Consider the following 144179-nt stretch of genomic DNA (forward strand, 5'->3'; position numbering starts at 1 on the left):
CAGTTGTAAGCTCTAATTGTTCTTCCCCAATTTCTATCAATACAATTCATCTCTAGCCTGGAATCTCAGTGATTCTTGGTTAGCATTCAGTTTCTACATTTGTTTAACTACTCACTCGTAGGTTCTACATATATTTACCAAACAGACTCACAAATGACAAAATTAGTGCATTCCTTCTCGATTTAGGTAACTCAGGCTATCCATATTATAACCATCTTACCCCAGCTTCAATAGTTCTGCAGGGACTGAAATGTAATAAATAAATAGTTGGTTAGTTGACAGCTGCTGCCAGCTGTAGGCAGTTAGAAGTAGTTTACAGTTGCAAGTGTGCAACTGTGTAGTATAAAAGGGGCAGTAGCTTGCAGTTGAAGCGATCTCCTTAGAGTTTACATACTGGTTTTGGAACCAGAGAGATGTTTGGGAGCTCTAGGAAACCCTAGTTTCAGTGTTCTTCCCCAATTTCATTGTAATTCCCTGAATCCCTAGTTGAAGTTACAAATTGAACTACTGAATTGTAATCTTAGTTTCAGATCAATAACACTCACTGGAATCACCAGTGTTATCAATAATTAACTCAAGTCGGTTTTCCACTCAAGTTAGTTAAGCAATTAGCATACAACTGAATATTGTTTGTTTGTTGGCTTGTACGTAGGATAAGTTGTTGGCCTTCTTGTTTGAGTTAACACCTAATTAGTTCACTATCTCCATGGTAACTATGTGTATGATTATTTCATTTTCTAGTAATTATGACTTTGCCTTATTTTTCCCAGACACGTGTTCGGCACCGATGTTATCCAGGTCCTCTTTTGGAAGTGAACAGTGAACTCACAGAACGTCAAAGGTCGAAAATACGGCAGACCCCATTTAAATGGCTAATGCAAATTCCTGAACATCTACAAATCAACGGGAGTTTGCTAAAAGAATTAACCATTCGGTGGGAGGAGCGGAGTTTGGCTTTTGTAATACAAAATAAGCTAGTGCCATTTACTCCCATAGATGTCTGCTTAGCACTTGGCCTACACATATTAGGGGAGAATGTGAGTTTACAATCTGATACAGAAGTTAAGGGTCATTGTTATACTAAAAAGTTGTTTGAAGGAAAGAAAATCACTTCATCAACCATCTATGGCCAACTTCAAAAGTACAAGGCTGATGAACATGTTGATGACTTTTGTCGGCTATATGTGCTTCTTGGTTTTGCTTTATTCTATTTCCCTAACACAAAACATACTGTCCCTCATGCCCTAGTGAGGATTTTAGATTCTGAAGTACATTCCCTTCATAAATATAGTTGGGGTGTTCTTGTGTACGATGTTTTGGTTGATAGCTTGAACTTTGTGGCCATAGGGTTGAAGGAGGCAACAAATTCTCATCAGATAAATATCATAGGTTGTGCAGCAGTATTACAGGTACAAATCTCCTACAGAAATAAGATTTTAATTTGTACATTGTGTACATTTTTCTAGGGTTTAGCTTCTTTAGTATCGTTATTATATCGTGTTTTTTTAAACATTCAGATCTGGGCACTGGAACACTTGGTATTGTCACCAAAGATATCCGCTGCCACTCTAAATACATTTCCTCGAGTTCTGGGCTGGAATCCCCTTGTGACGCGGCAGATGAATTTGTCCAAACTGTTTAAAACTTGTTGTGTAAGAAAGTTTAGGATTTTGTTGAAGCTTTCCCTTTATAGTTTATACTGTCATCTAAGAATTTTAAATTCCAGTAGTTTCATGTTGCTTTTCCACATTGATAGGTATATGAAGAAGTGGCTGTAGCAAATGAAGACCTTCATGATGATATTTTAAGGGAAGCCCTGGAGAAGGCACCTAGTGGGTTTTGCCATTGGTGTCCAACCTTTGTTAAGTCGAAAAAGAGCAAACGAGAACATGAATTTTTAAATGCACAGCTTAGGTTATTAGAGGATAGGATATCATTCCTTGAGATAGAAGCACCTCCTTTGCTTGAATGGAAAACCACTACCTCAACAAAGATGGGCGATGAAAGTTTCCACTATGAAAATTCTAATACAGAGTGTCCAGGTGTGTTGAATGTATCTCATGCAAGAATCATGATTGAAAATGTCAACAATCATTTCGGAAATAGTTCATTGATTATTCCAATATCTTCATGTATCAGATTTAGCTGAATGTGTTACTATACCCCATGTTCATGAACCCGATGATGATGATGATGATGCTGTGAATGAGGAACACCATGAGGAACACCATGAGGAAACGCATGTTGATGAACCCGATGATGATGATGATATGCATGAGGAACGCCATGAGGAACCGCATTCAAACATGTACACACGGCTTAAAGACCAACCCAGGAGACGCGTGGAAAGTTCTATATCGTACACACCGTGGACCACATTTAAGAAGAACAAAAAGAGGAATCACCCGTAGGGATGTTTAAAACTATGTCAATTTTGTAAAAGTTTCTGGTTCATAGGCAGTGGATTTAATGACATGATTGACAGAAGCATGTCCTGCTTATGCAATTTTCTTTGAAGTTCCAGTTCCAGTAGCTTCCTGAATCATAGCTAGAATCCTTTTGTACTGATCAGCTGTGAACAAATCAATTTGTAAGTACTTGTAGCTGATTACAAAGTCATGAGTTGTAATTAATTTCATTATTAATTCTATTAACGTGACTTTACCCCATTATTCCCTCTATTAAAGGGGAATGGAGGGAAAAGAAATCTTAAGTCTATTTTTACAGGACTATAGGTTCTTTGAACATGGAAATAATCATAACTTGGTCTAGATTGAGAAAAATAATGATAATAATAATAATTTATTCTTACTGCATTTCATTCGTCGATCACTTCTGCGCTTGTCGTGAATCAAATCTATCTCTTGTAAACTGATTCTCTTTTGAATTAAAGGAAACTAAGGCGAAGAAGTAGAAGGATACAAGATTGATTAAAAGGATGGAGAATTATCTTATCCAAATTTTTAAATAGCCAAGATTCAGTAAAACAATTATCTATAATGGCTGCTTTTTAACAAAGGGGGAAACATGTGTCGGGTACAGGTTACCCTAGTTGGTTATGTGGTTTCCTCAACAGAATTGAAGAGACTAGTTAAGAATGAAAGGGGAATGGAGGGAAAATAAATTATTGTGGTCTATTTTTACAGGACTATAGGTTCTTTGAACATGGAAATAATCATGACTTGGTGTAGATTGAGAAAAATAATGATAATAATAATAATTTATTCTTACTGCATTTCGTTCGTCGATCACTTCTGCGCTTGTCGTGAATCAAATCTATCTCTTGTAAACTGATTCTCTTTTGAATTAAAGGAAACTAAGGCGAATAAGTAGAAGGATACAAGATTGATTAAAAGGATGGAGAATTATCTTATCCAAATTTTTAAATAGCCAAGATTCAGTAAAACAATTATCTATAATGGCTGCTTTTTAACAAAGGAGGAAACGTGTGTCGGGTACAGGTTACCCTAGATGGTTATGTGGTTACCGCAACAGAATTGAAGAGACTAGTTGAGAATGAAAGGGCAATGGAGGGAAAATAAATTATCGTGGTCTATTTTTACAGGACTATAGGTTCTTTGAACATGGAAATAATCATGACTTGGTGTAGATTGAGAAAAATAATGATAATAATAATAATAATTTATTCTTACTGTATTTCGTTCGTCGATCACTTCTGCGCTTGTCGTGAATCAAATCTATCTCTTGTAAACTGATTCTCTTTTGAATTGAAGGAAACTAAGGCGAAGAAGTAGAAGGATACAAGATTGATTAAAAGGATGGAGAATTATCTTATCCAAATTTTTAAATAGTCAAGATTCAGTAAAACAATTATCTATAATGGCTGCTTTTTAACAAAGGGGGAAACGTGTGTCGGGTACAGGTTACCCTAGTTAGTTATGTGGTTACCGCAACAGAATTGAAGAGACTAGTTGAGAATGAAAGGGGAATGGAGGGAAAATAAATTATCGTGGTCTATTTTTACAGGACTATAGGTTCTTTGAACATGGAAATAATCATGACTTGGTGTAGATTGAGAAAAATAATGATAATAATAATAATTTATTCTTACTGCATTTCGTTCGTCGATCACTTATGCGCTTGTCGTGAATCAAATCAATCTCTTGTAAACTGATTCTCTTTTGAATTAAAGGAAACTAAGGCGAAGAAGTAGAAGGATACAAGATTGATTAAAAGGATGGAGTATTATCTTATCCAAATTTTTAAATAGCCAAGATTCAGTAAAACAATTATCTATAATGGATGCTTTTTAACAAAGGGGGAAACGTGTGTCGGGTACAGGTTACCCTAGTTAGTTATGTGGTTACCGCAACAGAATTGAAGAGACTAGTTGAGAATGATAATTTATTCTTACTGCATTTCGTTCGTCGATCACTTATGCGCTTGTCGTGAATCAAATCTATCTCTTGTAAACTGATTCCCTTTTGAATTAAAGGATACTAAGGCGAAGAAGTAGAAGGATACAAGATTGATTAAAAGGATGGAGTATTATCTTATCCAAATTTTTAAATAGCCAAGATTCAGTAAAACAATTATCTATAATGGCTGCTTTTTAACAAAGGGGGAAACGTGTGTCGGGTACAGGTTACCCTAGTTGGTTATGTGGTTACCTCAACATAATTGAAGAGACTAGTTGAGAATGAAAGGGGAATGGAGGGAAATAAAATTATTGTGGTCTATTTTTACAAGACTATAGGTTCTTTGAACATGGAAATAATCATGACTTGGTGTAGATTGAGAAAAATAATGATAATAATAATAATTTATTCGTATTGCATTTCGTTCGTCGATCACTTCTGCGCTTGTCGTGAATCAAATCTATCTCTTGTAAACTGATTCTCTTTTGAATTAAAGGAAACTTAGGCGAAGAAGTAGAAGGATACAAGATTGATTAAAAGGATGGAGAATTATCTTATCCAAATTTTTAAATAGTCAAGATTCAGTAAAACAATTATCTATAATGGCTGCTTTTTAACAAAGGGGGAAACGTGTGTCGGGTACAGGTTACCCTAGTTGGTTATGTGGTTACGTCAACAGAATTGAAGAGACTAGTTGAGAATGTAAGGGGAATGGAGGGAAAATAAATTATCGTGGTCTATTTTTACAGGACTATAGGTTCTTTGAACATGGAAATAATCATGACTTGGTGTAGATTGAGAAAAATAATGATAATAATAATAATTTATTCTTACTGCATTTCGTTCGTCGATCACTTATGCGCTTGTCGTGAATCAAATCAATCTCTTGTAAACTGATTCTCTTTTGAATTAAAGGAAACTAAGGCGAAGAAGTAGAAGGATACAAGATTGATTAAAAGGATGGAGTATTATCTTATCCAAATTTTTAAATAGCCAAGATTCAGTAAAACAATTATCTATAATGGCTGCTTTTTAACAAAGGGGGAAACGTGTGTCGGGTACAGGTTACCCTAGTTAGTTATGTGGTTACCGCAACAGAATTGAAGAGACTAGTTGAGAATGATAATTTATTCTTACTTCATTTCGTTCGTCGATCACTTATGCGCTTGTCGTGAATCAAATCTATCTCTTGTAAACTGATTCCCTTTTGAATTAAAGGATACTAAGGCGAAGAAGTAGAAGGATACAAGATTGATTAAAAGGATGGAGTATTATCTTATCCAAATTTTTAAATAGCCAAGATTCAGTAAAACAATTATCTATAATGGCTGCTTTTTAACAAAGGGGGAAACGTGTGTCGGGTACAGGTTACCCTAGTTAGTTATGTGGTTACCGCAACAGAATTGAAGAGACTAGTTGAGAATGATAATTTATTCTTACTTCATTTCGTTCGTCGATCACTTATGCGCTTGTCGTGAATCAAATCTATCTCTTGTAAACTGATTCCCTTTTGAATTAAAGGATACTAAGGCGAAGAAGTAGAAGGATACAAGATTGATTAAAAGGATGGAGAATTATCTTATCCAATTTTTTAAATAGTCAAGATTCAGTAAAACAATTATCTATAATGGCTGCTTTTTAACAAAGGGGGAAACGTGTGTCGGGTACAGGTTACCCTAGTTGGTTATGTGGTTACGTCAACAGAATTGAAGAGACTAGTTGAGAATGAAAGGGGAATGGAGGGAAAATAAATTATCGTGGTCTATTTTTACAGGACTATAGGTTCTTTGAACCTGGAAATAATCATGACTTGGTGTAGATTGAGAAAAATAATGATAATAATAATAATTTATTCTTACTGCATTTCGTTCGTCGATCACTTCTGCGCATGTCGTGAATCAAATCTATCTCTTGTAAACTGATTCTCTTTTGAATTAAAGGAAACTAAGGCGAAGAAGTAGAAGGATACAAGATTGATTAAAAGGATGGTGAATTATCTTATCCAAATTTTTAAATAGCCAAGATTCAGTAAAACAATTATCTATAATGGCTGCTTTTTAACAAATGGGGAAACGTGTGTCGGGTACAGGTTACCCTAGATGGTTATGTGGTTAACGCAACAGAATTGAAGAGACTAGTTGAGAATGAAAGGGCAATGGAGGGAAAATAAATTATCGTGGTCTATTTTTACCGGATTATAGGTTCTTTGAACATGGAAATAATCATGACTTGGTGTAGATTGAGAAAAATAATGATAATAATAATAATTTATTCTTACTGCATTTCGTTCGTCGATCACTTCTGCGCTTGTCGTGAATCAAATCTATCTCTTGTAAACTGATTCTCTTTTGAATTGAAGGAAACTAAGGCGAAGAAGTAGAAGGATACAAGATTGATTAAAAGGATGGAGAATTATCTTATCCAAATTTTTAAATAGTCAAGATTCAGTAAAACAATTATCTATAATGGCTGCTTTTTAACAAAGGGGGAAACGTGTGTCGGGTACAGGTTACCCTAGTTAGTTATGTGGTTACCGCAACAGAATTGAAGAGACTAGTTGAGAATGAAAGGGGAATGGAGGGAAAATAAATTATCGTGGTCTATTTTTACAGGACTATAGGTTCTTTGAACATGGAAATAATCATGACTTGGTGTAGATTGAGAAAAATAATGATAATAATAATAATTTATTCGTACTGCATTTCGTTCGTCGATCACTTATGCGCTTGTCGTGAATCAAATCAATCTCTTGTAAACTGATTCTCTTTTGAATTAAAGGAAACTAAGGCGAAGAAGTAGAAGGATACAAGATTGATTAAAAGGATGGAGTATTATCTTATCCAAATTTTTAAATAGCCAAGATTCAGTAAAACAATTATCTATAATGGCTGCTTTTTAACAAAGGGGGAAACGTGTGTCGGGTACAGGTTACCCTAGTTAGTTATGTGGTTACCGCAACAGAATTGAAGAGACTAGTTGAGAATGATAATTTATTCTTACTGCATTTCGTTCGTCGATCACTTATGCGCTTGTCGTGAATCAAATCTATCTCTTGTAAACTGATTCCCTTTTGAATTAAAGGATACTAAGGCGAAGAAGTAGAAGGATACAAGATTGATTAAAAGGATGGAGTATTATCTTATCCAAATTTTTAAATAGCCAAGATTCAGTAAAACAATTATCTATAATGGCTGCTTTTTAACAAATGGGGAAACGTGTGTCGGGTACAGGTTACCCTAGATGGTTATGTGGTTAACGCAACAGAATTGAAGAGACTAGTTGAGAATGAAAGGGCAATGGAGGGAAAATAAATTATCGTGGTCTATTTTTACCGGACTATAGGTTCTTTGAACATGGAAATAATCATGACTTGGTGTAGATTGAGAAAAATAATGATAATAATAATAATTTATTCTTACTGCATTTCGTTCGTCGATCAATTCTGCGCTTGTCGTGAATCAAATCTATCTCTTGTAAACTGATTCTCTTTTGAATTGAAGGAAACTAAGGCGAAGAAATAGAAGGATACAAGATTGATTAAAAGGATGGAGAATTATCTTATCCAAATTTTTAAATAGTCAAGATTCAGTAAAACAATTATCTATAATGGCTGCTTTTTAACAAAGGGGGAAACGTGTGTCGGGTACAGGTTACCCTAGTTAGTTATGTGGTTACCGCAACAGAATTGAAGAGACTAGTTGAGAATGAAAGGGGAATGGAGGGAAAATAAATTATCGTGGTCTATTTTTACAGGACTATAGGTTCTTTGAACATGGAAATAATCATGACTTGGTGTAGATTGAGAAAAATAATGATAATAATAATAATTTATTCGTATTGCATTTCGTTCGTCGATCACTTCTGCGCTTGTCGTGAATCAAATCTATCTCTTGTAAACTGATTCTCTTTTGAATTAAAGGAAACTAAGGCGAAGAAGTAGAAGGATACAAGATTGATTAAAAGGATGGAGAATTATCTTATCCAAATTTTTAAATAGTCAAGATTCAGTAAAACAATTATCTATAATGGCTGCTTTTTAACAAAGGGGGAAACGTGTGTCGGGTACAGGTTACCCTAGTTGGTTATGTGGTTACGTCAACAGAATTGAAGAGACTAGTTGAGAATGAAAGGGGAATGGAGGGAAAATAAATTATCGTGGTCTATTTTTACAGGACTATAGGTTCTTTGAACATGGAAATAATCATGACTTGGTGTAGATTGAGAAAAATAATGATAATAATAATAATTTATTCTTACTGCATTTCGTTCGTCGATCACTTCTGCGCATGTCGTGAATCAAATCTATCTCTTGTAAACTGATTCTCTTTTGAATTAAAGGAAACTAAGGCGAAGAAGTAGAAGGATACAAGATTGATTAAAAGGATGGTGAATTATCTTATCCAAATTTTTAAATAGCCAAGATTCAGTAAAACAATTATCTATAATGGCTGCTTTTTAACAAATGGGGAAACGTGTGTCGGGTACAGGTTACCCTAGATGGTTATGTGGTTAACGCAACAGAATTGAAGAGACTAGTTGAGAATGAAAGGGCAATGGAGGGAAAATAAATTATCGTGGTCAATTTTTACCGGACTATAGGTTCTTTGAACATGGAAATAATCATGACTTGGTGTAGATTGAGAAAAATAATGATAATAATAATAATTTATTCTTACTGCATTTCGTTCGTCGATCACTTCTGCGCTTGTCGTGAATCAAATCTATCTCTTGTAAACTGATTCTCTTTTGAATTAAAGGAAACTAAGGCGAAGAAGTAGAAGGATACAAGATTGATTAAAAGGATGGAGAATTATCTTATCCAAATTTTTAAATAGTCAAGATTCAGTAAAACAATTATCTATAATGGCTGCTTTTTAACAAAGGGGGAAACGTGTGTCGGGTACAGGTTACCCTAGTTAGTTATGTGGTTACCGCAACAGAATTGAAGAGACTAGTTGAGAATGAAAGGGGAATGGAGGGAAAATAAATTATCGTGGTCTATTTTTACAGGACAATAGGTTCTTTGAACATGGAAATAATCATGACTTGGTGTAGATTGAGAAAAATAATGATAATAATAATAATTTATTCGTATTGCATTTCGTTCGTCGATCACTTCTGCGCTTGTCGTGAATCAAATCTATCTCTTGTAAACTGATTCTCTTTTGAATTAAAGGAAACTAAGGCGAAGAAGTAGAAGGATACAAGATTGATTAAAAGGATGGAGAATTATCTTATCCAAATTTTTAAATAGTCAAGATTCAGTAAAACAATTATCTATAATGGCTGCTTTTTAACAAAGGGGGAAACGTGTGTCGGGTACAGGTTACCCTAGTTAGTTATGTGGTTACCGCAACAGAATTGAAGAGACTAGTTGAGAATGAAAGGGGAATGGAGGGAAAATAAATTATCGTGGTCTATTTTTACAGGACTATAGGTTCTTTGAACATGGAAATAATCATGACTTGGTGTAGATTGAGAAAAATAATGATAATAATAATAATTTATTCTTACTGCATTTCGTTCGTCGATCACTTCTGCGCTTGTCGTGAATCAAATCTATCTCTTGTAAACTGATTCTCTTTTGAATTAAAGGAAACTAAGGCGAAGAAGTAGAAGGATACAAGATTGATTAAAAGCATGGAGAATTATCTTATCCAAATTTTTAAATAGTCAAGATTCAGTAAAACAATTATCTATAATGGCTGCTTTTTAACAAAGGGGGAAACGTGTGTCGGGTACAGGTTACCCTAGTTGGTTATGTGGTTACCGCAACAGAACTGAAGAGACGAGTTGAGAATGAAAGGGGAATGGAGGGAAAATAAATTATCGTGGTCTATTTTTACAGGACTATAGGTTCTTTGAACATGGAAATAATCATGACTTGGTGTAGATTGAGAAAAATAATGATAATAATAATAATTTATTCTTACTGCATTTCGTTCGTCGATCACTTCTGCACTTGTCGTGAATCAAATCTATCTCTTGTAAACTGATTCTCTTTTGAATTAAAGGAAACTAAGGCGAAGAAGTAGAAGGATACAAGATTGATTAAAAGGATGGAGAATTATCTTATCCAAATTTTTAAATAGTCAAGATTCAGTAAAACAATTATCTATAATGGCTGCTTTTTAACAAAGGGGGAAACGTGTGTCGGGTACTTCTTACCCTAGTTAGTTATGTGGTTACCGAAACATAATTGAAGAGACTAGTTGAGAATGAAAGGGGAATGGAGGGAAAATAAATTATCGTGGTCTATTTTTACAGGACTATAGTTTCTTTGAACATGGAAATAATCATGACTTGGTGTAGATTGAGAAAAATAATGATAATAATAATAATAATAATTTATTCTTACTGCATTTCGTTCGTCGATCACTTCTGCGCTTGTCGTGAATCAAATTATCTCTTGTAAACTGATTCTCTTTTGAATTAAAGGAAACTAAGGCGAAGAAGTAGAAGGATACAAGATTGATTAAAAGGATGGAGAATTATCTTATCCAAATTTTTAAATAGCCAAGATTCAGTAAAACAATTATCTATAATGGCTGCTTTTTAACAAAGGGGGAAACGTGTGTCGGGTACAGGTTACCCTTGTTGGTTATGTGGTTACCTCAACAGAATTGAAGAGACTAGTTGAGAATGAAAGGGGAATGGAGGGAAAATAAATTATCGTGGTCTATTTTTACAGGACTATAGTTTCTTTGAATTGGCTTAATCTGTTTGATGACGAGCTTTATATCATCGATGAGGATGATAGTCTGAATTCTAGCCCTACCAACGGTTTGAAGCAAGGTGTGAATGAAGGGGATAATGATGGGGAAAATTTTGTGGATGTCGATGAGATGTTTGAAACTGGAAATGACAGTCAAAAAAACTCTGATGTAGAAGTTAAAGTCATGAAAATGATTATTGAATTGTTTGCAGACGACATTAGAGGGATGGATTTCTCTTCTGAGGAGGAAGCATTTGAATTCTATTCTAAATATGCTCGTAAACCATTTATAACAACTACATACAAAGTTGTCCATTGACGCAGTCAATTGCTATACGGTTCGATTAGATCCTAACCTAAAAAAATATTGTATAAAGACCCCGTGCATACTTCGGGTCACAATCCTAGTCAGAGAACTATTATTGTATTCTTTCAAAACTCATTTTTTTATTGGTGGAAAGAGGTTTTCAAGATAGTGGAATATTAATATGGAGAGAGAAGTAGATGACATTAATTGAATTGATATACTTTTAAATGAGGGTAATTTAGGAAAAAAGATAGGAATTTATCATTGTTAACTTCTAACCACTTTTCTTAATCCTAGAGAATTAGGTAAATGTAACTTATAATAGGGGACGAAGAGAGTACATTTAATGTTTCCTTAACTAGCCACACTAGTTAGTACATAATGTAAAACACAAGAACAATTTTTTTCCCTAAAAACAAAAAACAAAAGTAGCTTCTCCTTCAAGACAAATAAAAGTTAGCTTTTACTTCCCACCTGTTACCATCTAGGTGTCCTAGGAAACACCGGTGTCCTACCATCTGCAAAAACTTTTGTTATTCTCTTTGCCGAGATTGCTGGACTCCAGTGCAAGGTAAGATTACTACTATTCATCACCGATAACTTCGTCTTTACTACATATTATGCTTCAGAATCAAATCTATGGTCCCTTCGATGACCTAGTTAATATTCTATCCTAAGATTCAAAATTCATCACAATCATGGATACAGGGGTTTGAACACCAACCTTCACTCTCATTCCTGTCAACGAATAAGGATTAGAAGATACAAAACTGTAATTAATCACAATTCTTCAACAAGTACCTTATGTAATTAGTGTCATATCTCCAGGAAGACCAGCACGTGCCAACACAGTGTCGCGCATGCCATTCAAATTATGCAGAACCCATTGAAAAACAAACCTACGACGAATATTATAGATATCCTCCTGAACATGAAACATTGTAATGTTACATGTTTGAAAACGGTCACAATGTATTTGAGATGAAAGTAAAAGTAACAAAAAATTACTACCTCTGTGTAATACGGCATTGTATATTTTCCCCACATTTGAACACCATCCCATTGCTCCATGTAACTTAATACATATACGCCACAGTCATTCCTATTAGTGCAGTAATATGTTATTTAGCGTCATTTAGCACAATTACATTACTACAAATTATTGGTTGCACCCAAAAACTCACCCATTGAGCTGCACAGGCATATGATGAGATGTCATCCTCAATATCGGTCCAATCGTGGGTAAGTTTTCATCCAAAAGACGCATCAACTCTTTGAAATGAGTCCGCTACAAAGTAGTACAGAAATTATTATAATAAAGAACGCCTACAGAATAATGCACAAACAAGGTAACTCATGACACACCATTAACTCATCAAGCTCCTTTTGATCACCTCTTCGATGACGGTGACTACCAATTGAGTCCAAAACATGCAGCAGCTTTTTATTTTTATCAAGCACGTAACAGTACCAATGACTTTGAAAAAGGGCAGGTACAAATATCTGCACAACATTTGGAACCCACCATTAAACTTTGATGATAAGTTATATAAACCCAGATCGGATGATGTGGTCATACTTACCAAATCACAACCCTGCAATGAACGCAAGATGTCAACGTCTCCGGCAATGTCCATCCACGTTCTACCATCCCATTGTGGAGGCTTTGATTTACGAACTGAATGAAGCTCGGATATGGCCTTCTCCTACCATTATCAATTTTTGTTAGTTAATAATTACCTTTAAGTGTATAAGGGTAATATAGGGATATGAAATATCGCCAGCTGTCATGAGCCAGCTGTATTGACAGTTGTACAGTTAGTTGTTAGCATTCAGTTAGACTAGTAGCTTGTGCTACAAGCTATCAGGACTCTATATAAGAGATAGATTCTCTTTGTAATAGTTAGCTTTTATCATAACAGAATATTGTTACAGATTCAATGTCAATCTCTCTCTATCTCTCTCTTTCCCTCTTTCTGATTCTGTTATCATGGTATCAGAGCTGGTCTGATCCAAGCCATGACTTACGCTTCCAAAAAAAAAAACGAAAAAAAAAAGTAAAAAAAATCCTGAAAACAAAAAGATTGAAAAATCTCTTCATAGGTTCCCATATGAAGAGATTTTTCAGACAACAAGTTCCTCCTCCACACCTTCTGATTTGTATAGTCCTACATCTTTGATTCCTTTGGTTTTAGCAGCTCCTTCTGCAGTGCATCAGCCATCACACTCTCAGGATTCTTCCACATCTTCTCCTACTGATGTAGTTTCAGCTCCTCCGCCAGTCAGTGATGTACAATCACAATCAGCTTCCTCTCAGCCAGCTGATTCACTAGTTCTCTCTGAGGCAGTTCACAGTTCAGAAGCTGCTGTAGATCAAGTTCCTTGTAACACCCCGATTTCGGTGGCGTCACTTTAGTAACCAAAATAAACTTAATGCGGAAAAACGTAGATATTTTTTTTTTTTAATAATAACTAAGACAAGACTGAATTAAATAAAACCCAACAATAACAATAATCAGAACTAATATACAATATATAAACAGCCCCCGCTGTAGTAGTAACCTCGTCACGAGTAAACCTCCAGTGACGGAAAGAAAAGTGTAACGCCCGAAGGCAAAAGGTACAATCCACAAGAAAGGTCAAGTGTCCGCAACACCATCCCTCAAAACTGAGAATAAGCTAGCCCATCGGCCTGAAGCAAGACCTCCTAAGTCCAACCAACTCTCTGTGATTCTCGTAAAGAACCACACAAAAAGCTATAGGTGGGAAACTACCCTGTCCCCAAAGAAAACAAATGATGTTCAGAGCTAAGACTCTACTCCTACACTAATCCCATCTCGAGGAGCTCACACCAGCACTAAAACCTACATGCTAGCATGATCGTCGCCCGAATCTGAATCCAGAACGACCTAGTCTATGTACATCATCCGTCCTCCGCTCGCTATCGCGATGCGCTCCTGTTCCAGCATCCCAACTCTAGTTTCCCCCGAAGGGTGAACCGTCGTGAACCAGTCCGCCAAAGACATCTGACAAAGGGCGTTTGTCCGCCAAAGCACACACAGAAGACGCGAGGGTCAACTCCAAAGAATTACATAAATAATAGCACCAATAGATATAGATAAGAGAATAGCCACTTAGGCTTATAGCTAGGGATAACATCCTAGGGTTGCATATTCCATAATGAACTTAACAGCAATAATAACAATTAACATGTTCCAAATAGGATTAACAAATAACAATCACACTCGACAACTAAATCAGTATGCATGAATGCAGGATGATTAGTCAAACAACGTCTCCGACTCTCTCTCGACACGTCGCCATGTGTTCTAGGTAAATTAAAGTCTCTAAAAGCTTACCCTAAGGTAAAGTCGATTCTGCGACAAAAGACACTTCTTCACATCACATAGTAACTCTTGATGATCTCCGGATCATCCGACTCATCTCAATCCGATGGTCACAACTGCTCAACAAGCAAAGAGTATCACATACTCGGAAACTACCGGTTTCCCGGACTTATCCCCAGGATAGCCCAACAATTAGGCATGTCAAGTCGATCCAACCCCTTGGGTTGAACATACGGACTCGCACACGCAACAAATGACAACGCCAAGTCGGTTCACTCAAAAGAGTCGAACATACGGACATTGCGCGTGTCCAATGACTATCGCCGAATCGATCCAATCCATCGGATTGAACATACGGATCCGCGCGAGTCGAAAGGTTATCGCTGAATCGATCCAATCCCTCGGATTGAACATACGGATTCACGCGACTCCCACAATTAGGCATGTCGAGTCGATCCAACCCATCGGGATGAACATACGGACTCGCACACGCAACAAATGACAACGCCAAGTCGGTTCACTCAAAAGAGTCGAACATACGGACATTGCGCGTGTCCAATGACTATCGCCGAATCGATCCAATCCATCGGATTGAACATACGGATCCGCGCGAGTCGAAAGGTTATCGCTGAATCGATCCAATCCCTCGGATTGAACATACGGATTCACGCGTGCCTGAGTGACTACCGCCGAATCGACCCAATCCATCGGATTGAATATACGGATTTGCGCGTGTCGAAAAGTTGTCGCTGAATCGATCCAATCCCTCGGATTGAACATACGGATTCACGCGAGGTAAAATGGCAATCGCTGAATCGATCCAATCCCTCTGATTGAACATACGGACTCACGCGTGCCTGAGTGACTACCGCTCACGATGACTCTTCGGGTCATCAATACTCTCACGAAGTCTCACGCTTCAGTGAAGTTTCATGCTCTCACAAGGTCTCACGCCTCAGTGGAGTTCCATGCTTTCCACAAGGTCTCACGCCTCAGTGGAGTATCCCGCCTTCACAAGGTCTCACGCCTCAGTGAAGCTTCTCGGCTCATCCCTTGGATGACTAACAAACTGCTCAACCAGCGAAGAAGTACCAACATACTCAGAACTTACCAAACTCCTCAACACTTGGATCCGACGACACTCCTCGCTTTTCCAAAACCATGATTTGACTTCCAATGCCTTCCTTCGAGGTTGTTATCATTACTTAAAGATTTTGAGGTTATTTAAGGTCTTATGAATTTTCTTTATAAAATAGATTCCATTTTGTCTTATCGTAAGTCTTATACATTTGCAGGATCTCCCAATCCCAAGTCGCTTCCAGAGGATGTCTCGATCCACTAAACAAGATTAAGGCCCGAACCTCGTTCGTCCTATCAAACTTTCTCAAAACTCTCAAAATAAAATCGGCATGACCTGCCCGCTAATCTCACCATTCAGAATCTCAGATTCCAGTACAGAGCATATTTAAATCATCACAATCAACAACATGTCATATATCAATAAATCGCATCATAAACACTTAGCACTTAGCATATAAAGCATGCACCACACATCCTAGATTACCCACATAGCACATAGCATGTAAGACAATCTCAAAAACATTCAGTAGATGAATCATCTACATTGTCAGCCGAAGCCTCAGAAAACATTTTCCAATCACACACAATTCCAGTGCATAAACAGTAAACAATGTCGAAACATCGACCCTAAGCATTAACTAGAGATTCAGTGAGAAGCCCTCACCTGAAGGTTCTCCAGTATGATCGTCAAGCGCTTCCTCGCACTCAAAGTGTTGTTCCTCAGAGAAATCCTCAAAAGCACCTTTACAATAAAATCACAGAATACTATAAGAATCTATCGAAAACTAAGCTATCGATACTTACTAAGGTTACTCGAAGTAATCTATACCCTAAGGTACGATAAACTAGCGCGAAAGGACAAGTTTTCGGAAAAGGAAATTTCCTCCTCCCCCTCTAATAGGCTCGGCCACTTTTCACAATTAAGGGGCTCGATTTTTCTTCGATCAAACTTGGTTCCTATGCTTTCATAAGCCGTAACTAAGGGTATTCTGAACTCGGAAAAATTATCGGATCGAAAACTGTCGCAGGGGTATTTTGGTCATGATTTTTAACTTAGGATTTTCAAAACTGAAATCCCAAAAATAAAATTTTGCAGGGACGTCACCAACGACGTTTATGACAACTAATCCTACTAGCACTAAGCTAAGGCGATAGTTTTTAGCCTAAAGGTTGAAGCTTTACCTCAAAAACTCCAAAAATGGGTATTTAAGGCTAAAATTGATTCCGGCGGAATTCCGGCGACATAACGGAAAATCTAATCCGGCAGAAGTGATCTTGGGCACATATAGAAGAGGTTTAGAATCAGAAATGAAAGATTCAGGATAGTTTTGCAAAAACCCATAAACTATCCGCTCAGAAAACTCTACAGAAAAGCTATGGAAAAAGCGATCAGAGGTAAGGATTAGCGACTATACCTCGAAACCTTGAAGCAGCAACTGATTAATCAACGATCAAGCAAGAGATGAAGAAAAACTCTTCTTCCTTCCTCTTCAATGGAGCTCGCGGGTTTGGGAGAGAAATGGAGGAGTTCTTGTAAATTTTCTCACCTTTCTTGCTATATGTAGAAGATGGAAATTCGCGGCGAAATGAAAGTTTCGCGAATCTGATTTTTCCGGCGTCATTCTTCATGAATTCTAAGATATGTTTTGGAGAAAGAATTCCAAAACTAAAATGAGGTCTCCTTATATTTTTGGCAACAAATGCATAGTCGGTGTAAAACTATTTTACCCGATAGTTGCTTTTTGCATCGAATGTCGGAATAGAAAACTTCCTTCGGAAGAAAGATTGAAATCATCAAGAGAAATGGGTGTACGCGTGTGGAATATTCATTTGAAGCTCTGAATAGAAAAAGTCTTCATTGTCGAGAAATTCTAGGGTTTTGAAATACCAGGGTTTCGGTTTCGGCAAACTTCCGATGATTGGAATCGGACGTGCGTAGATCCTAGAGTTTCGCCTCGAAACGGTTGTGATATATGGAAAAAGAGAAGTTCTAACATTTCTCTGAAGATTTTTGGAATTAACTTCCGTCGTGCCTAAAAGTGAAAATTAGCTATATACTAGGGTTTCTGACCTAGGTTAAGCGTATAACGATCGTGCTATAACTTAAATCGACTTCGATAAAATCCTTTGACTTTTCCTGAACTTTCTCCTTCATAAATATATTTCCTTTAATAAAATTTTGTTCAGGTTTCCCTTCTCAATACGTCAAACCTAATCGTGAATGGAAATCTCTTCCACTTATTCTAAGCTTAAAAACTTGGGTCTTACATTCCTTCTGCACCAGTCAACACTCATGCCATGCAGACAAGGGCTAAGTCTGGTATAGTGAAGCCAAGGCTGCAGCCAACTCTTCTACTCACACAAGTGGAACCAACAACAGTCAAGCAAGCATTAAAGGATGAAAAATGGCTTCAGGCCATGCAAGAGGAATATAATGCTCCTATTAGAAATGAGACATGGTCTTTGGTCCCTCTTCCTCCTCATAGAACTGCAGTGGGGTGCAAATGGATTTTTAGGATCAAGGAAAATCAAGATGGTACTATTAACAAGTACAAAGCTAGACTTGTGGCCAAGGGTTATAGTCAAGTTCAAGGATTTGATTATTCAGAAACCTTCTCTCCAGTGGTTAAACCTATTACCATTAGGTTAATTCTCTCCTTGGCTATTTCTCAAGGTTGGCCTATACAACAACTGGATGTGAATAATGCCTTTTTGAATGGGGTCCTAGATGAGGAAGTCTATATGTCTCAACCACCAGGTTTTGAGCATGGCAATAAGGCTTTAGTCTGCAAGCTACACAAGGCCCTTTATGGGCTCAAACAAGCTCCTCGCGCTTGGTTTCAAAGACTCAAAGAGGCTCTTCTCCTTTTTGGGTTTGTTGCCAGTAAATGTGATCCATCCCTGTTCATTTATCACACTCCTCAAGGCTGCATTTATATGCTAGTGTATGTGGATGATATTATCATCACAGGAGCATCTATGACTCATATTCAGGCTCTCATAACTAAGCTACACTCTACTTTTGCTCTCCAACAGCTAGGGCAACTAGACTACTTCCTTGGAGTTCAGGTCTCTCACCTTCCTAATGGTACTTTATTGCTTAATCAGTCTAAATATATCTCAGATTTGTTGAGCAAGGCAGGAATGACTGATGCAGTAGGCATTTCAACACCAATGCAACATGGAGTTAAACTTTCAAAGCATGGTGGCACTACTATGAATGATCCTACATTGTATAGGAGTGTTGTGGGTGCTCTTCAGTATGCAACTATCACTAGACCTGAAATAGCTTTTGCTGTTAACAAAGTGTGTCAATTTTTATCCCAACCTCAAGAGGAACATTGGAAGGCAGTGAAACGAATTCTGAGATATCTCAAAGGGACAATCTCCTATGGTGTGCAACTTCAGCCCTGTTCACTTTCTAAACCTCTTCCTCTACTGGCATTTTGTGATGCAGATTGGGGGCAGATCCAGATGACAGAAGGTCTACATCTGGATCTTGTGTGTTTCTTGGTCCTAATCTCATTTCCTGGACAGCCAAGAAGCAGACATTGGTGGCCAGATCAAGCACTGAAGCAGAATATCGCAGCCTAGCTAATACAACAGCAGAGCTTCTCTGGGTCCAGTCCTTACTTTCTGAATTGAAGATTCCCTTCCAAACAGCTTTAGTTTTGTGTGATAATATGAGCACAGTACTGCTTACTCATAATCCTATCCTACACACCAGAACTAAACACATGGAAATGGACATCTTTTTTGTCAAAGAAAAGGTTCAGGCCAAGCAACTTCTGGTTCAACATATCTCATCCGAACATCAGAGGGCTGACATATTCACTAAAGCTTTGTCTCCTACTAGGTTTCAGTTTCTTAGAGACAAACTAAGTGTGTTTGACAAACACAGGTTTGTCCAACCCACTTCAGTTTGTGGAGGTGTATAAGTGTATAAGGGTAATATAGGGATATGAAATATCGCCAGCTGTCATGAGCCAGCTGTATTGACAGCTGTACAGTTAGTTGTTAGCATTCAGTTAGACTAGTAGCTTGTGCTACAAGCTATCAGGACTCTATATAAGAGATAGATTCTCTTTGTAGTAGTTAGCTTTTATCATAACAGAATATTGTTACATATTCAATGTCAATCTCTCTCTCTCTCTCTCTTTCCCTCTTTCTGATTCTGTTATCATTACCATGCTACCATATGTATGTATATGCAGAAATTGACTCTTGGAGATACTCACTACAAGACAAGGTGAAAACATGTAGTGGCTAACATATCCACATCTGCCCACTTGATCAGCCATGAAGCACTTAGCTGCTAACAAAAAGACCTACAACATTCAAAGTTAAACAATCATGAAATGCAAGTCATGAATAATGCAGTAGTGTTATGGGACAAGGTGCAAAAGTGTGGCAGTCATATATAGACATCTTAATACTAACCATGTTGCTCACCCAACATTGCCGTCTCATGGACCGAATATCCGACCGGTTTAAGTACTGACCCAGCATCGTGACCAGATAGCTACAGAATAAACATCAACAGAGTATCATTACAAAGGTTAACTGTGACATCCTACAGGTTAAAAAACGTGCTTGGATTCAAAATTACTCTTCACGGGCAGTTTCTTGATCCACATCTTTCATGCAGAAGTCATACAGTGTTTGCAATTGATCTTCTTTTGATCTTGGGGGTAAAATCACCGTGCTTGGTTCACCATAATCGACGTCATTTGGTGGACACAAAACCATCGGAGTAGACTTTGGCGGTTCCTCTGCATTCATCGTTTCATGATCACATGCATCGTCAACGACATCTCCTTGAGGACCTGCATGGTCTTCCATGTCAACTCTATCCGCCGTTGGATGATTACTTATGTCATCTTTAACATTAGCATGGCTGGAAGAATTATGGTGCTGTGGAGTTTTTGATGTTGCCCCAACCTCCATTTCCGAAACCAGTTGTGATAAAATTTTAATCATGTTTTCTTGTCGTATATGTTCACTTTGGGTGCACACATTATTTGGCCAATTACGAAAACCATCACTATCCGCGTTCAACGCATCTTTCAGGACTTCATGTTGTTCTATGTCATCTTTTGTGACAGCCAAGCGTTCAACAACCTAAGAATCACAACATATTTGTCATGTTGTTCTATATCATTAACTGAAAAACAACCAAAATAAATATTGTAATAGTTGTCATGAATTTTTACCATATTATGCTTGAAAGCATTTTGAAGAGCCTTGCTTTCCATACCAATGTTCTCCTAGTTTAAAATCCTTGGAAAAGATATAAGTGTTTGGCTATTTCTGCTTTTCCAAAGGGAAACGTGCTCCAACGCCCAAAGCTACAACATTCGCATGAACTTTAACCATAATTGGAAATAATCAAATTAAATATGAAATAATAGACCAGCAAAATGACCATACAACAATTAAAACTTATAAACACAACATGTTGTTACCTGCAACAGAGCTGCACAACCATTAATATAGATTGCAGCTGTATTTTTTCTCTTGTTTAGCACTTGACTTGCTCGACCTAAACTGGACACCAATGAGTTATATACTGCATCCCCCCAATTGTACTCCTGCAGTGAATCTAAGTCATCCAGATACATCAAAAAACCAGGTCTCAGTGTTCCCTTTGAGTTTGGGAAGTAGAATTCCGCAAAGGCCAACCATATATACAGCCTACAGTAATCTTCAACGTCCTCATTATGTCGGTAATGATTTAATTGTTCACAAATATTAGATTTGCTTATACCCTTTCCTTTGAGCAATGATAGTGTTCGACTTATTCCTGCGTCATCAAACAACACTTCTTCCCCCACAATCGGCAATCCCGTTGAAAAACATACATGCCGGCGGCTGAAGGGGACAATCTTAGATTGCACTTTGAAACCTCTGCTGTTGGCAGCCCACCTGCGTGTCAACTCTTCTAGCAATATGCCAGATACAACTATTTCTTCACAAAGTTTGGTTGCCCACTTGAATGGTGTGGATTCAATACGAGCCCGTTGTGCATCCGTGAGCTGCAGATTCTCTAGTAAAATTAACTGTGTCTGACACTTGGTCCGCACACGAACCTTGGATAAAAAAATATCATTTAGTAACATTGGGTTTAATTCATATAAACAAAACAATGCAATTATTTACCTCATATGGGTCCAAAGTCTGATGAACTTGGTCGTGTCTGCAATCACCCATCTTGTATGCCAGGTTGTATTATAATATCCCGGTGATGTCCAAATACTGCACATATACAATCACCTTAGCAAATAATTTGGAATGGTGGAGAACATACAGGAGGCAGGGATGTATTATCTAGAGCAACCGATTCTGAGGCAGTAAATATCAAAACTAACAACTATACATGCAACATTGTACATCTGAAGTTTATGAGATTAATTCAGATCCAATACCAACATGCAGATTCTGCCAGATGTCACAATAACATAGCATTGTATTCTAATCAATTCTAAATTAATTTGACAAACGATTCTTTGATTAGAAAAGCTAATCTAGACCTATCCAAACTAAGAATCCAGTTTCCTTCCTAGAGACCTTAGTTCAAAATTAAGGCACTTGAACAACAATTCACCCTAATGACAGTCCTTTCCTGACAAATTTTGAAACAGTTAATAGATTGTAACGAAACAAGTAGGAGAACGGTAACGTTGTTTGCAGAGAAACTCACCCAGCGAGAGGATTGACGGTGGTGATGCGCGACAGTACTGAGCGGCGTACAAAGTCCTTGTTTCCCTTGCAACCTGCGGCCTGAGGGAAAGCAGAGTGACGACGGCGCACGGTGCGGCTAGGCACACTAATTTCTGCGAGTTGACTAGTGCGGAAATGGAGGCAATTAATTGGGAACACTTATTCTAGACTATTGCATTCATCTTATTTGAATTCTAAATGAAGAAGATAAAGAAATTGTCATTTGAAGAACCGGGGAAAAGAAAAGTTAGGGTTCAGGGTTCAATGAAGTTGGGGGGAATCATGTTAAACAACCCAAAAAATTTGGGGGCATAATATTTTTAAAATTTTAAATAGTGTGTTTTGTGGGGTAAATCTTTTTCAACTATTCTTTTAATACCCATTTTCCTAACATATATTTACTCACAAAAATTGTTACCGCACAAACACTTGGGGGAAAAATATGTTAGCGACGGGTTATTCTGTTCCGATTCAAAAACCTATGATCTTATGGAAGCAAGGAGAATCTTCATACGTGAGCCATTCATCTCCGGCAGGGAGCTCTACCGACCCTGTCGCCATAGATTCTCCAGTGAGTATTTTTCTGGCAATTTCCAGAACTGTCATATTGAGGTTCCTTTCACTGCCATAACCTTTTTAATCTTAAGGTTAAGAACACTGAATTAGTTATGGGTATACTAGGTGACAAATAACTACGTTAAGAACACTGGAATTATCCTAAGGATCAATTAAACACCTTAATAACAACTTTAACCATCTATAACAATATAATTAGTGGCATTAAGAATCACCTACGTCATCCTAAGATACACTTACCTAGGTTAGAGATCATCCTAGAAATTAAATATTTGTGATACAGTTAGCCTAGACCATATTATGTGACAATAACTAGGTTAAGAACACTTGAATCATCCGAAAAATCAATTAAACACCTTAAGAACAACTTTACTCATCTGTAACAATATAATTAGTTGCATTACGATTACCTTAGTCATCCAAATAATCACTTACTTTGGTCAAGGATCATTGTAAATATCAAATGGTTATAATATGGATCGCCTAAATCATATTATGTGACAATAACTAGGTTAAGGACACTTGAATCATCCGAAGGATCAATTAAACACCTTCATAATAACTTTACTTATCTATAACAACACTTACTTTGGTCAAGGATCACTGTAAAAATCAAATGATTATAATATGGAAAGCCTAAATCATATTATGTGACAATAAATAGGTTAAGGACACTTGAATCATCTGAATGATCAATTAAACACCTTAAGAACAACTTTACTCATCTATAACAATATAATTAGTTGCATTACGAATCACCTTAGTCATCCAAATAATCACTTACTTTGGTCAAGGATCATTGTAAAAATCAAATGGTTATAATATGGATCGCCTAAATCATATTATGTGACAATAACTAGGTTAATGACACTTGAATCATCTGAAGGATCAATTAAACACCTTAAGAACAACTTTACTCATCTATAACACTAGAATAATTAGTGGCAATAAGGATCACCTGCTTCATCCTAAAAATCACTTACCTAGGATAAGGATTATCTGTCAATGATGTTTTAAATAGTTATGATATGGATAGCCTAGACCCTATTATGGTACAATAACTAGGCTAAGAACATTGGTAGTAGTTCCTAAGGGTCAATTAGACACCTTAAGAACAACTTTAAGCATCTGTAGCAATATAATTAGTTCGTAATTTTCCCTAAAAACATTGAACTTGTTCTTCATTGTCTCCTTTTGGTTGTTCAGGAAATCCTCCACCATTATGTCCAAAACAACTTCAATTATGCCTCTTGGTGTGTGAGGATACAATCAGGACATATGGGGCAGTTCTGGGCACGACATCATTAGTTATGGGTTAAATCTTCAACGTGCTCTTCATCTTGAGTCTTTACCCATTGTTTAAACCTTCTCAAATCATTCCTAAACCACCACCATCATGTTCCTGGACGCCTAAATATAAATTATGGAAATTTTCACAAAATTATGGGTTTATTTGGGCTGTTTATGGGCTCATTATTCAAGTTGTTCGTCGTGTTCTTCACTCCCACCGATAAGATAATTTAACTTATCCATATTATAAACATTTGATTTTTAAAATGATCCTTAACCTGCGTAAGTGAATCTTAGGATGACTAAGGTGATTTTTAATGCCACTAATTAATTTTAAGATATTTAAAGTTGTTCTTAACGTGATTAATTGATCCTTATAATGATTAAAGTGATTCTTAGCACAAGTAATTGCTTCTTTATATAATCTTACTTATCCATATTATAAATATTTGATTTTTAAGATGATCTTTAACCTATGTAAATGATTCTTATGATGAGTAAGATGATTTTGAATGCCACTAATTAATTTTAAGATGATTAAAGTTTCTCTTAAAGTGATAAATTTATCGCTATAACAATTAAATTGATTCTTATCACAAGTAATTGATGATTGAGATATTTTAACGTATCGATATTATAAATAATTGCATTTTAAGATGATCATTAACCTAGACAAGTGATTATTAGGACGAGCTTGGTGTGATTTTGAATGCAACTAATTAATTTTAAGATGATTAAAATTGTTCGTATGGTGATTATACTACTAGAAAATATACATTTCACATCAGCGTTTTCACAACGGTGGATAAAATGCCCGATGTGAAAGATACGCGGTGGCAATATTGAAATTACACTGAAGTTTGATTAGCGTTTTTTGAAATGAGTAAGGATTTGTCACAACGGTCGTAAGAATAACCGATGTGGAAAGTAATATATTTCACATCAGTTATATTATACCTGTTGGGAAATGTCTTTCAAAAAAAACAAATATTCTTCTTCTCTCTTTTCTTTTCACAAACGCTGAATCCCTAACCTCTGCTACCTCCGTTCGCGTGTGGTCTCTCTCCTCTTTGCCATCTTCGGTTTTTCATCCCTATAGGCACACATGCTATAAGCAGTATAAGGAGAATCAAATCAAGAATCAAATCAAGAATCCTTAGAGCGCTATGCCTATTATTTTGTTTAGTCAATTATTTTAGTTGTTTTCTATTATTTAGTGGTTCTTATGTTGTATTTGGGTTATGCATTTGTACTATTTGGTAACCACGAAAAAAATAATGGTTGTTTGTGAAAAATAAAGTACATTGTGAATGAAAATGACATGAGGCGGGTTCAAACCTTCAAACTGAAGGTATTAGCAGGATACCTAACAGCTAAGCCATAAGTCATATTGATTATATTTTTCCAAAAGCATTTATATAACGTCTAGTTACGTCTATTTTCGAATGTTTAAACTGTTTATCTTCCAATAACGACTGTTACACTGTTCCTAACAAACAACCATTATTTTAGTTGTTTTCTATTATTTAGTGATTCTTATGTTGTATTTGGGTTATGTATTTGTACTATTTGGTAACCACGAAAAAAATAATGGTTGTTTGTGAAAAATAAAGTACGTTGTGAATGAAAATGGCATGAGGCGGGTTCGAACCTTCAAACTGAAGGTATTAGCATAGGATACCTAACAGCTAAGCCATAAGTCATATTGATTATATTTTTCCAAAAGCATTTATATAACGTCTAGTTACGTCTATTTTTGAATGTTTAAACTGTTTATCTTCCAATAACGACTGTTAGTCTGTTATACTGTTCCTAACTGCTGTGCCGCCTCCTCTTCCAAAATGACACCGGTCCCAATGACATCCCTTCTCCGCACCTTTCCTCTTCCAAAATGACACCGGTCCCAATGGCATCCCTTCTCTGCACCTTTCCTCTTCCAAAATGACACCCCTTCACCACACCTTTCCTTCCAATATAAATCAGTCGTATTTCCTCTGCAGTCCCACTAAATCCAGTAATTACCTTCTTCCTATAGTCATCGACCACCCTCTAAAGTAAAAACCTTCGTCCAACCCTTCCTGCTAAAAATGGCTGCACGACCTATTTGCCTCCCTTTCTCTGTAAACTTCGATGAAATTCACAAATATGAAGTTCCTGGTTTCAAAAACTTTGAGATGCTACAAATCCTCGATTTCTGTCTTGCCTCCTCTGAACCCATCTACCCAGAAATAGTTACCTCGTTCTGGTCATCTTGCACTCTTTCTCCCTCGGGAGAGATCTCCGGAAGGCTTCTGGGACATGACATCCTTCTCTCAAGAGAATTATTGGAACAATTATTCTGCTGTGATGACTCAGGGGAAGTTTATTACGATGAAAAATGGCAGGAGAAACGACCCAAGGACAGAATCCTTGAACTGGTATACAATGATGAGTCCCTCTCAGACCTCGACAGAACTGAACAAAAAAATCTCTCCTTGCCAGGCAAAGTCCTTCATCTCCCTGTCACTCGCATCATATGTCCAAGAACTGAGGATGTTGAGACTGTTACAGACATGGATTTGTTTGTAATCTACTCAATTCTTAATGAGGATCAAATAAATATCATCGACATTGCATACAACCATCTCATCTCAACCGTCATGAACCCCACGCAATCTATACCATTTGGGCACCTTCTCACCAAGATCCTTAAACAACATCCTGCAATTTCTGAAGACACCTGGCACTGGCAAGAGAAAATCCCCTCTGAGCTCTTGGGAGTCGCCTTCTTTAGAGGAAAAGGTCTTCGGATTGATGAACCATGGGATTTGGCTAATACCTCTGAAGATGAAGCCTAGGAGTTAGTATTAGGATAGATTTTTGGGTTAAACAGTCCCTAGACTAAAAGAACATTAGGAAATCCCCTCCTATCTCTCTTATATGTTCATTTGTGGCTGTACTTGTTTATTAGTACTATTATAATCTCTCACATTGTAAGTCTCATTTTTCTTTCCATGTTACTATTTCTATTCAGAGAAAATTGGTATATCAATGTTATTGTATTGATTCATCCACTAATTAATAGTACACTACATACTGGTGGTGCATGTATTCTTACTTCTTTTTATTGGTCGATGTCGTATACGCTTTTGGCGAATAGAATGTATTGACCATTTACAGTGAGAATGATGAATTTCATTGTCAACAGTTGAACTAATGCAATGAGGATGTTGAATGACCCGTTGAAAATTCAATACTAAGTAGTAAAACAATTATTTCTTAGGGCTGCTTTTTATCTGAGGAACAACCAATGCCTCTGGGGTTACCAGAATATGGGATGTGGTTACCTCTGCAGAATTGAATTGATTACCGGTGAATGAAAGGGAAATGGCAGTAAAAGATCCTTAGTCTATTTTTATTGAGCTATTGTAGATTTGAAAAGGAAATTAATCATAACTTGAGGAGGGAGATTGAGACAAATTATGTGAATATTTTTACTGCTTTTCACTCGTTGACGGCGAATACGCGTCACGTGAATCAAATGTATCTTGTGATAAATGAATAATTTAGAATTCAAGCAAAATACGAGGAAGACCGTAACAAGATTTATTACAAACACTGAGAAGTATCACTTTTGCGTGTGTCCTGAATAAGATGTATCACTTGTGAATCAAAGGGAAATTCAAGTAAAAGAAATTATAAGTCTTTCTTTATTGTAATATCAATGCTTTTAAAAGGATATCAATCATCACTTGGTGGAGATTGAAAAATATAACAATTTATTTTCACTACTTTTCATTGGTTAATAGAGTACACGATTGTGGTAAAGCAGGTGTATTATTTGGTTACCAAAACAGAAATAAAATGATTAATTGTTAATCAAAGCAAAATTCAAAGAAAAAAAATGTCAAGCTTTATTACGAACATGATGATTGTTTTATCAAAATTTTAATAGTAAAGATTAAGTAAAAAATATTTATTTGAACTGATTTTCAGTGGGTAATGCAATATGCGCTTGTGGTTAATAAAATGTAATATTTGGTTACAACAGAAGTAAAGTTATTAAATGCAAGTAAAAGAAGTCTTGTTTATTGTACTATCAATGCTTTTAATAGGATACTAATCATCATTTGATGGAGATTGGAAAAAATAATAATTTATTTTAACTACTTTTAATTGGTTGATGCAGTATTCACTTGTGGTGAATCAAATGTAATAATTGGTGACCACGATAGAAATATAATGATTAATTGTGAATCAAAGCAAAATGCAAAGAAAATGTCACAATCTTTATTACAAGGAGATGAATTCTTTTATCAAAATTTTGACTAGTAAAGATTAAGTAAAAAAAAAATCATTTGTTTTGTTGTTTTTATATAGTTAATGCAATATGCGACTCTGTTTAATCAAATGCATTATTTGGTTTCAACAATAAAAGTAAATTGATTAGTTGTGAATCAAAGAGAAATGCAAGTAAAAGAAATCTCAAGTTTTTTTATTGCACTATTAATGCTTTTAATAGGATATTAATCATCACTTGATGGAAAATGATTAAAATAATTATTTATTTTTACTGCTTTTGATTGGTTGATGCAGTATATGTTTGTGGTGAATCAAAAGTATTTCTTGGTTACCAGATCAAAAGTTAAGTTATTAAATTCTTTATCAATTAAAAATACAAAGAAAAATGTCACAAGCTAACTTTATTTCTTTAATCACTTTAAGAACAACTTTAATCATCTTTCTTATAAAAAAAGAAAAAATTTAATCATCTTAAGATTTGGTGAAATTGGTGAGAAATGTAAAGATAAAAGTGATTAATCGTGTATCAAATGAGAAATCCAAAGAAATTGGTGAATATTGAGCAAAGTTTTTTTTTCTGATTTTCAATGGTTAATTCAATACAGCTTGATGGTTAAACCAACATATTATTTGGTTACCAAGAAAAACTCAACATATTAAATACACGAGGGTTAAGAACCTTGCACTATAATACATTTCTAAAGTATCTCTGGAGCAAACACTCCTTAAAATTAGACAAGCCATATAAACCATAGTAATATAACAAATTTGTCATCACTTAAAATTAGAAGCAATTGGACAAATCTTAAATGTAGTATGTGGGGATTTGAAAGAAACCTTGTTGAAAAAACATTCACTCCATGAATGAGATTTGCATAAAGGAGATATAAGTATTAACCCAAGAACAAACTCCCTATATTTAACATTTATGAAATCAATAAGATTGACTTTCTAGTAGAACTTTCTAGGCATTAATGGAAGTGTAGGTTAAACAGGGCAATATCCCCCTTCAAAGCCAAGTTAAGAAAGGATATAATCACCAGTGTTATCAAATCGAGATCACGGACCATCGCGGCGAGGCCAAGTTAAGAAAGGATATAATCACCCGCCATTACTCTCACACACATCATAAAATCAATCCTGTAGAAGTAAATAATATTCCACTGATCAAATCGAAATGGAGCCTGAATTTATTGAACAATGAAGGAGAAAAAATGGATATCAAGATTGACATGAAATTGAAAAGACCAAAAGGATACACCTTCCACTAGGGTGGCCTCATCGGAAGTGCTATTGTTAGGTCATATTCATTCTCTTTTAAAAACCTCATCAAAATATACTTGGTGTTTTAACAGCCAGGGGAAGTGCTAAACCAATAAGCTGCAACCCATGTAAATTGAAGGATCACAGCTAAAACATCCACCAAATTTACATAAAATGTCACTGTCCAGAGATAAAATATGTTTGGTTGGAGACTAGAATATATAAATTCAGCAATACATTAATAATAAATGTTACAAAACTATAAATTCAGCAACTGTGAGGCAGAGAGCATCCTAACTTAAATTACATGTACTTCATATTAGAAGCAGTTAAGTATAAAGAAAAAAGATAAAGTGCAGAATTCAATAAAGGGAAGTGACTTTCTATGGATATGCTATTGCTACAGTGTGGCAAGCTTCACTATGGTGATCTTATGATGCCTAAAACTCATTTATAAGAAAATTATACCAGTAAAAAATACAAAAAGGAATTACCGACCAAAAATGGCACCCAAATTATACAAAGGGCTTATGCTCAAAGTACTGAACTGTGAAGATTAAAGTTTCTTGTGTTTCCTAATTTGTTTAGACGATATTCTAGAATCTCACTCCATGCAGGCAAAATTCAATTGTGATAAGTGTCTCAGAAGTTAGCAAATCTAAAAGCAAACATACACATTCAACAGGCCCAACAGTAGTTATGGGCTATGGCCAACATAAAGTGTTCCTAATGTACAAGTTAAGAAACATAGCATTAGCAAATAAAGCATCCATGTCAAGGAGCAGTTAAGGAAACAGAGCAAGAGGTCAATGACTACCTCAATAAATGCAGGCCCAAAGAGACATTCTTCTGTTTGAGGTCATAAACACACGAAATATTGTCTTCAGACCAGTTATGTGGAGAAGGAACACAGTAATCATACTTCAGATACTTCCCAGAGAAAGCTACAAGAAACCTGCCATGATGACCACCTCATTAGAATCAGAAGTATATTGGCAAGTGAACCAGATCTAAACTAGCTGTACAAAGATGATGCATTTGTAATGAGCATATATCAACTGAAATATCAGACAAGCTGTTAAGTATAAAACACGACCAATTTGACATTATAATAGATTCATCGACAGAAATGAGATTGGAGTGACGGCAAAAAATATTAAAACAGAAGTTAGCACCAACTATGCATTTGCCACGCTATAGCACTATAAGCCTATAAACCTATCAGGAAAATAACAGCTTGGTATAATGACTAACAGAGGGTCCTTTTGTAACTGGTTGACCCATAAGAGAAAGAAAAAATGAAAACAGAAAACAGGAAGGGGAAAAAAAGGACTAACCAATCAAATTAGTAAAATAACCATGTTAACTAAAAGGGGGTTTTCCAATTCATCAAGGAGAAAAGAATTGTAACAAGTAGTATATAACAAATTTGAGCACAAATAAGAATCTCAATATGACCAAGGTTCTCAATCTCAACCCTTCCGGATTGTGCAACATCACTTCTCCTTCTTCTTGGTTTCATTTCAGCTCCTTCAGTGTCATGATACTTGGCCTTTGTAGAGCAACCTCTTCTCCGGCCTGATTAGCAGAAAAATACTCAGAAATGTAGTTTGATATATTTTAACCAGATAGTACAAATTCAGAGCTGAAAAAGAACTGAATTCAGTTTGAACTGCCAAGTGTCCATGATATAACTTATTATCCACAACCAACCATCCAACTTATTATCACTTTTCAGCATAAAAAAAAGCTCATTCATAAGAAGAAACAACCAGAATGCAAGTTCAGAGTGGAAGGAAAGTAACATTTCATTCATATCAAAACAAAAAAAGAACCCTCTCCCAAAGCAACAGACCTTAACATGACAGAAGCATCCATTTATTTTTCCATCAAGGGAATAATAGCAAAAGTTCTCAATTTTCCTCTACATAACCTTGGACTAGTAATTAAACAAATATCAATGGACTAATGAGAATATGACAGCACATGTTAACAAATCAGAAAAGGTACATGAACCGCAAACATAAAAAATGCAAACAAACAAATCTAGAAACCAATGTAATCACAAAATGAAATGAAGCAAAATAAGTTAATGGAACCCATGAGGAAAGAAAAGAGAGCACCGAATATATGAGAAAGGAGAGGATCCAGGTTCAGAAGAATGGCACTTCAACAGCACAAGGCCTTTTTCCAATTTTCCAGAGGTGAAGACTGTATGCATCAAAGGCGTCCCATTCTGGAATTGGTTGAGGAAGGTAAAGTAGTTATGGAGTTGGAGATGGACGATGGGATGGAGATGATGAACGGTGTCAGGCTAGGAAACAAGAGGTGTCAAGGAATGGAGATGATGGAAAGGGAAGCCCGCGATTTTGAACAGAGGAGAGGAGTGGTGAGTTCGACGGTAGTTTGGAGAAGAAATGGAGGTGGTGAGTTCGACGGCTATGGAAGAGAGGATGGAATCGAGGAAACCATCGAGGAAGGTTGCAGGAAGAAGAAAAAAGTAAACCCTAGAGAAGAAGGGATTGAGGAATCTGGAATTGGAAAATTGGAGAGTGTATGGCTGCTGGTTTTCCATGGCTGCTAGGGTTTTTTCAGGTAGAGGAAGAAAAAACAGCTGAAACATGTAGGTTTGATATAAAAATGTGAATAGAACATAGCGGGAATTGAAAAAAATTAGAGGAGGGGAAAGTTAAATTAAAATGAATAAGTTAAATTAGAGGAGGGAAAAAATTAGCGGGAATTGAAAATATAGCGGGAATCAATTATTTATAATATGGATAAGTTAAATTATCTCAATAATCAATTACTTGTGCCAAGAATCACTTTAATCGTTATAAGGATCAATTCATCACCTTAAGAACAACTCCAATCATCTTAAAATTAATTAGTGGCATTAAAAATCACCTTAGTCATCCTAAGAATCACTTACCTAGATTAAGGATCATCTTAAAATCAGATATTTATAATATGGATAAGTTAGATTATCTCAAGAAGCTCTTTAATCATCATCAGGATCAATTAAACGCCTTAAGAACAACTTTAATCATCTTTAAATTAATTAGAGGCATGAAAAATCACGTCAGTCATCCTACGAATCACTTACCTGGGTTAAGGATCATTATAAAAATCAAAGCAATTACTTGTGCTAAGAATCACTTTAATCATTATAAGGATCAATTCATCACATTAAAACAACTCCAATCATTATAAATTAATAAGATGCATTAAAAGTCACCTTACTCATCATAAGAATCACTTACCTATGTTAAGGATCATTTTAAAAATCAATTATTTATAATATGGATAAGTTAGATTATCTCAAGATGCAATTACTTATGCTAAGAATCACTTTAATCATTATAAGGATCAATTAAACACCTGAAGAATAAGTTTAATAATCTTTAAATTAATTAGAGGCATGAAAAATCACCTCAGTCATCCTAAGAATCACTTACCTAGGTTAAGTATCATTGTAAAAATCAAATATTTATAATATGAATATGTTGGATTATCTCAAGAAGCAATTACTTGTGCCTAGAATCACTTTAATCATTATATGGACCAATTCATTAGAACAACTCCAATCATCTTAAAATTAATTAGTTGCATTAAAAATCACCTTAGTCATCCTAAGAATCATTTACCTAGGTTAAGGATCATTTTAAAATCTGATATTTATAATATGGATAAGTTAGATTATCTCAAGAAGCAATTACTTATGCTAAGAAGCTCTTTAATCATCATCATGATCAATTAAACACCTTAAGAACAACTTTAATCATCTTAAAATTAATTAGAGGCATTAAAAATCACCTTGGTCATCCTAAGAATCACTTGTCTAGGTTAAGGATCATCTTAAAAATCAATTATTTATAATATGGATAAGATAAATTATCTCAATGATAAATTACTTGTGCTAATAATCACTTTAATCATCATAAGGATCAATTAAACGCCTTAAGAACAACTTTAACCATCTTTAAAGTTAATTATTCGCATTAAGAATCATCTTAATCATGTTAACGATCACCTAGCTAGGTTAAGGATCATCTTAAATCATAATACGTGACAAATAACCATGTTAAGAACACTTTAATTATCGTAAGAATCAATTAATCACCTTAAGAACAACTTTAACCATCTTCAAATTAATTAGAGGCATGAAAAATCACCTTAGTCATCCTAAGAATCACTTACCTAGGTTTATGATCATCTTAAAAATCAAACATTTATATTATAGATAAGTTAGATTATCTCCAGATGCAATTACTTATGCTAAGAATCACTTTAATCATTATAAGGATCAATTAAACACCGGAAGAATAAGTGTAATAATCTTTAAATTAATTAGAGGCATGAAAAATCACCTCAGTCATCCTAAGAATCACTTACCTAGGTTAAGTATCATTTTATAAATCAAATATTTATAATATGAATATGTTGGATTATCTCAAGAAGCAATTACTTGTGCCTAGAATCACTTTAATCATTATATGAACCAATTCATTAGAACAACTCCAATCATCTTAAAATTAATTAGTTGCATTAAAAATCACCTTAGTCATCCTAAGAATCACTTACCTAGGTTAAGGATCATCTTAAAAATCAAACATTTATAATATTGATAAGTTAAATTATCTCAAGAATCAATTACTTGTGCCAAGAATCACTTTAATCGTTATAAGGATCAATTCATCACCTTAAGAACAACTCCAATCATCTGAAAATTAATTAGTGGCATTAAAAATCACCTTACTCATCATAAGAATCATTTACCTCGGTTAAGGATCATTTTAAAAATCAATTATTTATAATATGGATAAGTTAGATTATCTCAAGATGCAATTACTTATGCTAAGAATCACTTTAATCATTATAAGGATCAATTAAACACCTGAAGAATAAGTTTAATAATCTTTAAATTAATTAGAGGCATGAAAAATCACCTCAGTCATCCTAAGAATCACTTACCTAGGTTAAGTATCATTGTAAAAATCAAATATTTATAATATGAATATGTTGGATTATCTCAAGAAGCAATTACTTGTGCCTAGACTCACTTTAATCATTATATGGACCAATTCTTTAGAACAACTCCAATCATCTTAAAATTAATTAGTTGCATTAAAAATCACCTTAGTCATCCTAAGAATCATTTACCTAGGTTAAGGATCATTTTAAAATCATATATTTATAATATGGATAAGTTAGATTATCTCAAGAAGCAATTACTTATGCTAAGAAGCTCTTTAATCATCATCAGGATCAATTAAACACCTTAAGAACAACTTTAATCATCTTAAAAATAATTAGAGGCATTAAAAATCACCTTGGTCATCCTAAGAATCACTTGTCTAGGTTAAGGATCATCTTAAAAATCAATTATTGATAATATGGATAAGTTAAATTATCTCAATGATAAATTACTTGTGCTAATAATCACTTTAATCATCATAAGGATCAATTAAACGCCTTAAGAACAACTTTAGCCATCTTTAAAGTTAATTATTCGCATTAAGAATCATCTTAATCATGTTAACGATCACCTAGCTAGGTTAAGGATCATCTTAAATCATAATATGTGACAAATAACCATGTTAAGAACACTTTAATTATCGTAAGAATCAATTAATCACCTTAAGAACAACTTTAATCATCTTCAAATTAATTAGAGGCATGAAAAATCACCTTAGTCATCCTAAGAATCACTTACCTAGGTTAATGATCATCTTAAAAATCAAACATTTATATTATGGATAAGTTAGATTATCTCAAGATGCAATTACTTATGCTAAGAATCACTTTAATCATTATAAGGATCAATTAAACACCTGAAGAATAAGTTTAATAATCTTTAAATTAATTAGATGTGACGCCCGGGGCCGACGAGGGCGGGGAGTGATCGCCGGTGCAGTGAGGCACGGACAAGGAGCGGCTCCTGGCAGGCTTCTAGGCGGAGGGGCACATGAATGAACCGATCTCGCACCTGAACAAGAGGTATTCTGAGACTGTATAGGGATGGACTATACAGTTGAGGAGGGCATAAATGATTTGATTGGGACTACTCATAACAACAAGATGCATCTTCTTTTCGGGAGCCCAACTCATAAGAACTCCATGGTTAAGTGTGCTTGCCTTGGAGCAATATCGTGATAGGTGACCTCCTGGGAAGTTTTCCCGGGAAGTGCGCAAGTGAGGACAAAGCGCACTGAAAAGACTCGTGTTGTTACCGTGAGGCCAGTCGTCATATCGGGATGTTACAAGTGGTATCAGAGCCGACCTCTCCTAGTACGGTGTGGTTCGGGGACGAACCAAGCGGAAGTTGGTGGGCCTGTGACGCCCGGGGCCGACGAGGGCGGGGAGTGATCGCCGGTGCAGTGAGGCACGGACAAGGAGCGGCTCCTGGCAGGCTTCTAGGCGGAGGGGCACATGAATGAACCGATCTCGCACCTGAACAAGAGGTATTCTGAGACTGTATAGGGATGGACTATACAGTTGAGGAGGGCATAAATGATTTGATTGGGACTACTCATAACAACAAGATGCATCTTCTTTTCGGGAGCCCAACTCATAAGAACTCCATGGTTAAGTGTGCTTGCCTTGGAGCAATATCGTGATGGGTGACCTCCTGGGAAGTTTTCCCGGGAAGTGCGCGAGTGAGGACAAAGCGCACTGAAAAGACTCGTGTTGTTACCGTGAGGCCAGTCGTCAGATCGGGATGTTACATTAGAGGCATGAAAAATCACCTCAGTCATCCTAAGAATCACTTACCTAGGTTAAGTATCATTGTAAAAATCAAATATTTATAATACGAATATGTTGGATTATCTCAAGAAGCAATTACTTGTGCCTAGAATCACTTTAATCATTATATGGACCAATTCATTTGAACAACTCCAATCATCTTAAAATTAATTAGTTGCATTAAAAATCACCTTAGTCATCCTAAGAATCATTTACCTAGGTTAAGGATCATTTTAAAATCAGATATTTATAATATGGATTAGTTAGATTATCTCAAGAAGCAATTACTTATGCTAAGAAGCTCTTTAATCATCATCAGGATCAATTAAACGCCTTAAGAACAACTTTAACCATCTTTAAAGTTAATTATTCGCATTAAGAATCATCTTAATCATGTTAAAGATCACCTAGCTAGGTTAAGGATCATCTTAAATCATAATACGTGACAAATAACCATGTTAAGAACACTTTAATTATCGTAAGAATCAATTAATCACCTTAAGAACAACTTTAATCATCTTCAAATTAATTAGAGGCATGAAAAATCACCTTAGTCATCCTAAGAATCACTTACCTAGGTTAATGATCATCTTAAAAATCAAACATTTATATTATGGATAAGTTAGATTATCTCAAGATGCAATTACTTATGCTAAGAATCACTTTAATCATTATAAGGATCAATTAAACACCTGAAGAATAAGTTTAATAATCTTTAAATTAATTAGAGGCATGAAAAATCACCTCAGTCATCCTAAGAATCACTTACCTAGGTTAAGTATCATTTTATAAATCAAATATTTATAATATGAATATGTTGGATTATCTCAAGAAGCAATTACTTGTGCCTAGAATTACTTTAATCATTATATGAACCAATTCATTAGAACAACTCCAATCATCTTAAAATTAATTAGTTGCATTAAAAATCACCTTAGTCATCCTAAGAATCACTTACCTAGGTTAATGATCATCTTAAAAATCAAACATTTATAATATGGATAAGTTAAATTATCTCAAGAATCAATTACTTGTGCCAAGAATCACTTTAATCGTTATAAGGATCAATTCATCACCTTAAGAACAACTCCAATCATCTTAAAATTAATTAGTGGCATTAAAAATCACCTTAGTCATCCAAAGAATCACTTCCCTAGATTAAGGATCATCTTAAAATCAGATATTTATAATATGGATAAGTTAGATTATCTCAAGAAGCAATTACTTATGCTAAGAAGCTCTTTAATCATCATCAAGATCATTTAAACACCTTAAGAACAACTTTAATCATCTTTAAATTAATTAGAGGCATGAAAAATCACGCCAGTCATCCTACGAATCACTTACCTGGGTTAAGGATCATTATAAAAATCAATTATTTATAATGTGGATAAGTTTGATTATCTCAATAAGCAATTACTTGTGCTAAGAATCACTTTAATCATTATAAGGATCAATTCATCACATTAAAACAACTCCAATCATCTTAAAATTAATTAGATGCATTAAAAGTCACCTTACTCATCATAAGAATCACTTACCTAGGTTAAGGATCATTTTAAAAATTAAGATGTCCGGAGATTTCAAGATCTGGAGATTTTCTGGGTTGTCTATGAATTTTCCGGCGAAGGACTCATCGGAGAAGATGACCGGAGGTGGTGGAGGTTCGCCGGTGGTCGGAGCTGGGCATAGGATTGGATTTCCCTCGCTTCCAGAAGTACGTAGGCTTTGGAATCGTCTCAAGCGGAGGTTGGATGAGGGAGAAAAACACGTTTTAAGGTGATGATTTACCGGCCAGCTCGCCGGAATCTTTAAGCCCTTGCCGGAGCTGAAGAACAGCAACCCAGAAACGTCCCCAGAACTTTGTGAAAATTTACAGAATTCATCCCTGGGTTTCCAGAAACATGAATCTGTAAGTTTTGGTGAGATTTGGTCGAGTTTTAGGGAAGTTTCGAAGAAGGACAGATTTGAACATGAAGAACACGATGACAATTGAACCCAGATTTGGTCCAAATCAACTCAGAATCATGCCAAAAGTTCCAGAATTACTCTTTGGGCTTCCAGAAACATGATTCTACAGTTTATGGAGAGGTTTGGTTAGATTTAAAGTAGGATTCATAGAGGGACAGATTGGTGATGTTTGAGGACGGTGATGGCTTCCATGGGGGAAAGGGATAGATTTAAGGTGAATTAGTGAAGTTTCCGTGAAGATTTTGAGGAAGAAGATGAAAAACAGGTTGAAGGGGAACCTATAAATCATGTAAATGTGCCCAGAAATTCCCCAAACTTTCCAGAAATCACTCCTCTTGTAGTGCCACTTGTGTCAGGAATGGAACAAGATTTACAACATCTTTGGATTGGTGGTGTTGAGCATAGAATTGATACTATGGACGAGAACCTACACCTGGAAGCTTCTATGGCTTCCTTTCATTTTGTTTTTGTCAAAGGTAATTAGATTAAAATTTGAGTTACCCAACCAAAATTAAATAAAAAAGGAATAACAATCCCTAAAAGCGATTTCGGGATGCTCAAACATGTATTCTTCCTTACTCTAAGAATAAATGAATTACTTATTTGTGCAATATCAAATACACTAAAAAAGTAGAATATCTATAAATGAATCATAACTTTATTATATAAGATATTGTCACAAAAATAGTACACAATAACTCAAATCTGGAGTAGCTCACAATTTAACTGAAATTACAAAGTTGACAAAACTGCAAATAAATATCACACATAATGTGTTTCTACAAATACAATATATTGATACATATTGTACTACTCCTAAGCCTATTGCTCCCATGATCTGATCTGTAAGCAATTCTCTTCCCCATTTATATGCATCCTGATTGTGGAAAGTTGAATCCTCAAAGACCATCCAATCCTTCAAATGACCTGGCCAACCAGTGACTGTCTCTGAACCTCATATCCAGGATCCACTATTGACCATGCTATGTTTCTTCTCATGGTCAAGCCACACTTCCTTATGAGGTTATGTAGAAGCTAAACACATTGATGTGTGTAACATCAACTACACCACAGCAATTTGGGAGGCCTTGTAGTTTCTCAAATGTGATGAGCTCTTGTATACCCTTTAAGTACATTGCAGCAGCTGCTACCTTCTTAGGAGTTACTTTGCCATCATAATCTCTGCAGAAAAGCCATAAAAATAAACTTAAAATCTTTGCATTGTTTATAAACATACATTGTCCCAGTAAAGTCCAAGACTTGGGGCAAACAAGATGAAATCATGCACAAGAGAACATTCTTTGACATTAAACCATTGATAGAAAATGCTTCAAAAAATAGATTCCCAAATCCCAATCCATAACCAAATGTGAGCAATGGCAATCAAATGGCATGACTCTGATTTAGTAACTTCCTTGAAGCAGTATAGTCAAGCTTCCAGTGACAATAACAGTTCAACTTTCACTCAATTGCATTAATGTTGAGTGCAGCATGATATTTCAGTAGCTGAGACAATGCTATAGTCGATATAGGTATGGGACTTGGATAGTAGCCATAGTCAATTATTGATGACCAGAAACATAAGCAGACAAGAAAAGTAGATATGGACAGAAACATGGTGTAAGCATTTGCAGATAACCACTTCCTGCATGATTATTATAGTTTAATACCATGTAGATATTCAATTAGAGGATTTTGAATTTTAGGTAGGAAATAGATAGAGTGGGCATTGACAGAACTTGGAACTTTTACCATTTCTTACAATTGTTGTTCTAACTACTATATCACCTAATTATCAAGATCCAAGAACTAATATTCATTTAGTACCAAACTTGAGGTGTAAATTGGAGTAGTTGTTGCTAAGCATCTTCTTGATAGTAAGGAGAGAGTTTTCCACTTCTGGATTTGGGAACTGCAGTTGCTTCCTGCAGCATTTTCACCACTCTACGCATTGAAGGGCGATTTATAGGAATTGAGCTTGTGCAGAGAAGCCCTATGGAGGAATATAGTGGAACTAGTGATATGAAAAAGGCACTTGAGGCCAAAACTTCAATGGAGGAATTTAATAATTCATTTTATGACGATTTAATCAGATTTCAGTCAAGTAACGATTGGCAAGAGGAAATACCTTGATCTTCTCCTGAAAACATGGCGAGATCTCTTTTTCAAAATTCTCGGACAATTTAAAATATAGTACAAGGCTCAAACCTTCACCATTGGCATCACCAAGGAATATGCTAGCAGGATATGTTGGCAACTGGGGAAAAGTGAACACAATTAGATTATGGAAGCATTATTTGATGTTGTTAAAGTAGAAACATCAAAGAGTGAATTGAGTTTGCTGTGAGTAGAAATGAAGCCAATATATAGTTTAAGATGGAGAACAAACCTGTATATTAACAATGAGGAGTGAGGGTATTTTCCCATGTTCTTGGACAGATGGAAGTTCAAGATGCTTAGCAATGTGATTTATCTTCTTTGAAGAAACAAATAAATCAACACCTATTGGTGTATAAGGGCAGAAGTCTGGAGCAGGACACTTCTGCTTATCACTGCATAAATTGTCATATATAATTATATATGATATCAAATCTTTAAGATGAAATATAAGTACAATCAATGGACTGAAAATGGATGAAAAATGACAGATAAAACTTTCTCTCATGCCTGAAAAAACTTTCGCCACGGAGCTTGAACAAGGAAGGGGAAATTGCAGACCAGGAACCAGCGAACGACTTTCCTTCAGTTGATCTGGGAATTTGAAGCCCCGCTCTGGGACGGTATAGAAATCTCTCAGATGCATCTGTCAATAGTTAGTATTATAACTTTGATACCCATATATTATGTACTAACATAATCCAATCTTAAGTGCTTATGTGATAAGCGCTTATAGAAATAAGTATTATAACAATGATCACTGACAAGATCAGATAATAGAGAAAACTAACTCACAATATAGATGTAACAAAAAGTGCAGCACAGGAAAGACAATTGACTGATTCAAGTACAAAACTAGAGATTACATTCTCAAAAAGTGCAGCACAGAATTGACAATTGACTGATTACAAAACTAGAGATTACATATTCAATTATATCGCATTGACGAATTTTCAAAGAGCTATTAAAACTGTGTTTGGAAGAGCTTATTTGAGTTTATCTTATGACATAAGCTCTTATGCAAGTATTTGAGTGTGCCTGTAAAACTAGCTTATGCATCTTACCTGTAAACTGTTTTAGACTTATTTTCATAAGTTGCTAAGATTAGCTTATGTTTTAGCGCATATACCTACTTATAAGTTTATCAAATCAGCATATGAATAAGTGCTTAATTAAGCTATTCATCAAAACGCACCATAAATCTATATTCTAACAAAAAGCAAATAATTGAATAAAAACAAGGAAAATGTCACATATTGTGCACTTATATAATCCAGTCTTGTCATTACCATCAGTGGATTTCCTTGTTACAGAATACATGATAACTGTTGATTGCTTTGAGCTATTCTCCTGAGTTTTCTCTCCATTCTTGCAAATACCTCCATCTATTTTGAGGTAGCTCTCATAATACTCCTCATATTTACACCCTGAATCTACAAAGCAGGATGCACTTTCATACTGGAGTAACTGAGTATTTGAGACACCTCCCAAAGCATTGCCCACAAAGGGAAAACAATCTGTTAACCATAAATGAAGAAACAGATACATTCCAAAGCGATAGTTAGTATCAATTCTGAAATAGCCTCACTGAGCTACAGGACTTAAATGCATTACTTACCTCCATGCACACTACTGAACTCTTCATCTGAATCAGATTCTAGAATGCTAGTTGAGTCAAACCATGCATCCTCTTGGTAATTTCCTGCAGAATGTATATTAAGCATGTGTTTGGATCAGTGTTGTCACAATTGATTTTGGATGAAATTATTATATTAAAAGTTTGTTGAAAGTGATGTGATTTATGTTTGGATATATTTATGAAAAAAGTGGTTTTTGTAATGTCTCAAAATTGATTATGTTTTATGCATAATTGATTTTGGGACTGAAATCAACTATCTAAAATAACTCCCAAGCATCTATACTGTCATCCAAAATTGATTTTACTCTATCATAATTGATTCCAAAGTTCCCCAACACACACTAAGTGGTCAGCATGTTTATTAGAGGTAGCTGTCAACTCCAGGAAATCCAACATGTTGAAGGCCATAAGAACCATCATAAAAACATCATCAAAGACAAAAACTAATTGTAAAGAACCAAAATGACAACACAAATGCATGACAATGTACTAAGTAGTCACTAAAAATCTTTTGGACAATCATTAGCACAAGTCTTCTAGTAGTTTTTCATTGCATCAAGGAGAGGGAGAAAAAAGATACCATTTGCATCCATTTGACTATGGTATTGGACCTGAGTAAGATGAAACTTCATGTTTGAAACCTCTGAAATCCTGCAGGTGCCCGAAGCACCCTTGTCAAGGATGGTGGCTGGAACGGCCTGAGGTAATGGTGGTGGAATACGACCCCAACGATGACCCTGGTGGTTTGACAGTGAGATCTACAACACAGGCATGGCAGTGGCTTGGATCTGCTGGGCTCGGTTTCGCTCTCGTTTAGACCTAGCCATGAAAACCCAATCTGTTCTCCAACTCGGGCAGTAGTTCAGGCAAAGGGTTCCATGAGGAAGAAGATGAAGGGGAGAAGGACCTGCAAGGCTATCCAACGGAGGCGGCATGAACTGGAGATGGGAAGAGAGGGTAAAGGAGGAGGGGTATAATGGTAATGTTAGGAGAGAGGCTAAACACAAGGGGATATAATGGTAATATGGGGTAGGGATATAATGGTATTATGGAGGAGGGATATAAATAAAACTTTATTTATTTGACAGGATAAAATGGTAACTTACCATGTTAATTTTCAGCCACCCAAAATAGTTAGACTTTAGAATTATTTTTTCCATATTTAATTGTGGCCAGAAATTGATTTTGAAAGGTAGTGTAACTTACACTACCCAAGTAAGTGATCCACCGTAGTTTTTTCCGCTTGTCACACTCTTTTAAAGGACGTGGTAGAAGTTACAAATCCTGGCCTCATGAAAGACGTGTTGTTCTAGTTTGAAGAGTTTTTTTTTCAGTTCTAATATGAATTAGTTTTGTAAGGACCAAAATCAGTTTTCCTTAATTTCACGAGGACTAAACACATATTAACCTAATTACATAGTCCAGTGAAAACCAAAAAGACAGTAATCCACTGTCGTTTTTAACTTCGTCGCGTTGTATCAACAAACACTTGCACACACTAGGGGTGGAAATAGGCCGAGCCGAGCCAAGCTTTGTGCGGCCTAGGCCTGGCCTGCATTATCTTTTCGTGGCCCAAGCCTGGCCTGTGGCCTATCAATAGGCCAAATTTTATGGCTTGGCCTGACCTTTTCTAAGGCCTGGCCTGGCCTGGCCTACAAGCCTGTTTAAAAGCCTATTTAACAGACAATTTTATCAAAAGAAGGCTATTTGGCTTGCAGGCTAATAAGCCTTTTATATATCATTGCACTTTCTTTTCAAATAAAAAAACATGTATCATTGCATTTCAAAAACTACACATGTATTATTGAATATGTCTGGAACGTTTCTAATCTAGGTTAGGGTAGGGACTTAGGGTTTTCTTTTATACTAAAGTATACATCAGTTTAAAAAAATCAAATAATATATTATTATATTATATTTATTTATATTATTAATAAAAATAATATATAAATAGGCCGCCCTGTTAGGCCAAATAGACTTTTTTAATAGTTTGGGCCTGACCTTTTTAGTTAAACAAGCTTTTAAAAAAGCCTAAGCCTGACCTTTTTAATAAACGAGCCGAGCCGAGCGGAGCCTCTAACGAGCCAAGCCATAGACCCCTGACGAGCTGCCTGACCTATTTCCACCCCTAGCACACACCTTTCTATTCTCCTCTCAACCTCGAAAACCATGGCCTCTCTCGTCCGTGGAGCCGCATCTCTAAGCCGCACTGCCATTTCCGCTTCCAAATCTCCGATCCAACTCCTCCACCGCCGCAACTTCGCCGGAGCCGCAGGTAATCTTCCCGTGCCCTTCTTTCTTTACTTTCCCGATCCCATTTCACATTCAATCAAATCCGATTTCTTCCCATTTTTCGGTCAAAATCCCTCAATCCGCGTATTTCCATCTCCCGCAATCACAGTAATTGAAATCGAATGCAAGAAACTCAAGTTTTCGCTTTCTATTGGGTGGTCGGTGATTTGAACGAAACCCTAGGAATTGTTATGTTGCACTGTTAGGAATTCTGATTGGTATAAACGGGTTTTATGTTGAAAAATCTTTGATTTTGAATACTGCAATCTTATTTTGTTTTGTAATGTTCACTGTGAAATGAACAAAGAGGATTTGTTTTTATTTTAATTAAAATTTAAAAGAAATGTAATTGCCTTCCTACATAACATACTCTAGTGCTAAAAATTAACGAACACCCAACAGCAGGTGTGCAATAACCAATCAGCCACGACCCAAACTACACAGATTGAACGCCGCCGCTGCCCTTGCGATTCGCCGCCGTCGTCATCCTCGGTCGACGGAACAGCAGGTTAGTTGTAGGAGACGATGTTTTTTATTTACTCCATTAATATTTAGTTTCAATTTAGGTTCTGATTTCCTGTATGAAAATTGCTTGAATGCTTTGTGGATATGTGGCTTATTAAGCTCTAAATAGTTGTAGTAAAGGAACAAAGCAATGAATTTGAGTCTCATTATCATATTTCTAGTCCTAAGTTTCATGTTGTGGTTATGTTTGTCATTCTAATGAAAATCAAAATTGGGGAAGTTAAGGAAATTGGTTGGATGTTGTTCCAAGGCATGTGATTATGTATTGGCTGATATTGGGGATTGGTTTTAATTGGAGGATTGGGAACCACTGTTCAGATGAATGTTGCCATTCAGCCATTGTGACCAAGGGAGAGAATAGTAGATTCTAGAATTCCAAAGGGGCAGAGAGAGAGGTGATAGAATAGATATAGTGCTATTCTATATGTAATTGAATTCCTTTCTTTTCTTGCTTCAATATTTTGGATTCTATATTTTGATAGGATTTATGTTTTGGTTCATTCGAGGACCTTAGCTTGCCTTAGCAGTATTTAATTTGCAATGACCCCCCTTAAGGCCTTTTCAATTGGCGTAGTTAAATATATGCTGCTACCTCCTTTTCAGATATCGCATATCTTAGATATGGAGAAACTAGTGAAAAATTGAAAGAGTATATGAGAGACGCATAGAATTATTTGCATATGAGAATGGTGGAGCTTGTAAAAGGGATAGTATAGAAGGGAATCAAAGGCCCGTTTCAGATGAGTGTAAAGTAGAGTTCAGTTAAGTACCTCATGAGCATGCTGAAGGTTTGAGTTGGAAAAGAATTATAGGAATCTGTCACTGCAAGTTTTACCATGATTTTTGTTGCGGGAGTCCTGATTATGGCAGGCACAGTAGTTCTGGTTATGCAAGTTTTAGAGAGATTTTGCCCACGAATTCTGATGTAGGGGTATACTGTTTGTTTTATTATTAGTGTCAGTCACAGTTGAGTCTTGAGAGGCTCTCTTCATCTCTAGAGTTGGATGGATCCTTAACAAACTTTCTTGAAATTCCACACTCCTCTGTGAGTGAGGATCAGGTGACTAAAATGTTTAAATTCCTTCTAATTGTTAAATTTGGTAAATTTAGAATTAGTTAAGTGAGTAAGTTCTGTGGAGTAAATAACTAGATATAAGCACTAGTTCCCGAATGAGTAATCTCTAAATGTCCGGTGGGTGCTTTGATACTATATATGAGACAGCCATAAGATAGGCATTCCTAAAAGACAAAAGGACTTTCTCACCTTGAGGCATAACTTCATTATTGATGTAATAAGCTTTAAAGAATCACAGACACATACTTTTTCATATCGGGTAAAGAACAAGCAAATACCAGATGTGTGTTAGAAAGCTGTTATCTATTGGGTGTACTTCAAGTCTAATCTCAAATCCAATCACATTCAATCAAGGGGAGTCACCTTTGAAACTTTCTGAACTCTTTAGAAGCTGAAAATGTTTCCTAGGAAGAACAGAGATAAGATGATCAAATAAGTTATCTATTTATTTCTTGTATCTACTATTTTCACTTATGCTATTATTATTATTCTTCTCTCTCAAGAGGACAAGAAACATGTTGCTTTGGCTGTTGTGGAACTCATATGGCTGTGAAATTTGAGTGTTCTGGATTTCAATTCAACTGTAATGTATTACCCACTGAGATTAGATTGTTGGATGGAGGAAGGCTCTATAATTTGCTGAATTTCCCGCTTCAATTTTTTTTGGATCTTATGAATATGCATTCATTTTGATCATGAATAAATATATTATTTAATTATAGATCATGTAGATGATTGAAATTATCCCATTGCACAGGATACATTAGCTTCACTAGGCATCTGGAAAAAGGTTGTGAATTGAGTGATCATGGATGACCTATTCGACTCTTCACTGAATTTGGAGGAGACCCATTTCAAGGAAGGCTATGACGAAGGCTACAAGGATGGCCTCATTGCAGGCAAGGACGAGGCCAAGGAAGTTGGTCTCAAGGTTGGCTTTGAGGTTGGTGAGGAACTAGGTTTCTACAGCGGTTGCTTCCATATCTGGACCTCTGCCATCCGGCTTGACCCGAATTGTTTCTCCTCCAGGGCCAAAACTACCATTGACCAGATGCAGGACCTGGTCGGCAAATATCCTCTCACGGATCCAGAAGATCTGCAGGTGCAAGAGATCATGGATAGCCTCAGGGTCAAGTTCAAGATGCTTTGTTCTTCTCTGCACGTCAAGCTTGACTACAACGGCTATCCAAATTCTTCCGAGGCCACCAGCATTCAGTTTTGAACCAGCTTGATCCTGCTAGACTGGTACCAGTGTAAAAAAAAAATAGCAAAATTTAGAGTTCAATTATGGACATTACCCTTGTAATTTCAGTTATGTTCACTTAAATGTAGTTTTTCTTCCATCCAGTGAGACATGGATATCTGTTAAAAGTGTGTTTGAGGAGAGAGTTTGACATCAATAAATCGATGTTTACTGTAAACAAAATTTTCAAGTATTTCTAGCAATGGAAATGGAAGATTACCTTCTTATGGCACTCGGTGAATTTTATTCTAGTTCCTCATAACCCTCCCAATGGTAGGTATCCTTCATATGAAAAACTACAACAGAATAATCTAATATGATGCGTGGACCCAAGCTTATTGACATCTGTAAATTGGCTGGCAATGTTATTTTCATAATTTCATTATTCTTGACTTCTTCTACTGCTCTTATTCATAAATCTCGATAGTTGCATTTTGGTAGTTCTACATTGATGCACATGCGGTAAAGTTGTGAGGAGCAAAATATTCAAAACAAAAAAAAAGTACCTTATCCTAATTTCATGTGCATCCCATTGAGGGGGACCAACCATAGCTAATGACTAGTGCCCTATCAAAGAATCCCACTGAAGGGCCTGCTATGCTTTCAAGTTTGAATTAAAGGCTTGTCCTTCAGTTGCTCTCTACAACATGGAAATAGATTCAACTTAAATAGTGTGCATCCTAGCTTGCTCTTGGAACCTAACCAAATTGGAGCATACAAACCACAAGGTGCATACCTGCTTACAAAAAAGGATTGCATAAACCTGAATCCGTCGAAGCTTAATGTGCATATAAGGTTACACAAAACCAGATTTATGAGAAACTGAAGTCGTTCCAGACGAGTAGTTGTATTCAAGTATTATATTTGCCCCTCTAAATATTTGTGTATTGCCTACTCCAATGAAACACTGTTGATTTTGCATAATGTGTCAAATTTCCGCTTCCCTAATCAATTTTTTCTGATTCCGTCCTTGCCTATAACAAGAAGTTGCTACCAAAGAATTTGTCCATAAGAGAATTGATAACCAATTAAAAAATATTCTGAAATTTAATTGTTTTTGCAACATAACAAAAAATGGTTGTAATTTGTAAATGGTGGCTGCAATTGCAACCAAAACAAGCACCAGAAAACTGCTACCTGAGTGCTTGTTGCTTCTTACTATAATCTGTTCTTGAACACAAAATTCTGATATTTTACATCAGACATGTATGATCTATAACCACAGTATGTACACTTGACATTATCTTAGTGGAGGTTACCCCTTTTGTCACAAACACTGCTTGCCTTGAAGTTCTTCAGATAACAGAACTTGAAGCAGCTCATGTAATCTCTCAGCACCAGGTCCTGGACTAAACACTGTATCATTGCCACGCAAAGAACAAGGGTCTGCACCACCATCTGAGGTCCCAACACACCATGCTCCATGTGAAAATCTATGTGTACGACCCAAAACTTCTTTGTCAATCTTGTCGAGAACTGGATCATCCTTCGCGAACTTTCGGGCAAATGGAGCGTTGCTCTTAACCATTTTTTCGAAGTCTTTCATAGTCAAAGACATTGGATGCTGCTTTGGGGGATTGTCCCAAGCAATGTAGTGAAGATCATGGCTAATCGCTGTATGCCGGAACTCCTTAGTGTTACAAATAACAGTATGAAAATATCCCTCAGGCGAAGAGACAAAGTTTGTATAATACATTAGCATAGTCCTTGGAAAGTTATCCCATCCCCATATACAGTACTCCACAAAGGACCGAGTTAGCACAACCCAAGCTGAACCTGTTCACAGAGCATAGGCAAAATGTATAGGGATCTACCATGTTCGACTTGGTTGCCTATAAAAAAAAACTAATAGCAAGCAAATATCCATCTCATTAGGATACAAACTACAGAACACTTTGGAGCTTATTTACTAAAAAAAGCACTGGATAAGCTCCAATAAGTGCTCTTTACTCCGCATCCAAACATGCTCATAATCTGGCAAGCCAACAAGATATTCTACAATCTTGGCCCTGCTATCTCTCTTCAAAGGGCCTTTTAGTTTGAATGTATAGCAGAAAATAAATTTTAGATACGGACATACCGGTGAACAGTTTAAAAGCCGTGGGAAGTGTTCTTCGTTGAGTAGTGAAAGCTAAATCAGATTTCTTTGATAAGTAAAGGGCAGGATCAACAATGATTGGTTTTGCTCTCTGGTTCGTGAACACATATGCAGTAACACAAAGAAATCTTAATCAAATGATATAGCAAACAGGAAAAAAAGCCACACTTAATAACAATTTTCACTTACAGTTTCCAACCAGTAAAACGTGTATGTTCAATGAAATTGCGATCTATAGATAAATTCGTGAAAACATGAAGCAAATCTGCAAAAGCAGGAAACAAATATAAAGTGAGTAGAGACTTCACAGAGAATCTAGACTTCATGCATGTTTGACTTGATATATACATGTAATACAATTAAAAGCATACTCCAAAAACCATGAAATGAGCTATATGAAGATTGATTATGGTAAAAGTTATAAAATAAGTATATCTGCAGCAAAGAAGACGCTGATACGAGAAGACTCAAATTATTGAATACAAAGTACCCCAAGCAACTAGCTACGCAAGAGCTAGAAATTTCATTGGTATCAAAACTTATATCAGTTTACACTTGACAACACATCACAAGTTTAGACTTGTAGTATGTATTTAATCAACATACTTCAGAGGGACAACTATCGTTTAACACTCTAATCCAGCCCATACTTCACCGTCATTTACAGCAGTAGTTTTTTTCCCCTAGAATAAACCTAATCTGACTCATATTATGTGTCCCACATATATCCATTATTGAAGCTGTGATTTCTGAGAAGAATCAGCAACTGCTTAGATTGAAAGATAACCCTCTAAAGTGAACTTTTGAAGCGAGCAAGTAATGATGCCATTACCCTTCAGTTTTGGGGGACCAAGGATGGATATATCTTTATTAATTTCAGAGATAAGCTCACTTTAGACGAGGCCACTTGTACTAGATACAAAAAATCTATGTGGAAAACAAGTTTTAGACTATCCAGAAAATTAATCGACAATTTATGGAAAGAAGCACCATGTAATATATGATGTAGTATGGAGATCATGAAAAATCTTGCTTAGCACTTGTGCTAGAAGTTCTAGCTCAGGAATGTGATTCAGCAGGTATTAACAACAAAATTGACCTTGATATCTTGACAAACTTCTCAAATATCTACATAAAATGCACTTGGAGGGAACTCTAGCAGAAACACAGGGATGGAATGGTATTGGTGGAAAGGCATACAAAAAAAGCCTTCAATAAAGTAAGGCTTCAAAATTTGACATCAAGTGGGATAAGATTCAGTTATTATTGTTGTCTTACAGATCTTGACAAAGCTAATTTATGGGGGTTATTCAAATGGACATTGCATTTGCTGAGCAATAGGGCGACCAACAAACCAAAGCCAGTAGCAACATGTGCAGTGTCAAAATAGCCTGAATGGCAGAATGTCAAGGTCTATTCTATAGACTCTATAATATTTTAAGACTGTTTGTTACACCTAAGCACATCAGAGGTGAAACGACATAACTAATTTATGTCTAACGACTAACATCATTACTCCAGGAGCATGGCTCGTCCCTGAATTATTGAAAATCACTGTGCTTTAGGCAAGAATGGTTGTGGCGGAAGATTCCAACGAAGATTAGATAGAGTTTACTAAACTAAGCATCACTATCAAACAATAGAATTACAAAGATAAACAAAATAATAATTTGGCAACAAACCTGATAAACAAACTTAGTTCATAGCTAAAGGCCTCAACCCCAATTTCATTTGCTAACCTTCTACTATTGAAGAAGACAACATACATGAAAAGGGAAAAAACAACAAAACATTTCGAGACTATATAACCAATTAATTCAATCATTGGTTGTTTAAACTTTAAACAAAACTAATGATGTTAGATAGAGACCCGTCTTGAAACCTAGACAATAATCAAGGGATGTATGAACTTTAATAAACTTTCCTGTCCCTAAAACATTAAATGCCTAATTTAATAATCGTTTCTACCCTCAAAACAATAGGTTAGTGCTCAAGGGAAACAAGTCAACCACATGCTACGATGTATGGCTTAAACATCATGTCTTTAAACCTGAAGGACAGCTTGTAAAGGGTACTTATCCTTCCACAACCTAGAAGGCCATAGTTTATGCAAGCATTATTACATGAATAATAACATATTACATTAAGAAGCAGAGAAAAGGTCATTTACTTACCAACCTGTGTTACGAGAGGATAATCTGAGGCACTGAGGTTTATAAACCAGTCCCACTCTGAACTCTCCTTCAATAGTATTGCAATAGCTTGCAGAGTACAAGCAATCATTGTAGGACCCTTATAAGTTACCAAATTGGATTGAGACATAACACGCACATTCTCTACTTCACGAAATACTGGATCTGCTTTCACTGTATTTGCCAATTCCAACCTTTCCCGGGGCAGCGCCTCAAGATCCAAATGCAAGATGTATTGATTCCTTGGATGATACACTGCCTCTAATGTCCTCATCAACCTATGACTATCACCCTTTGTGCCTGAAATAAGATATGCAAACCTAGGTGCTTCTTTTTTCACCATCACACTAACATTGAGAGAATTATCCAAATCTGATTCTACAAAATATCCACTGGAATCTTCTGATCTCTTGAATGAAATAATGTCAAATGGTGCCTGCTCTCCCCCACCACCAGCAGAACTAAGCACCCCAAGAAAAGATGTGAGAAGCAGACTCACAGATACAAGCAAACTTGCGAAAAACGGGATAATCCACTTCCTGTCACTAAACATCCTTCCTGTCACTAAACGGAGTGTGTACTTTACCTTTGTGTTTTTGGGTAGTCCTGCAAACTGTGCTCCAATCCAAGATCCACTCCAAAAATGAATATAAAAATCATAAAAGGAACAGACAATCAGAAGATTCAGAACACACTTCAAGTACAAGTTTTGGGTAACTTGAGATTAAAGAGAGGATTAGTTTAAGAAAAAAAATGGTCCAAACCAATAAGAAGAAGAAGAAGAAGAAGAAGAAAGAGAGAGGATTCAATGAAAATTCAAAGTACTAGAATTTTATGACATGTTTGAGGAAAATAAGGAAAAAAAAACAGGAACCGTGTCTTCTAGAAGGGGTTGTGTACGGTTGGAGCCATTGTGATTCTGGGTAATACCAAATCGCCCACTCGCATATTTGTAACACCCCGATTTCGGTGGCGTCACTTAGTAACCAAAAGAAATTTAATGCGGAAAAACGTGAATATTTTTTTTTCGATAATAACTAAGACAAGACTGAATTAAATAAAACGCAATTACGAGAGATAGCAGAACTAATACACAATATATATTACAGCCCCCGCTGTAAGTAGCTAGCCTCGTCACGAGTAAACCTCCAGTGACGGGTAATGAGAAAAGTAGCGCCCGTAGGCAAAAGGTACAGACCAAAAGAAAGGTCAAGTGTTCGCAACACTATCTTTCAAAATGAGAATAAGCTGGCCCATCGGCCTAAAACAAGACCTCCTAAGTCCAACCAACTCTCTGTGATTCTCGTAAAGAAACCACACAAAAAGCTATAGGTGGGAAACTACCCTGTCCCCAAAGAAACAAATGATGTTCAGAGCTAAGACTCTACTCCTACTCTAATCCCATCTCAAGGAGCTCACACCAGCACTAAAACCTACATGCTAGTATGATCGTCGTCCGAATTCGAAATTCAGAACGACCTAGTCTATGTACACACTCCGTCCTCCTCTTGCGACCGCGATGCGCTCCGGTTCCGGCATCTCAAATCTAGTTCCCCCCGAAGGGTGAACCATCGTGAATCAGTCCGTCATAGACATCTGACAAAGGGCGTTTGTTCGCCAAAGCACACACAGAAGACGCGAGAGTCAACTCCAAAGAATTATGTAAATAATAGCACCAATAAATATAAATAAGATAATAGCCACTTAGGCTTATAACTAGGGATGACATCCTAGGGTTGCATATTTCCACAAAGAATATAACGGCTGTAAATCACAGTTAACATGCATCAAGTAGAACTAACAAGTATCAAACACACTCTTCAACTATGTCAGTATGCATGTTGCATGAAATGATATGCAGGTTAACCCAGTCAACCAATATGCAATCCGGAACGGATGGACATCAACGGATCAGCCCTTCACCAGCCACGGTGGTGCCATTTCGGCCCGCGTGCCTCTTACACCACACAAAGGTAGTCAGATCAGCCGTAACCCGTAGGTCTGCCATTTCGGTCTGCTACAAGAGACGTTTACAAACGCCCTTTCACGGAAATCCGGGTCTTATGACCATTTTGGAATCCGACGAGGTCCAGAGTACGTCCTGTGTTAATACCCCATTAATGTTGCATGAATGCAGGATGATTAGTCAACCAACGTCTCCGATCTCACTCGACACGTCGCCACGTGTTCTAGGTAAATTAAAGTTTCTAAAAGCTTACCCTAAGGTAAAGTCGATTCTCCGACAAAATACAATAATCATAAAATGAGTGCAACCACTCACGATGACTCTTCGGGTCATCAATACTCTCACGAAGTCTCACGCTTCAGTGAAGTTTCATGCTCTCACAAGGTCTCACGCCTCAGTGGAGTTTCATGCTTTCCACAAGGTCTCACGCCTCAGTGGAGTATCCCGCATTCACAAGGTCTCACGCCTCAGTGAAGCTTCATGCTGTTCACGAGGTCTCACGCCTTAGTGAAGGTCCATGCTTTCCACAAGGTCTCACGCCTCAGTGGAGTATCACGCATTCACAAGGTCTCACGCCTCAGTGAAGCTTCTCGGCTCATCCCTTGGATGGCTAAACAAACTGCTCCCAGAGCGAATGAGTATCAACATACTCAGAACTCACAATCTTTCTCAACCCTTGGATCCGACGACACTTCTCGCTTTCCACAACTAAGATTCAATCCTCAACTTGCACTCGAGATTGTTATCATTATTTAAAGGTTTAGAGGTTGTTTAATGTCTTATGAATTTTCCTTATAAAATAATATCCTTTTAGTCTTATCGCAAATCTTATGAGTCTTCAACATCCACCAAAATCCCAATTAACTCCCCGAGAATGTCTCGATCCATCATAACCATAACAAGGCCCGAACTCCGTTCGTCCCGTCAAACTTTCTCAAACTCTCAAAATAAAATCGGCATGACTTGCCCGTATTTCTCACTCCTCAGTACCACAGATATATGTGAAATAATATAGTTAAATAAGCGCAATCCAATAAGCATAAACAGCATATTCCAACACATCCTAGATTAATCATTTAGCACATAACATGCGAATCATTTAGCACACAATATCAAGGCATCATGAAATCAACAAGCTCGGCCGAAGCCTCAGAAATCATTTCAGACATTTAGCAATTAAGTGCATAACACATAAATCAAGTCGAATTCGTCGACACCTAAAACATTATCTAGTAATTCAGAGAGCAGCCCTCACCTGCAGATTCTCCAGGATTATCTTCTAACTCTTCCTCACAAGCAAAGCGTTGCTCCTCAGGAAATTCCTCAAAAGTTCCTTTAAAGCAAAGTCACAGAAATACTATCAGAATCTATCGAGAACTAAGCTATCGATACTTACTAAGGTTACACGAAGTAATCTATACTCTAAGGTACGATAATCTAGCGCGAAAGACAAGTTTTCGGAAAAGGAAATTTTCCTCCTCCCCCTTAATAGGGCTCGGCCACTTTAGGTAATTATGGGGCTCGATTTTTCTTCGATCAAACTTGGTTCCTATGCTTTCATTAGCCGTAACTAAGGGTATTCTGAACTCGGAAAAATTATCGGATCGAAAACTGTCGCAGGGGTATTTTGGTCATGATTTTTAACTTAGAAATTTCAAAACTGAAATCCCAAAAACCAAATTTTGCAGGGACGTTACTAACGACGTTTATGACAACTAATCCTACTAACACTAAGCTAAGGCGATAGTTTTTAGCCTAAAGGTTGAAGCTTTACCTCAAAAACTCCAAAAATGGGTATTTTAGGTTCAAATTGATTCCGGCGGAATTCCGGCGACATAACGGAAAATCTAACCCGGCAGAAGTGATCTTGGGCACATATAGAAGAGGTTTAGAATCAAAAATGAAAGATTCAGGATAGTTTTGCAAAAACCCATAAACTATCCACTCAGAAAACTCTACAGAAAAGCTATGGAAAAAGCGATCAGAGGTAAGGATTAGCGACTATACCTCGAAACCTTGAAGCAGCAACTGATTAATCAACGATCAAGCAAGGATTGAACAAAATCTTCTTCTCCTCCTCTCCTCTCAAACTCGCGGCCTCCTTGGATGAAATGGGTAAGATATTTGTTTTTTTCTCATTTCTTGGCTATATATAGAGGTTGGCAAAACGAGGTAAAATGAAAGTTTCGCGAATCTGATTTTTCCGGCGTCATTCTCCGTGAATTCTAAGATAGGTTTTGGCGAAAGAATTCCAAAACTAAAATGAGGTCTCTTTGTATTTTTGGCAACTAAAGCATAGTCGGTATAAAACTATTTTACCCGATAAGTTGCTTTTTGCATCGAATGTCGGAATAGAAAACTTCCTTCGGAAGAAAGATTGAAATCATCAAGAGAAATGGGTGTACGCGTGTAGAATATTCATTTGAAGCTCTGAATAGATAAAGTCTTCATTGTCGAGAAATTCTAGGGTTTTGAAATACCAGGGATTCGGTTTCGGCAAACTTCCGATGATTGGAATCGGACGTTCGTAGATCCTAGAGTTTCGCCTCGAAACGATTGTGATATATGGAAAAAGAGAAGTTCTAACATTTCTCTGAAGATTTTTGGAATTAACTTCCGTCGTGCCTAAAAGTGAAAATTAGCTATATACTAGGGTTTCTGACCTAGGTTAAGCGTATAACGATCGTACTATAACTTTTATCGATCATGATGTAATCCTTTGACTTTTCCTGAACTTTCTCCTTCATAAATTTATTTCATTTGGTAAACTCTAGTTCAGGTTTCCCTTCACAATACATCAACCCTAATCGTAAATGGAAATCTCTTCCACTGATCCTAAGCTTAAAATCTTGGGTCTTACAATATTTCTGGGCACCACTCGAGTATTGTAACGCCTTTCTGACCTTTGCTTAATTGCAGCTTCCCTTAAACGAACCTCAGCCTTCATTTCCTCTGCCAAATTCAAATCCACCAGAACATTCTCTCGATTCTGCTCCTCTTCATATGTTGCCACTCGAAAAGTCATGTCTTGAATTTCCACCGGAATCATTGCATCAACTCCATAAGCGAGCTTGAAGGGTGTTTCTCCAGTAGTAGATTGCGGTGTTGTGTTGTAAGCCCAAACTACTGTTATCAACTCATCAGCCCATAAACCTTTTGCTTCGCCCAACCTCTTCTTCACACCATTCAAAATTAACTTGTTTGCTGCTTCAACCTGCCCATTAGATTGTGGGTGTTCCACTGAGGCAAACCTCATTTCAATTCTCATCTCTGCACAAAAATCTCTGACTTTCCTACTTGTAAACTGTGTTCCATTATCAGAAACAATTGTTGCTGGCACTCCAAACCTGCAGATTATTTTCCTCCAATAAAACTTCTTAACCTTCTCAGCTGTGATCATCGCCTTTGACCTTCAATCCACTTTGTAAAATAATCAACTGCTACCAAAACGAACTTGACTTGAGCCCCAGCTGGAGTGAATGGTCCTAAAATATCAACGCCCCACATTGCAAATGACCATGAAGAACTCATTGAACTTAGAACTTCTGGAGGTGCCCTATGAAGATCAGCAAAGACTTGACACTTCTCACATTTTTTGACATATTCCATACAATCGCCCTTTAGAGTTGGCCAATAAAAACCTGCTCTCAGCACTTTCGAAGCCAAAGACCTTCCTCCTACGTGACTTGCACAGACTCCCTCATGTACTTTAAACATAATTCTCTCTGCATCTTCTTTATTGACGCATCTCAAAAGAGGAATTCCAACGCCCCTTCGATAAAGCTGCTCCCCCATCATTGTGTAATGACTTGCTTCCCGAATCTGATCTTTTGAAAACAAAGCTAGATCCGACCCCTTCGCCTCCAAACACATTTGAATTCGATCCATCCAATCCAGAGCCGTTCCGCCTGTTACCATCACAACATCATCTTCATTTACACTTGGACCCTTCAAAGTTTCTTGAATCACTGACTTGTTGTTACCTGGCTTTTTTGTGCTTGCTAGTTTAGATAAGATGTCAGCCCTGGTGTTTTCCTCCCTTGGCACATGATTAACCTGAACCCTGTCCATCTGCTTCAACAATTCTTGAACCTTTACCAAATACTTAGCCAACTGAACATCCTTCGCCTGATATTCTTCCTTTATCTGATTTGCCACAAGCTGAGAATCAGTTTTGATTAAAAGATAACGCACATTCATCTCTTTGGCCAACCGCACTCCCGCTATGATTGCTTCATATTCCGCTTGGTTATTACTTGCCTTAAAATCAAACTTGAGGGATTGTTCAATAGTTACTCCACCTGGACCTTCCAAAACTATGCCAGCCCCACTACCTTTTAAATTTGATGAACCATCAACGGACAAAAACCCATTCCACTTCCTCTGATATTCTCTCCTCTGGAGACATTTCATTTCACTATACCAAATTCTAAAAACTCGAAAGTCCAAGAAACCATACGCCCTGCTAAATCAGGCTTTTGCAGTACTTGACGTAGAGGAAAGTCAGTTTTGACTTTAATTTGAAAACCTTGAAAATAAGGCCTCAACTTTCGGGCGGTGACAATCAAAGCTAGTGCAGCTTTTTCTATTTTTTGATACCTTGACTCAGCCCCTTGTAAAGCATAGCTCACAAAATATATAATTCTCAACTCATCTTTACACTCTTGTAATAAGACAGAACTCACAACATTATCTGATATGGAAATGAAAATTGATAACGGAATACCTGGAATTGGTTTTGACAATATGGGAGGCTTAGCCAGATGCTCCTTTAAATTTTGGAAAGCCTGCTCACATTCATCTGTCCATTGAAAAGCTTTGTTCTTCCTCAAGCACTGAAAGAACAGAGCCGCCTTACTCCCCGAGCATGGTAAAAATCGCGACAAAGCTGCAATTCTTCCTGTTAGCTTCTGTACCTCTTTCACTGATGTTGGGCTTTGCATTTCCAGAATTGCTTTGCATTTATCTGGGTTAACTTCAATTCCTCTTCTAGTAATCATGAAGCCTAGGAATTTTCCACTCTGAATTCCAAAAGAACATTTTTCCGGATTTAAGCGCATGTTATGCTTTCTGATTTCTCCAAAAGCTTCAGCTAAATCCAAACAATGACCGCCCATTTCTTCTGATTTGACCACCATATCATCCACATAAATTTCCATGTTGCGCCCTACCTGCTTTTTAAAAACCCTATCCATCAACCTCTGATAAGTAGCCCCTGCATTCTTAAGCTCAAATGGCATAGTTTGATAGCAATAATTTACTTGATTTGTCATAAATGCAGTTTTCTCCTCATCTGGCGCATACATTCGAATTTGATGATACCCCAAGTACGCGTCCATCAAGCTTAGCATCCCAAATCCTGAAGCCCTGTCAACTAATTTGTCTATGTTTGGTAACGGATATGAATCCTTTGGACAATGCTTATTCAAATCCGTATAATTCGTGCACATTCGCCATTTTCCATTACTCTTCTTGACCATAACAACGTTAGCCAGCCAAGTAGGATACTTTACTTCCCTTATAAAACCTACATCAATCAATTTGTTAGTCTCCGTTTTCACTGCAAGTGCCTTTTCTTCGCTCATCTTACGCTTCAATTGGGCGATTGGCTTCACACCAGGATTCAATGCCAATTTGTGGCAAATGAATTCTGGATCAATTTCCGGAAGATCTCGTGCGCTCCAAGCAAATAAATCCATGTTTTCAGCTAACAGTTGCACCAATCTGCTTTCCTGGATTGAAGTTAAGTTTACCCCAACTTTCAAATTCCTTTCGCCCACTTTGACTGTCTTTGTTTCCTCTTCTGGAGTCATCTTGAAATCGGAGAAGCACTCTCTCAGATCTAAACTGATCTCGTCCTGATCAACATCAACCCCAAAAACCATGTGCCCCTCCTTCACTGCTCTCTTTCCCATGTGACCATACTGTTTGAAACTATCAGAATAGCATTTCCTGACAACCACTTGGTCAGCTTTCAAAGTTCCAACTCCACCTTTATCCAACGGATACTTAACTGTTAAATGTCTTGTTGAAATAATCGCCCCAAGTTTGTTTAGGGATGGTCTTCCAATAAGCACATTATACGGTGATGTACACTTTACCACAAGAAACTTAATGACAAAGGCTTTCTCGTTTTTACCTTCACCAAACACTGTATTCAGCTTCACATACCCTCTAACGAATACTTTCTCCCCAGAGAAACCAACTAACGCCCCATCATATGGCAACAAATCAGCTTCTGTAAGCCCTAGTTTCTCAAATGCATCGCCATATATCAAGTCTGCTGAACTCCCTTGATCCAGAAGCACCCTCTCAATTTCATAATCAACAATTTTTAGCATCACCACGATGGGATCATCTGAAGGTGTGAAAAACGACTAGAAGGGGGGGGGGGGGTTGAATAGAGTTTTGAATATAAAAACTTTCCCCTTAAGATTTAAAGTAAATCTTTTCGGTTTATCTGAGATAGATGGTGCAGCGGATAAAGATAGAGAGAATAGAGAAGCACACAAGTATTTTATCCTGGTTCACTTGATAAATCCCTCAAGCTAATCCAGTCCACCCGTTAAGGTGATTTCTTCCTTCTTAGAATGAAGGCAATCCACTAATAAGATAATTGTTACAACTGCACTTGAAACCTACAAGTGACTAACAATACACTGACTTAGCTCACACTAAGATTCACTCTCTTAGTCTTCTCTAGGATCCGATCAACCTTGATCTCCTAAAGGAATCACCACTAAGATTCACTCTCTTAGTCTTCTTAAGGATACTGACCAACCCGGTCCCTTAAGGAAAATCAAACAACTGTTTGAGGTTGGTGTTTACAAAGGTTTGCTTCTAAATAAGCTGAGTGTAAACTAAATAAGAACAGATGAAGAAAGTAGAGGCTTGAATCTTTTCTTGTATTGCAGCTCTTGGTTTCTCTCTCTTAGCTTTCTTCTTTTCTTCAGCCTTAAATAGTCCAAGGTGCAAGGGATATTTCTGTTGAGAGAATATGACCGTTGGAGGGCATTTCTAGAACTTCCAGAACCTGCTGTGGCTGAACCTTGGTAGGTAGGCTTTTCAGAATAGTACACTGCTCTTGTACTTCTTGATAGAGACATTTGCCTTTAACCATTGACTTCTGATCAGAGGAATGCTTCGTGTTGGAACTTGTGAAGCTTAGTGATCAGAGTCAGAGGGAAGCTTGGATCTTCTGACCTTCGTAACTTCTGCTTCTGGACCTTCAGAGCTTCTGGACCTTCAGAGCCTCTGGTCCTTCAGAGCTTCTGGTCTTCAGATCTTCTGATTATCAGATCTTCTGATCCTCAGATCTTCTGATCTTCTGATCCTCTGATCTTCAGATCCTCTGATCCTCAGATCCTCTGATCCTCTGATCTTCAGATCCTCTGATCCTTTGATCTTCTGATGAATATATCTTCTGGTGTCAGAATCAGAACCTGTTTGTCAAAACACTCAAGACAAACATTAGAGTATCATAATTGTTCATCCACAAATAAATACTTGTTATCATCAAAACATAGAGTTGTACCACATGACCAAATCTTGATCTTACATCATCTTCATGAGGCTGAACTCCCTCAAAGTCTCTTATAGTAAATGTAATATCGGGCTGATTGATTCCCCAACTTCCCCAATCATTAGCGTATACAGCATTTATGGAATGAACATACCTCTTTCTGGAAGAATTAGTCATACCTCCTCCCCGGAATCCTCCAAATATGGAATGGATACGCCCTTTAGTCTCACCTCCAGCCTGCTTCTTTGGCTCTGTCTCTTCAATTTGCTTTCCTGCTTCATCACGCTTCATTGAAGTTCCAGCTCCATCTGATTCCTTTCGCCCTTCCAGTTGACGCATATAACCTGCCTTTATCAAAGCCTCGATCTCCTTCTTTAACGTGAAACAGTCGTCAGTATTGTGTCCCGCAATTCGATGATACTCGCACCACTTATTTCTGTCCACGTTGCCCGGTGGGCGTTTCAGTTGCTTTGGAAACCGAATCGTGTTAGCCTCCAAACACATGTGCAAAGCCTCAGTTAAATTAACTGCTAGTGGGGCCGACCTATCTTGTTGGTTTCTGGTCCACGTCATCGATTGTCCATAACCACGATTTTCGTAAGGCTGAGCACGATTTCGAAAATTAGAGAGGTTATCAAAACGACTTGAATTGTTATATAACTACTCTCTCCTTTTGTAACTGCTCCGCCCGAGCGTTGATCATTAACCAACGCCTTCTTCGAATCCGATTGATGTTGTTGGCCGGTAACTGCTGCATTCTTGCGGTTTCTCTTTATGCGATCACTTTGCTCTTCCCAAATAAAACCTTGCACCCTGCTTGTCAATTCCGCCATCGTTTCCACGGGCTTACGGCTGAAACTGCTGTTCAAACTTCCTGACTGAAGACCCAATTCAAAAGCCGCTATACAAATTTCTGGCATCTTGTCATCCAAATGCACCGATAGTTGATTAAAACGCCCCATAAAAGATTGAAGACTTTCATTGGGCCTTTGCTGTACGTTGAATAAAGCCGCTGGAGTCACCTTCTGGGCGCGGCTAGTTGAGAATTGCAACAAGAATTTCGCAGATAAATCCATAAATCCAGCAATTGAACGCGGTGGCAGCGTTGTAAACCAAGTCATTGCTGACTTCTTGAGAGTTGAAGGAAGCATTTTACACTTCAAAGCATTTGAAACACCCACGATAACCATCTTGGTGTTGAAGTACACCAAATGATCCTTTGGGTCAGAATCTCCAAAATATGAATCAAGAACCAGTTTTCAAATTATCTGGGACGGTGGTATTCGCAATGTCATCTGTGAATGGTTGGAAATCTACCACCATCTCTGCCATTCTACGATCGCCCTCATGCAAGCCCCGATCTTGATTGATTTCAGCAAGTTGAGTTTGTAGTTGTTGATTGTGTTGGCGGAGATCAGTTAGATCCGCCATGATCTGTTGCAAAATGTCAGGTGGAACGTTATCATGATTAGCATGATTCTCCCTTCCATTCGCCCCAGATCGATTCACCATTTTTAGTGAGTTTGAAGCCTAGGATTGAATTCCTCGGCCCCACGGTGGGCGCCAATGTTCCGGTCTAGAACTCCGGTCAGGGCTAAGCAATTAGAGAACAGAAGTAAGATATGACAAAGTAGCAAATGAGTAAAAAAGTGTTGGATCCCCCACCGCTTGGGCGGTGTCCTCTTTATATATTATGAGGTTCTGACCCGTTCGGATCATGGGTCGCCTGGCCCAATAGTACAAAGTCGGTAAGCCCACTAACTTACAAAGATCGTAAGCCCAATAACAGTACAAATATAACCCAAAGGATTGCCTCATGACAATTACAACATGCGAGAAATAATCTCTACGAGTGCTACAACAATGCACAAACCCTAAGAAAATGAAGAACAAACATGCACACTCAACTGATACACTCAGCTAAAACATGAAGTAAAATTCATAGGGACGTACAAAAACCCCTAAAACCCCAAACTAACAGAGAGCCACTTGACTTCTGAGCGATGAAGATCTTGATATACTTTTTAACCAACGCTCCCTTTATACAACACATCGGCTCTACTGGAGTTGTAGTGCGGCAATAGGGGAAACCAGCGACGTGGCTTCGGAGGTACAAATAGGGGTCAAACCAGCAACTCTGAGAGCAAAGAGATGAGGAGATATGTAGATTTCAAACATACAACAGAAGAAGCTGACAAAGGGACGATGGAGCGACTGATTTGGCGAAAGAGAGGGAACCAAACGGGATGCAAAACGAAGCAGAGACTGAGCACGAAGTCCAAAGGGGTGGAGACCATGGCTGGAACCGTAACCGGAGCTGTAGGTGGAGGCCGGAGTTGTTGTTGTTGTAGTCGATGGTGAAGTAGGCCTGTCCAAGTTTTTTTTAACCGACCGAACCCGCCCGGCCCGCTGCAAAAAAAAGGCCTCTCGGGCGGGCCGGTTCGGTGCGCGGGTCCACGGGTACGAAAAATCCGGTTTGTGGTGGTCGAGTTCGGTTTGACCTCTGAACCGACCGAACCGACCGAACCCACTAGGATAAAAAAAAAAGAGGCTAAGAACCTCAGATAAGGCCCAACCCAAAGCCACCTTTCAGGAAAAAAAACAAAAAAAGCCCTCACCATCTCATATAAATACTCTCATTAACAAAAAAAAACCTAAAAATCATTCCTCAGCCTCAGCCGTTTCTCCCCCTTCTCCAGAACCTTCACCTTCAAACTCTCACTCTCTCTTCAAACCCTAGCAGGCGCCGCCACTCCACCGCCACTCCACCGCCTCTCACTCTCTGATTCTCGTCTCAGAAACCCTAGCCACTCCATGCCGCCGCCACCTCTCTCACTCTGGTTCTCAGCTGCCACCTCCACCACCTCTCTCACTCTCGGTTTCTCAGAAACCCTAGCCGCTCCACCACCTCTCCCACTCTCTGATTCTCAACCAGCCGCCACCTCCACCACTTCATCGCTTCATCCTCCATCCTTCTCTCATACGAAAGAGCTTGTTCATCTTCATTTTGCTCCAGAAAACCATCGATTCTGATGTGATGAAGTGTACAATCTCTTTCGCATGAGGAAAGGAATGGAAAGCTCTTCATGTATTCTCTGCATCTGGTTCCCCCTCTCATATTCTCTTCTTTTTTGCCAAATTTTTTTAAGATCTGAATGGGTAACCGGATGAACCCGCCCGAGTAACCCGCAATCCGCCCAACCCGGAACCCGAGAAAACCGATTGGCTAATCGGACGGTGACGGTCCAGTATCCATGGTGGTCGGTTTTGGTCGGTTTGAGCTTTTTTGGCCCGAACCCGTCCGAAACCGACCGGTGGACACCCCTATGGTGAAGCACCGGATCTAGAACATATGCTGCAAAATAGATCCATCAAGGCCACCCCTTACAACCTATAAGCCACCAGTAAGAGAAGAAGAGAAGGTGGCCACAGGCTTGGGTTGCGGCGAGGCATCTTGGTTGCGGATCGTGTTTCTAGAGATGCAGAGGCTTCAACAAAGCTTTGGTTTCCTTTGGAAAAGACAACCGAGCACTAGATCAACGGTTGGGCACTCGGTGGTAGACGACGGTGGTAGAGTTGGCCAAGGTAGAGCCAAGGGTGGCGGCAGGTGGAGGATGGTGGAGGCCAAGTACAGGGGAGAAAAACTAGACAAAAATAAGAGAAGCAAACCACTTATTTGGGTAGAAATCCACCTACTGTGGAAGAAAACCCACCTAATGTGAGAAGAAAGCCTTCTACCAAGCAGAAAAAACCTCCCTAGAGGAGGAGAAACCCCCCAATGGGGGAGGAGATCCCCAAAGAGGGGGGGGGGGGGGGGGGGGGCGCTGAGTAAGTTTTGCCCTAGCAGAGGTGAAAAACAGAGTCTACACCAAATGATTAGAAGTGAAAAAAAGTAGGTTGGCGGGTCAGACCCACAATACCACCCGTATTAAAGAGTAAAGACAAAGGGATCTACATGTAATTGAACTAACTATACTAGAATTACAGCTGTGTAACAATTGTCCACTCTTCCTAACTTCATACATATTGAGCCATGTAGACATAATTTACATGGAAGGGTACAAATAACTCAACTAAAGTTGTCAAGCTCGTGCCATAAATTGAAGATTGACAATATTACAAAGGACCAGAAAGAAAAGCACATGAATATTATTTGCATTTTGGAAAAATCTGGGTCATCTGTTCTCAGTTTATGCCACACCTTCAGCTATATGACCCTTCCTTGCTGCTTTTACTTGGAGGCCAAAGTCCAGAAATTCAAAATAAACGAGGGCGAAGCAGCAAACCAACTCATAAATGCCATGGCTGTCGCTGTCTCAAACCTGCTGCAATGGTTTTGTGCACACTCATTCAGATCATTGCCAATAAGGACTGTGATACCAGCAGAAGCACAGGCTGCAGAAAATGTAAGTGTTGAAGTGATCTGCAATAGAATTCAAGGAAGAAAAAAACTCAGTTTCAGAGAAAACTGTGTTTCAAGAAAATAACATATAGTGTGCCTGTGTTATTTTAGCACATGTCAGTACATTATACAAAATTGTTTAGAAAGGAAAAATGATAATCCCAATAATAAGCTTGTTGAAAATATTGACTTCCACATCAATAATTGAACAATCAGCTCCATAGCTAACTTATAGCTTGCCTATGTAGTACAATGTTTAAGCATTTCTCAAATCATATTAATCTGATGGTCAGGTTCAAGTTTTCATTTATATTTCGTCAAATTATTATTCCACACAAGTTTTTTTCACAACAAAGTACTACTACAATGGTTTCTTCTATCTTGGATAACTAATAAATTCAAAGTTCAAGATTGATTACGCTAGTCAAACAAAGTTCACCAGCATTTTCCTACCCCATCACCAACAGAGAATAAGCTGACAATTCTCGGATTCCGGAAGCCCCGTCTCACTAAAATGGCATATATATCAGCAATTGCCAAAGAGAGGCTCCACAAGCTTTGCAGGCTGACAGCAGCAACCAGGTAGCTGGTACAGCAAATATAACAAAGATTGTTATGCATTGTTGAAAATGAAGTGTATGCAAATGGCACCATCATCAGAACTCCTAGTGATCACCTTTGCAAACATTACAAAAGAGATATAAACAAGTATTTAAAGAAGACTATAACAATGGCACCATCATCAAATCCTAATGATCGCATTCACATATTCAAACAATCAGTCTATAAACAAATGTTTAAGTGGAGTTGCTCTTCAATTTGGAACCTGACTTCAATTCAGAGGATGGTGTCTTGCTAATGCTTTCCCGGTCTTTTACTAATCACTCATCGCCTTAGATTTAAGACACAGATTTGTGCTTCATAGTTAAAATTGTTACCTCCCAATAGACTGTAGAGGCAAAGCCTTGAACAGCTCACCAATTGGATATTCAGATGGTATAAATTTTGTAAGATTTTAGCCCATGTGAATACTAAAGAAAAAACAAAATCCTTACCTTTATATTTATTCGACGATTTTACCTAAACCTTTTAAAAAAATGCAGAGTTTCCAACCAATAGGCTTTCCATGTAAAACAATTTATACAACCAGTGATGGTCAGCTGCAAGGTACCAAATATGCCATTAAGCTCCACCAAAAAACAAAATTTCATAATGTTCATTCAGATTAAGTTCGTTTAATGGTTTCTAATAAACTTTTCATCAGTTTTCTGACCTCTTTTAATTGGATTATCACTTCCATTCGGTCATGCAAGGAGATGATCAACCAAGGCTCCAGGAAGAAAAAAAGGACAGCACTGTTATAAAGCTCTTGCCATGGTGGGATCCAAGAAAATGTTGGATCCATTGTTGAGTGTTGTAGGCAGCATTACCATGAACCCATCACGGCAGGAACTTTATAGCACCCTTTTTCTCTCATTGGAGCCTTGGTGGTCTTCTCCTGCTGACCAAACCACCTTAGGTGAGTTTATGTGATCTTCCTCTCAATAGGTGCTACTCCAGGTTTCTGCCTTATTTGTTCCATCACAGTCTACTTATTATTCAACCCGTAAAACAAGCCCGGCGCTGTACCAACTAGGCATGACCGCAAAACCAAGAACAATACATGACATTCATGAGATGAAAATGTCCATGTATACATTTATTTCATCAGAAAAGAAATGGAAGCAGTCATTTAAATCCAGATTCCTAAACAAAAATTCTCTTCACTTCTCCTTCCCATGAGATATCAATTAATCAAGACTAAAACAGCATGAATTGGACTCAGCACATCACAAACCGCGCAAAACATGAAAACCCATTTCAAAAGTTGCAAATTTGAACCAAGTCGAAAGCAAATCAAGGAAGAAAAAAAGAGCAAATTATGGGGCATTGAGATAGAGGAATTACCGGAAGGCGGTGACTGAAGGGAAATCAGAGGTGGTGGCCATGACAGAGAGGGAAACAAGGGCGAAGGAGAATTGAAGGAAGCGGAGGAGCAAACCGCCGAGGGTTCCGGGCATGCCTTGGATGTCCTTCATGGTGTGAATGGGAGTTGCATGGTCGGTGAGAGGTGGAGCTTCCACTGGGTGAACTGAAGGGCGAACCATGGACATGGAAGGAAGGAGCAAAGAGCAATCAATCACTCTCTTCTCAACCAACCTCACACGATGCTCTCTCTCTCTTTACTCCAACAACAACACTGTGAAAAGAGTCTTCGTCTTCGGATCCCGTGGCACAGTACCCCCCTTCTACATAGGCTTTGTTTGGTTGGAAAAGAAAAAATAGAGGAAAAGAAAGGAAAATGAGAGAAATATTAGTACTAAATGATTTTTTAGATTATTTGGTTTGAAAGAAAGTGAAAGAAAAAGTGGGTGGAAAGAAAAATGTGTATTTATAAAGGTCAAGACTATGGCCCAGTTTGGAAGAGCTTATTTGAGTTTATCTGACAGCATAAGCTCTTATGCCAGTGTTTGGGAGAGCTTATGCAAACAGCTTATGGTCTGCCATAAGCTATTTTCAGCTTATTTTCATAAGCTACTCAGGATAGCTTATGAAAAACAGCTTATGCTTATACACAGCTTATTTTTAATTTATTTCAATAAATTTTTAAAAATAGCTTATGAATAAGCGCTTATGTCATAAGCGCTTATGACCATAAGCGCTTAATTAAGCTGTTTATCCAAACGTATTGTACCTTCCCCTTTACTATCCATAGCACCCCTTTTCAGCAAAAATACAATTATACCCCTAATTTTAAAAAAAACTGATTCAATAAAAGAAAAAAACCTACTCCCCCAACCATCTCCATCTCTCATTCACAGCCGTTCTCCCTCTCTCGTTCAAACAGCCCCATTTCCTCCACCATCTCCCTCTCTCAGTCACGTTCTCAGGCAAAGAAAGGGAAGAACGAAGGAGGAAGAAGAACAAGCAAAGGAAGAAGAACGAAGAGGGAAGAGGAAAACCTCTGCTACTTAGATAGCGGAAGCTATCGCTACTTAGATTGCGGACGTTACCGCAACTAAGATAGCGGACGCTACCGCTACTTAGATTGCGGACGTTGCCACAACTAAGTTAGCGGACGTTACCGCCATTTAAGTTGCGGTAGCAATAAACCGTCCGCAGTTTAAATGGCTGATCGAACCAGAACTCATATATTCTACCCAGATTTACGCGAAAAACAGTAAAAATTCCAAAATCACACATATTTTGAGCTTCTATTCTTCTCTTGATCTCACCCACTTATCTTCTACACTGATTTGGAGCTTCAAATACCTCTAAGGTGTGTGATGTGATTTAGAAGATAAAATAGGGATGAGGAAGGTGAGAGTGGAAGAGGAAGAAGAAGGTGAGGTTGGGAGAATTTTTTTTTTTTACTTCTTTGTATGTTTTCTATGTTGGGAGTATTTTTGGGATTAAAAAATAAGGGGATGGTGTAAATAGTAAATAGGGCGGGTATAAATAGTCTTGGCCATTTATAAAATGATATAAATATCCGCTTCTATCCATTTTTTTTTGTTACATTCGTATCTATCTACTTTAAAACAAAATATTTTTAAAAATACAGTTAAATAATAATAATTATTATTATTTACTTTTATATATGTTCGCTTAGAATATCAAGATAGCAATAATTGAGGGTCGCTGACGGTATCATGACCATGCAAACATTCTTGGGGATATTCATGAGCTTCTAACTCGACCCTGGAGATGTAGTTTGGTCAGCAGAGAGGCTAACAGTTCAGCTGATCACCTTGCGCGCATGGGGGGTTTAGGTCCTCTGTGGATTTTTGTGAGCTGGCTGCCCTTCCTCCGGAGATAGAGCATCTTCTCTTGAAGGATAGGCTAGTGCGGCGTTAGTTTTTTCTCTCTTGTCTTGTTAATTTTCCGATGTACAAAAAAAAATATCAAGAGAGCAATAATTGAAATTTTTTCAAGTAACGTCATTGTGAGAACAATAAATGAAGAGAGATAAAATACATTTTAAAAGGTAAAATGAGAAAAAAAGTTATAATTTATTGAAAATTAAAAAAATTAATTACATTTTTTATATGCGTGTTTCTTCTCTTTCTGAACAATTAATAAGGAATAAAATTGTTACAAAAATAAAATAAGGAATAGAGAGTAGTTTTTAACATATATATATTGTTTTGAACAAGGACATATTTTTTTTTTCAATCCATCGGAAAACAGTTTTTAGACATTTTAATACTTCAATTTTTATTTTAAAAATAACAATTTTTAGTTTTGAATTAGGCTTAAATAACTTTTTATCCCTACAAAATATTTTATTTATGTTTTCATCCCTCAATTTTTTGTTTGTTTTTAATATTACAAATTTAATACATTTTGTTCTTCGTTCGTACCAAATGTTTTTCCATCTAATCTTAGCAGAATTACACATGGATTTACCATGAATTTTTATATTTTTACATTGGATTTAGTTTAGGGATGACAATGGAGCCCGAAACCGTGGGGCCCGCCCGAACCCGAACTCGATTTTATGGGTAAAACCCGATATGATTGAGTTTGGATTTGAGTTTGGTATTAATGAAACCCGCATCCGAACTCGAACATTATATATAAAATTGCAAAACTATTCTTACATATTATTGTTAACAACTTAATTTGTTAACAATTTGATCATATTTGAACATTAAGATATCATATTTTTTTGCAAAAAATATATAAAAGGATTTTTCACAACAAAATAATACAAGTTGCATTTTGTTTTGCAAAAAAACCTATATATCAAGTTAGGTTAAGACGTGAATTTGAGGTCTACAACGAGTTTGAGTTTAAATGAGAGTTTGAGTTTGGGTTTGGAATAAGCAAAGGTAAATTCTGTGGTACCCATAATTGTTTTTGGGTGTGATACCCACATTATGTTATTTAATGAATTATTACTATGTTGTTCAACATAAACTTACATTTTCAAATTTTATTTTACTTTTCAATTAATTTCATTCCATAAAATTTATTTTTTAATGAAAAATAGACGAGTAGTGAAGACGAACGATGGTGGTGGCGATGCGCGTCAAATGTCCATATTTGAGGGAAGAACAAAGGTTAAAAAACTCAACAAAACAAATTTCACATCTCTAAGACTCTAACAATTGAATATTACATTACTATAATATAATAAAATTAATTTTTTAACGGATATATTAATTTTTACTACTAATTTAACTTATTTTGGGTACACGCCTTGAATTGACTCAAGGTACCCTAACAAGCACCTGACCCGACTCGACTCGTTGTCATCCCTAATTTAGTTATCTCCAATTGGAAAATATAAAGCCATGTGCAAAATCTTCTCCCCCAATCCCAACCTCTTCCCTACTGCCTCTCCCCGAACCACTCCTTCTCCCCCACCATCCTATCCCCTCCCCCTCCCAACCACAAACCTTCTTCACCTCCAATAGATCCAAACCCCCCAAACCCCCCACCATGACAGAGTAATGAAAAACAGAGTTCTCTTTCTCTCTGTCGTCGATTGTTGTTGTTGCAGGACGGAGATCAAAGAACGATGAAGAAAAATTGCAGATCGAGAGAGAAATTGCAGATCGAATGATTACCTAGTTGTTCTGGAATCCCAAGTGCAGGAAGTAGTTTCACTTTTTGATGTTGTTGGGACTGATGATACAGCTAGTGTTGTTTTACCTATTCCTCCTATTCCGTGGTAGATATCCATGAAATTGGAGGAATAGGTAAAACAACACTTGCTTTGCCATTTCACAATTCAATTGTTCCTATTTGGGCTTCACGTAAATGATTGCCACCAGCTTCAAGAGTTTCAAGGGACAAAAGGGAATGTGATAAACTCTAAAGCAACACCATACAATTATTAGGTATGCCTGCAAAGATTACTAATATACATACTATCAATCATTTCACACAAACTAATCGGTTTCATTATATAATTTCAGGTTAATTTATTTTTCATAGAGTCATAGAGACTATTTAATATCATGTAATGATTAAATTTTAATCACTTCAGTTTAGGACAAAATCTAATTCTTTCTCATTCCTTACAGCATCAAAGAGGAAAACTGAGAGCTGGATCTTGCCATTGTGGTCGGCGGTGGCTGCCTCCACTTCTGGTACCAATTAAATCTGTTACATATCCATGATTCGCAGATATATGCCTAGGCTGTGCACTTTTTGACAATGATTTTTACCTGACATCTTGAATTATGCATTTATGCTCATATTGGGACTAGTTAGAATACCAATTACACGCAGTTCTTAAAATACTCCACTTAAACTGGAATATTAGTTTGTTGGATTCTTATTATAAATTAGTTTAAGTTTGTCCTTTTGTGAAGCATTTTAGAATTTCATCGAAGTTGACATAACATGAAATTTAGCTATCTCTCTGTTGGGCCAAAGAAAGGGCCAAACAAAGGAGATGGTTTAAATTGGGGGATAAAACTCCACATTGGGCTTTGAGCAAACCATAAGTGGACCAGACACCACATCTTTCACCCAAAACCTTAAGGCAATGGGTGTATGGGTCCTCACACTTATAAACCACTCAAACTTATCATTAGCTTCCAATGTGAGACTTAGTCACACTTGAAAATTTCCAACAATCAATTGTTGAGAATTCAAGTGCGGAGTTGGAGTCCCACATTGGTTAAGTTTGGGTGAGGAGAATGCTTTATAAGAGATGTGACCCATAAACCTAATGCCTTAAGGTTTTGGGTTAAGATGTGGTGTCCAAGATCTCTTGGTGTCTTGCTCCTCGGCCCATGGGCTCCCCTGTCTCCCCCAACACTCTCATCGTCTCTATTTTGACATTTAACCGATCATTAGGTTCCATTGCATGTTGAGGGAAAATGCCGTGAATGGTGAACCAATCTGGAGGAGTCACATTGACATGAAGTCACCCATGGAGAGGATTCTGAAGTTTAGTCACTGCCTCCAGGAGATTGATCAAAGTCTGGTTGTTTCAGATTGAATAATCTCACAGTTGACCGGTGATACTGCTATTTATGAAGGTGAACTGTCTTATGGTATTCTTTTCTCCACGTGTTATGATTAGTGCAGATGTAATTCAGTGGATGGATAAATATACTTGTTTTCACCATAAAATGCACATTAGGACTACTAAGAATTCTAACTCTTCCTACCTAGCTTAATTCTTTAGGCCAGTTGCACGTAGCACAAACAATTGAAACTAAAACAAAATATACGAAATAAATATCATCATGCTTTCAATTGTTTATGCTACGTGAAACTGTACAAGTTCGTATATTATTTGTTTCTTTAAATTTTTGTTTAGTTAAATGTACCATTCATCATTTTTAATGCCAAACTTTATAATGGAAGGGTGCTTGATAGGCGTGGTATGAGCTCTGATCTGAATTGAAAACTGAATATCTATGCCAGAAAAGTAACATAATTGGGACCAAATTTGTTAGAGCATTCTAGCAGAAAATAACTGTAGATTTGATAAGTGGAATCTGATTTAGATTTGCATTCCAGATGAGCAAGGTTATATCTTTGGTGTTATAGTAGCTGAAGATCTCTTCCCAAAATGGTGGTGATGACTATCTTAGAAGTCTCTAATTGGTTATGGTTTTAAATGCTACATACTTAGATCTTATACTAAGTAAAGTGCTTCCGCAGGGTGATTATTCACTATGAATTTGGGCATTTTTAAGTCCATTGTTAACTGCCTTGAAAGTTGGCTGGGGTGGCATCTTATGTATGATTGGAATTTGAGCTATTAATTTTAATTTTACAAGTATGTGCATAAGATTTGAAAGTCCCTAAATCCCGCCACAAATGAACTAATGTTTGATAATAATCTTAGCTCTACGTTGGCTGTGATTCACATATTCATTTCTACTGTGCAATTAATATTAACTTTAAGTCTGATTTTCTCCCTCCCTCCCTCCAGCTTTGCTACTTCATAAGGTCCTAGTTGCTTATAGAAGTTAAAATTGTAATTGATACACAGAAAGACTTGGTAGCTGAGTTCCTTGTCGTTACACCTACAAAAAGAGTACAAACTCTCCATGTGTAATTCAGATAGTAAGTTTTTTCTATCTCCTGTCAATAGGGGTAATCCTTACAAGTTAAGAAGATGCCTAATGTAAGAAATGTCTCCTAATCTATGTCAGCCAGCGAAAGTGTAAGATTTAGTTCCCATTCAAGCAAGAAATTACACGTCGGAAGACATCTTCACTGCAAGGAATTATAAGCCCACCGATGGGATGATCATATCCAAACTCTTCCTCAGCTTGATTTAGCGAGTCTTGAAATAAAGGATGGTTCAAGAAGCATATAGGGATTACACACTGCTTCTGTTTCTCTCAGTGTTGTCAAATCGCGATCGCGGAATATCGCGGCGAGGCCAAAATCCGCTATTTCATTTAGCGGATAGCGTCGCGGGAAAATAGCGGTATCCGCATAGCGGTTAAAATAAGTAAAAAAAATTATAGAAAAACAGCTTGTTGTGCTGTTTGTGCTAGTAAAAAACAGTTGCAAAAAATAAATAAAATTAAGACATCTAATGAAATGCATAAAATGATCATGATAGAACAAATTTTAGAAACAAAACAGGGGAAAAAAAACAGAAAATAAAAAAACATTGTATGTAATGGCAAAAATAAACAAAAGATGATGTGAAGAAAGAACAAATATTAGAAACATAGGTTCACATTCACAATGGAAGAAGAAAAACAGAACAGATCATGATGGGAGAGGAGAAAAAGGAAGAACAGATATTAGAAACAAAACAGGACGGAAAAAAACAGAAAACAGAGTGTGAAAAAAAAAGAAAAAGAGAGTCTGAAAATGTGCAGAAAGAAGGAAGGGAAAAAGAAAAGTAAAGAAAACAGGGTATGAAAAAAGTAAACAGAGGCTAAAAACAAAAAACGGAAGAGTACGTAAAAGAAAAAGAAAGAAATAAATAAAAAAACAAAAAAACAGAGCATGGCAGAGTGAAGAGATGGGAGCCAGAAACTCGCCGGAAAAGTCATCAGAAAAGCTATTGGGGTTGCCGGAGATGAGGGTCAGAAGCTTGATGTAGAAGGAGGAAGAGAGAAGGGAAAACTCGAAAGGTTTTGAGGCTTTTATAGAGTGAAGATTTGAAGTTATAAAACTTTTCTTCCATTAATTCAGTCGGTGGCTGATTCCCACCTCCCAAGCGGTGCCTTTTTGAAAAAAAGTCCTAAAATCACACGTGATCTTCTCTTCCACCGCTATTTTCGCTTTGCCCGTCGCGGCGCTATTCAGTTTTGCGGCGCTATTGCGTTTATCGCGTTTGCCGCTACGTCGCGGCGTCGCGATCGCGGCACGGCGAATTTCCGCTACGTTATAGCGGCATAGCGGCGCTATAACCGCTATTTAACAACACTGGTTTCTCTCCAACATACACTGCAAGATAGCCCTTCATCACTTCAATAGATTTTGATGCTTCTTCTCTAGTGTTCAGTGATGCCTGTCGAATAGCATATAAACGGAAACCCATTTTTTGTTCTTGTGTGAGAGAAGAAAAGAAAGCTACAGATCTCAAAGTTCAGCAGATTTTGTAAATACTCGAGGATGCATTACTTGTGTTGTTTGTGAAGGCAGGAGATGTGCATTTATAGTTTTCTTGGTTCTTTGGAAACCCAGAGTCTAAGAGATATAAGTGTTGAATAAAGGAGGGCCTATTAATGAGGTATCAGGTGGTACTGTCTTAGAGTGTACTCCAACTTCTCAAACAATGGCCATGTTCATCTAACCAAACGACAACATGCTCCATATTTTCGTGAACATGCTTTAGATATGTTTTCTTCATTTTGATAATACAACTTAATGCTGATGAACTGTTAGTAGGTGATATTTCCCTGACAAAATATAAGCCAATGGTTACATATAGATCATAGACCCATTCATGATGTTTGTGATCATGCGTCTGTACATTTCAAGTTCATTAATATGTTGGCTTTTGTTCAAGAAAGTGGGACTTGCATTATATACTATGACATGTGGTAGTGCTCCTTGAGAAAATCCTCTATAAGACAACAGCATGTGACCTTTTATTTTCCTTTGACTCACTGGTCCCATAAATCCTATGAAAGGATTCCTATCTCATCGTCCCCTTTCACTCATCCATGGTAGCCGAAGGTTTATTACATATCCTTTCATCTATATATATTCATTGCTACAAGCATTTTAATTTGGAGCAAGCACAAATCATTTATGTTCTGAGGCATTTGAAATTCTAAAGCTAGTGTGTTATATACAAATCTTTTTTAGACCAGTCTCTTCTTAACACATACAGCAATGGGTTTTTGTTTATCAAGTATCAGAAAGGCATCATACGCTGTAAACCAAGCACACTCAAAATCTTTGGACGTTCCAAAGGGCTATTTTGTCGTTTATGTTGGAGAGAAAGTGAAGTGGTTTGTGATCCCCTGTCAAACTTGAAGAAAATTTCATTCCAAGACTTGCGGATTCAAGCTGAGGAACGATTCGGATCTGACCATCCATTCCAATGGGAGGTGTTGGAATTCCTTGCGGAGAAGATGTGTTCTTAGATATCACTCCTTGCTTGAAGAGGTGCTAACCCTATGGGTGGAAGGAGCTGACAGATTATTTGAGTCATGTACTAAGTAGGGTTATAAATTTTTTTGGTTAAATTTCAATGAAATTTATGGTAAACAATTTTACCAAAATAAAATACAAAGAGTCAGAGTAGTCTGTATAATTATGCTCTTCCTGATTTCCTTTGTAGTGCTTCAATAGTTCACTGGAGGAATAGTATACTTAACAGTATAGATAGGTTTGACCTTAGGTTTAATTCATACTTATTTTTTTTATAACAGGTTATGTTGAGGAACTGCTGGAATCTTTTCTTACGTAACCATGACTTAAAAGTTAAAACAAGATGCACTTCCACTTTAGTGTTAACTGCTACAAACTTTGAAAGGTCTGTGTATTTGATGAGTATAGGCCTCCAATCAAGAAGGTGTATGAGAGAAAGAACAAGGGGAAAGCCACAGCTTAATGTGTTTGTTATAGTTAGTTAGTATCCAGCTGGCAAGTTAGTTGTTTCTGTTAGTGGCCAGCTGGCAATTTCTGTTAGAGATGCATTCTGTTAGCATCTGGGAGATAGTATAAATAAAGGGAAGGGGGTAGTTAACGAGTAGTTATTCAGTTAGTAGGTAATTGTGGAGAGACTGGTCTCTCGAACAACCAGAGGAAGAACTAGGGTTCATTCCACCATTTCTGTACCTTGAGCTCTGGTTCTCATTGAGAATCTGAGTCTCTATTTTCATTCAAATTCAATCTAGTTTCAGATCAGAGTTCTACAGTGTTCATCAGTATTCCCAACAGTCTTAGTATTTAATCAATTACAGCAAAGGGAATGAGCAAAACTGAATTCTACCTATATGAGATGCTTAGAATTCTATGAGATGCTTATAATTCTACCCAATTGAAAGTTAAACTTTGTATAGTTGGTATAAGTTTAGTGCTTCTCTAGGGGGTTTAGTCACTATGAGTTCGGGCATATAAACATATTTGCATTCTTTTTTATGACCTACTCAAGTCAATGTCTCTCAATGAGTTGTCTTTCAAGTCAATGTTATAACATTCCAGTTTCTATGACAATAGGGTATCACTACATCATTGATTTAGCATGATATACTAATAAGCATAAACATCAGATTGGTTGCTGTCTCATCATATACTGAAAATTTGATAGTTTTTCAAGCCAAGAACTTGTCAAAATTTGGAGGGAAATTTATTATCTATTAAACCATTTAGCTATATTTGTTTGTTTTATCCCAAGTAAGACTGTTACAATTTTGTGTGTATTGTAAACTATCCTAAAAAGTTTGCACATCGATTAAACAGTTGAGGATTTAATAGCAAGTATGTTCAAGATGTAAAAGTTTCAAGGCAAAATTTAAATGATTTGTATATAGATTCTGAAAGTCAGAAGGGAGACAAGGGATGCAAAGAAAAAATGGCTATTTTATTTAAAAGGAATCTATGATCAATAGAAAATGGGAGAAAAGGATCATAGTACTAGTGGGGTTGTTGTTCTTGCATTTCTTCTTTTTGTGTTGATGTAATCTTGTTGTCTCCTGCAGATAAGATTGATAGAGGTCCAGTACTAAATGTCAGAACATTGTGCAAGGTAGATAACCCTGGTTCCCTTTTAAGTCAAGTTGTAAGGGTGAAATTTTGATCTCAGCAAAATAATAAAATAATGCAAGAATAACAAAGCCAAAGTCTATGTTCTTATATTGCTAATTTTTCTTTTGGTGATTCAATGAGCAAGTGGTGGTGGGCCTGGTGGTATGCCTTTTTTGACTTTTACTTGATTAAATTTTTGTTTGTTTGACAATTGTAATGGCAGCATTCATTCTAAGTTGGATCACTTCAACCATAAAAACAAGCATGGGGTCCAATCATTAAGAAAAATTGATAAACAAAGTGACCAGCATAGATATTTTCTCTGTTCATATTTTAAGGAGTAATGCTATATATTCCTACAAATCCTCCTATATACTAAGTGAAAAAAGGAGTAATTGTTTTTCACATTTCCAAGCTACCTAATACATTACCTTTTCATTTAGCATTGGAGGATTTGTAGGAGGAGAAATCATTATTCTATTTTAAGTGACTAGTCTTGTGAGACAACTTTTTGACTCAAACTTGTAGCTCTGTAATTCCAAGCATCGCCTTCTTAGATATTTTTGACACTTCTATACCCCTTTGTCTTTTATAAATCTCATGTACATTTGCTTGCTTTGTCCTCATGACTTATAATAATTTATTGTTATCTGATGAAATCGATCGTAAAATAATGCATGCATGTTAAATAACAATTATATGACAAAGCGTGTGGAGAGAACTACGATGAAATTTCCTGTAAATTTCTACAAAGGCAGGTTTGTCAATAAATCAGCAAATTTATTATATATCAATGTCAAATTTCAATGATAAAGATAAGACACAGGAAAATGTGTGTTAATCTTGGGTTCCTGCAACGCGTTCACCATAACATTATTCATTTTCTTTTTATATCACAAATTAGAAAGAGCCTAACCATATCAGTTTAAAGTCAATCAGTTTCGTGCTTTTCTTTATATACTTTGTTTGATTTTCGAGACTCACACACACACTATTCATATTACACACTTATTTCTCATGGCTATGCTATCATCATCCTCCTCCTTTTCCTCTTCATTCACTTATGACGTGTTTCTCAACTTCAGGGGTCCTGACACTCGCCACGGCTTTACTGGAAATCTCTACAAAGCTCTATCTGATAAGGGAATTCACACCTTCTTTGATGATGAGGAGCTGAAGAGAGGGGATGAAATCACACCAACACTTACCAAGGCCATTGAAGAGTCCAGGATCGCCATCCCTATCTTCTCTATGGACTATGCTTCTTCTTCATTTTGCTTGGATGAACTTGTCACCATCATTCAGTGTGTGAAGGAAAAAGGTCGGTTAGTTTTACCGGTTTTCTATGATGTTGATCCTTCTCATGTGAGACATCAAAGAGGGACTTATGCTGAAGCATTGGCCAAGCATGAGAAGTGGTTTCAGAATAACAAGGAAAAGTTGAAGGATAACATGGAGAGGTTGCAGAAATGGAAGACAGCTCTTAACCAAGCAGCTAATTTGTCAGGCTCTCATTTCAAATCCGGGTACCCCACTTCATCATTGTTTTTCCTTCTTATATTTTGTTTCTTCAATTTTTAAATTGTAGTCATTTCATGTGAAAACTTAAATAGGAAAAAACCTTGAACAAGTTAAATAATTCATTATATTAATTGTCATAAGTATACAGAAGCAGATCATATGATGCATTTAGAATGACTTTGCTCTACCTCATTTGATTGGTCAGGAATGAATATGAACATGAGTTTATTGGTAAGATTCTTAAAGAGATCTCAGACAGGCTTAGTCGCATTCCTTTACATGTTGCGGATTACCCTGTGGGACTAGAGTCTCGAGTGCTAGCAGTAATGTCACTTCTGGATGTTGGATCTGATGGGGTCCAAATGGTAGGGTTTTATGGAATTGGTGGAGTGGGCAAAACGACACTTGCACGAGCAGTCTATAATTTAATAGCTGACCAATTTGAATGTTTCTGTTTTCTTCATAATGTGAGAGAAAATTCGAACAAGCATGGCTTAGAACATCTTCAAGAGTATCTTCTTTCTGAAGTAGTTGGGTTGAACATTAAGTTAGGAGGTGTCACTGAAGGAATTTCAGTAATAAAGCAAAGGCTAAAGAAAAAGAAGGTTCTTTTGATTCTTGATGATGTTGACAATCTTGAACAATTGTGTTCACTAGTTGGGGAGCCTAGCTGGTTTGGTTCCGGCAGTAGAGTTATCATAACAACTCGGGACAAACATTTGCTATCAAGTTATAGGGTTGAGAGAAAATATGAGGTATATGGGTTAAGTACAAAAGAAGCTCTTGATCTGCTTAGTTGGAATGCTTTTAAAACAGATGAAGATGATCCATGTTATGAGAATGTTTTAAATCAAGCAGTAGCCTATGCTTCTTCCCTTCCATTGGCTTTGGAAGTAATAGGTTCTAACTTATATAGAAAAAGTATACAAGAATGGAAATCTGCATTAGAACAATATGAAAGGATTCCAGATAAAAAGATCCAAAAGATACTTAAAGTGAGCTTTGATGCTCTGGAAGAAGAACAACAGAGTATTTTCTTAGACATTGCTTGTTGCTTCAAAGGATATCAATTTAAAGAGGTTGAAAACATACTCAATGCTCATCATGACCAGTGCATAAAATATCAAATTGGAGTTTTGGTTGATAAATCTCTCATAAAGATTACTCATTCGGGTCAAGTAACACTACATGACTTGATTGAGGATATGGGTAAAGAAATTGTCCGACAAGAATCACCAAAAGTGTTTGGAAAACGCAGTAGGTTATGGTCTCATAAAGATATATTTGAAGTTTTGGGAGAAAATACGGTAAGACAAATATTTATGATTTTTTTTTTAATCTTTCATCTTGATTGAGCTTTTTTATTATTCAAAGCTAGTAAGCTGCTACTCCATCCATCCCATATTATAAGTTACTTGTAAGAAAAATAGCTAAAATTAGTTAGTAGCAATTAATTTGTAGTTCTTTTTAATAACTTTCCCAAATTATTCTAATTTAAAATTTTCTCTCCATATTAATGTTCCGTTATCTCAATGATAATGACCTTAAAAATCAACCAAAATTTTGGGAAACAAAAAAGTTCTTTGTATACTGAGTATTAAATATAAGGGTAAACAGGGAACATAATAATTAATGCTTCATAGGTAATCAGATATTGTAAAGTGACTTATATTTTGGGGGGAAAAACTAAGAAAAAGTGACTTGTAATATGTGAAAGAGGGAGTAATGTTCTTGTTACGATTTTTTCCCTTTATAAAATTTGAATGCCTGTAAGTCTTTGTGTTGATGTCGTAACCTATATGAATTTATTGTGATTGACTTGTAATTTTCTTTTATGTTAAAAAGGGAACAAGCAAAATCCAAATGATGCATCTTGATTACCGGTCATTTGAAGAAGTGGATTGGGATGGAGAGGCTTTCAAGAAGATGAAAACACTCAAAACACTTATTATTAGGAAATGTCATTTTTCTAAAGGTCCCAAGTATCTTCCAAATAGTTTAAGAGTACTAGAGTGGTGGAAATATCCTTTACAACATTTCCCATGTGATTTTCATCCAAAGAAACTTTCCGTATGCAAATTACCGGAGAGTAACTTTATGTCATTGGACTTGCTAAGTTCATCAAAGGCAAGTATGTTAATGATTTCAAATCCTTGATCTTTTGTATAATACATCATATTATTCATTGATTATGAAAGTTTCCCAATATATTCTCTGTTTTTCTTTCTTTCTTTTCTTTTTCAACAGAAGTTCGTGACTATGAAAGTTTTAAAACTCGAGCAATGTGAATATTTAACACAAATGCCTGACATGTCTAGTCTCCCAAATTTAGAAAAGCTATCCTTTGCATATTGTACAAATTTAATTACAATGGGCCATTCAGTTTTGTCTTCGGACAAACTAAAAATCCTCAATGCTTTTGGATGCAAACAGCTTAAGAGTGTTCCACCCCTCAAGTTGCCCTCTCTTGAAAAGCTCAAGCTTTCAGGTTGTTCAAGTCTTGTGAGTTTTCCAGAAATATTAGAAAAGATGGAAAATGTAACAAAACTAAATTTACATGACACTAACATTAGGGAATTTCCATCATCATTTCAAAATCTTAGTCGACTTGGAACATTAGAAGTGACTGGCTTGCTGCCACCAAGGAGCTTAGTCATGATCCCACAAGTGGCTGAGCTATTAATCCTCGAGCCGCTAGAGGGGATTTTGGAAACACAGGAAAATGGTGAAGAAAAAGTGAGCTCAATGCTGCTATATTCAAATGTAGAATATCTTCAACTCAGAGAGTGCGTCCTGTCAGATCAACTTTTGGCAGTAGTTCTCCCATGGTTTCCTCACCTGTTAGTATTAGACCTAAGCGAGAGTCAGTTCACAATTCTTCCTGAATGCATCAAACAATGCCACTTTTTATGGAAGCTTGTCTTGGATGGTTGCAAGCAACTTCAAGAAATTGAGGGGATTCCACCAAGCTTAAAACGCTTATCTGCAATAGGATGTGAATCCTTGAGTTTCTCATGTAGAAGCATGTTGCTGAAGCAGGTTAGGCTTTTACTTGTTTTGTTTTGAATGTATTTTGATTTGACAAATAATTACATTTTATTGGTTATACCCTGAACTAACAGGAAATTCATGAGGCTGGAAACACTGACTTTATTTTGCCAAGCCCAGAAACCGGAAGGATTCCAGAGTGGTTCGAGCTACAAAGCAGGGGCCCGTCTCCTTCACTTTATTTCTGGTTTCGTAACAACTTCCCTCACAACTTACTATTCGGTTTTGCCTTTCCACTCACCTTTTTGGGCAGCTTAGAACTCTGTCTTGCTTATCCACTTCCGCAAAAGATGTATCTTCCTAAAAAATGTTTCTATTTCATTGACAATGGCAAGGTTTTTATAGATCTTGATTTCTATGGATTAAGACCATTGGGGGGTTGTACACACCTTTTTAATATGCTGCCGAAGGAAGGGGAAGAGGAGGAAGAAGGGGAAGTGGAGGAAGGGGAAGAGGAAATTGGAAATGAGTGGCACCATGCAGAGGTTAGGTTTGTCAACGATGAGCAAATTAGCTCAGATGTGGAAATTGGAATCCATGTATTGAAAGAGCAAAGTAACATGGAAGATATCCGATTCACCAGTCCCTATAAAAAGAGAAAAACAGACTTGAACTTGCCAGCACTTCAAGAGAATGATGTCAATACTGAGTTGACTCTATAAAGCACAACTTTGGATTGACCATTGCTCTCGGGGGTTGATTCACATCACATGTGAATAAGAGGGAAGGAGATCAACTCTTACAACTCTGAAGCTCCATCATATAGCTCATTTATATTATGATCACATGAGATCAGATGTTGAAGTAAGTATATATTATCAATACTTTTACAGAAACTTGTCTTTTTGTACGATGCAATCTGTTTTATCATATATTTTGTGATCGAGACAACTTTTCTTCTTGTAGGATTTTGAAGTTTAGTCGCTGCCTCAAGGAGTTTTTATCAGACTGGTAGGTTCATATTCAATAATCTCACGGTTGATAAGTGAAACTGCTACTAATGGAGCCTGGAGGTGAACTATGTTGTGGCATTCTTTTCTCCAGGTGCTGTGAACTTCATATATTCAAACAGATATTTAGTTGAATTTACAAATCGAATATGAGAAAATGGTTGAGCACCTGTGAGTGTGAATTTTGTTAACACAAGCATCAAATTGGTGCACCTGTGAGTGTGAATTCGTTTGTAATCTTCAGAACCTAAGTTTTTACAGAATGCTGACAACGCTCTTCAAGGTATTCTTCAAAACTGTTCCTTTATATAAAAAAGGGCAATTCAGTTCTCTAGTGAAAATAGTGAGTTCTAAGCGTTCCTCTTTCGGAAGATGTGTGGTCTTACAAGCTAAGTGCAGATAAAATATTGTAGCTAAAAAAGGGTAAAATTGAGAATTTGAAATTGGGTCTTCTGCCTTTATGGAGACTTTGAATCATGTCTGCTGTATTACAGGGAAAAGAATGTATAGGATTACTAAATCCCAATCATTGGAAATCATTTGTGATACTGACCGAACATTTAATTTTCTTTCAAGCAGAAAAAAGAAACAAAAATCTTGGAAGCATTAACTTATGTGTACCGGTGCAGTTGATGTAGAAGCTATTGCTTAAATGCTAGAATCAGAGGCCACAGAGATGACAAGGTGAGCGTAAGCTTCTTTAGTGGGAGAGTATGTATTCTGGTAGTAGAAGCCAATTTGTTAACTTGGTGCACAAATCATGATATGTGAAAATAACGACATGGTTGAGGTCGTACGTGTTTGCACTTTCCAGTACACATAACGGTAGCCAAATGGAAATTCAATAGAGACATGAGGTGAACCTAACAGAATTAGCGCAGTTTAGCACCCTACTGTCCAGCTATTACCGTATTACGTATCACAATTTCTGAAACAAAACAAAAAATAATAATTTGTATAGACAGATCCTAACTTGTGCTAGCCATGGACCTCAAATTTGAAGTTTGTTTTTTCAATCCATAAACATCGATACACCCAATGAGTGCTTATTAAGTACTTTGTCCCTATATAACTGTAACTATTTTGATCATTCTTTTGTTCCTATTTACTTGTCACTTTCTGCTTCAGACGATCATTCTTCGGTTCTTCAGACGATGAGTGATTTTGCTTTGTCTCAGACGTTCTAGCACATCAATTCATGTCTTCCTTTCTGATGCAGATGATGAACGTTGATTGTCTCTGAAGTTTTGCTTATCATATTTTCCTCAGACGATGCTCTTCCTTCAGCCATTCTTCCTTTAGAAGATTTATCAGCTTGACGAATGCTTCATTCCTTTCGTCTGTTGGTCATTCAGTATGTGATGGTTTCAGCTCTGACCGATTTCTTCATTCTTCTTCAGAAATGGATTGTCTACATTTCCTGAGTTGAATAAATGAGAGTAAGCGTAGATAATAAGTTTTGCTCAATTTCTTCATTCTTTTAATGAAAGAGAAAGCGGAAAGTTTGATGTAGACATGTTGCTCTGGTTTCCTCCTGAGTTGAATAAATGAGAGTAAGCGTAGATAATAAGTTTTGCTCAATTTCTTCATTCTTTTAATGAAAGAGAAAGCGGAAAGTTTGATGTAGACATGTTGCTCTGGTTTCCTTGGTCAACGTGTTTTGTAGAGTATCAAGTTATTCCCTAGCACTTGACTTTCTCTTCAAGAGTGTCAGAGATATTTCCATTTGAATATGACGTTCTTTTCTCTAGGCACTACTTTCTTTAATTAGTCTTGAGATAAACATTGAACTGTAGCCGTTCCATGCAGTCTTCTCAGACGATCCAATGCCTTGAATTGTTCTTGCATAGTTTGTTCTTGAAACTCTTTGATCTTCTTTTGTAGATGAGCTTTGAAGCTTTGGTTGAACTTGCATAGTTGCTTCTCAAGCTTGAATGCTCTTGCAGATATGTGCTTGAAGCTTGATCTTTTCCTTTTGAAGCTGATCTAGACGATTTGTCTTTTCATGTCTCTTGATCCCTTCTTCTCCTCCTTCATCAACTTGCTTTCTTCAGATAGATGATCTAGCGGATATGACTTTCCTTTGCTAGCGTTGTTTTACTGCAGCTTTGATCATTCTTCTCCTTCTTCATGATGTGCGTTGAAGCTTTGATCTTTTCTTCTGATTCTTCTGGCTAAGCTGTTTAACATTCCTTCCTTGCCTTGTAGCTTTGAGCTTTGACCAATCTCTTCTTTGTTGATGCTCATACGATTTGTGGATATGTGTTCCTTTGTCTGCGTCGTCTGCCTTTGCTGCTTTCTCCTTGCTTGCACTTTGACTGAGTTGACTCCTTTGACTTGTCTCTTGCTCTTCATGTTGACTTTTCTCCTTGTAAATGAGTTGTCTTCTTGTCATCTTTATGTGATGTTTCTTCAAATGATATATTCTGAAGCGCATATGTGTAATTTCCTGAAATGCAATTCATATAAATATATTTAGTTAGTTCATTTGCATTCTTGAACGTTTCGCTCTTAAAAATTGTTATCATTCAAAATAAGATAGACGACGCATTCAGCGTTTTGAACTTAACAACTCTACCCTTTATAAACACTTGTGTGGACATATCTCTAGCCAATGTGAGACATCAACACACCCCTCACACCCAGGGATGGACATCTGGAGCGTGAAATGAATATCAACGGGGTGGCCCAAATATGGGAGGTCTCCACAACAAATGGATATAGGACAGACTCTGATACCATGAAAGAATTGTATTTCGTGATTATTATTGATACTTGACAACGTATTTATACAATTTATAGTTGACTAAACAATAAAATCTAAAGATAATTACATGTGTAATTACATAGGTAAACAAATAAAGAATATTGTAAACTATTATTCTATTATATTCTAACACACATAAAAGCAACAAGGAATATTTTACCACAACAAAATATCACAACTCACAAATAACTGGAAAAAGTTTAAGGTCTTGTTGCATCATAAGCTAACAAATGATATATCCAAATGACATCAGTTTTACGCTTTAAGTTTTTTTTTAGAGAAATGTGTGAAGTTCACGAATCAAACCAATTTTTGCATTTCAAAAACACTTAGTTTAGAAAATATTGTCCACGTGTCGACATTTTATTGGTTTTTTGTTTTATTTTAGAATGCTCTGCAAAAGCTTCACTCAATACACACTACACAATGCAGTAACTTGCTGCGCAAACATAACCCATTTTGGCGCTAAAAAAATTCTCTCACATTCTCTCCTCATAGCTAGGACTACTGGAATATGGGCCCAAAATTATGCTTAACACGGGTCTCATATCCCAGGAACCAACAAGGGTTGGCTTAGTGGTACAATCCGGGATTGTAAGGGGAAAGTGTTGTTGTACTTCCAGGAGACTGAACTTGTTGAGGCCAAGGCATTGAGGAAGGTACGGATAACGAGTGTGTAGCTAAGTGGGTAAATAGAGAGCTCAGTCTATGGAAGCCAATTGTGGAGACGGTTAGAGACTTACACATGCTGGTAGATTTGCGTGAATTGATGGCCTGATGGGTAAACCGTTTAAGTATCTTTCGTGAGGAGGAGAAGCAACAAGGTTGCGAATAAGCTTGCAAGGCTAGCAAAAGACACCAATTTAATTGGAGAAGTGTACTTAGAAGGACTTGAAGGATATCTCGTTCTTATTGGGTGAAGACTTGAAGTCAAATCCTTATGTTCGAGCATTGTTATTTGATTTTTACTGTAAGACTTTAAATCCTCTTTTAACTTTTGGCATTTTGATATGATTTCAACAAAACTTACCGCATGTTGAGCTTCGGTTATTTGATTTTTACGGTAAGACTTTAAATCCTTTTTGGCTTTTGGCATTTTGATATGATTATATTTCAACAAAACTTATCACATGTTGAGCTTTGTTTATTTGATTTTTACAGTAAGACTTGAAATCCTAAGTGACTTGCAAACCTGATGAGCATTTTCTGCAGTTCAGTTTTGGCTCAAATAAAAACCAGAGGTTGGGAGCTATTACAATTTGGTTGGCTTGTGTGGTCTGGCTAATGAGGAATTCATTGGTTTTTAATGGTGGGGAGGTGGGTATAAGTAATGTACTGGAACTGATCAAGTGGCACTCATGGCATTGGATTAAAGCTAAATCTCGGGATTTTCACGGCTCCCTGTTCGAGTGGTCTTCTCAACCGTTGGTCTGTTTGGATTCTCTGTAATCGTGGAATTTGTCTTGCTGTTCTGCGTGGGTTTTTCAGCAACATTCCCCTCTTTTTATATCTCATGGTCACGTGGAGGGTATTAGCGTTGTAGGCTCTAGAAGGGTCTGTATTTCTGTGATCTTTTGTCGGGTAGTTGGGTTTGTCTTCATGAAGTCTGTACGGGTTCTTGTTCAGTTTTGTGCACAGGTTGTGTTGAAATGTGGGGGGTGGGTTTTCATAGTAAGTTGAAGAAGTGTTAATCCTTCTTCTATCTTTTTCTGTGGGCTCGTTTGGTACACTGTATTAGACATAATAATATAAGCTTATACAATACATTATGGACTTATCCATTGTTTGATGCTCACATTGTATTGTATAAACTTATACATCAATCTCCTCTTATACATCAAAATGATAGATTATTTAATCCACCCTATAGATGATGGATAATGCATGATAAAAGTGCAATGTATAAACTACTTGAATATATTTTAATCAACCGTCACCAAAATCACCCTCCACCACCACCGCCTCCACCAGTACCACCACCACCACCAGTCCACCACCACCACCGTTGCCGTCACCACAACACCCTTCACCACCACTACCGTGGCCGCCGCCACCACCACGCTCTAGTCATCGTTATCGCCACTACTACCACTACCACACCGCCACCACCACGCTCTACCACCATCGCTGCCACCAACCTCCACCATCACCAAACCACTACTGCCAACACCGCTGCCGCTACCACTCCCACCACTGTCGCCGCTACCACTACCATGCTCCATCACTGCCACCATCGTTGATATCTTCATACCACCATTGTCGCCGCCCCCACCCTCCACCACTGCCGCCACCAACACCACCCTCCACCACTATTGTCACCACTACCCTCCATCACTGCCACCATCGCCACTACCGCCACTACTACCACCACCACCGCCACCACCACCATCCACCACCACTGCCACCATCATCACCTTCTAATACCATCACTACCACACCACCAGTAACGCCACCAAATTATACAGTGTATGATCAAACGTTGTAATATTAAAATTTTATCATGTCTTATCCTATCAAGCCTAATACAATCAGACATTATACTACCAGACATTATACTATACAGCGTACCAAACGGACCCTATATATTTTTGTATTTTGTATTATTAGGTTGAAGTACCACTTGTACTTCTTTTATCATATATATTTGGGTTATGGAAAAAAAATGTGCATGGTCATTTATCATTGATATTAGTACGTGTTGTATGTGTTCAACTTGCAAAAGTATCTAGACTTGGACCATATATGAAAATGTCACATTTCTTGCAAAATTTAGCGAAAGCAATAGCTTCTAGAGCTACGATACGCTATCCCCCATTAACAACCCTGGTGAAATGGTGCTTGTTAGGTGTGGTCTCAATTGAAAGCTGAAGGTACGTATTTCAGAAAAGTAACATAAACAGGATCACATTTGTTAGATGTTAGAAGTCTCACATTGGCTAGAGATGTTGCCAAACAAATGCTTATGATTAGGAGTAGAGAAACCCTCAACTCTTGAGCTAGCTTTTGGATTGAGTTCTAATATTAGAGAATTCTAGGTATATGATTTTAATTTTCCCAAGTCATGGTGACGGCCGCCTCTAAAGTCTCTTAATGGTTTTGGTTTGTAATTTTTAGAACCTAAGTTTTTACAGAATGCTGAAGACACTCTTCAAGGCATTCTTCAAAACTGTTCCTTTATATAAAAATGGGCAATTCAGTTCTCTAGTGAAATGAGTAAGCTCTAAGCGAAGATGTATGGTCTTACAAGCTTAGTCCAGATAAAATATTGTAGCTAAAAAAAGTGTAAAATTGAGAATTTGAAATTGGGTCTTCTACCTTTATGGAGACTTTGAATCACATCAATATATATAGTAAAACACACTTGAACCATTGCAGTAAGTGCAGCAACAAATGAATTCCTTTGAACCATTGTTTATGTTTGAATTTCTCTTGTACGAAGTTGAAATATTATATAAAGCCAATCAATGTGATGGTTTTTTCTCATTATGAAATAATAAAGCACATGTTATCCAAACCCATCTTGCATAGTCGAATTGGTAAATGAGCTTTAGCTCTAACCGAATATTCACTTATGTACCTTTGAAAGCAGTCAAAGGACAAGTGGTAGCGGACTTCTTGGTAGAACACACTCTACCTAAAGAAGTCGTAGCTTACGTAGGAATTCAACCTTGGAAGTTGTTTTTCGATGGCTCAAGCCATAAGAAAGGATCAGGGATTGGGATGCTTATAATATCCCCGCGAGGTATCCCCACTAAGTTCATGTTTAGGATTCGAGAGAATTGCTCTAATAACGAAACCGAATATGAGGCTTTGATCTCTGGCCTCGAGATCTTGTTGGCTTTAGGGGCCAAGAACGTCGTCTTAAAAGGTGACTCTGAATTGATAATAAAACAACTTACCAAAGAATATAAGTGTGTTAGCGAGAATTTGGCAAAATATTACGTGAAAGCTATAAGTTTGTTGGCCAAATTCGACCAAGCAGGGGTCAGCCACATACCTAGCATAAACAACCAAGAGGCCAATGAATTGGCACAAATCGCTTCAGGGTATATGGTGGACAAAGATAGGTTGGAAGAATTAATCAAGGTTAAAGAGAAGTTGAACCCATCGGATCACGACATCCTGGCCATCGATAATATGGGGCCTAATGACTGGAGGAAGCCAATCGTCGAATATTTGCAAAACCCTATAGGAAGAACTGACAGGAAAGTCAAATACATGGCTTTAAGCTATGTCATTATAGGCAATGAGTTATTCAAGAAGAATGCAGACGGTACTTTGTTGAAATCCCTAAGCAAAGATGACGCATTCGTGGCAATTTCAACTGTGCATGATGGTCTATGCGGCGCTCATCAAGCAGGAATCAAAATGAAGTGGTTATTATTTCGACAAGGGATGTATTGGCCCACTATCATGAAAGACTGCATCGAATACGCAAAAGGATGCCAAGATTGTCAAAAGCACGTAGGAATCCAGCATGTGCCAGCCAACGAGTTGCATTTGATAATCAAGCCATGGTCGTTTAGAGGGTGGGCTTTGGATTTAATTGGTGAGATCAACCCATCTTCTTCGAGGCAGCGCAAGTACATAATAGTGGCCATAGACTATTTCACTAAGTGGGTAGAAGCCATCCCGTTACAAAACGTCACCCAGGACACAATGATCGATTTTATACAGAATCACATTGTGTACCGTTTTGGCTTGCCTAAGTCACTGACCACTGATCAAGGTACAATATTCGTAGGACGAAAAGTGGCATCTTTCGCAGAATCTTGAGGCATAAAACTCTTAACCTCAACCCCTTATTATGCCCAAGCAAACGGTCAGGTGGAGGTAGCCAACAAAACCCTGATCAATCTGACCAAAAAGCATGTGGGTCGAAAACCCAAAAGTTGGCATGAAACCTTAGGCCAAGTGTTGTGGGCTTATCGAAATTCACCTAGGGAAGCCACGGGGGCAACACCGTTTTGACTAGCATATGGTCAGGAAGTAGTGCTGTCAGCAGAAGTTTACTTACAGTCTTGTAGAATTCAAAGACAAGAAGAGATCCCTAGTGAAGACTACTGGAATATAATGCTTGACGAACTGATTGATCTCGACGAAGAAAGATTATTGGCCTTAGACGTTCTGACCAGACAAAAGGATCGCATCGCAAAAGCTTACAATAAAAAGGTTAAAGCTAGATCTTTTTTAGTTGGTGATTACGTTTGGAAAGTTATATTGCCACTAGATAAAAAAGACAAAAGTTATGGCAAATGGGCCCCAAATTGGGAAGGCCCTTTCAAAGTCGAAAAAACACTTTCTAACAACGCTTATTCGATTAAAGAATTAGGAGGTCAATGTCGACGTGTAACGATAAATGGAAAATACTTAAAAGAGTATAAGCCAATGTTGCACGAAACCAAAGTTCAATAAGCCAAAACTCAACAAACGAAGACCAAACTAAATGTTTTATTAATAAGACATTACAAAAAATACAAGATTTAAAAAGGGGGTGCTCCCCGGATCGAGTTATAGCGCACCCTCAAAGGTGCTATAAGGTTGTCCACGCCTTCCCTTTGATCTTCGAGGGAGAACTTCTCCAGTCGAAGGTTAGACTCCTCGAAAGAAGCGGTTGAGATCTTCTAAGCCAGGCTTCTCCGTTCTTCCTCCTCCTCTGGACCCAGCTGGTCCAGGGTGGCTTCCAGATTGTCGAGCTCTTTCATCTTCTCTTCTGATTCGTTCCTGCCAGATCCAGTTCAAGATACAGGGAAGGAAGAAACTCAGAGGGATGAAGACTGAATAGCCAAAGCCACCAACCTGGAACAGAGAAGAAATTGGTGTGAAGAATGGGTTCAGTTTCGTAGCAGTGGAGATGAACGGCTCGAAGATAACAGAATTTCAGAGAACATGAGAAGTGAGCCGATTCCGACGGAGATCGTCGTAACTACGACGATGAAAGAAGCGGAAGCAAAGTGGAACGAGCAACAACCACCACCTAAACCACCGAATCTGGTTTTAGAAGCAGGGGAATACGCGGAGGGGAATATGACCAAGGTTACGGGATGTCAAGATCGCGGTTCAGTTCCGGCAAGGTTCACCACCATGGCTAATCGGCGGCCACCACCCAAGCCGCCGAACTGGGTTTCACAAGCGGTGGCTGAGGAGAAGCAAACAGATGCGACCTTGGAAGAGGTAGCATCAAATGGGAAAAAGGATTGCGTTTTGGGAATCAAAACCTAGGAAAGGGTAAAATTGGAATTTCAACATTTGAGCTTCACTTTTGACCTAATGGGCCTGGCCTAACAGGTTAGTAGTTGTGTTGTAATACAAAATTTGCTTCAAAAACCTCAAGGTGCTCAGGGCATAATAGAGTGTTATTTAAATAACTTGGGCTCAGTGTTTGACACAAGGTACCATGGCCCAACAGTAAGTATACAAAACAAACCTATCAATAAAGGAAATTCTGAATTCAATTTGGCTCAAGTTGTGAACGCTACATACGGGGAACATGGGGCAGTTTCCATTCATCATCCTAGAACATCAATCATTCTTTCTTCTACTATTTCTTCAGCATATGAGAGTCAGTTAGAGCTACCCAGGCCTGAATTGCATATGGATGGGATGAGAAAAGTTATTCTAAGTAAAGACATTCCTAAGGGCGGAGTCGGCGAGGAAGTGAGCATGACGGTGGTGAACTTTGCAGAAGGGAAATTGAGTGAGCGACTACCACCACTAAGGCCGCCAGATCCAGTTATAAAAGCGGTGGCTGCCGCTGATGAGATGTCAAGAGAAGTGTACGGGAACTCAGCAGATTCCGATGAGAGGAATGGTGCGGTGGTGCATCTAACCCAGGGAGGAGAACATTTGGGGCACCAGGATTATGGGGCGGGTCCGACAGCGTTCACCTTGCCTACGGCGGCAAGGATAGACATCGTCGTTGCACCAACTGCAAAAACCAGAGAGAAGGTTGTTGTTGTTTTGCATTCTGGAGAGACAAGTGATTGGGGAAGTCTGAAGCAACCTGGATTGGGTCCCTCTCTCAGCCTAATAGTCTTAGACCAAGTGGTTAGTGATTGTCTTACCTCCACAAAATTGTTTGACAGATATTTACTTGCTACTGGCAATAAAGATAAACACGTGTTAGAGGGTGAGAATCATGGAGTAAAAAATATATCTTCTGAAGTTGAAAAAAAGACACATGCCCCTACTAGCAACATGTTTCATGTTGAAATGATATTTTTGAGCTTAGCCCAATTGCTAGGACACACTAGAGGAAGAGAAAAGGTGGGCCAAGCCCAAAATAGTGGAAAGGAAGTTGAAGCATGTCTACAAGCCCAAATTAATGAAAAGAAAAAGGAGTCTGAAACATTTCTACAAGTCCAATTTAGAACAGGGACATCCAATATGTGGGTTAAGGTTCTTTTGTCTAAATTGTTAAACCCAATTGTTGGTAATGTGATGAACTACCAGTTCATGGGTGCCATAGCACTGCTGGAAACACCACCCTATGATACTAAAATGGTGGTTGACACAGGAAGGGGTGCCAAGCGGCCGCCTCCAGAACCACCTGATCGTGTTGCTTGTATGACAAAATGGAAGAGATGAAGCTGGTTTTCTATAAGATTCATTCTGCAGGTACTGAGTTACATAGACTGAGGTGGGGACATGAACAAAATTGGAAGCATTGCCAAGTGATAGTCATATGTTGGGAGAATTTGAAGTTGCAACCTCATGAATTAGGGTCATTAGATAAGACATCCAATCAGAATTTAAAAGCTGATGTTGGCTTTAAGGGAAGTTGTGCTTTCTCATTTGCCTTGAGCTCTTCACATTGGAATCCTGGAGGTTGTTCTTACTTTTCAGGAACAACTTGGTCCACATCTTTTCAACAATGGGATCCAGGTGGTGGATTCTATAGTCCTTATTCAGATTCTGCAAGGAAGTGGATCAAAGGGAGGCTATTATAGATAACTTGGGGGGAAGCAACATACATTTAAGAAGGATTTTCCACATCCATCCTTGAGGACAAGGATGTTTTGAGGGGGGGGGGAGTGATGATAGGAACCCAATTGTTAGGGATAGGCTCAATACTACTAGAGTTCATGGAAGTAGGGGTGTACAAGACCCGGCCCTACCCGCCCACCCGTCCCGGCCCATGTCTTTAAGGCCGGGTTGAACCCGGCCCGATCATTAAAAGAGATCGGGTTCGGGTTGATCTTCGAGTTACCCGACTTCGGGTAGGGTCGGGTTCGGGTTGATGCTCGGGTCACCTGGCCCGTCCCACATATATATTTTATAAAATTTTAATTTGTTATAATGATTAAAATGTGATACATGGTGCTCAAATTTATCTTACAATCTAGATGAGATTAAAATGTTTAATATATACCTTATGAATTAAATAAACGTTGGTCAAACTATGAACACTTTCATGCTCTAACAAGAGAAAATCATGTGTGTGTATTATGCATATGTGAGACAAGTGAATAAATGATCAAACAAAATGTAAACATCTCAAGTGCAATAGATTATGAAAGAATTGAATCCTTTTAAGTTATTTCTTCTAAAAAATAGTTCCAACTTATAACTCTTTTAGTATGTTATTATCTTTAAATTTTAAAATTAGTATCAAATAGTCTTAAACTTATTGTCCCTCGGGCCAACCCGGTCTCGTCCTACATAAACCCGTCCTAAATTGGACCCGCATAATGTCGGGTTGTTTCGGGTCTAGGGACGGGTTAGGGTCTATGAATTGACCCGATCAACATTTAGGGCCGGGTTAGGGTTAACCAAAACCCGTCCCAACCCGTCCCTTGTACACCCCTACATGGAAGTAAGAGGAAGAGGTGCAATGCACCAAATCAATTCCCACGAGAGGTTTAACCACCTGCTGAGGTGGCATGAGCTGTGCTGGTAGTGGGAAAGAGAGAGATTGAGGATTATATAAGCATGTATTGTGTGAGAGAGGGGTTAGGCTTGAATTGAGTTTAGGCTTGGGAGAGTAGAGGCACTCTCGAATTGCCTCAGTTTCTTATCTTTAATTTTCTAATGTTATTTGTAATTCCTTAAAACACTGCTTCTGGGTATTTTCCAGAGGATTCATTGCTCATCTATCCTATTTCATTATCAGTCACTGTGCTAATTTTCTGGTTCCTGACAATAAATAACTTGAGTAAAATTAAAATATTTAAAGTTATAATAATTTTTATATTAATATCATATATGTATTAATGTGAAAATAAAATAATGTTAAATATAATTTGACTGAAACATCCTTATTTAATATGAGTTATATGAAAGAGCAAGAATGAGAATCATTGGCCAATTAATTGGTGATAATTATGATTGGTGGAAGTAAGATGTGATACTTGAGAGATATAATATTAAATTAGGACATGAATGGAAGAGAATGAGATAAAGTGTTTTGGATATGTAAAACAACAATAATTTTGGAACAAAATAAAAAATTTAAAACTACAATAGTTTTGGAACAGAGGGAGTATTATCTAACTTCCTAATATATCATTTATCTCTCTTATTAATTTTGACCTTTAAATATTTCCACCACCATTATGTTAAGGGTAGAATTGGTAAAATCTGATTAATGCTCTCTCAAAATTGTAAAAGTGACAAGTAAATAAAATTAAAAAAGATCAAAATATTGTCAGATATATAGGGACAGAAAGAGTATTAGATAAAAAATAATTTCATAAGCTTCTCAATACCCTTCGAGTCAGTCCAATATCATCTTATATTAAATCCAATCTAAGTTAAACCCTAAAATTATCGGGTTGCTTTAAGTTTGGGGACGAGTTAGGGACGGGTTAACCCAATCAAAGTAGGGTAATTGTTTTTCCACCCCTGTCATCTAATTCCACCACCCCCACCCCTAAAGCGCGAAAAAACAAAAATACCTCTTTAAAATAAATAATGGAGTGCACGACTTGAGACTTCATTGCTACTCAAGTACTCAATTCACTGTTTTTGTATTCTTGCAAGTTGCAACTTTCTTTCAGTTTCTCTTCCCATTCGTGTTTCATTTTCGAGATCCAAAACTTCAGAGTCTCATGGCAATGCGATCACCCTCTTCCTCTTCCTTCAGTTATGGATTCACCTACGACGTGTTCCTCAGTTTCAGAGGTTTTGATACCCGCTACGGCTTTACAGGCAATCTCTACAAAGCTCTCGTTGACAATGGAATTAACACTTTCATTGATACTGAGGAGCTTCAAAGAGGGGATGAAATCACACCAGCACTAATCAAGGCTATTGAAGGGTCTCGAATTGCTATCCCAATCTTCTCAGTTAACTATGCATCTTCTTCATTTTGCTTGGACGAACTTGTCACCATCATTGATTGTGTCAAGGCAAAGGGTCGGTTGGTTTTTCCGGTTTTCTATGACGTGGATCCTTCTCATGTCAGACATCAAAGAGGGACTTATGCTGAAGCATTGGACAACCATGAGAAGAGGTTTCAGGATAACAAGGAAAATATGGAGAGGTTGCAAAAATGGAAGATGGCTCTTAACCAAGCAGCTAATTTGTCAGGCTCTCATTTCAAACCCGGGTACGCACCCGGCTTCACCCTCGTTTTTCCTTCTTAAAGCTTAAAGAGGAAAGAAATGTTTGTTTATCCTTTAACAATAGTTCATTGTATGTCAAACAATTTGAATTGGCATAAGTATCATGTATGGGTATGATGCATTTAAAACTGCTTTGCTCAAACTCAGACTTATTTGATTTGGCAGGAGTGCATTTGAATATGAATTTATTAAGAAGATAGTTGAAGAGGTCTCCAATAGGATTAGGCGCATGCCCTTACATGTTGCGGATTACCCTGTTGGAATCGAGTCTCAAGTGCTAGAAGTGATGTCACTTTTGGATGTTGGATCTGGTTATGGAGTTCACACAGTAGGGATCTACGGACTTGGAGGAATGGGTAAAACGACACTTGCTCGAGCTGTTTATAATTTTATTGCTGACCAATTTGAGAGTTTATGTTTTCTTCATAATGTGAGAGAAAGTTCAGCTAAGCATGGCTTCAAACATCTCCAAGAAAATCTTCTTTCCAAAACAGTTGGATTGAACATTAAGTTAGTGGATGTCAGTGAAGGAATTTCATTGATAAAGCAAAGGCTGCATCGAAAGAAGGTTCTTTTGATTCTTGATGATGTTGACAAATCAGAACAATTGCGTGCAATTATTGGAAATTCTGATTGGTTTGGCTCTGGCAGTAGAGTCATCATAACCACTCGTGACAAACATTTGCTAGCATCTCATGGGGTTGAGAGAAAGTATGAGATATATGGGTTAAATAAGAAAGAAGCACTTTAACTGTTTTGTTGGAATGCTTTTAGAAATGACAAAATCAATCCATGTTATGAGAATGTAATAAATCAAGCAGTAGCTTATGCTTCTGGCCTTCCATTGGCTTTGGAAATAATAGGTTCCAATTTGTTTGAAAAAAATGTAGAAGAGTGGAAATCTGCACTAGATCAATATGAAAGGATTCCTAATAAAAAGATCCAAAAGATACTTGAAATAAGATTTTATGCTTTAGAAGAAGAAGAGAAGAATGTTTTTCTTGACATTGCTTGTTGCTTCAAAGGATATATGTTAGCAGAGGTTGAAGATATACTTCGTGCTCATCATGGAGACTGTGTTAAGTATCACATTGGAGTGTTGAATGAAAAATCTCTAACAAAGATTACAGAAGAAAAGAAGACTTTGAAGGAGTTATGGTTGAAGCAAGAAATAAGCACAACCATTTATAGCAACTGTAACAAAGAATGGAGTTAATGCATGTCAATCAGTTACTAGATCCTACCCCGCTGCCACAAGCCATGTAAGCCACCACTGCAAGAATAGGGAGTTGTTTCACTGTTAATGAATGTTGAAAAAACGTGATAAAAACAACAATAAAGTACTCTATTTCCGAGGAGAGAAGCAACGACTCAGAAGAAAGAACGTTGGAGCACTTTGGACGGTGCGAGGATGATCAATAATGTCGAAAATAAGGGCATAACAAAAGGCATGTGGCAAAACAAAAACACTTGGCAATACATGTCATATATAAGCAATTCCAAATTGAGATGCAGAAGCCATAATGTCAAAAGCCATAATGTCGAGATTAGCATTGTCAACACGAAAAGTTGTTAATTACAAAAGATGGCAACAAAAGGTCGTTCACAATCATCACACTTGAAGGAGTTGAGCTGATCTTCAAAAGCAGCAATTCTGGTCTCAAGACAACTCTTAGTCAGCTTGTCAACTTCAATCTCCTTGGCGAGTTCCCTTGTCGAAACAATCACGGCTTTGGAATTATGACTAAGTTCATCCACACGATCCTTCACCAAAGGATGTAAGATCAAGTTTTGATCTAGTAGTACAACTCTATGTTTTGATGATTACAAGTTAACCTTTTGATATAAACAATTATGGTACTCTAACGTGTTTTTCTGAGTGTGCTACTTACAGGCTCTGACCTCTATTTTATCTCACACAAATCAGAAGCACTATGCTTAAAGAGTGACCCAGGCAACGCTTTCGCATTCTCCATGTTCAGTCTGAACAGTGGAAAAGCTTCAGAAGATCTGAAGTAAATCAAGCTCTGATAAGGACTCAGCTCACTTGAAGCTCTGATGATCCAGACGTTCTGACAACCTAGAGACTCTGAAGGTTCAGAAGTTCTGATGGTGTAGAAGACTCTGAACATCCAGAAGCTGAAGAGTGAAGACTCTGATGTCAAGAAGCAACTGGCTCTGAAGACCATGTACTGATCCTCTGAAGTGAAGATCAGAAGGTACAACGGTTAGATGATCCAAGCTTCCCTCTGACTCTGATCAATCAGCTTCACAAGTTCCAACACGAAGCGCTCCTCTGATCAGAAGTCTACGAGGTTAAGGTCATGTCACTATCCAAAGTACAAAAGTAAAGTGTACTATCCTGACGACCTACCTAACATCCTCAGCCACCGCAGAAGCTGGAATTTCCAGAACTGCCCTCCAACGGTAGCATTTCCATGCAACGTTCAACCCTAATCCTTGGAGTATAAATAGAGGCTGAAGATTGAAAGAAGCGGCTAGAAGCATTTTACACACGCGCAAGAAATATTCAAATACTTCTAAGCTTTCTTTCATCTTGAATTTCATTGTGTTTACTATAAGCTTTTTAGAAGCACTTTCTTTGTAAACAAGAACTTCATATACAGTTGCATAGTTTGCCTTTAGGAGATCAAGGTTGATCGGATCCTAGAGAAGACTAAGAGAGTGAATCTTAGTGTGAGCTAAGTCAGTGTATTGTTAGTCACTTGTAGGTTTCAAGTGCAGTTGTAACACATACCTGATTAGTGGATTGCCTTCATTCTAAGAAGGAAGAAATCACCTTAACGGGTGGACTGGATTAGCTTGAGGGATTTATCAAGTGAACCAGGATAAAAATCCTTGTGTGCTTTTCTATCTCTTATCTTAAGCACTTTGTTCTCGAAAGATTTGATAAAATCTTTAAGGTGGAAGTTTTATCTTGAAAACGTTATTCAAACCCCCCCCCCTTTCTACCGTTTTTCATACCTTCAAAGGACTCTCCTCGACCAAAGCAGCCTTTTTCTCCTCCAGCTTGGCCATCTCCCTCCTAAGCTCATCAAGCTTAATATCAATGTCGGAGAGGTCAGCTGCTATAACCGCCTTCCGGGCACTCAGGCTGACAAATTCATCCTTCACTGTCGCAATTTGACCCTTGCCGGAAGAAATTCGAGCCTCCTTGGTTTTTTTAGCCTGATCCACACTTCTGTTCTGATCAAAAGTAGCCAGAGCATCAACCTGTTTGCAGTTCAGCAAGAGCAGCGGCAGCGGCTTGAGCTTGATCAAGTTGTTGGCCGAGCAAGAATGTAAGTAGTTCCTTGACAACATGACTGGCTTGAGAGTCTGCCTGAACTCGATTAAGAAAACCCTCATCGAAGATAGTGGCTTTGAGCTGGCCTAGACTTGCCTCAATTTGTTGAATGTTGGCCACTCCACTAGACTGAGCAGTCTCAACAGTAGCATCAGCTTGGCGAGGAGGAGAGTCTATCTCCAGAGTGTCATCAAGGAAACCCTGAAGAGCAGCAAGAGGGTTTGTGTCGAAAAGAATGTCAAGCTTCTCACTAGACACATGAGATGAAGATTTAGTCCGCGAGGAAGCAGAACCTCTTTAGCTTGGGGCGAGGGTCCAACAGGAGCGGAATCTTGCTTGGCCTTAGGAAGAGGGCTGGTTTGAGTCGAAGTTTGGACATTAACCATCTTGGGAGGAGGCATAGGGATGACCACCTGATCCGAACAAATCATTTGGGGCACCTCCTCCCCATCATGTTGAACCTTGACACGAGGCACATCTTCTCCAGGGACGGTCGAAGTTGTATCCGGGGATTCCTGTGGAAGAAAATCAGTAAAGTTAGCTCGAGCGTCTTTAGTGAAATAAGGCTCACAACCAAGACGTTGCCAAGCAATTGGCTTTGAGTCCAAATGGGACATCAACTTGCCCCACACAGAGTCTATCTCATTCGAATCCAGACTACTCGAAGAATCTGGGCTACTGGAAGAGCTTAACACAATAACATGTGATTTAGTGTGTTTTGAAATGGCTCTAGGTACAGCCAATTTAGACATGCCAGTCTTCTGAAGAAGGAAAGTGAAACCTTTTTAAGGAAAAAGAAAGATTTAAAAAAAATGCTGAGAAAACCATGATGTTCAAGTGGATACCTTTTGAGCAAGGCCCTTAGCGGGGTTAGAATCAGCTGAGTCTTTGGAAAGTTGGGAAGTCGTGTCGCCAGATCTGCGACTGGTCTTTTTCACAGCCTTCTTCTTCTTCTTCTCGACTGATGGAAGAGGAGCCACCTAGGAAGGCTTCTCGACAGGCTGGCGTTTGGATTTTCTGGACTTGGGAGCAGGGGAGTCTTCTTGTGGCGGAGGATTGGATGCAGAGTGTTCTTGAACTTCAATCTAGAAGGGAAGGCAAAAACAAAAAAAAACCAAAGTAAGAAAGTTATCACCTCACCAATGGTCAGGAGCTATCTAAAACTTACCACAATTTCTCAGAAGGTTGAGTCTTCTCGACACAATCTGCCCCTTCAGCAACGGCTTCAGAAACGCCTTGAGTAATTGATATAGTGGGTGAGGCTTTACTTGTGGTTGAGCCACCAATCTCCTTAGACTTCTTCTGACCAGTCGAAGAGGCGGGAGTGGCTTTCCTCTTTCGACTCTACGCCAAACAAAAGAATGTAAGCCAAAGTAGACAAAAGAGGAAAAGCAAAACCTAAGTAAAGTACCTTGGTAACAGCAAGCTTCTCAGACAAATCAACCTCATCATCATCATCATCCACTTCGACAGGAGAAGCTTGTGAGACTTGGGGAACTCGAGGAGGCTGCTGAGAAATAGCCACAGCTGCAAGAGCAAAGCAAGAGTCAAGTGACCGATGGTTTAACTCAGACCAAGTCGAAATTCTCACCTTGACCAATATGCGTATTCAGTGATATGTGGTTGAAGATTTCGACCGGCACATAATATGGAAAATTATCCATGTAATATTTGGTCCAGGTCACTCGCTTTCGAGGAGGCAATGCCTCGTTGTATATATTTTTAATGCTAACATGATCAACCCACTTGGGAAGAACAAGCAGAAAGGCCAGGGAAAACCTACAGGTAGGCAAATATGGAAACGTAAAGCCAGTTTTTCGAATAACAAAAGAAAGACCGGCCTCATCAAGAGGGAGGACCAGTCGCGATTTCTTGGCCTTAGATTCCCATTTTTGCCTAAGAATCCGGGCTGCATTGGCAATAGTTTCTCAAAGGTGAGGACCCGGAAGATATACCACACCAAATAATTTTTGTAAAGCATTGATCTCAGCTAGGTGCATACCTTTGCTTTTCTTCAAAGTTTGTGTCTGCAAAAGAAAAGCAGTAGTCATATGTTGGATGCAATCCACAAGAGGTAATGCAATCTGAGTCCAGTACCCAGACCACCACTTCTTGAAAGCTTTAGTAGTATAATATGAAGTGGTATATGGGAAAGGACTGAGGTTAATCAGCTTTTTGTTGTAAAACGTGACGGTTTTATCAAAGGCATGAGCCTTAGTGACGGAACCAGGATAAAGGATAAAGCTCTTGTCAAAAAAAGTGTTGGGCAAAGCCTGGCTCAACCCAAACTGTCGAGAAACCAACTGAGGGTTATAGCCACACAAAGTATAATCACTACTGGCAAAGCCTACAGTCAGAACTCGAGGAGAAAGAAGAGTTTTCCAAAGAGAAATGTGGTGATCCTTGGGTGGCTCAGGGTCTTCGATATTAGGGTAAGAACGCTTCAACCAGAAAGTGACATAGACTGGCTTGCTGTAAGGAGAAAAACTAGAGTGGTAGTGTTCCAGCTCGCGGAACATAGCAAAATATTTCCTAAAGTTCGACTCGAAATTGTCCATATCGTGAAGGGGAGTCAGCGTCTCAAGCCGGTGTGCGTCAATTCTCGTCCTAAAGGTAGTAGGGGCTTCCTTTCGTGGTGATAAGTAAAAGCCGAATGCAGAGTTTAGCCAAAGTTGAAGCAGCCACAAGGGCCCAGCCGCATTCAAAGATGAGACCTTGGGATCTCGAAGGTCTGCTACAATTTCATTCAAGAGTTGGTAGAGATTTCCAAGTACAAGTCTAGCCATAGCAATATTTCGACCCTGATGAAACAGATTGGCAAGAGGCAGAAGCTTGGTAGGAATCCTCAGGGACTTGGTGCAGAATACATAGGCAGAAGGCCAATACAACAAGAAAGCGACGTGCTCAGCATCAGATACGTCGCCACTAGAAGCGCCATGCTTTTCAACAAATCGACTAAAGGCCATATTGGCAGTCGGAATTGAAATTGGATTGGATGGCTCGGGAGAAGAGTGGTAATCGTCACCCATTGGCCACAAACCGGTTATGGCAACCACGTCGAGAAGAGTTGGGGTGATCATGCCAAAAGGGACATGAAAGCAATTGGTGGACCTTTCCCAAAAATAGAATGAGCTAAGTAACATAGCTGGGTTGTACGAGATAAAAGATCTCGACAATTGAATCAAATCGAAAATTCCCACTTTCTTCCACTGCTGCCCCCTTTGGGCTTCAACCCTATCAAGCCATTGGAGATAGGCTCCATCATTCGCAGTTGGGCTAAGAGGAGCAGATCGAAAAGCTCTTCGAGGATCAGGGGAAAAGGGCATGTGGTAAGAAGGTCGAAAAGTCAGGATAAGTTCATCACCTCTAGTACTAGGGTGGAAAGACTCATGCCCATTAGGTAGACTGTCAGGTTTACCCGATTTTACTTCTTTCAAAGGACCTAAAATAGCGCGAAAAGTACCATTAACAGTAAAAGGGATGAGTACCTGGGATTTCCAGATAGCCCTCTTTTCCTCCTCATTTGGTGGCTCCAGAATGGGCACGCGTTTGGACTCGTCCATCTTGAGTTCAGAAGCTAATGGAACGGCATCACCAGAGTTAGAAGCCATGGAAAGTACTTGGGAGGTGTTTGAAGGAAGGAGAAGATGCAGGAATCTCAACGAATTTTTAGAAGAAAAGTCAGGTTCTGGAGCACGTAAAGCTTGAAAGGAGTGGTAATGGAGTATTTATAGGCCCAAGAAGAGACGGATTTGAAGCCACATTGTTCAATAGTGAATAAATTTTGAGGTTCAACGGTTATTTTAATAGTAAATTCTCATCACCCACGTTTTATGAGAAAGTGTAATAATGGCCCTAGTGAAAAAGGCTAAACCTGGAAGCATAGCAGTCAGAATGTCAGAGCCGTCAATTGGACCAAGAAATGGGTGGCTGAGATCGCCAGACGATTGAGTTTCCAAATTCAAAATAATTTCCAGGCTCAAAAAATGCTTGGTTTCTCCAAGGTATGGTAGTCGAAAACCAACATTTTTGGGGGGCATCTGTTAACCCAAAATTTGGCTTAATAGAATTTGTCAGTGTAGAGCAGACCGGAACGGGTTATCGATTCATGTTGAGATTTGGCCTGAGAAGAGCCAAAAAACACTAAGTTATATTAACAAGTTAAGTCGATGGTGGAATTCGACAAACACAACGCTTGAAGCGGTTATGAAAAGGACAAGCCCACTAATCCATTCAGTAGAAGGAAAAAACCGCCAAGGACATGTGAAGCAATGGAGTACTATAAATAAGAGAAGATCATTCAGAAGAAGGGGTTCCCAACTCAACTCCAAAAACTCACTAAAAAGCTCACATGTCCGCATCAAAGAGACTTCAAGAGCCTAACGTGACAATGAAGGAGTATGTTGCAGAACCAGTCATTTACCTTCCCTGCATTTAGTGCTTTCAAACTTGTTGCTTTGTTCAATTTCCTTTCGTTTTCCTGTCGATTTTCCGTTTAATGTAATTTCCTTTTGCTTCTAAGTCGCGTTTCCTGTACTTTACGTTTTGTTTAATGAAATTAAGTCTCCAGTTCTTATAAATTGTTTGTTTCGCTTACAAGTTAACGTTTCGCTCTCGTTTGTCAAAAATCACCTTTTGCACACGACACTTTGGCAAGGCGTTTTTCCAAAACAACCCCACACTCTTAAATTTTTTCCAGTCGAATTTGGAGAATGTTTGTTTACCAAATATCACCGTAAACATGTTGCCAACTGCATCAATGCTTCAGGTTGGAAAATTTTCAATATTTACTCTGTCCAACGTCTCTAATATCAATGTAATGACAATTTTTTGTAAAAGATTGATAGTAAATTACAAATAAAATTAAGAGGAGCTGACGACATGATTTTTTGTTGTCAAGTATAAGCACACTAACGACATGGTAACGTGGATGCAGATATGTGGGAATTGGTTTAATTGGCAACGGTTTTTAAAAGTGAAAACTATAAAAAGTTGAAACTACCAAATGAAAATAAAAAACAAGTTTTAGTTTTTAAAAATTTAAAAACTTAAAACCTAAAACCATCCGAACGGGGCCTAAGTTTTTACAGAATGCTGACAACACTCTTCAAGGCATTCTTTAATACTATTCCTTTATATAAAAAGGCTATTTAGTTCTCGAGTAAATAGATAACTTTTCAAACGCGGTGTTAACATTTTAAAGAATTGCCAAAATTCAAGAGTACTAGTATATGACCCGTGCCTTGCACGGGGAATTAAAAATTATATGTAAGTTTCAAATTTTTATAAAAAATTGTTAATTTTATTTTGTTAACGTAGTGGAAATTTTATGTATTCTGGCACATTTGTGTCATTTCGTTTTGGTTGCAGTGAATAATCCTAATATGGTAGTTTAAATCTTAAAATATAATTTTTTTTGTTAGGCGTAGTTGATGTTTCAAAGCATGGTGTTTTAAGGTCAATTTGTCGGCGGTGTCATATTAAGTTATTGTGTAAACTATTTTTTTGTTAGGCGTAGTCGATGTTGCAAAGCACGGCGTTTTAAGATCAATTTGTCGGCGGTGTCATATTAAGTTCTTGTGTAAACAATAGAATATGTGTTTTATAGATTGAATAAATAATTGAGTCTTTATCTCTATTCGGCGTTGTCTCTTGATCGGTGTGCTTCTTGCTTGTTTTGATTCGATACCACTCTTCTCTGCCTCTTTTGCTTCTACGCTTTTTGAAGCTACTCTTTGGTTGATATTTCTTCTCTTGGATTTTTAGCTACTCCTGTCACCGTGGTTCGTGTCTTTGAAGATGAATGGTGATTCCTAATTTGATCAATTTGTCACCCTTAGGGGTTGTTTTTGTCTATAATGGTAGGTTTAAAGCATGTGGTAATGCTTGTGGGTTTGTAGTCGAGATGTTTTTGGGTTTTTCATGTCTGGTTGGGTTTCTTTACCGGCTAGCTTTGTTGTGTAGGTTACTTTACCCATGTTGAGAGGGGATATTTCTCAACACTATCTATCAATATATTTTAGAGTAAAGTACACTCACCCCTCTCAAGGTTTGTTAGAATTACACTCCACCCCATTCTTGTCTAAAATCTACACCCCACCCCATTTTATATAGATGCAAATTTAGTGACGAAAAATATTCTTCATTAATAATTAGTTATTATTTAAATTGTTAATCAATAATTTCAAAAAATATTTTCAATATAATCCAATAAATTTAAAAATGAAAACATCACAGTCCTCCTCATTCTCTCAATCGCGGTCTTCCTCCATAAATTCACAATGCAAATTCTGCAATAGCACACCCGACCGGTTTACAAACCATATCTCGAACATAGGGAAACATGCTTGTGTTTTCATATTTGGTAATAATTCAATTTTAATAAAAATAATCTCTTTATACCTCAAATTTTGAAAATTGGATTGTAGACCCAAAAAGCAAGACAAATGGGTGAAGAAAATAGAGAAACAAAATTAAGAAATATGAAGTGGATCAGAGGTTATTAGAACCCAACGATGCGGTGGAGCACCGTTTTTAACAAAATCCAACGACATCTTAAACCAACAGAGCGTTCGCTCGCAACTTAAAGGGGGTGAAGTTCACAAGAAGTAGTTGAACAGGTAGCTTTGGGAATGTGCGATTCACGTTCTGTGGTTCAGGTCGCAACAAAACTTTGATGCATGGTGGTGCCATGGGGTTTCACAGTCTGGGACAGTGACCGTCGTGTTAAAGGGAGCAAAGGCTTGGTGGTGACCGTTTGTGGTGAGAAATATAATTTGGAGACAGATGGGACGTGGACTTAACAGACAGAGTGGATTGTTTTTTTAAATTTAATTCAGTAAAATTATTTTCATAAATTAATGTATGATAGTGTATATGCATTAAACTTATTTAAATTTTAACTAATTAGTAATTATTTTTTATTAGTGACGAATTTGTTTTCGTCACTAAATTTTTCCTTTATAAAAAATGGGGTGGAGTGTAGATTTAAAAAAAGAATGGGGTGGAGTGTCATTCTTGCAAATCTTGAGGGGGGTGAGTGTATTTTACTCTATATTTTACTTTCAAAAAAAATATTGAATAACTAAGCAAGAAGAATTATAATAGATATTCATTTGAAATAATGAATCATTCAAAAGGTCTCATGTCACGCTAAATTATTTAAAACTCAAAGGTAGCTAGAATATTTTTTAATTTGAACCCTAAATTAATGTATCACATAATTTAAATTTAATTCGTTTTAAATTCCTAGAACTATACTACTGTTTGAAAATATTTTCTAAGTTTTAAGATAAGTTGTTTCTTTTTTATTTGATCTAAAATAATTCATTTTAATTTCCTAGAAGTTCTCTATTGTTTTAAAATATTTTAAGTTTCAATATAAGTTCTTGGTTTTTTATTTTGGTATAAAATTGAATAATTTATTTTTCTAAAGTAAAATATTATTTTAAGCCAAAATTATTTTATGTGAAATGTTCCTCCCCATGTGAGATTTTTACCCTATAATTTTTTTTATTTTTTTTCAAATAATTTTTACCCTATAATTTAAACATACTACATATGTATTGTTGTTATTAGTTTTTTCTCATATTTTTAAATTATTTAAAAATTCATTTTTAACATCCAAGTATTTCCATGTTAAATGCTCCTTCCATTTCCTCGAATAATAGCTCAAGTGGTAAGAGCTAAGAGATATATGAGTTGGGTAAGAAGGTCGAGGGATCAAATCCTGGAGGATGTAATTTATCTTTTTAGTGTACGAAAAAAAATGCTCCTCTCCATGAGAGGTTTCAATCCTCTAATTTAAAGATAAATAAATATATACTACATATGCATTAATGTTTTCTAATCTTCCCGTCACATATTAATCCTCAACTACAATATATACTTTTATACACACACAGATATATATATATATATATATTTATATAATTCTAAAATTATTCTAAAAATATATGAAAAAAATATTGAAATTATATAAGTAATTATTTTTAAATTAGTTTTAATCTTTAGTTTTTATATTGTAAAATATTTTCTTCGGTAGGAGCTTTATACCATGTAATTTTAACATAAATGATTATAACTACATATAATAATGTATTCTAATTCTCATAGACATATTTTTACTTTAAAACTTTCATATTATATAACTAAAATTATTTTAAAAGTTATGTAAATGGTGTTTAGTTATGTTAAAATTTACTTTTCTATTAGTTTTAACATGAAACTATTTCATGTGAGATGTCCCTCCCCCATTTCTTTTCCTGCAATTTAAATATAAATAAATGGAAACTATATTTTTTACACGAATATTTTTTAACTCTCATAATTTTCATAATCAATTTATATATATATATATATATATACTTACTTCTAATTTTCTTTTTTTTTGAAAGTAAACCACAAATCCATTAAATGCCAACCGGAAATAAAGTCATTACATCATAAATAAAAAAAGGAATAGCGGCATCAGGAACCTCCTCAACCCATACCGAATTGGCATAGGTTTCGGCGTTCCTTGTCAAAAAAATCCGCAACAGTATTACCTGTGCGCCTAACAAAAGAAAGAATCACATAATCAAAAGCAAAAACTATTAAACGACAATCCTTAATAATAGAGCTCAAATAAGATCTCCCATCCTCCTTTGCCTTCCAAGCTTTGAAGAGTTGCAAGCAATCTGTTTCCAAGCAAATCAGACGGAAGCCTAAATCCTTGGCCAAATGCAAAGTCCATCTCATGCTCATTGCCTCCGCCAAGAGAGAGGGGAGATAATAGGATGAGGAAAGGAGCACGCCGCGACCATAACTTTACCTTGACTATCCCGTGCTATCATCCCTAAGCCAGCAATACCATTCTCATGAAAAGAAGCATCAAAGTTGCATTTTATTATACCTGGAACTTCTAACTTTCTTAAACATTATGAAAAAATTACTTAAATTATTTTAAAAGTTATTTATTTATTTATTCTAAACATAAAAATATTTTAATGAATGATTTTCATCCAGTGTGAACATTTTACAATGTAGCTTTAACGTGAATAAATGTGATGATATCTATCCTAATTTTCTAATCCAATGACATTCACTATCAAAATTTATACCCTTGTGATGAATTCTGATACGGGGAAGTATGATATATATAAATAATCATATTTTATATTTAAAAAATAATAACTCAATAAACTAATCAACGATAGAATTTCATTGAAGTAGATAAACATATCAACTCCTAAAATTATTAAAAAAATATAAATGAGTACTTTAGTTCTATAAACATAAATGTTTTATTAGCTTATATATGAAAGCATTTTCATTATAATGTTCACTCCCACTTTTCAAAAAAAAAAAATTAATGTTCACTCTCGTGTTATTATAACCATGATTTTTTTTTTGAAATGATTATAACCATGCTTATTAACTTACAAATGTAAGTCCCATTAATTTGGAAAAATGACCCACATTTTTAGTGGACCTCACATGAATGTTTCTAGCATTATTCATAATAATTATGATGCTTCTTTTACCTTCTTAGAGGAGCTAAATCGATGTTATTAGCATTGGTGGTTTATAGAAAGAATATAATACACAATATCTATTGGTAATGCTGCTGAAGAAGACATTTTGTAAGTCATAGTTAAACTACACTATACTTTAAACCACGTTTAATGAAAATTCAATATGAGTTTCTATAATTTATTTTCAGACAAACATGATAACCCTTAATGAATTTTCATCTGACAGGTTCATGTTACCAAGATCCAAGTTGCTATGTTTGTATAAAACCATTCATGATGTTCAACTTAGATGAAATCTACAACAGATAAACAAATCTTTGACAATAAGAGTAAAAAACATACAACATAAATCAATTTGTTTTTATAGTTTCGGAAAAAAGAATTCACTATGTTATACATAGAGCTGGAAAATTTTTACATGGCCATATCAAACTACATTAAAACTCATAAAAGATGCCACACACTGGCTGTCAACAAAATGATTTCCTACTTGAAAATTGTGGGGCAAAGTTGAGTCCAAATATCTCCTTAAAAGTTCCACTCTTTGTAAAGTGTTCCACATGCGATGAGCCAATTGAGTTGTAAACTCCTTTGCTTCAAGCTCAAAGGAAGGCACCATCTCGAATATAGGTTCATTCTACCAGATTTTGATTTCCTCTTCTGCATTTGTGTGCTCAATATCTGCCTCTCTTTTAAGCTATCTCATGTTTTCAACAAACAAATGTAAATTTTATTCATAACAATGAGTATAAATAGATAGTTTAATCATAAAACCTCAATATATATGAGATGTTCCCTTGACTCAAGGGTCAAGGTTTGTCCACCTTCCAGACTTATTGCATTGTGAGAAAGTAAGTAGTTTTTTCTCATATATATATATATATATATATATATATATATATATTTAAAATTTGTACAAAGATTAAAGTAGACTATATTGTGTTATATAGTACACTTTTAACATGAAATTATATTGTAAAGTTATGAAATTTAATTAAAATTATTTTTATATTATTTATTAATTGAAAGTATTTTCATATTAAATGTTCCTCCATGTAAATATTGTAATTTAAACATAAATAAATATAAATGTAACAATTAAGCAGACATATTTTTTTGGGTTACAAAATACTTTTATTTATACATCCAAAACATTTTGAAAATAGAGTAAACATTTTAAAATATAAACTTTTAAAACATTTAAGCAACTACAATTAAAAAAATTAAAATTTTATTAGTAGAAATATTTTATTATTATAATACGTAGATAAAATTTAACAATAATTAGACAACAATTTAAATATTTAATAGTAAATAACTCTCCTTATCTTCTGAAAGATGCACAAATTACACTTACCTTCCCTCTTAGTTCAAAACTGTCACCCCTCTCCCGAGCCAGTGTTTGGTTAGAGGGGAGGGGAAAGTTTTTATTAACGCATTGTTTGGTTGGAGGAGAACGGAGAGGAGGGGAGAGATTTTAAATATTTGATTTTTTTTGGTTCAAACTTTAGGAGGGGAGGAGATGAAAATGGAGGGGAGCAAAATCCCCCCAACCTTAATTTTTTGTTCCTCCCAAAAGTGGGGGAATTAGGAGGGGAAATAAATCTCGAACAAAAATAACCCTCCCCAAATCTAAAAATTTTAATTTTATATCCTAGGGTTTCTCTTCTTTATTTCATTCTTTTCTTTCCTTCCTTCTTCATACCAACCACCGATACCCCTCTCCGGTTCTCTCTCCGTCGCCGCCACCACCTCCTTTTCAGCGGTGCTGGCCCCTGCATCCGCTGAAGTAATTCTTAGTGTGCTGTGTGAATTGGTGGTTATTTGCGTGAGATTGTTGGGCAATTATTGCGTTATCATGCTGTGATTGTTCCACCCTGCTTCCACCATTTTCGTTGTTCTGTTTCTATTATGTTATTCTACCTCCCCTTTGTCTTGCTTTTCATTTCTTTTGTTTTGTATTTGTACTTTACTTGCACTTCTTGTGCATTTCTAAAATATTAATCTATTATGTTATTTGTTGCAAAATGTATTTTGATCACTTTGTAGAAATGAACTTGTGAACTTAATGGTGCATTTGTCTTTTCTTTTTTATCAAAGAAGGCAAACTTGGAGATGGAAATTGGAGATTTCAAAGGTGAAATCCAAAGCCTTTATTTAAAAAAAGTGCTTCCAACGTCAAAACGATGAAATCCACCAAACCAATTTCCTGGAGCTTGACATCTGTTATCTTCTGCAAACTACAATTTATACCTTGAATTCTTCTCTAACCAAAGATAACTCTATTTAATGCCTTCAATTCTTCTTTTGTAATTATGTAAACATAGTAGAGATTCATCTTCTCACATGAAACTTCTTTCCAATTGGTTCAAGCACTCATCTATTTGAGAGCTTTTCTCAATTCCCTTAATGGAATTTTCTCGATTCCCTCAATGGAATTGAACTCATTCTGCAACAAAACCACACTATTATATAAAACCACGATCCTATCTCACTTTAACCATACATACCTTAATAGGAAGAATAGGTTTCAAGTACTCTACCAGCTTACCATGTTTAGTGAATAAGTAAGCTCTATATATGTAGGCATAACTAACCATAACAGAAACAATACATCTCAAAGTGTAGTTTCTCCTGCTCTAGGTACTTTCAAGATCATCCTCCTTCTGTTCCAGCAGCTCATACATACTCTTGGAGCTTTCTCCTTCTGAAAAGGGAGCTACTACATCATTTTTTGCATTTCATGCAAACAACAGAAGAGAAAAACTTTAGAACAAATAAAAGAGAACACAATATATAATTGCTAATCATAAATAATTAACAGTAAATGGAATAACAGCTTGAAATTCATTGAGGCAGAAGGGACATGACATATTCAATAATTAAAGAACTAATAATACCATTTCCTTCGAATCCAATCCTTATAGTTTTTCTGCAAAATGAACAATAAGTCCCTTCAATCAAAGATCACCCATAGAATCTGCTTGAGCTTCACCATCATTACTTTGTTTCTAATTTTCATCCATAATAGACATGTATCTCTGTCCCCCCCCCCCACCCCCGCGTCTCCAAGACCTCTTTCATCATTCACTCTTCATAAAAACTCACTCAACAAAACCAACGAAAGTGCTCATTGGAGAAGATGGTCAAAGTTAGATTTTCAGATCTCAAACTTGCAGTTGAAGCTTTAAGAGTAAGGTATGTTCAATTAATATCAGTTAAGTTAAACTAATTGTGATTGCAGATAAAAATACTATAAAACTGACATAAAATAAGCAAAAATGTAGAGTAAATGAGGCTATAGTAGAAAACCAAAGTAAATGAGGCTCATGCAGTATTCGGCATAAAATAAGCAAAAATGTAGAATTAATACCACAAGACACATTTGTTCTCTAATGCAGAATTTGGCATCACTATGATATGATATTGATTAGAAGGTTATAGTAGAAAAAAAGATATAGATAGATACAAACGCATTACACCTGCGTGTTCTCTTTTTCTCCTTAATCATCTTGCTTGTCTACATGACTTCCACTAATCATTCTGCGCTTCTACCCCAATACCCATGCGACCTGCAAAATTTCAAAAGAAACTCCATTTAGTTAAGTTCTTCGCTATGTTATCACTTCACATGCAATATAGAATGACCCAGCAAATGATGGGGTTATGGCTAGAGGGGGAAACATTAATATCATTATCAAGAAAGTGAAAAGCCATCAATCAAAATCTGGTGACCAGTATATCAAAGTTCCAAAAGGTTTCTCCTAAATGCAAACTAAATCAGCAACAGTCATGTCCTTGACAAAGGAGCAAAGGACCATCCTTGAGGGGAAAAATGCTAGAGAAAGTCAGTCAGATCAAGAACTATACCAAAAATAAATAACAAAATCAACCCTTCCTTTGATACACGTAGCACTGGTATGAGCAAATATCGTGCGAGTCTCGAAGGTAACCACCCCGATCAGCGATGAGAATAAACCCGTGATTGCAAACTTGCATAGAAGCCAAAGACATAGAAGGACAAAAAAGTCTTAAAGACATAGAAGGACTGAAAAGGCTACCACCCCGATCAGCGAATGATATTTTCTTCAACCTAAAAATTAAGGAGAAAAATCTCATCTGGTATTTAACCCAAAAATCTTAAACATGCATAGAAGCTAAAGACATAGAAGGACTGAAAAATCTTAAAAATCTTAAAACCTAGTTGCAAAAGAAAATCGGAAACACATAATAGAAGTTCTCAAATAAGGGGAAAAAACAGATCCTTGGTCAAACAAAAGCTTTACTTCCAACTCCTCATATGTGTAATCCAGATCCATGATTCAGCATAAGCAAATAAGGCACCATAAAATTATAATTCTCAACACATGAAAACAGAATGCAGAAGAATCCTTCTATCTATTCAAATTTTTTTTCTATACCTTTTGAATTCAGATGATTACTGCTTTGGGCATATCTTCTCTCAACTGGATTTACCTATTCAAAAGCTTGAGCTCGACGTGGCTGAAGTTAGGAAGGAGCAGCTCGGCGTGGGAGACTCAGAGGAGCCCAGAATCAGCAGTTTGATTTTACTGCACAACCGAACATGGAACAAAAATTAGCACGAAATCAGCAGTCCATTTGCTAGAAAACCCATTTAAGTATTGATTATCTTGAAAAACTCCTAGGGAGAAATCCCATCTTCCAAACCTTACCCCACTTAGCTAACACTGAGGGTGTGCATCCTTGTTCCTTTGAAATATCATAAATTCGTCACTCCTCAGCATAGTCTGGGAAAACAAATCATAATATGACTTTGATCAAAGAAATGATTTAAACCTATGTAAGAGAAAAATGGTACAGCAAAGACAAAGGGTTATTGTCCTTCTTCGCTGGTAAAGGCCATACACAACCCCTTTATTCAAAGTAAAATACAATTGCATGGTCAAAAGATCCACAAAGATCGATTTTTCAGGTTAGAAAAGATAAATTTAAAAACATTGCCACACACCTCATGAAACCGAAGAACATGAAATGCGTACCAAGAAATAAACGGTGAGACCAAGAAATAAACATTGCCACACACCTCACGTAGAGTATTCTTGAAAATGTTAAAAAAGCCAAATAGACAAAACTACATTCATATTCATTTGACCAAACTACACATACAAGAATACTCTACCTGCATCCAGTTAAGTATGCGCTTCAGTTGAGAATACTTCACCAGGGTAGTCAAGAACTCCATCTCTCATGTTTGGATCACGTGTTAACTTTCTTTGAGCTAAATTCATCAGTTTACACCTTCTATGGTAGAGTACATGTTTTTTTTATAATGGAGATCAACCTGCATATCCAAAATAGAAGAAAACGATAAATTATTTATGAGAGATAGCCTAAAGATAGAAAACTATACGGCAGAATAGTAAAAGTTCTTTTAGTGGGGCTTGAAAATATAACCTTCTTGCTATATTACATGTGTATGCTTCTCTTTTAAAAAGTTAACTGTGAAGTGTCTATAATATGATTACATACACCTGCAACTGTATTGCAGGCAATCTATATACAAAAACCGTATACATGGAAAGCATCATTAGACAATATCAACGTAAGAGAAAATGATAAGATCCAGAAGCTTGAGGTAATAGAGCACAGAATCAAGAGAATTAACATTGACATGAATCTAAAGTTCCAATACCCCATAACTTTTGAAATTCAGTATAGCACCAATACCCCATAAGTTTTGAAATTCAAGTATTCAGTTTTTTAGTTAGGTGGCTGACAGTAATATTCAAAGAAGCCTTTCCTTTCCATGTTCATTATTGTTTATGATTAATAGATTTACAACTACACTGAGAATTTTTAGTTTTAAAAATAAAACTCCTTCATGGTTATGTGTGAATGTGTAGAGAGATACATGTTTATCAAAGTTCATGTCATCTTCATCACCACAATCTTCAGATTCTTGAAGCAACTGAGCATTTCCTTTTTATCCATTTTCCTTTTCACTTCCAAAAAATTATTCATACCTTAAAGCAACATAGGAAAAATGAAAGTTTAAATATTAGGGTAGCATTGTCAATTAAAAATACTGAAGTCATGACATATGTGCATGTAAAATGACTCACCAGATCAAAGTCAACCATGACATAAAACCTTCAATTGCAAAGATATAAGCAAAGCAAAAATTAGTGAAGAAGAAAGAGAGAAAAATAGTTACAAACACATGAATGGATAAAGAAAGGGGGAAAATGGAGAAACTGATAAGGGAAGTTAAAAATGAAGGGAGAAACACACCTGAAGCAGAAACACTGTGATAATGATTTATAGTGTTCCTTTTCCTTTCACCATAAGCTATAATGTCAAAAACTAATTGAGCCACCCCTTTATTGCTGATTTTCTACCTCATCTTCATTCTCCAAGTAACGTTGAACAACATATCCAACCGCAGTCCAAGCCATATTCTATTTGTTGACATTTTAATTGTGTAGAAGCAGCTGCCCTTAATTAAGCCATATTAATAAGTCGTATGCTCCCCTTAAGGAGCTGCCATTTTCTTTGAAATATGAAGGTAGTCCCCTACAAAATTGAAATCCAAAAGAGTATTTCAGCTGAAATATATAGCCTAAAATATAAACCTAATTTTGAATTTTAATTTGTATATAAATTCAATAAATTAAAGCTTGACAGGGGGAGTAATTTATGGTCAAGCAAAATTTGAATTCAAAAACACTAATTACTGAGGAAAATAATAATTCAAAAACTAACTAATAATTACCTTGGCTATCATTCAAAGCAATAATTTCACTAATCTTGGGATTGATAGGGAGAGTAATTTAAGGTCAAGCACAAATTTAAATTCAAAAACACTAATTACTAAGTGAGGAATAAAAGGGAGGTCAATAATTTCCTATTCTAAAAAATCTCTAATATTTAAATAAGTTCTTTCCTATTTCATTTTTTTCAAATTTCATTGATAATTAATAATGATCAAAAGATTAGATTGGATTGGCGGTCCTAAATTAGGGTTTTCAGTAGCTCTGTATGATGACGGTGGCGGCACAACAGGATTAAGAAATTGAAGGTTAATAATTTCGCATGATTAGGTTTGAAATGCTGAAAAATCATTAACTCAGCAGCTAATCAGGCAACTAATCAATCACATAAAAAAATTGAAAAATGAAAAATAAAAAATGAAAAATACTGCTTGAAGATACCTGAGATGGCGATGAGGGCATAATGCCGCTTTTTATCTTCCTTTTTTGGAAGATAAAATATTGTAGCTAAAACATTTGTAGAAGGATATAGAAATGCTCAACATGATGTGGGGATGGTGGCAATACCAATTCCCTTAACTACACATAGTTATTTTATAATAGTGTTGTTGTCTATCAGTTTAATGCCTTTTAATGAATTTCAAGCTACACTCGTTTAGTGACCTTTCTTATGGGTGATACTATCTTCCCTCTCATCCTTTAACAAATAAAGAGCAATGTTTTTTTTTACACAACCAAAAAAAAAAAAGACATGTGAACATGTTGACGACATATGGGAACTCTATATGCCTTTATTATTAGTGGGAGACTGAGAGAGCCTTTTCTACGTTCCACACAGCACTGAAAAAAACATAGAATCGTGGTTCATTTACAATCCAAAATTTTCAGACTTCATTTCCATCTGGTTTTATTTCTCATTTTTTTTTATCACATCGAATATTAAATTTCATCCTTTCTCTCTATTTTTTCCCTATCTCTCTTTCATCCATCTCTTTTCCACTCATGATACAGTGGGAACAAAATATTCTTTTTTTTTAAATATAGCAACCCTTTATATCTTCTTTCTGGAAAGAACAGTAATGAATTGACCAATGAATCAATTAATCAAATATTGTTCGCCAATTATTGATTCATTCTCCATGCTTACGGCTGTTCTAGAAAAAACACACATACGAAACCTCCCTCTACTTGGCCTAGTCTTCCAACCTTTTGGTCTTCTCCTACGCGTTTCGTTCACATTAGTGCACTCATATATCACCCCTGCCTGTGCTGTATCAGTTGCCTACTTCATTTTTCAAACTATCAGTACTCATTATACTAGTGTTCCTAGCTTTTCTTCTAATGGCTCTGCTACCTCCATCATTATCCTCCTCCTCCTCCTCTTCCATCACCTATTCATTCACTTTTGATGTGTTCCTCAGCTTCAGGGGCTCTGATACTCGCTACGGCTTCGTTGGCAATCTTCACAAGGCTCCCACAAGGGAATCCACACCTTCATTGATGACGAGGAACTTCAGAAAGGAAATGAAATCACACCAGCACTTGAGGAGGCCATTGAAAAATCCAGGATTGCCATAGTTGTGCTATCCAAAAACTATGCATCGTCCACATTTTGTTTACATGAACTTTACAAAATCCTCAATTGCTTTAAGGAAAATTGTCGCCTCATTTGGCCAATATTTTATGATGTGGATCCTTCAGATGTGCGAAAGCAAATAGGGACGTATAGAGAAGCAATGACCTCACATATGGAAAGGTTCAAATATAACGAGGAGAAGTTGCAAAAATGGAGGACAGCTCTACAACAAGTGGCTGATTTGTCTGGCTGGCACTTCAAACATGGGTGCATTTCTGATACTAATTTCCCTGCGTTTTAGATATTGTCTAATTATTACAATTTGAGTTATAGTAAATAAGTAATAAAAACATGAACATGATGCATTATTATAACTTCACACAAACTTCACTTTTTTATTTGGTAGAGATGGATATGAACACGAATTTATTTAAAAGATTGTTAATGAAGCCTCAAGAACGATTAGTCGTGTTGCTTTACCTATTGCTGATTACCCGGTTGGACTAGAGTCCCAAGTGCGACAAGTAATTGTGCTTTTGGATGTTGGGTCTATTAATAGAGTTCACATGGTAGGGATCCATGGAACAGGTGGGATTGGTAAAACAACACTTGCTCTAGCAGTTTACAATTTCATTTCTGACCATTTTGAAGGTTTATGTTTTTTGGAAAACGTTAGAGAAAACTCAAACAAACATGGGTTACTACATCTCCAAAAGACCCTTCTTTTGGCATTACTTGGAGAGAAGGAAATTGAGATAACAAGTGTCAAGCATGGAAGTTCAATAATACAACATAGGCTCCAACAAAAAAAGGTTCTTCTGATTCTAGATGATGTTAATGAGGAGGAGCAATTAAGTGATATTATTGGAAGATCAGATTGGTTTGGTCCTGGTAGTAGAGTCATCATCACAACTCGGGATAAACACTTGCTAGCATGCCACCGGGTTGAAAAAACACATGAAGTGAAAGCGTTGAAGGTGGAAGATGCTTTTGAATTGCTCAGGTGGAAAGTTTTTAAAAAGGAAAAAGTTAGCCCAAGTTATGTGGACATATTAAACTGTGTTGTGACTTATGCTTCTGCCCTACCATTGGCTTTGGAAGTAATAGGTTCTAACTTGTGTGGAAAAAGCATACAAGAATGGAGATCTGCATTACAATGGTATGAAATGATTCCTAATAAAAAGATCCAACAAATACTTAGAGTGAGCTTTGATGCTTTGGAGGAGAAAGAGCAATCTGTTTTCCTAGACATTGCGTGTTGTTTCAAAGGATACAATTTGAAAGAGGTTGAAGATATACTACATGCTCATTATGATCAATGCGTAAAATACCAAATTAGAGTGTTGGTTGATAAATCTCTCCTAAAATTTCATTGGGGTAAAGTGACCCTACATAACTTGATTGAGGATATGGGTCAAAGAAATTGTGCGACAAGAATCACCAACAGAGCTTGGAAACCGCAGTAGGTTATGGTCTCATAAAGATATATTTGAAGTTTTGGAAGGAAATACGGTAAGACTGATATGAAAGATTTGTTTTTTAATTTATCTTCAAATTTGATTTATCTTTTTTGATTATTCAAAGCTAGTAAGCTACTAATCTCCATCTTATATTTTTTCCTTTTTATAATATTTGAATGGCTGTTAGTCTTTGTGTTCATATCGTAACATATATGTATTTATTTTGATTGATTGTACATTTTTTTTTTCGCTAAAAGGGAACAAGCAAAGTTGAAATTATACATCTAAATTACCTGTCATTTGAAGAAGTTGATTTGGAAGAAGAGACTTTCAAGGAGATGAAAAAGCTCAAAACTCTAATTATTGGAAAAATTCAATTTTCTAAAGCTCCCAAGATTCTTCCAAACAGTTTAAGAGTATTGGCGTGGTGGAAATATCCTTCACAACATTTTCCATGTGATTTTCATCCAAAGAAACTTTCGATATGCAAATTACCCGAGAGTAGCTTGATGTCATTGGAGTTGCTAAGTTCATCAAAGGTCAGTATGATAATGATTTCAAATCCTTGACCTTATGGATAATCCATCACTATTATTCATTTGATTCTTGTTTCTTTCTTTCTTTTCTTTTTTTCAGATGTTCGTGAGTATGAAAGTTTTAAAACTCAAGAGGTGTGAATATTTAACACGAATACCAGGCCTATCTAGTCTCCCAAATTTAGAAGAGCTTTCATTTAGAGATTGTACAAATTTAACTACAATGGGCCATTCGGTTTTGTCTTCAACCACACTAAAAATCCTGGATGCTGGGGGATGCACCCAGCTTAGGAGTGTTCCACCCCTCAAGTTGCCCATTCTTGATCATCTTGAGCTCTCATTATGTTCTAGTCTTGAGAGTTTTCCAGAAATATTAGAAAAGATTGAAGATATAACCGAACTTAATTTGATGTGGAGTAACATAACAAAATTTTCATCTTCATTTAAGAATCTTACTCGACTTCAAAGATTAAAAGTGACTCGCTTGCCGCCATTAAGGAGCTTAGTCATGATCCCACAACTGGCTGAGCTATCAATCCATATGCCGCTAGAGGGGATATTGGAAACACAGGAAAAAGGTGAAGAAAAAGTGAGCTCAATGCTGCTATATTCAAATGTAGAATATCTTCAACTCAGACAGTGCATCCTGTCAGATCAACTGTTAGAATTAGACCTACGCTATTGTGAATTCAGAATTGTACCTGAATGCATCAAACAATGCCGCTTTTTATGCAAGCTTGTCTTGTATGGTTGCAAGCAACTTCGGGAAATTGAAGGGATACCGCCAAGCTTAAAATGCTTATCTGCAATAGGATGTGAATCCTTGAGTTTCTCATGTAGAAGCATGTTACTGATGCAGGTTAGGATTTTATTTGTTTTGTTTTGAATGTATTTGATTTGACAAATAATTATACTTTATTGGTTAGAACCTAAACTAACAGGAAGTTCATGAAGCTGGAAAGTCTGACATTTTTTTGCCAAGCCTAGAAAGTGGAAGGATTCCAGAGTGGTTCGAGCAACAAAGCAGGGGTCCATCTCCATCAGTTTCTTTCTGGTTTCGTAACAACTTCCCTCACAACTTACTACTCTGTCTTGCCTTACCACTTCCAGCAAAGATGGGTGAATTTGTGGTCACATTACAACTCTGTCTTGCTTATCCACTTGCGCAAAAGATGTGTCTTCATAAAAAATATTTCAATTTCATCGTCAATGGCAAGGTTTTTATAGATATTGGTTACTATGAATGCAGACAATTGGGGGGTTCTACACATCTTCTTAATATGCTGCCAAAGAAGATTTTCGACTATAATTTGGATGAAGCACATTTTGAAAATGAGTGGCACCATGCAGAGGTTAGGTTTGTCAGCAAAAAGCAAATTAGCTCAGATATTGGAATTGGAATCCATGTATTGAAAGAGAATACGGGCATGGAGGATATTAGATTCACCAATCCTGATTGTGAGGAATATTTTGACTGTGAATCATCACTCTCAAGCACTGGTTCTGATGTGGAGGAAAATGAAGAAGATGAGTCTTCTGTTTAGGAGATTCACCCTGCAAAGATAACTGATGTACATTATGTTTAAATGAGATGTTGAAGTACGTATATCAATACTTTTACAAAAACTTGTCTTCTTGCTGCTGTGGCTGGGCAGTAGCAAGTTCTTCTGCTGATCTTTCAGGTCCTCTTGTGCAAATAACAATTTTTGCGATTACCTTTATTCGTTTTGCAAGTTTCTCCCATTCTCTACCTTGAACTTTCTGGTACTAGTTAAATCTGTCATGTGTTCATGATCTACAAGTATGCCACCATTTTAAGAAACCCATCCAAAATCAAGCTGATTTAAATACAAAGCTTAATCTTCACTATTGCTGGATCAGGTTAATGTGATTCACTCTATGTTTTATTTTGTCAAAAAAAAAAAAAAACTCCAATCACAAAAGTCTCAGGTTTATGAACTGTTTCTGCTTGATTGAGATTAGTATTTTCTAATTCTATTTATCATGATTACTTGTTCACTATCTATCTATTATCTACTCCCTCCGTTCCTTTTTATTTGTCTTTCTAGTACAAAGCTCTTCCACCAAGGTATTGCACTTTTAGAGCTAATTTTCCCATTTTACCCTAATTCAATTCACTATTTACTTTATCTTCATTCATAGAATTTCTCTCTCCAATAATTAATTTCCTAATTTTTCCACAACACTCTCTCTCATATCATTAAACTATTTCAGGTTTCAACAACATTAATCTTACATTGTCTCATGCACTCCTCAAAGAAAGACTAAAAGACCTCAAAAAAAAAAAAAGGAAACGCAGAATTGTGCACTTGATAAACAATGAGTCTTCAAATATTGCAATGAGACCAATGAGTCTTCCACTCTTGCTTTTTCCATCAGATTTTTTTAATTGTGCACTTGATAATTCACCATGGCGTTTTCTTTTTATAGAATTCTAAGTCTTCAAATGATTTTTTTTTCCTATGACAGAATTTAATGCTACACTCTTTTTTTTTTGTAACATTGGAATTTAAAACTATATTGGGAATATTATTTGAATTCATTTATTTTTTAAATTGAAAGGCTAGTTTCCATTCAATCAAATTCTACTGCAGTTTTTTTTGAACCACTAAGTATCATAAGTATCATGCAATTTTATGATGTGATTATATGAAATGTACTCCATAATTAACCGCAAAGTAACATTGGAGTATGTATTTATAGTCAAGTTGAATAGTCATATGAATAATTAAAGCTAAAATCAGATTGGATAATGAAATTTTGAAGTAAGAAAGACAACACAGTTTTCAGGAAGCTCATTAAATTAAATTTCCACTACTAAACTTTGAATGGAATAAATGAGATTGTGTTAGGGGTATAATTGGTACAATGTAACCTTAAATCACCAAATGACAAATAAAAGGAAACAAAAAAATTGTGCTAGAAAGACAAATAAAAAGGAACGGAGGGAGTATCTATCAATGTTCTGAAAACCGGACCGGTCATTGAACCGGTCAAGATACTGGTTTAAGGTTCAAAGATTGAACCGGGGTCAAACCGAGGTCCGACCGTGGCAATTTAACTAGTGCATAACATATGTTAATATATATAATATATGCTACATTTGCGAATAGTAAATATCTTCTTTTTAATTACATATGAAAATAAAGAATATAACATTACATTACATAAGTTATTACTTTTTTATCTATATATTAAAATAAATATAAACTAATCAATCAATCAATATATATTAGAAAAGAAGAACTTCCATAGTGACGTGTCAGCACCAGATTAATTCTTAGTGACGTGTCAGCACCAGATTAATTCTCATAAAAATTATTCCACGTGTCAATTTGTTAGAGGATATAATTTTCAATTGATATATGTTTTAATTTTATATATTCTAACATAATTAATTGATATTATTTTAGAAGATATAATTTTCAATTGATATATGTTTTAATTTTATATATTCTAAAATAATTGATTGATACTATTTTAAAAGATAAGATTTGGTCTTTTAATTTATTTTAAATTTATTTTTAGAATATATTGATTAATTTTTATTGAATTTTCGAATTTTTTATTAATTTGGGATTTTATGAGTTTTTATTTTGATTTGCTAGATTTTTTTAGTTTTTATCTATCTTTATTTAATACTATTTTTAATATTAGATTTGATTGGGATTTAGGTTGTTTATTTCATAATTTTATTTTAATTTATCTTATTATTTATTTTAAATCCAGAAAATACTTTATTTTATTTTAGATTTACTTTTAGAGTATATTAATTAAATTTTCTTAAATTTTCGGATTTTTAATTCATTCAGGATTTTATGAGTTTTTATTGTGATTTGCTAGACTTGATAGTTTTTATCTATCTTTATTTAATACCTTTTTAAATTTTAGATTTGATTAAAATTTAGGTTGTTTATTTCTTAATTTTATCTTACTATTTATTTAATTTTACTTCCAGGAAATATTTTATTTTATTTTACATTTATTTATAGAGTATAATAATTAATTTTTATTGAATTTTCGATTTTTTAATTAATGCAGGATTTTATGAGTTTTTATTGTGATTTGCTAGATTTTGATAGTTTTTATCTATCCTTATTTATTATTTATTTAATTTTAATTTCATGAAATATTTTATTTTATTTTTGAGTTACATTTAGAGTATAAATGAATTTTTATGTTATTTTTATTGAATTTTCATATTTTTATTTAATTCAGGATTTTATGAGTTTTTTATTGTGATTTGCTAGATTTTGGTAGTTTTTATCTATCTTTATTTAGTACTTTTTAAAGTTTAGATTTGATTAGGATTTAGGTTGTTTATTTCTTGATTTTATCTTAATTTATCTTATTATTTATTTAATGCTAATTCTAAGAAAAGAGAGTTGATTTGGTGCTGAGGGTCCACAAAGCTACCATAGACACGCAGAGATTTGATAGCTGCTATTTCTACCTCTGCCACATGTCGCGATCAGGACAGAGGTATGTCGTAAGATGATGTTACGTGAAGAAGAGTTTATCATGTTGTGATTGATGGTTTGTGTCATTTCTGTGACGACCAAACTCACACCCTACCTAACTATAAAATAAGAATATCTTCAGAGAAAAACAATTTTTATTGATGAACTTTGAAGAAGTACAAGACCTTTGGGTCAGAATTCATCGATGTCCAATTGATAGTCTGAGAACGTCTCCAGGAAAGTTAGCCGCGCTAAGCGTCATTAAAAGCAATTCCTTTCCTTAGACAAGACGTCCCAAAGTCTCGCATGAACTCCTCTGAATCTTCCCCGACTACTTTGACTGCCATGTTTACAACCAAAACCACAGCTTTCACACTTATTTTACAGTCTGATAGAGCGCGAGTCCAGTCGTACACGTTTTCCTCCATCAGCTGGTCTTTATTCTACTCGAACACTCCCGTATATTTACAACTATTTACAGCTCGCCCTGCCTTGACCACTTTTCACTCGAGATCTTTCTCCTCGAACTCCGTCCCTAAGTTGTTCAATTAGAACAACCAACCAAAACAAGAAAACCAGAGAACAAGAGGGGTGAGAAGCAATCCAACACACTCAAACAGGAGAAACAGTGTAAAATAAATAAGCAAGTAAATCCAGTAAAAAGTAATAGCGCATCCAACAAAATCATCCAAGATTTCAACACACTCTAGACGAGAAGTGGGCCCAACATTCTCCAGGAAAGTCACCGAGAAGCCGCTCGGCTGGGACGATCATCAGGGGGCCTGCAGTGTGATTAGGTTCCGGATGGGACAAACCTCATCTCCAACCTGTTGGTAGGTCCCACCTAATCACACCCCAAGGACCGCAACCATAAAGGTATCCCCTAGATCTCACAGCGTTACCCAATGGCACAGCCTGGCCTTGACTGTCCAGTTGGGGCCACTGACCTTTCCTGCTCATAGAGTATCCACAAGCCAATAGAAATCTCTTGGAATTATTCTGAGAATTGATCAAGTAATATTTTCTTTTAAAAATCGGGATGCCTCAAAAAAAATGTTTAAGAAAAATTCGGAGGCTCCTTCTTCGAGTCAATTCTCAGGAATAAATCCCGTTTGAAATAATCATTTTTGAAAACAAATAGGACCCAAGGGAGGTCCAACACCTATTTATTCACACTATACTCCCTCATGAGTTGAGCATTCTCCCCCCCTTACCTTTCTTCGAAAAATCCTTCGATCGATTATCTGCAATAATAATGTCGTACATCACTTTAGTCACTTCTCACCTTAAGGTTATAAAATTCCATGTTATTCTTTAATATCCGGTTTTTTTTTTAAATAATTAGGCGGCAAGGTCGTCCATCGTTATATAGCTTTAAAATCAGGCGGCTTAGCCGACCATCATTATATAACTTATAAGGCGGCATAGCCGACCATGCATTTTCGATAGGCGGCAGAGCCGACCATTGGTGGATAAGGCGGCAGAGCCGACCATAATATCCAAGGAATTAATTAATTATTAATTATTTAGCTTAAACTTGAAAAATTCATAACTTTTGTTCTGGATCTCCAAAATTCATTCCGTTTCTTTCTAAATGTTCATTTTAATCCCATGAATCATAATCGACTCTTACTTTGCATTGAATCATTAAGAATAGTGAGTTATAAGGCCGGGAAGTTGCATACCTTCTCGTCTCTTGAAACCCTATCAAACCAAGTTAATTTTCCGAACCGAATATGTATATGGAACCTATGGAAGACAAGGATTTGAACTATGCAAGAAAATCCAAGTTCTGAGCAGTTTTCCGGTGAGCTCGCCGGAGAAGGTGGTGGTTGGCGGCGGAGCTCCGGCGGGAGGGTGGAGTTAAGGGTGGAAACCGATTGGAAAAGCTTCCTCTCACTCCCAGGAACTCAATGGTATAGGTGGGTAGCTGAAAAGGTCTCTGGTTTGGCCAAAACGATGAACACCGTGAAGCTTTTCCGGTCAACAATGGCAGAATGAAATCTAGACCTCCAAACTTCAAAATTCTTGCACGAATAGCTTCCTGGTGAAATTATAAGCAAAATAGACTCTTGTTTCGACAAAATTGATGGAGATTTGAGGGAGAACCGAGAGCTTAAAGTTTCGGAATTTCTTGAGCTCGGTTGGGTGTTTTGTGGTGGTTGTTGGGCGGAGAAGATGTTAGGGAAGGCTTTAGGAGGCTGAGGGGAAGGTTTAGCAAGGATTTGGAGGCTTGGGTTGCTCTAATTTGAGCTGGTTTGAACTTGAACTTCGTGGTGGTATTTATAGACAAAACCAGGGACCTGAATTTGAATTAAAACTATTTCTGATGTCACAGTTAGGTCCCTATAGAATAGGTCGGTTATTAACTTTGGTCCTTCAGAGTTAAATCAGTTTGCAGTTTAGTCCTTCCTGAAATAATTTTTTATTCTCATCCTTATCCTTTGAATTCTCTAGAACTTGATTTCATCCTTATCCTTATCTTGATTTTTATTTTTATTTTATTATACTATAATAATTGCATTAATAATAATACTAATTAAAATACTCCTATTATTTCTAGTTGAGGGAAAAATTTAGGTCGTTACAATTTCAGTTTATCATTTATTCGTAATTCAATCTTGGATTCTTAAATTTCACATATTTTGTGTGTTTTGATCCAAAAGTTTACAAATTTTTGCATAGACCCTTTAACGAATCATTGTTGAAGACGTAATGTTTTGATACTGATGTAATGTTTTTTCTATTGTTCTTCTTCCGCTTTTGTATTTTTTTAAACCAGATTTTAGTATAGTTTGTAGAAATCCATGCGTGTGAAGCCATTCTAAACCAGATTTTGGTATAATTTATAGAAATTAACGAAGCTTATGATAGCCTGAATTTATATTCATTTCTCAAATTTTGCACATTTTTATTCATCATGTTTGAGCTGTGTGTATAAGCATACTATTTGCACTGTATGTGAATGATGCACAACTTACTAATTTGTTTTTTTAATGATGCACAGGTCAGTCAAATTGATGAAAGCATATGAAGAACTCACATTTAATCTTCATGAGTATGTTTAGCCCATTCTTAAGGTTGGTTCATGTTTTCCTCAAACTCATTAGTTTTGCATATACTCATGTTTTAGTATGTCAATTGGGTGACTTATCTTACTTGGCTCTATATATTTTCTTAAGTTCAATTTAAATTGATTGTTAGTATAAGTTTATTGGTGAAGTAACCACAATTATTTTGGGTGGGAGAATTATTTTGTTTTTTTCTCACATATATAGATAATTTGCTGGGGTGCGCACATATGGGGCAATACGTCATTTTTTGTTTCTCTTGACTGAAATGTTCCTTTGATTTTTTGTTTCACAAGGGTTCCACCCCAAGATTCACAAATACACTAAATACAATTCTTTCACCACAGTCCTTTCAAATTGGTGAATGAGGGTATTTTGTTCTTCAAGACTTTATTTTGGGTTTTTGTTTCAATCTTCTTCATGAATTGATTTTGTTCTTCAACTAATTGTAAGATGTCATATGCTTCAAGAATTCCTGCTTTTCTCTTCTTAATCAAAAGCAAAAGGATTGAGGAAAAGAAAATCTTCTAGGGTGTAGAATATTCACTAATTGGAAAAAAAAATAACACGTGTCATTCTCATATTAATTCTCATAAAAAAATACATTTTAAAATTTTAGATTTGATTAGGATTTATGTTGTTTATTTCTTAATTTTATCTTAATTTATTTTTTATTTTTAGATTTGATTAGGATTTAGGTGGTTTATTTCTTGATTTTATCTTAATTTATTTATTATTTATTTTTAGAGTATTATTTAATATATCCCAAACTTTTTTTTAAAAAGATTGAGTTTGAAAGTTATAGCTTAAGTTAATTTGTTAATATATTCCCAAATAATAATAATAATAATAATAATAATAATAATAATAATAATAATGATAACATGTGTGTGCGGATATGAGCCGGTTGGGTACTATAGTGCCCATACCCGCACTCATACCCTCTATTTTTTGCGGGTAATTATCTATACTCAACCTCATACCCATTTAGCGATTTTTTACCCTACCCATAGTGGTATTTTTTGCGGGTACCCTATGATTTTGAGACCTATTGTCATCCATAGATTTAGATTTTGGAAAAGATGGATAGCTTCCTGTAGAAACATTGAATTGTCTAAATGTGGAGAGCTTCGAGTTGCTACCCACGTGAGTATGGAGACGGGTACATGTAATTTTTAAAAACGCGGGTATGGAGATGGTACTATAGTACCTACCCATTGTCATCCCTACTTAGTTGGAATAAACACAATAATGTTATACTTTATGATATATCTTACACAATTCTGATTTGTGCTACTATCACATTAATTTTTTTTAAGATTAATATGTTGATAATTCCTTATATCTATGATTTGTGTTATCGTCTTCATATTTACGAAGAATGTGAAACGAGTTCCTCTTGGTCTCAATCGGGCTTAGAAGAGAAGTCTTTATGTCCACTTTACTCATCAATTCTGACTTTTCTATTTCATTCGTTGTTTAATATATTTTTAATAATCAAAGTATTAATTAATGAATCAAATACAATACACATATTTTGTATACTTTTTTAAAATTATGGGTCTAATACATTTTTGTGTGTCCAAAGATCATTACTCATAAGTTCAATATATGATTTTGAAAAAATAATTAAAAATACATGATAAAAAAGTACTAATTGTTAAAAAGATTTAAACAAAAGTGTCCCTGCATGTGTTCTTGGAAAGAAATTGTGGAAGTTTGTCTTCATGCAATAGATAATATATAAATAACTTTGCCTTTAATAACACAACATGTAAAGTGGCATAGCGGTAACAGCTCCTTCTTGCTTCCTTCACGTCTTGGCTTTCTCCGGTTCGTTGGTGCCCGGTTTAATATGCCAAACCGAACCGGCCTTAGGTCCAGTTTCCGGTTGAACTGGTTGGACCACCCGGTCCGGTTTTCAGAACACTGCTATCGATTATAATATAGGAATTGTGAAGCCCGTAATCTAGCGTCATCAATTTTTTCTCACCTTAACTTGGGGTGAATGGTCACTTTGGTCATCAAAAGTGTCCACCGACTTCACATTCGTCCCTGAATGAGTTTTATTTACCTCGCGGTCCCCCAAAGTGTCAAACGTCCGTCGCTTTAGTCCTTGACGTTAAAAAACACAAACAAATGTTAACGGAAGAGGTTGAGTTGGAACGTTGGAAAGTTTGAAATGCTTCAATTTAGTCCTTGATCTGAATTTTCCCCCAAATTTAATTAATAAAAAAATAAAAAACTAGAAACCCAACAACAATGATGAATCTTCATCTCCTTGACAGAAACGAATGTGTAGGGTTCTCATCTTGTTCTTTATTCTGGTTCTTCAATGGCGTCCACAACTTTTTCTTTTTGGCACAAATATAAGTATTTCCATTTAAGCTATGATAATTGGAAAAAAATAATTCTAATTCCCACTAAACTGATCTATCAATTGGAAAAGGGCTCAAATGTTATGTCTTTAGACAGTAATCAAGACCAACATTTTCAGGTTATAACATAGAGCTTCTATGAGTTGAATTCAGTCTCTAAACTCACCGATCTTGAAGCAAGTTGAATCGATCCCGGTCTGATTCGATTGGATCTGAGAGATGGTGGTCGGTAATGGGCTGTGGGTCGCGTGAAGAGGTTGGTGATGGCGGTGGGTGGGTTCTGCGTTTATGGGTGATGGGTGGGTTGGGGGTTGCATGGTGCGTTTTGAGGTCTGATTCGATGGGATCTGAGGGGTGGTGCTGGGCTCTGGGTTCGGGTTAGCGTGAAGAGATTAGTGATGGTGGTGGCTGGGTTCTGGGTTTTTGGGTGGTGGTGGTGGGTAGCTTGGGGTGGCGTGAAGTGGTAGGTGATGATGGTGAGGTTTGAGAAATGGGGTTTCTGTATTCTTCTTATTTCTCTAATTGAGTGTGTTTTTCACGTCATCAATTTTTGTTGATTGAATCCGGTGAATGGCAAGGAGCAATTTTGATGTTATCTCCACACTCCAATACTTAAACTGAACTTTGAAAGCTTCGTATCACATGCCCTGGATGGAACAATTTATGTGTCTGAGAATGTTTTCATTTTTGTTTGTGTTGTTGTTGATCTTGATAGTTGCGTTTTTGTGTCGAAGAAGAAGAGGAAGGGCATGCAGAGATCTAGAAGATTCATCATTGTTGCTGGGTTTTTGGTTTTTATTTTTTCATTAATTAAATTTGGGGGAAAATCCAGATCAAGGACTAAATTGGAGGATTTCAAACTTTCCCAACGTTCCAACTCAACCTTCCGTTAACGTTTGTTTGTGTTTTTTAACGTCAAGGACTAAAGTGACGGTCGTGTGACACTTTGCAGTACCACGAAGTGAATAAAATTCATTCAGGAACAAATGTGAAGTCGGTGGACACTTTTATTTAAGGATGAAAGTAACCATTTACCTTAACTTGTCACATCAGATTATTAGCTTCACCACATTCTGATTTGAACCCTTTGATCTCATCTCTACCAATTAATTCCCGACCCCTCACATTCTCATTCTTTCCGTTTCTCCATCATCTGAAAAATTAATCCCCGACCTCGCCTCTCAATTATATTGGGTAAATAGTCACATTGGTCCCTGGATGTTCGCACCGACTTCAGAATCGTCCCTGGATGAATTTTATTAGACTCGCGGTCCCCAGATGTGGCAAAAAATAGTCATATTAGTCTCTGACGTTAAAATCCCCTAACGTCCGTTAACCCAATTAATAAAAGTCAACATTATCTTTCTAATTTTCTTTCACTTTGGTCCCTTTCTTCTTTCTTCCACCCTCTTCACCCCCTCCTTCCATCATTTTCACCAAATTCGGTAACCAGAAACACACATCATCTTTCAATTTCCCCCTCAATATTTAACACCTTTAAAATATTCATCTTTCAATCTTGTGAGTTTTTTATGTTTCTCCGCCCAGATCTGTTCAACCCCTTCTTCAATGGCTGGTTTCCTCTCACTTCTCAGGCGCCTCTACCTCACCCTTTACCACTGGACCATTTTCTTTGGATGGTAGTACATTCACTCACTCACTCACCGTTCAACTATGCTGCCCTTTTTCTCAAATTCTCTCTCTTAATTTGTGTAGGGTTCAAGTTCTGTATCAAAGCCTTTGATTTTCGCTCAAACTGCAGCTGTACTAGAGGCATTTGAGGGAAAAGTTTTAATTTTTATGAGCTATGGACATACCCTTTTGTTTGTTTTCTCTGAGTTGTGTTAAATTTCTTGTGGGAATTATCTCAAACTTCTCAAATAAATGGTAAAGTTACAATTTTTTCAACTTTTCATGTTGCAGAACCAAGATATTGCCTAGCAAACCTTTAATCTTCTGCATAATTGGACTGCTGGTGTGGTGTGTTCCCTCCCTGTGGTGGTGGTCTGAGTTTATTTTGAGTTTTTTTGGCTTGCTTCCCTGTGTTGCAAAGATCTGATTTGTGTTGGACAGGGGTAGTTTCCCTATGCTTGTCTGTACAGATCTTATAAAAAATAAAGGAAATGAAAATTGGTTGAAGAATTCTGGGTCTTGTACAGATCTGATTTGAGTTTTATTTTTTAGGATTAGAGTTTATTTTCTGGGTTTTGTTGAAGGTGATGGGTGAAGATGGTGAAGGTGATTTTTTTATCAGAGCGGTGATGGTGTTAAATCTGAGTTGGGTTTGTGTTAAATCTGGGAGAGAAGGTTTGGGCATGGTTGGTTGAAAAAGGAGAAGAAGAGTGTTGATGATGATGATATGAAAAAAAAGAAAAAAAAAAGGGAAATGGGTTGATGAAGAAAGAGAGGAGTTTTTGGTGAAGATGATGGAAGAAGGGGATGAAGATGAATAAAGTGAAGATGAACAAGATGAAGATGAAGGAGGTGAAGATTGTGGGTTTCTGAAGCATGATGAGGGGTGGGTTTTGGTGAAAATGATGGAAGGAGGGGGTGAAGAGGGTGGAAGAAAGAAGAAAGGGGCCAAAGTGAAAGAAAATTAGAAAGATAATGTTGACTTTTATTAATTGGGTAAACGAACGTTAGGGGATTTTAACGTCAGGGACTAATATGACTATTTTTTGCCACATCTGGGGACCGCGAGCCTAATAAAATTCATCCAGGGACGATTCTGAAGTCGGTGCAAACATCCAGGGACCAATGTGACTATTTACCCCAATTATATTCCTCAAACCCGCAGTTTTACGGTTTTGGCTTCCACACCACAAGAGAAGAAGGAATGCGCGATGGAAATTTTCAACCTCAGAATAATACGAAAGACATTCGGCATCCTTCGCCTCCGAGGTCAGTTTTCTTCCTCCTTCTTTCAGCTATCATGTTCTGCTTCTTCCAATTTTAGAGATCTGCTCATTGCGCAATTCAACCATATCTTTCCTTTTATTTTTGGTTAAATTTCTAGAGCACAACCACGAATTTACTTCAGTTAATTTCTGGTTCTAGGCTTACGGTAACTTGAGTGTAGTATTCAGTATTGAATTGAAGATCTGAAACATGCAAGCAGTTCTTTATTTTTTTTAATTGAATATTGTATCCAAATCATGTATATTTTTGTATGTGTTTCTTCAAATTGGTAATGATGAGAAACTAAGACCATTAACACCCTTGTATGTTGTCTCCGGTGGAAGCACTTCACTGCCCTCCAAATACTTTTAACCTTCGCCCGCGACGACTTCCAAAACGTAATGAAGCTTTTTCCTCAATATTAGTGTACAACTTAACTTGTCCTTTCTGTTATAATAGAAATTTATGTGAACATCTTCACAAGGGAAGCAACAAAGAGATTTTGCTTCTGTGTAGGTGACACAAGCTGATTCAAAGGCCTTATGGGAATGGTGATTTAAGAGCCATGAAATTGGTCAAGGGCATTTTGAGGACACTGGTGTTAATAAAAACAATGTTAGCAAAGAATGGACATGTAAGGTAGTGCATCATTTCTCACTTCACTTTAACTATGTCTCTTTTGCAATATTAATAGCCATTCTTCTTAGTTAAACCATCGACCAAATTGGCTGTATACACATGTCAGAATTGTGGTTTGGAAATATGAGGTAATTCATGAAAGGAATGCTTGAACTGCATAGTTTTGATGTACAAGTACAAAAAGGTTTTATGAAGAGAAAGGGAAATGAAAGAACTACTGTAAAATATTTGTTTAAAATGATTCAGATGCTACATTTATATGACTATAGTCTTATACATAGTGAAGTAGGTGGAATGGATTTGGCAATCTGGTCAAACCTTACAATGATGAGAATCTTAAATACATTTCTAAATTATTTCATGTGTACTAAATTACTCGATGACTCCCTTACATGTCAAGGGAGGACTTGAGGAAATGGTTTCTTTCTATAGAATGTGCACTCTTTCGTACCATTTTCGTTTTCTAACTGTTGAAGCTCAAGTGAATGTGATACAGCGGAAGTCGTACTAGGATTGCAAGCGCAAATCCTAAAAAGGTTTCTGGAATCCACCAGAAAGGGAGATAGCCAGCGCTAAAACCCTAGAAAATAAACTGGAATCCACCAGAGTTGTTAAACTGGAATCCACCAGAGTTTGAGAGAAATCTCGTTTTATAATAATCAAAAACTGTCTTTGGCTAATGTCATACAACTGCTTATATAGAAATCCTAATAGAAACAAAAATAAAGAAAATCCTAAGTAAAAGATCCTAAACTCAATTAGAAAGTAATTAAAAATAACAAATCTTAACAAATTGATCCTAACTTAATTAAAAACAAAATAGAATGTCTATATGCTGCATATATTTTCCAGCTCAATTGAGGTTCTAATTTATAATGTACTTTTTGCTTGTGGGTGCACAGAGGACAATCATGGAGGAATTCAACCTTCCTTACAGGACCTTTAACAATATGGAATTTAAGGTAATTACACCATTTGTTTGATAAGTTTGCACTTTGCAGTTTATGTTTTCTATGAAGTAGACTTATGCAAAATTTAGTTATTTGGCACAACAAATACCTCTGATTGACTAATAAAGTGAAGGACACAAGTATGCACTGGTTATGATGTGATGATATCAGTTTAAGATGGCCAGTGGCAAAAATGGAAATGGAAATTGGTTTCACTTAGAGTGAACTCATTTGGTTTCAGTATTACCTATTAAGTATGTCCTATCTTTGTTTATGCACAACTCAGGTTATCAAAATGGAAATTGCATACTGTCTGTTTCCTTAGAGATGTAGCCTAGAACTTCAGCCATAAAAATTTCAGGTTTAGCTTAATCTGAGCTAGTACTAATTTCAACTTTAACTTCATGGTTGTGCTACCATCTTCCCTTCCTTGTTCCTTCACCTACAATGTGTCGTAAGGTCTTCATCACAGGGGATTTCACACCTTTGTTTACATAGACTTTTTATTTATATTGTTTAGTACTTCTTTAATAGCATAGAGAAAGACTAGAGTAGAAGAGGAATACAGTTAAAAGAACAGTAAAACTTTGAAAATTCTGCAAATATAGTAACTCCTAGGCAAGGTTAAAAAAATAAATGTTTCAATAATAGATAACAGGTCAAACAAGTTGCAAGGGTGAAAAATTTACCTCAACATGTGCATGACAATTTTATGCATGGTTACTAATTACTAGCAAATCCATTGTTACAGCAAAAAATGCATGCTGTGTAGTATGCAAAGTTTTTCAAATGGAAAAAAGAAAAGATATTGTTTACTTTCTGCATTACTTGTTGTTATGTTTACCAGCTTAATGACTTTCGGGGTGTTCAGCCCTCCATCCCTCATCTGTTGCAGAGGGTGGCCTCTCTTCGGAGTCCCCCGGCGATAGTTGGTGCTGCAGCGTGGCCAGCTACGAAGCTCCCCTCTACTTGGAGCCGTCCTAGGGAGGAGGTGATCAAGCTTAATTTCAATGCCTCCCTTTCGCCTTCCAAGTTTTCTGGCCTCGGTTTGATTGCGAGGAATCATAAAGGTGTGGTAATGGCTGCTGCAGCTCTATACCATTTGGCTGCTCCTTCTCCCTTGCTGGCGGAAGTTGGCTTTCCGGTGGGCGTTATCTAGTGCATGATTTGTGCTTTTGCTCTTTCTGCATGCAGATTGACTGTTTGCAGGAAGCAATTACACTTTTGGATGGTGGGACTGTTGAGAGAGCTAGTGTTGTTTTACCTATTCCTCCTATTCCGTGGTAGGGATCCATGGAATTGGAGGAATAGGTAAAACAACACTTGCTTTTCCAGTTCACAATTCCAAAGCAACAGCATACATTTATGAGGTATGCCTGCAAAGATTACTAATATACATAATATTCAAACAAGATGTTGAAATAAGTATATCAATCATTTTACACAAAGTTATCTTCTTGTAGGATTTATCAGTTTCATTATATAATTTGAGGTTAATTTACTTTTTATAGAGACTATTTTATATAATGTACTAATTAAATTTTAATCACTTCAGTTCAGAACAAAATCTAATTCTTTCTTATTCCTTACAGCATCAAAGAGGAAAACTGAGAGCTGGATCTTGCCATTGTGGTCGGCGGTTTCTGCATCCGCTTCTGGTACCTATTAAATCTGTTACGTATCCATGATTCACAGATATACACTTAGGCTGTGAACTTTTTGACGATAATTGTTACCTGACATCTTGAATTATGCATTTATGCTCATATCGGGACTAGTTCGAATCCCAATTGCAGGCAGTTCTGAAAATACTCCACTTAAACTGGAATATTGGTTTGTTGGATTCTTATTATAAATTAGTTAAAGTTTGTCTTTTTGTGAAGCATTTTAGAATTTCGTTGAAGTTGACATAAACAAGGAGTTAGATTCTTCCCAGCTATCTCTCATCGACTCTATTTTGACATTTAACCTATCATTAGGTTCCATTGCATGATGAGGAAATGCCGTGAATGGTGAACCAATCTGGAGGAGCCACATTGGCATTAAGTCCCCCATGGAGAGGATTCTAAAATTTAGTCACTGACTCCTGGTGTCCAGGAGATTAATCACAATCTGGTGGTTTCAGATTCAATAAATCTCATGGTTGACCAGTGATACTGCTACTTATGGAGGTGAACTGTCTTATGGTTATCCTTTCTCCACGTTTTATGATTAGTGCAATTGTAATTCAGTGGATGGATAAATTTACTTGTTTTCACCATAAAATGCACATTAGGATTTAGGACTAGTAAGAATTCTAGCTCTTCCTACCTAGCTTAATTCTTTAGGCCATTTTCACATAGCACAAACAATTGAAAATAAAATGAAATATACGAAATAAACATTATTAGCTCCATATATTAAAACGAAGATATTTAGTCAGATTTAAAAATTGAATATATACTATCTGTACAAGTTCGTATATTATTTGTTTCTTTAATTTTTTTTTTTTGCTAAATGTACCATTCATCTTTTTTTATGCACCAAACTCTAACTATTCATTATGCTTTCAATTGTAGAAGGACTAATTTTATTATTAGAAAGGATAGCTGCATGGAAATGTCTTGTGAGTGTAACTAACTAGTGGATGATGGATTTCAAGTGGCACCAACATATAGCAACACAAAATTTCTGAAGAGAATTAAAATATAAACAAAGCTAGTGGAAGAAATATAATGATACAAGTACCCTGAGGAGGAAATTAAATAACTAACGACTTAGGAGATAAGCATGCTGTTAATGAAACAGGTGAGTTTAGGATGGTTGTTCTCTACAAATACTTTAAATGTATATTACTGGCCTAATTCATTATTTCTAATGTTGGGAAACCACTCTTTTCTTTAGTAGATAAAATGAATGAACTAGTATGGATAGCCTAAATGGTACTTGATGGATTAAAATTTCCCAAGTCCTGGGTTCAAATCCTACTGGTACCTAGATACCAAAAAAAATAGATAAAATGAAGAAATTCAATGCCAAACTTTATAATGGAAGGGTGCTTGATAGGCATGGTATGAGCTCTGATCTGAATTGAAAACTGAATATCTATGCCAGAAACTGAGAAAAGTAACATAATTAGGATCAAATTTGTTAGAGCATTCTAGCAGAAAATAACTGTAGATTTGATAAGTGGAATCTGATTTAGAATGCATTCCAGATGAGCAAGGTTAAAGCTTTGGCGTTATAGTAGATGAAGATAGTCTTCCCAAAATGGTGGTGATGACTATCTTAGAAGTCTCTAATTGGTTATGGTTTTAAATGCTACATACTTAGATCTTATACTAAGTCAAGTGCTTCCCTAGGGTGTTTATTCACTATGAATTTGGGCATTTTTAAGTCCATTGTTAACTGCCTTGAAAGTTGGCTGGGGCGGCATCTTATGTATGATTGGAATTTGAGCTATTAATTTTAATTTCAAAAGTATGTGCATAAGATTTGAAAGTCCCTAAATCCCGCCACAAATGAACTAATGTTTGATAATAATCTTAGCTCTACGTTGGCTGTGATTCACATATTCATTTCTACTGTGCAATTAATATTAACTTTAAGTCTGATTTTCTCTCTCCCTCCCTCCAGCCTTGCTACTTCATAAGGTCCTAGTTGCTGAGAGAAGTGAGAATTGTAATTGATACACAGAAAGACTTGGTATCTGAGTTCATTGTCGTTACACCTACAAAAAGAGTACAAACTCTCCATGTGTAATTCAGATAGTAAGTTTTTTCTATCTCCCGTGGATAGGGGTAATCCTTACAAGTTAAGAAGATGCGTAATGTAAAAAATGTCTCTCCTAATCTATCTCAGCCAGCTACAGTGCAAGATTTAGTTCCCATTCAAGAAAGAAATTACACGTAGGAAGACATCTTCACTGCAAGGAATTTGTAAGGCACCGATGGGTTGATCATATCCAAACTCTTCCGCAGCTTGATTTAGCGAGTCTTGAAAGAAAGGATGGTTCAAGAAGGATATAGGGATTACATACCGCTTCTGTTTCTCTCCAACATACACTGCAAGATAGCCCTTCGGCACTTCAACAATAGGTTTTGATGCTTCTTCTCTATTAGTGGGCGATGCCTGTTGAATAGCTTTTAAACGGAAACCCATTGTTTGTGCTTGTCTGAGGACAGAAAAGAAAAGCACAGATCTCAAAGTTCAGCAGATATGGTAAATACTTGAGGATGCCAATGACTTGTGTTGTTTGTGAAGGCAGGAAATGTGCAATTATAGTTTTTACTTTTTAGGTTCTTTGGAAACCCAAGTCTAATTGTTAAATGGAGGGCCTATTATCTAATTTGAAAGTGTAATAGAAAAAGTAATTATCAAATAGAGAAATTGAATGTTACTCCTGATAAGAAATTTACGGGATTCCCTATTTCAGGGGATAATAAGTTCCAAAAATAGGTAAAAAGAGATGGGCTTGGCGGGTCAAATTTCAAATTCGAATTTGAAACTTTTTTTTTTCAAATTTGGAAGATTGTGGCATTGATCGATTATAAATCTGGATATAATGGCTCTAGAGTGCAGATTTGCATGTTTATCTCTTCTGATATAAAGGCTCATGAGTGCAGATTCTTACTCTTTCAAAAAAAAAAAAAAAAAACAGTAACAAATGTTTTGGAATAAATAAAAAAACGTTACATAACGTGATTGAAGGAAATAAATTTCCTGATTTGAAATCTGTTCTTGAATTGCAAATAAGGCAGCTAAGATCATTAGGCAACTAATCAACAGATAGCATCGAATAAGAATATAAACAATCACCAATTTTTTTTGAAAAAGGAATAAAAAACAAATCCTGCTTTGAACATACCTGAGATGGCGATGAGGTCAAACTTGCAGCCACGATGAACTTGAGGATTCAGACACAGGAACTGCAGGAGGTCTGTGAAAATAATTCTGAAATTCTTGCACATACTCAGCTGGAAACCGTGTGGGTGGTGATACTATGAAGTACCAAAAACAAACAAATATAAGCATAGCTGTTAAAGTGAATGGAATAAAGAAGATCAACTATCTAATTGAGAGGGGAAAATCCTAGATTTCAACCGATAAAATGGCAAGCATGAAGAAAAAAACAGGAATTAAGCTATCAGAAGACTGATTGTTAGTTCTCCACAAAAGAAAATATTCAAATTTCTAGCACCTGCTGCCTCATCCCGCAAATTTGTTGGACAAAGTCGAACTTGCAGTCGCAGACGAAAAACTACCATGGAATCTGTATCGGCCTGCAAAACCCAGATATCACAAATCAATATCCAATCAGGAAGAAGACTAAACATCTCAGAATTTCTCCTTCATGCTACATGAAGATCATAAAAGGGTTAGATAAATATTGACTTAGGATTATGCATGGAAAATAAATTTTAAAACGTATTATAAAGTTACCTTCCATTCGTAACTGAGTATTGGAACCCAATACTTGTAATTCAACCATGGGTAATCTTCATTTTCATGCATGGTGGAGAAACAAATTGGATGAACAAACAGGTATCAGAGAAGAAAATCAGAGAAGGAAATAAAGGAAATAGGACATGATAACCAATTAAATAGTATTTCATAAATGCATTAACTTAACTGCAAGATTCACTCCTTAATCTATGGAGTCATAATGTTTTTTAAATAAATTTTTGAAAAAAAGTAAAAGAAACATAAAAGTCAAACCACTATTTAATTTCTCCTAATTGTTTTTACACAAAACCTTTTAGACTTTCAGTTTTGGGACTTGAGAAGGGTAAATTAACAGGGGAAGTTTCATAAAAAAGTGCAGAATTTACCTGTATAAAAATGAAGTTTCACCTCTGAATCGATTTGGTCCAGCCGCGAGATTTCCTAACTGCTCTAATGAAAGTTTTTTGCTGCAAATATCAGAGTCTTTCAGAAATACCAACATGACTAAATCACTCGGAAATTTTATAAGCTTTCTATTTATTTGACACTGATCTTAACCCTTACCGAACAAACATAAAATGACATGTGGCGGAATACATTATATTGCAGGTACTATATTACAGTTAATCAGTTCTTAATAGACACTAAGAAACTTCAAAAATGTGGTATAGAATTGAAGTCCAGTGCTGTTTTATGAGAAGATATCCATTTTCCCCTTTACCTTTTTTAAATTACGATACTCAACAATCAGCTCTGACTTAAAAGAAAGTGATTTTTGATTCTACTGAATGATATACTAATACCAGTCACCAATAATGTAATTGATGGAAATAAATCAAAAGCAGGCAAAACCGTTCCAATGTTCCAAAGCCCCAAAATTCAACAGAAGGGTAGTTCAAAAATTGAAACTAATGTGAAGAAACAAACACTAAAAAATCATCCTCAACCAAGAGATACAAAATTGGAATTGAAATTAGGTAAATTAGGGAAGGGTGTGAATTTGAAAACCTCAGAATCCAAAGCCTCGCTGGGTCCAACATTTTCACGTTCTGCATACGAAAACACAAACAAAAAAAAATTTGTTAGTGATTGCTGCAAACTGAGAAGTAAAGGAGAAAATGCCTTGTACGGGACTGTGGACTGAGAAGAAATTAAAAGGTTTGCTTTTATTTGCACCCAAAATTGAAAGGCTTGCTTTTATTCGTACCTGAGAATTAGAGCTCCTAATCACATCCTGGATAAGACGAAATGGGTGTCATTTCGGGCAAGAATATAAAATCGTGATAAAAAACCATCAAAACAAACAGGAAAAAAAGTAGTTTCGTTTCACATAAACAAAATTGAAGACAAATAACCTTAAAATTAAGCGGATGAAGTGCGATTAGAGGTTAGAACCCTAAGAAATTGAAGAGCCTGCCATGAAGAGCGATCAGAATAAAAAAACCGCATACACCAAAACATGATAAATTCCATGGAAGGGAGGCGATGAGAGATGGCAGACAGGGGCGGCGGCCTGAGAGAAGGACGGAGAACGCGTTTTGATAATAGGAATGAAGGGGAAAGCGGTTTGAAAAACTGAAACGCAGAGAAGGAGAAAAAGTGAGAGTAGGGGAAAACGCATTTTGATAATAATTGCCATTAAAGAGATATGAGTGTAGGTTAAGAAGAAAGGTGTAGGATAATAGGAATGAAGGAATGCATGCCATGTAGGATTTTTTCATGTATTAACCAATCAGGAGCTGCCATGCAGGCGATGACTGAACTGAGATCTTTTCCTGAATGTATATACTATGGATACTTTCTCCATCACAATTTATAAGTCACATTACTCATTTTTATAAATTACTTTTCATGCAATGAGGTATTAGTAATAGTGGTAAAAAATAAATATTTAATGTTTCAAATCAAATGAATTATTTCAAAAAGAGTAATAATCTCTTCATTTCTTAGTAACTGCCATATTTATTATTTTTATTTTATTAAGGCTATGTTTGACATGTCATTTCAGCTAGCTTATAGCTTATTTGACTAGCTTAAAGCTTATATGACTAGCTTAAAAACTCTTTAAAAGTGTTTGGTAAAGGAGCTTATTATAGTAGCTTAAAGCTTATAGCTTATTGAATTTATTCTCTTTTTATCCTTATTTTCTTATTAAATCCCACCTTTAGCCTTATATATTTTATTATATTTAATTTAATAAAAATATAGAAAATTAAATAAGTAAAAATTAATATTATATTTTTACGATGATAAATGATAGGAACCCAATTCTTAGGGATAGACCCAATACTACTAGAGTTCATGGAAGTAAGAGGAAGAGGTGTAATGCACCAAATCAATTCCCACGAGAGGAATAACCACCTGTTGAGGTGGCATGAGTTGTGCTAGTAGTGGGAAAGAGAGAGATTGGGGATTATATAAGCATGTATTGCGTGAGAGAGAGGTTAGGCTTAAATTGGGTTTAGGCTTGGGAGAGTAGAGGCACTCTCGAATTGCTTCAGTTTCTTATCTTTAATTTTCTACTGTTATTTGTAATTCCTTAAAACACTGCTTCTGGCCATTTTCCAGAGGATTCAGTGCTCATCTATCCTATTTCATTATCAGTCACTGCGCTAATTTTCTGGTTCCTAACATTGGTATCAGAGCACCGATCTAGGTGCTGTGGTAGCCATTGATTCATGAAGATGTTTCCAGAATTTGATGGAAGAGAGGCTTATGGCTGGATCATCACGGTGGAGCAGCACTGGGAGGCCAAGGGAGTTTCCGAAGAGAAGAAATTCTCAGAGGCTGAGAAGGCTTTGACGCATGATGCGCTCTTTTGGTGGTACGACTGGAAAAGAAGAAATCAGAGGGCAACATGGATGGATTTTGTGATAGCATTACTGAGAAAATTCGAACCAGACTCTGATTCGTTCCTGCCAGATCCAGTTCAAGATACAGGGAAGGAAGAAACTCAGAGGGATGAAGACTGAATAGCCAAAGCCACCAACCTGGAACAGAGAAGAAATTGGTGTGAAGAATGGGTTCAGTTTCGTAGCAGTGGAGATGAACGGCTCGAAGATAACAGAATTTCAGAGAACATGAGAAGTGAGCCGATTCCGACGGAGATCGTCGTAACTACGACGATGAAAGAAGCGGAAGCAAAGTGGAACGAGCAACAACCACCACCTAAACCACCGAATCTGGTTTTAGAAGCAGGGGAATACGCGGAGGGGAATATGACCAAGGTTACGGGATGTCAAGATCGCGGTTCAGTTCCGGCAAGGTTCACCACCATGGCTAATCGGCGGCCACCACCCAAGCCGCCGAACTGGGTTTCACAAGCGGTGGCTGAGGAGAAGCAAACAGATGCGACCTTGGAAGAGGTAGCATCAAATGGGAAAAAGGATTGCGTTTTGGGAATCAAAACCTAGGAAAGGGTAAAATTGGAATTTCAACATTTGAGCTTCACTTTTGACCTAATGGGCCTGGCCTAACAGGTTAGTAGTTGTGTTGTAATACAAAATTTGCTTCAAAAACCTCAAGGTGCTCAGGGCATAATAGAGTGTTATTTAAATAACTTGGGCTCAGTGTTTGACACAAGGTACCATGGCCCAACAGTAAGTATACAAAACAAACCTATCAATAAAGGAAATTCTGAATTCAATTTGGCTCAAGTTGTGAACGCTACATACGGGGAACATGGGGCAGTTTCCATTCATCATCCTAGAACATCAATCATTCTTTCTTCTACTATTTCTTCAGCATATGAGAGTCAGTTAGAGCTACCCAGGCCTGAATTGCATATGGATGGGATGAGAAAAGTTATTCTAAGTAAAGACATTCCTAAGGGCGGAGTCGGCGAGGAAGTGAGCATGACGGTGGTGAACTTTGCAGAAGGGAAATTGAGTGAGCGACTACCACCACTAAGGCCGCCAGATCCAGTTATAAAAGCGGTGGCTGCCGCTGATGAGATGTCAAGAGAAGTGTACGGGAACTCAGCAGATTCCGATGAGAGGAATGGTGCGGTGGTGCATCTAACCCAGGGAGGAGAACATTTGGGGCACCAGGATTATGGGGCGGGTCCGACAGCGTTCACCTTGCCTACGGCGGCAAGGATAGACATCGTCGTTGCACCAACTGCAAAAACCAGAGAGAAGGTTGTTGTTGTTTTGCATTCTGGAGAGACAAGTGATTGGGGAAGTCTGAAGCAACCTGGATTGGGTCCCTCTCTCAGCCTAATAGTCTTAGACCAAGTGGTTAGTGATTGTCTTACCTCCACAAAATTGTTTGACAGATATTTACTTGCTACTGGCAATAAAGATAAACACGTGTTAGAGGGTGAGAATCATGGAGTAAAAAATATATCTTCTGAAGTTGAAAAAAAGACACATGCCC

At 36.8% G+C, this 144179-nt stretch overlaps 7 protein-coding genes, 3 long non-coding RNA genes and 2 pseudogenes across 29 annotated transcripts; 6 read left to right on the plus strand and 6 right to left on the minus strand.

The window, feature by feature from the left end:
- Positions 1-29271: 29271 nt before the first annotated feature.
- Positions 29272-32605, minus strand: LOC130738074 (uncharacterized). 5 transcript variants are annotated; one of them, XR_009019194.1, is made up of 4 exons: positions 32082-32605; positions 30776-31536; positions 29957-30138; positions 29273-29835 (listed from the first exon to the last, which is right to left on the minus strand). It is a non-coding gene; the product is annotated as an uncharacterized LOC130738074 (long non-coding RNA). The 5 variants fall into 5 exon arrangements; XR_009019193.1 differs by lacking the exon at positions 29957-30138 and having other exon boundaries at positions 29283-29835; positions 30776-30913; positions 31296-31536; positions 32082-32602; XR_009019195.1 differs by having other exon boundaries at positions 29272-30075.
- A 7111-nt stretch (positions 32606-39716) lies between these two features.
- On the minus strand, positions 39717-43503 carry LOC130738075 (uncharacterized). Of its 2 annotated transcripts, XR_009019196.1 has the most exons (8): positions 43050-43503; positions 42449-42532; positions 42120-42347; positions 41341-41476; positions 41063-41225; positions 40802-40930; positions 40501-40666; positions 39717-39855 (listed from the first exon to the last, which is right to left on the minus strand). XR_009019196.1 is itself a non-coding variant. In XM_057589972.1 (7 exons), exons 1-7 carry the CDS (start codon positions 43099-43101, stop codon positions 39847-39849), a joined length of 801 nt encoding a protein of 266 aa, XP_057445955.1. In that variant the 5' UTR covers positions 43102-43501; the 3' UTR covers positions 39719-39846. The 2 variants fall into 2 exon arrangements, 1 of the variants encoding a protein (XP_057445955.1); XM_057589972.1 differs by lacking the exon at positions 40501-40666 and having other exon boundaries at positions 39719-39855; positions 43050-43501.
- A 1076-nt stretch (positions 43504-44579) lies between these two features.
- Positions 44580-47836, plus strand: LOC130738076 (uncharacterized). 3 transcript variants are annotated; one of them, XR_009019199.1, is made up of 3 exons: positions 44580-44744; positions 45167-45269; positions 47119-47165. XR_009019199.1 is itself a non-coding variant. In XM_057589973.1 (2 exons), exon 2 carries the CDS (start codon positions 47170-47172, stop codon positions 47581-47583), a length of 414 nt encoding a protein of 137 aa, XP_057445956.1. In that variant the 5' UTR covers positions 44581-44744; positions 47119-47169; the 3' UTR covers positions 47584-47836. The 3 variants fall into 3 exon arrangements, 1 of the variants encoding a protein (XP_057445956.1); XR_009019198.1 differs by having other exon boundaries at positions 44581-44744; positions 45164-45269; positions 47119-47634; XM_057589973.1 differs by lacking the exon at positions 45167-45269 and having other exon boundaries at positions 44581-44744; positions 47119-47836.
- Positions 47837-48621: 785 nt separating this feature from the next.
- On the minus strand, positions 48622-57260 carry LOC130736476 (beta-glucuronosyltransferase GlcAT14B-like). The gene is made up of 5 exons (XM_057588307.1): positions 56764-57260; positions 51877-52619; positions 49892-49967; positions 49685-49800; positions 48622-49380 (listed from the first exon to the last, which is right to left on the minus strand). Exons 1-5 carry the CDS (start codon positions 57258-57260, stop codon positions 48872-48874), a joined length of 1941 nt encoding a protein of 646 aa, XP_057444290.1. The 3' UTR covers positions 48622-48871.
- Positions 57261-65334: 8074 nt separating this feature from the next.
- Positions 65335-68085, minus strand: LOC130738077 (CASP-like protein 5A1). The gene is made up of 3 exons (XM_057589974.1): positions 67732-68085; positions 66238-66370; positions 65335-65805 (listed from the first exon to the last, which is right to left on the minus strand). Exons 1-3 carry the CDS (start codon positions 67935-67937, stop codon positions 65614-65616), a joined length of 531 nt encoding a protein of 176 aa, XP_057445957.1. The 5' UTR covers positions 67938-68085; the 3' UTR covers positions 65335-65613.
- Positions 68086-71151: 3066 nt separating this feature from the next.
- Positions 71152-83766, plus strand: LOC130738078 (TMV resistance protein N-like). Of its 3 annotated transcripts, XM_057589976.1 has the most exons (9): positions 71152-71672; positions 71859-71924; positions 72640-72824; positions 79050-79490; positions 79691-80792; positions 81331-81612; positions 81733-82524; positions 82608-83337; positions 83440-83766. In XM_057589976.1, the coding sequence occupies exons 4-8, from the start codon at positions 79216-79218 to the stop codon at positions 83193-83195; spliced, it is 3039 nt and encodes a 1012-aa protein (XP_057445959.1). In that variant the 5' UTR covers positions 71152-71672; positions 71859-71924; positions 72640-72824; positions 79050-79215; the 3' UTR covers positions 83196-83337; positions 83440-83766. The 3 variants fall into 3 exon arrangements, with proteins under 3 accessions (XP_057445959.1, XP_057445960.1, XP_057445958.1); XM_057589977.1 differs by lacking the exons at positions 71152-71672; positions 71859-71924; positions 72640-72824 and adding an exon at positions 78706-78902; XM_057589975.1 differs by lacking the exons at positions 71152-71672; positions 71859-71924; positions 72640-72824 and having other exon boundaries at positions 78913-79490.
- Positions 83767-89790: 6024 nt separating this feature from the next.
- Positions 89791-91026, plus strand: LOC130736477 (uncharacterized). Its single transcript, XM_057588308.1, has one exon. It carries the CDS (start codon positions 89791-89793, stop codon positions 91024-91026), a length of 1236 nt encoding a protein of 411 aa, XP_057444291.1.
- A 5273-nt stretch (positions 91027-96299) lies between these two features.
- Positions 96300-121582, plus strand: LOC130738079 (disease resistance protein RUN1-like; annotated as a pseudogene).
- LOC130738082 (disease resistance protein RPV1-like) lies at positions 117515-118533 on the plus strand (annotated as a pseudogene).
- Positions 121583-124579: 2997 nt separating the features above from the next.
- Positions 124580-126991, minus strand: LOC130738083 (uncharacterized). Its single transcript, XR_009019204.1, has 3 exons — positions 126128-126991; positions 125657-125686; positions 124580-124977 (listed from the first exon to the last, which is right to left on the minus strand). It is a non-coding gene; the product is annotated as an uncharacterized LOC130738083 (long non-coding RNA).
- A 5576-nt stretch (positions 126992-132567) lies between these two features.
- Positions 132568-138817, plus strand: LOC130738081 (uncharacterized). 11 transcript variants are annotated; one of them, XR_009019202.1, is made up of 7 exons: positions 132570-132792; positions 133306-133423; positions 134331-134390; positions 135226-135522; positions 135971-136051; positions 136358-136549; positions 136937-138817. XR_009019202.1 is itself a non-coding variant. In XM_057589979.1 (6 exons), exons 2-6 carry the CDS (start codon positions 133355-133357, stop codon positions 136385-136387), a joined length of 537 nt encoding a protein of 178 aa, XP_057445962.1. In that variant the 5' UTR covers positions 132570-132792; positions 133306-133354; the 3' UTR covers positions 136388-136930. The 11 variants fall into 11 exon arrangements, 8 of the variants coding, with proteins under 8 accessions (XP_057445969.1, XP_057445962.1, XP_057445966.1 ...); XR_009019201.1 differs by having other exon boundaries at positions 137994-138817; XM_057589979.1 differs by lacking the exon at positions 136937-138817 and having other exon boundaries at positions 136358-136930.
- On the minus strand, positions 138515-141426 carry LOC130738084 (uncharacterized). The gene is made up of 8 exons (XR_009019205.1): positions 141158-141426; positions 141010-141036; positions 140811-140851; positions 140189-140269; positions 139800-139855; positions 139558-139639; positions 139225-139357; positions 138515-138531 (listed from the first exon to the last, which is right to left on the minus strand). It is a non-coding gene; the product is annotated as an uncharacterized LOC130738084 (long non-coding RNA).
- Positions 141427-144179: the final 2753 nt, after the last annotated feature.

Source organism: Lotus japonicus, chromosome 2 (genome assembly GCF_012489685.1).
Source record: "Lotus japonicus ecotype B-129 chromosome 2, LjGifu_v1.2".
NCBI lineage: Eukaryota > Viridiplantae > Streptophyta > Magnoliopsida > Fabales > Fabaceae > Lotus > Lotus japonicus.

Coding starts and splice junctions, on each gene's coding strand:
- LOC130738077 (XM_057589974.1), bottom strand. CDS start 67,937: ATGTCCATGGTTCGCCCTTCAGTTCACCCAGTGGAAGCTCCACCTCTC. Junction 66,371..67,731: donor CCTTCAGTCACCGCCTTCCG/GTAATTCCTCTA, acceptor TTGCTGTACCAG/CTACCTGGTTGCTGCTGTCA. Junction 65,806..66,237: donor TATTCTCTGTTGGTGATGGG/GTAGGAAAATGC, acceptor ATTCTATTGCAG/ATCACTTCAACACTTACATT.
- LOC130736476 (XM_057588307.1), bottom strand. CDS start 57,260: ATGATCACAGCTGAGAAGGTTAAGAAGTTTTATTGGAGGAAAATAATC. Junction 52,620..56,763: donor GAAGCTGCAATTAAGCAAAG/GTCAGAAAGGCG, acceptor ATCCTCTCTTTA/ATCTCAAGTTACCCAAAACT. Junction 49,968..51,876: donor TCCTCTCGTAACACAGGTTG/GTAAGTAAATGA, acceptor CTGCTTTTGCAG/ATTTGCTTCATGTTTTCACG.
- LOC130738075 (XM_057589972.1), bottom strand. CDS start 43,101: ATGAAGTTTCATCTTACTCAGGTCCAATACCATAGTCAAATGGATGCA. Junction 42,348..42,448: donor GTTCAGTAGTGTGCATGGAG/GTAAGTAATGCA, acceptor TATGGTTAACAG/ATTGTTTTCCCTTTGTGGGC. Junction 40,931..41,062: donor TCCTCATTGTTAATATACAG/GTTTGTTCTCCA, acceptor ACTTTTCCCCAG/TTGCCAACATATCCTGCTAG.
- LOC130738081 (XM_057589979.1), top strand. CDS start 133,355: ATGAAATTGGTCAAGGGCATTTTGAGGACACTGGTGTTAATAAAAACA. Junction 135,523..135,970: donor TGGCGGAAGTTGGCTTTCCG/GTGGGCGTTATC, acceptor TATTCCTTACAG/CATCAAAGAGGAAAACTGAG. Junction 136,052..136,357: donor TTCTGGTACCTATTAAATCT/GTTACGTATCCA, acceptor ACCTATCATTAG/GTTCCATTGCATGATGAGGA.
- LOC130738078 (XM_057589975.1), top strand. CDS start 78,982: ATGGCTATGCTATCATCATCCTCCTCCTTTTCCTCTTCATTCACTTAT. Junction 79,491..79,690: donor GGCTCTCATTTCAAATCCGG/GTACCCCACTTC, acceptor TTGATTGGTCAG/GAATGAATATGAACATGAGT. Junction 82,525..82,607: donor GAAGCATGTTGCTGAAGCAG/GTTAGGCTTTTA, acceptor CTGAACTAACAG/GAAATTCATGAGGCTGGAAA.
- LOC130736477 (XM_057588308.1), top strand. CDS start 89,791: ATGAGCTTTAGCTCTAACCGAATATTCACTTATGTACCTTTGAAAGCA.
- LOC130738076 (XM_057589973.1), top strand. CDS start 47,170: ATGGATGACCTATTCGACTCTTCACTGAATTTGGAGGAGACCCATTTC.